The sequence below is a fragment of the Pholcus phalangioides genome, unplaced genomic scaffold (assembly GCF_987345545.1).
Source record: "Pholcus phalangioides strain wild (caught in Gottingen) unplaced genomic scaffold, Ppha-v1.0 ptg000017l_1, whole genome shotgun sequence".
NCBI lineage: Eukaryota > Metazoa > Arthropoda > Arachnida > Araneae > Pholcidae > Pholcus > Pholcus phalangioides.
The window spans coordinates 36,075,842-36,204,979 of NW_028301610.1; the positions used below are offsets into that span (position 1 = coordinate 36,075,842).

Sequence of the window (129,138 nt, forward strand, 5' to 3'; positions counted from 1 at the left end):
GGGAGTACTGGACATCGCTGGTGGCTTGCTGGACGTCGCTGGTGCCGTAGCTGGTGTTGGTAGATCGCTACTGATCTCTGTCGGAGTTGTCTGTTCTTCTGGAGCAATCTGTACTTCGGAGTCAGCAGCGACAGGAGTTGATGAAAGTTTGCCTGGAACTCTGGGTATCACCAAGGTTGGCTGAACTTGATTGCCAGCTGCTCTCATCTGGTCGATGTGACGTCGGAAGAGAGTTCCATTTACATCTACAGTGTAGTGTAGAACTCCGTCTTTGTTGAGAACAGTTCCGAACTTCCACTTGTTATTGGCGGATCTGTAATCTCGCACAGCCACACGATCTCCTGGCTCGAAAGTTCGGTCATAGAAGTCTGTGACCTCATTTCTGATTCTTTCTTGAACCCTGTTCTTGATATTTGGCAAGACTAGGTCTATCCTAGTTCGGATTTCTCTTTTTAGGAATAACATTCCTGGGCTTTGCATGGTAGTCGCATTTGGCGCTTTTCTGTAATTCAACAGAAACGTGCTCACTTTTTGGTAGATGTTTCCGGGAAATCTTTGCATCGCCCGAAGGGATTGTTTTAAGGTGTGAACGTATCTCTCTGCCTGCCCGTTGCTTGATGGTTTGAAGGGAGCACACGTTTTGTGCTTTATTCCATTATTCCTCATGAATATTTCAAACTCGTGTGATGTGAACTGAGGACCATTGTCCCTCACTAACACTAAAGGCAGTCCAAATCGAGAGAAACAGTCCCGTAGGCATTCAACTGTCTTGAACGTGTTTGTTGATTTCATCGGGTATACTTCCATCCATTTAGAATGAGCATCGACTACGATCAAAAACATATGCTCGAATATGGGAACTGCGAAATCTACGTGAATTCTCTCCCACGGAGCACTCGGGTATTCCCAATGGTGTACCCTTGCTTTCACCGGATCGGACTTGAATCTGGAGCAATCTGGACAGTTTTTAGCAGCTTTTTCTATGTCGCTATCAATGTCCCTCCAGTAGACGTAGGATCGGGCAATTGCTTTCATTTTAACAATGCCCAGATGGCCTTGATGGAGTTCATCAAGAATTTGATTTCTAAATTTCTTCGGAATAAAAACTCTTTGGCCATGCATTATACATCCGTCCTGCAAGGTGTACTCGGCTTCCTTCCCTCCTAAAGGTTCACCGAATTTCAATTTCCTCAGCAATGGACCAAACTCTTCATCATTTTGTGTCTCTTTTGCTAAATGTTGAGCTTTCACTGGTAGTGTTTCGATTTGATTCAACTGGAAGAGTTCTATGTCATCCTTGACAACTAAGTCTTCCGACCTTAAAGGTAATCGGGAAAGACAATCTGCATTACCATGGTTCTGTGTGTTACGATAGATGATATCGAACTGATATGCTTGTAAGATCAAGGCATAATGCAGAAGTCGAGTAGCCGTCAACACTGGTAGACCTTTCTTCGAGCTGAAAATCGCTACCAAGGGCTTGTGATCCGTTATGAGAGTAAATCTTCGGCCTTTCAAGTAAAGCATAAATTTCTTTACTGCCCAGATAATTGCCAAAGCTTCTTTGTCAATCTGGTTCCGTTTTACGGAACAGAGATACTCCCAATAAATCCAAACGATGGATAGATACAAGCTCAACATACGTCGGTGGGAATCTATTGCCCTAATAATAATTCATGTATACAAGCTTTAGTTCATGATTACTCCTCCGTTTTTACTGCAGAGTGTCTTGCTATTGCATATGCAGCTACCAAGCTCATCTGTGAGAGACGTAATTACGTTATTTTTACCGATAGCAAAGCATCACTTTTTGCTTTGAAAAATGTAAATCCCCGTTCCCATTCTGTAACATTATTGACACATTCCTGTCTTGCACATGCAAAAAACATTGCAAATTCAATCACTTTGGTGTGGACTCCTGGCCATAAGAATATTTAATAATAAGAATATTTTATATAACGAGATTGCCGATAAAGTAGCACGACTTGCGACAAGAAAGAATAACTTAAACTTTCCTTCTTTCACTTTTATGGAAGATATTCTTAATCGTATTGAAAATTGTTTTAAAAACAACGTTGATGAGCATTTTACTTGTTAAAACGAATATATCTATGAAATTGACTTTTTCAACTGTGTTAAATTATACTCACGATTTTTTCACAGTCGAAAATATGAAACACTTTTTTATCGTTTACTTACAAAAACAGAGCACCCACCAAAGATTATTTACATAGAATAAATCAGATTTCATCTCCGATCTGTGATCATTGTTCAGATCCTGAGACTTCACTGCATCTCATGTTCATTTGTAAACATTGGATTGAACAACGCCGTCAATTTGCTATTAACCTCTCGATTCCCAACATTTGTCTTGGATGAATTTATTAAAGGCGAATGCTGAACAATTTGTTCATAGTTTTGAAAAATATCTTTATGCATGTAACAGATTTTAATTTGCGTTGAATTTTGATTTTTTTCTGTTTCTGTATTCACATCAGATGTGAAATGAGATATTTCCTATGTTATGTATACCGCAGTTATTTATTTTTTAGAATGTGAGAAGCATTTGAATGGAAAAGAAAATTCGTAATTCTTGTTCGTGTGTGGGTTGTTTTTTTTTTTTTTTTTACTTATTATTATTATTATTATCTCTCTGAAATTTTATATTTTGCTTTCTCTATGTGTATTTTTTGGTTAGAATTTCCAAGTGTGATTTTCCCCCATCCCTATCATGTAAGATTTGTGCAAATTCTACCATCTTTAATGTAAATTTTGCATTCATGTATTCACATTACGTATATGTGCTCACATATTTACATGTATATTACATAGTGTAAATTTTTGTTTTAAAGCGGTCCTAAAGCCCTTGTAGGTATAAAGGACGTAAAATAAAGTGTCATGTCATGTCAACGATCGCAATTATTTTTATAAAGATGTCCGCTATAAATTTCGTGCGTCTAGGAGTATCTCTGTGCTGTCTCTGAACGATTCACCAATAACTGAAGACCTCGATAAGGCTAATATCTTTATTGACATCTTTTCTCGCTCCTACAGTCCTGTTGGACAGGGCTATGACCATTCCACCAGTGACCTTGCGGGAGACCATCCGATTTTTAATGACGTGTTCAATATCCAGACAATGCAGTCCATTATTTCCTCTCTTTCCACCTTAGAGGAGAGGAGAATAGAGGAGAGAAAAAAAATTTATTTCACCTCGATGCTTTCCACCAGTGCATCCCCGGGTCTGATGGAATTTCAGGCATTTACTTCAAACTACTTCCGACGTTATATCTCCGCTGCTGTTTTTTATTTTCTTACTTTTAAATCCACGAGATTATCCCTCATTCCTGGCACTCCGCAATTATCATTCCGGTCTACAGAAAAAAGGGTTCTGCGTCAAATTCATGAAATTATCACCCGATTTCCTTGACTGACATCACCTGCAAAATTTTCGGAAGATGTATTGCCAATTGCCTCCTTCCATATGCAATTGAGAGATGGGTCTTATACCTTCTACCCAATATGGTTTCATACCGGGCCGCTCGTTACCTGTTCAGCAACTAGTCGCCCACGGCAGTTGGTCTAGATCAGTGATTCCCAACGTGGGCGTTAACTCCCCCGGGGGGCGATGGAATGTTCCAGGGGGCGGTAGAAGCAACGGGTTTAACATAGGATCCTATGGGTTAGATTGCGATGGGGGGGACAAAAAAGATTGGGAAACTATGGTCTAGATCTATCGACGAAGGTCACAGTGTTGATGTCATCTATGTGGATTTTAATAAGGCCTTCGATAAAGTCGACAGATCAATTCTCTTAAGAAAGCTAACGGATATCGGCGTTCCTGGCAAAATAGTCAGGACGATTCATGTCCTACTGTCAGACAGAGTCCAACGTGTTCGAGTTCCTGGGGCTGTGTCAGCGAGTCACCCCATCTACCGGCGATTTGTGGTTCTGTCGTAAACGTTTCGCCTGTGAGCTACGTCGAGTCCGAAACGAGAATGATAACAATATCCGTCGTTTGGTTCCGATGCGAAGTTTTGATGCGGCTGTTGAGATGTATTGTAGCCTCTACAGAAAATGAACGCCAGTCGCGAGAGGTCGATCGTGAGCGTCGAAATTTTAGCTGATTAACCTGCTCTGCCAATTTGGAAATCTGTTTTCGCAAGTCCGTTATGAGAGCCGAGATCGCGGCAACAGCATTTGAGGCCTCCCTATCCAGGAGTGAGACTTTTTCTATTTAATGAACTGAATTTAATTGAAGGTGAATTGTGTGCGATATAAATAAAAATTTTATAAAAGATTGATCTCCGGACCAGTCCTGGGCTGAGCTAGATTTCTATGAGCTACCTTCTAATTGTAAAGGTTCTATGCAGGGCAGGGGCGTCGGAAGTGTTTCGAACCTGTGGGTGCCCGTCTTGAGATTCATGTAGGAAATTTCGATTTTTTAATCAATTCTGTGGGTGCTCGAATCCGTTCTACAAACTTCCGTGGGTGCTCGAGCACCCACAGCACCCCCGTCTCCGACGCCACTGATGCAGGGCAGTTTCAACATCATGGGGGTCCTCGGGTAAAGGGATGTTTGCGGATGTATACTTAGCTGGAAGTAAGAGCTTACACATTTTACATACTTAACTTCCTTGCAAAGATCAAAGTACCAGATCTCAACATGTAGGCTTTCTATGGGCGTGAGCCCACAGAGTTGTGTCCAGATGGACGTGGCCTCTTTCTTGAGAGGGTACAGGTTCTATGGGTAGCTCTGCTGGATTCTGAAGTAGGCACACCTTTTTCCCACCATATTTCATTTACTTCTTAGGTTTTTTTTTTTCTTTCTTACAACTCTCTGTGGCTCCCTTAGACACCTGTCTGGGCTCCCCTTTCACTTGATTTTCGGCTGCGGCCCCCTTCTAGAATATCCCAGGACCACAAGGGGGCTATATGGCCCCAGGTTGAGAACCACCGATTTAGATGAATGTATGCATGCTTCTTGAAAAAATTCTAAATGAATAAAATAGCTTGAATTTATAAAGTCTTAGTTCATTAATTTTTCAGGTGAAGCATATTGTATGTACTGGTTTTAATTGGCAACCCTGTTAAAATGCATCATCCTGTAGGCAACTTATACTCACTCAGGCAACATCTCACAAGTATGGATGGGGGATTATAAATATTCTTTAACTTTGCTGACATATCTAACCATAAGTTAAAATCCCCATAACATTTAATAATACAAAAAATGTATATATAATTTCAATTTAATATACATGATTGACATTTTCATGAAAATAACCGCAGCAGTATTCAACTCTGCCTCTTTTTAATAATTAGAATTTTCTATAAGACAAACGATCAAGAATTAGGTATTCAATGAAGATAAAAGTGGGCACTCTACATATTTTTTATGCAAGAATTTTCAATTGAAAAATGAGGTGAGAATAAAAATTTAAGATAATTTGAAAAACACAAATATTTATTAATTCTATTTTCATATCATTAAAACACAAGAGTTTTCATTTCATATACATCAATACATCATACATTGATATACATCAATATGTAATCTTCATCTTGTAATTTAAGACAGTTTTAAATTTTTAATAAAGTTAACAATGATAATTTTTTTTAATAAATTGCACATGACTTTAATCACAGTAAAGAAAAATACACATATTGAGTAAAATTTTACAGTGACATTGAATATTCTAAAAACATTCATAAAATTTCATAAGCATTCCATCAATATATTCAGGAAAAAACACATTTTCCATTTACAAAACTTCTATTTTAAGCATAGTAAATTTATAAAATAGTGAAATTATAAAAGTTTGACACACACTTATCACAATGCTGAATCACTGATTTCAAATGAAACTAGCAACAAACATGAATAAAATTTCATGTTAGCAAAATAGAAGAGTTTAAAATGTTCTTATAGATTGAAATCTGTATGACAACCTATAAAAATTCCCAAAACTTCAAATGAAATACTAAATGCAATAAATTTAAAAATTTTATATTCCTTAATAAAAATTAAAGGTTTCTTCAACATGCATCGGGGCTTGATAAGAGCCAGATCACCATGGCAACTAAAAAATTAGTATTGGCACATTAAGTTATCAATTTCTGATTATTAAATAAAAATCTGAGGACAAAACAAATTTCATACCAGCATGTCTACCAACATGAAAGCAGTTCACAATTCCTAGAAAAGTGTTCTAAAAAAAATTATTTTGGACCATTTCTTTAAAAAAATATGTATGTTGTTCTCCTAAGAAATACAGCTGGTGCCAATTTTTTTTTTTTTTTTTTTTTGTTAAGCCCTTTGGGGTCATTCAAGTATTACGTCAGCATCGATGGGGGGGGGGGGGGTGTTCCCGATTTGTTGACTTTTGATGACGGGGGAGGGGGTTTGGATGATGCTTACGTCATCAATAAGCCTTTATGAAAATATGAAATATTCTTCATGGCATCTTACTCGGTGCGCCAAATACGAGAAAAATATTTTGCTAGTTTGTGGGCACCTGAACTAACATTCTCTCTAATGATAAATGCCTTACAGAGCCACTTCAGTGATCTCTAAATGTTTAACGGATCCTTCAAGTGCTCTGGAAATGTTTCCGGGAAGCTTAAGTACTCTGGAACTGTGCAACGCATCACTCAAGTGATCCGTAATTATGCCAGAATCACTTAAGTAGTAATCTGGGATGTTCCGCGGGTAACTTTAGTGATATAGAACTGCACTGGAGGCTGCTTAAGTGCTCTAAAATTGTGCCACATGTCACTCAAGGGATCTCTAAATGTGTCATGGATTGTTTGTGTTCTGGAACTGTGTCGCAGGTTACTTAAGCGATCTTTGAATGTGCCACGGGCCTACTTCAGTGGTCTGAAAATGTGCCACAGGCCTACTTCAGTGATCTGAAAATGTGCCATGGGCCACTTAAATGCTCTGGAATTGTGCCACGGGTCATTTAAGCGCTTTGTAAATGTGCCGCTTAGTTCATTTTTACAAAATTTGGGTTTGAGGGGCAAGCCACATCACAACCTTCAGGGCCACATTCGGTCCGCAAGTCAAGGGTTTACCATATACGGCTTAAAGGGTGGGGTCACAATGAATTTCTTAAAGAGAAATTTTGAGTTCTTACTGTTCAAATAGCATTGAAATTAACATAAATCGATTATAATAACATACAAAGGTATTTTCTTTCGAAATTTTTTTTTTTAAATTTTTACATTAAAAAATTTTTTTTTTTCGTCTGGGGGGGGGGGGAGCGCACAAGCCCCTATGCCCCCTTCTCCCACATACGTTTCTGATCCCACCAATACGTGTGACGAGGTAGGGGACAGTGCTGAAAAAATTTTGCTGACAAGGGGGGGGGGTCAAAAATGGCTAAAAATTTGCTTATGTAATACTTGAACAGCCCCTTTCATACACATTTCAAAAGTTTTTTATATGAGATAACTGGATCAAATCTTGATAGCGCATTTCAAAAAAAAAAATTAATAGGTTTAAATTCCATTAACATCAACAGCTATGTCAAAAAAAAAACTCAGTACATTCATGCTTCACAAATATATATATATAGTATTTTATACACTGTGATAAATTTTTATCTACAAATCAAGCATAGATATATTCGCAGCTATGCTCACAAAGATAGATTCACATCTACAGACATGTGTTGTAACTGACATGAATAGACACAGGGCTCCCACTCAAAAAATTTGGAAAAGTAAGAAAACGCAGAGGGTAACCCCCTTAGACAACATAATCATAGCATTAAAAAAAATTCCAAAAACAAATTAAATTTTTTTTTCAGCACTATTTCAGTGTCCTATAAGATTGACTCAAGTCAAAGCAAAATGACCAATGACTTCATTACAAAACCAATTTTTGGCGAAAACAGTGTACTAGCAACCACAGATAATTCTTTTCTGTCTCTCCTCATATATATTACAATCTTTTTTTAGAGTCTTCCAAAGTGCAGAGTTTGTCAACTCTCTGACAATGCACTGCAAATTTTGAAGACGTACATTTGGGAAGAATGACGCTCCTTCGAGACCACTTTCAAAAGCACAGTGCAAAATGTGTAAATTACAAGATCTGATGTAAATAAGGCAAGGTGAACCAGATAGTTTTACTGTGTTGTCCATCCTTTTTTAAAGGGATTTGTTTATATTTTACTGTTCAATGCCAGTGTAATTGTTTAAGACAAATGAAGCACTTCCATTTCTAGCTTTTTGGTGAGCATTGTAAATATTGTTTATGCCTTTTTACATGGCTTAAAAATACAAAAGACAACTGAATGCTATTGGGTAGCATCAGAATCACCAAACTTAGAATAGGCGTATGGATCTAACTGCTTTGTAATGCAAACTGTTGTTTCACCTATTTACACCATAATTTTGAATGATGAATGTTAGTTACTGTCCAAAACCCCACATGAGGTAATAAATACAAAATAATTTTTTCCATCCAGACAGAAGTTTTTAATGACTACTACACTTGTTGAACCCTCAAACTAAGCAAATGAAAAATTAATAAACCCAATGGTCCACATACACTCCCAAATAACCTTAAAAACGATACATTTTCTGATTTGGCAGAATCATTAATTGCAATCCCCAACATTTGTAATATTTGGCAATGTATCAATGATTCACTGCTCAATTAAAATCAATTACACAAATTTTGTTGATAGGATTTGTAAAAAAAATAAGATAAAAACTAGAAAGTAGGACAAAACCGAGAAAGTAGGACATTTTACCAAAAAGTAGGACAAGTGGAAGCCCTGATAGACATGGTGTATTCATAGCTACAGACACTCTTTATAGCAGACAAGAGCACGTGTTGAGTGATGACAACTGGGCAGTCACAAACTTTGGAAAGCCCCCATACTTTTTGAATGCTTTTCATCATTATTCATATAAGGTACACTAAGGTAAGTAGAAATTCAGGGTAAGTGGAACCCAATGTGATTTGTGAAACTCCCTTAGTTTCTGGAAATGGTCCCTGGCAGAATTTTTCTTTCATACTTACTTTTTTTAAAAGTAAAAAGTTTTTACTAAGCTACTTACTCTATTTTTCAGTAAAAATATGCTAGCTGCTTATAGAAGGTTACTAAAAGACTTCATTTGGGGAAGTTAGGTTTTTGATCACGATACTATTGTTGTGTTCTTTCCATTTCCCCTACCGCAAACTAGGGTAACTTTACGACAAGTATCACACAATTTTGAATATGGTATCTGTATTGAAATTGTTAACATGAATTCTGGGGAAATAACCTAAGCTTTTCTACCATGCCAGACTATTTAATATTATTTATAAAATGAATAGGGAGAGGTACACATAATTCTTTTGTACTAAAGTTACCTCCCATTATAGGGTAACTTTAGTACACACCTTTTTTGCTACTCTAAAAGCCATATTAGCACTCTTGTCTGATTGTTACCCCAATACTAGCCTGTAGAAATTATACAGGAAGAGGCTTACAATGGAAAAATTATCTTTTTTTTTTCAGTTTGTTTCTTAAAGGTAATTTTCTTTTTTTTAGTTTTCTCCCAGTAAAGTTCTTTTTGTTATTTCAAAGTTTAAGAACTAGAAATTTTATTTTCACAGCTTCCAACAATTATGTGAAAAGTATAAAATGAACTTGAAATAAAAAATAATAACAACAAAAGTCTAGTGTGTAAAAGTCTAGTTGTAAAAGATTGAAAATTCTTCACTTATTCACATAGTTTTATTGAAACACAGAAATAGGTGAAAATTGTACAAATATTAATTAATTAAGATAAATTAAACCTATTTCTTCATGTTGACAAGAACTTTTAATTTTTTTGTGTATAGGAATTTTTTTAGTAAATTTGTAGCAGGGTACCATAGTTTGTCCACTTCATTTGGCCACTTCCAACATTTTTCTGCCTTCTGCATACAATAAACTTGGGATTCAAAGGTCAGAACAAACGAAAAGAAATTGTTCTAAAATCAAAAAAATTTGGACAGTTATGTCCCAAGGTTACCCTGTCAAATGTAATGTGTTCACATTTTATTAGGTAAAAAATTAGCTAATTAACATGCAGAAATAATTCAAACAGTAAATTAATTATTGTAAAATAATGAATTGAATAATTACTTACTTTTTTGTTTTCACTCAACATGCAATTTTGGCTGATTAAAGTTTTAAGAGGTTTCACAAAGTCATGATAATCACTAAATAGAAGGAACAAGGTGCCAACAATCAGAATATATCTAAGCACCTCAGTGCATTCTACTAATTTCTGTGAACAATTATAGATCAAGAATGTGACGATAGCATAAAAACTCAGCCCGTCAAATAATTTTAAATATGAAAATAATGCTTATACTAAAGTTACCCCAGTTTACAGTATTTCTGAGTGTGAATCACAGCCTAATATTGATTTTTAGCTGGCACAAGTCCATTCCTTCTTGTTCTTTAATGTGTCAATAACTTTAGTTAGGATATTTCTTAAGGGAAAGTAAAATATATATTAAGAGGGTTTCCACTTTCCCTGCATTTTTCTTGTACTGGGGCAAGTGAAATCCAGTGAATTTACACTGACTCCACACCTACTGACATTGGATTTATTAACTGTGGACAAACTGAAGAAAAGAATGAAGCTCCTATGTCAGCACAAGCTTCTTCTATAGACCTAAAAGATGAGTGTTGAGAAATAGAGAAAAAACAAAACTTCATAGACATAAATTAATTGCATTTTTAATTGCATTGTTAATTGCATTGTTAATTGCATTTTTAATTGCATTGTTAATTGCATTTTTAATTGGGTTGCTGGTTTTTTTTTTAAATATATGACATCCATATTTTTATGGGCATCTTTTTATCAGCCACCTCGTTGGGCATTTTGCCTGTTGTGGCGTTGTATTTGTATTTCCTCAACAACCATTTCAAAAGCAGGGGTTAGTGACTGGGATTTTGTAAAAAAACTCATGAATAAAAAGTCAATAAAGATGTTTGTTGGGCAAGTACCAGAAGTGAAGACTTATATGGATGCAAAATTTGAAAGAAGAATTGCTACTACATCTACCTTTCAAAGGCTCAACATTGGACAAGAATACCAGTATGAATGATGAAGTTCTGATATTTTTATCACTTTCCAAATTTGACAATCTGGAGGACAAATTCACATTTTCCTTATTACATATTCACCTCATATAATATCTGCCATATAGTATCGGAGAGTTTTCTGTACACTAAAGTTGTTAATTAGCTACGTATTTCAAGAATAATAAAAGGTTTGGGTTTTTCATAAATAATTAACAGGAAACATATAATAACAATTTGGTTTGATACCTCCACTTTCTGGTTATCACTGTATTTTCTATCATTCAAATTATAAAAAAATTTATAATCCTGAATTCAATAAATTTTCATTATCTATAGTTCATTTGCAATGAATTTGTAGTGTGTATGAAAGCAAAAGGGGATGATGCATCAGCCTCTGATGCCAACAAAACATGCATAGACTTGCTCCAGTGCAAATAAAATATTCTCTCCTCAAATGTCATTCAGGAGCTCTACATATCTGCCAGTTGCTGTGTGGTCACATTACAATGCATTTGTATACATTCATTGATTATCTATCAAAGAATATTTCTTAGGTCAGATATGCATGTCTGAAATAGTGAGTGCCTGAAGATGTGAATTCACCTTTTTAAAAGGTACTAAAAAGATTACATGATTTTATGGTAAAAACACCAATGTATATAAACACACACACACATATATGTACAGAGGCACCAACACACAGAAAACATTAGGGGCTGAAAGTTGTCCTGTATATACGGGACTCAAGTCCTTATGCAGGAGAGGGAGCGGTGCATCACATTGTATATTCATTAACTATTTGGGAGAGGGCTCAAACAACCTCCCCCCCCCCCAGGTTTCTGCACCTATGCAAATATACAAACATCAATATACATGTTAATGCCAATACTCAAAGTCTCCACTTTGCCAAGTGGCCAACCAGTCCAGGCATTGGCATATGCAAAAGGGGCGGTTCTAACCTCCCCCCTTGAGAAAATCCTGCATATGCCTATTAATCCAGGCCACCTCACAAGTCAGCCAATTTTTGAAGTTTGCCAATATGCGAAGTGACTGGGCTCCAGCTGTAATATATACGGTCAAACTTCTATAAATAAAAAATTTCATATATTGAAGCAATTTTAATGTATCCGATATATTTTCTATAAATCAAATTATCAATAATCCCAAAGTTATTTTAATCTCATGTACATTTTCCATAAATTAAATTAATCAAGATTTCTAAAAGTACTTTCAGATGACAAAGTTTGACTACTATAATTTCTGGAAGATAAGCTGCAGCTTTAATCTGGGCTTGAAAAATTCCCCTGCCCGACAGCAAAGACAACTAATAAATTGGTATTGGAGCCTAAAAGTTCTATAAAATTTTCTGTGAGTGTTTATTAAATCAGAGCCTGTGGGCAAAAGACAACACAAAATTTCTGTAATTTATGTCAGTGAGTCTATAGGTTTGGCAAACTCAGAAATGAGTTTTCTCTCTTTTGAATTCTGAGAAAAATGCAGGTCCGATTCTTTCAACCATCCCTTTATATCACTTCAGAAACATGGAATTTTGAGTTAAACTCTGTGCTTTTATGAAAAACTCGTTGGATTTTGTTTTTTGAAAAAATTCAGAGAAAAACAAGTTAATAAAATAGAGATTGAATGGACTGGTTGTGTGTGTGAAAAAAGTTTTGTACATTGAAGCGAATATTAGTGCAAGGGCATACTGTTCATGACTACAGGACTTGATGATAAAAATATTTTAGTTCACGTGTGAACTAAAGCTTCATAAAATCATGCAGTGACTGCATTTTGGATAGTTTTTCTTCAAAATAGAATTGCAAAACTCCTAAAAAATAAAAGTCTTGCTTAATTATTTTATCGATTTTTGTTAAGCCCCCTGGCTTATATGATTTTTAGAGGTGTTTAGTACCAGTAGCTTATACAAATGTGACTCATCATTTAGTAAGGGACAATTCTAGGTTGTGGTGTAGTAGGAAATTTTTCTCTAATAGGGATGTTAATAAATGAAATAGCTTACTTCCAGGGGTTGGGAATTTTAACGATATGTTTAAAAAGTCGTATGATATACACAGTGGAATAAATCGAGAAGCTCTTCATATATATATACTTAGATAAGACAAATATAATATATATTTTTTTTAATAACATGATCCTCATGTATTCCCAAGAGATCTGTATGATCCATCCAGGGAATTTGTTAGTGTTAGTAGACATCCATCCCTGAGCCACGAGGGTTTTATGGGCAGTGTATTCTATATTATTTAATTTTTGGTTACATATGCTTTTATATTGGGTATTTTGGTTATATTTGACATCCATATTTTTTATGGGCATAATTTTTTCAACCACCTTGTCGGGCAATTTGCCTGTTGCAGCCTTTGTATTCGTACCTGCAGAAAACTTTCTCTCTCTCCTTGGGCTATTTTTCTGGATATGTGGCTTATTTTATATTTCATTTTTAAATAAAATAATAGTTTTGAAGAAATAATAATTTAAAATATACCAAACACAGCTTGGTGTGTTTAGTCATGATAGTTACATTATCAAATTGAACTTTATGAAATGAACCTAATGGTAGAGACATAATCAAGGCAAGGATATTTCTAAAAAAACTTCCTTTGTACAAGTAGTGTCAAAATAATAAATTCTTAATTCTAAAATATTAACCCTTTGCAGTCAATGCCGCCACAGTGGCAGCATTCACAAGTCATCTTAGAAGTCGGTGCTGCCAGCCTGATGGCATGATGTCATTAATGATCCCCTGGCAAGTGGCACCACAAACAAGGCTAGCAGTGATTGTAACTTGTGGGAAAAATTGGCCAAAATTTATCTACACCATCTACAGCGCAACCTTCAACATCATTCGTAGACACACACATTCAATTAAATAATAAGCTTCATATAATTCGTTCAGGAACCAAGAAAGACTGTGCAGTATGTTCGACAAGAAAAGTTCCTGATCACAAAGGGTTAAAGAGATTGGTTTCACAAAAAACTTCATTAAATGAGTATTTTCGCCAAAATGAGACGGTAGAATAATATGAAAAAAATAAATATCTTATATATAAAATGATACCAGCCAGGTATCATGTCTCCCTGTTATTGTCAACATAGCAGCGTCATTGTCAAATAGCAGCAGACAGCAACTGCTTTGCTGGTATTACAATGTTCATCTTGATAAAAGTTGTTCTTTTCCACACATTGATGCTGTTGAAGTGCAGAAATGATGTGGTTGCACAAAATAGATTATACTGCTGGCCAAGTACATCATCATCTACTTGCACATTTTGCACTACTTGCACTTTTTTTTCTTTTGCCAAAGAAATTTCCATTGCTTCAAGAGTATCCATGCAAATTTTCAAGTCATTCTGACTAGTACTTATTGTATAGTTTTGGAATTAAAACTTTAATTATAATCGATATATAGCTAATTATTTTTCATAAATCTGTTACTACTATACAGTGAACCTTGATTAAATGGGCTTAACCATGAAAGTATAAAAAAAATACTGAATATTAAGACTGGGGGATATACAGTGTGAGATGTGCTACTTCTTATGGGAAAGAAAATGAAAATATCTGTGAGGTAATGTAACTACTAGTGTGTACACTGGTCTTTGTCCTTTAGGGACAGCTGGTGTCTTTATTGGATTATAAGACCATCTGTGTGTGTGCCCTTAGCATGATGGTATCACTACTGTTGCTGCTTCTTTGTGAAGGAAAAAAACAAAGCAAAAAGAAATCCTGTGAGATAATACACCACTACATTTAGATGTGTGATGTAATCCTTATTAATGAATTTGCTAAAGATAAAGCACCAGCATTTAACCAAAGGTTAGAAAATGTGGTAAGAATGAGACACATGATTTTGACTTCTGTATATAACTTTAAATAACTAAGACACTTCATTTGAAAAATATATATATATTTAGGACATTTTTATGAGACTTTTTGGGAAAAAACCACTTATATCATCTAAAGATATACCATTTGAATGTACCCCAAGAATATAAAATGTGGTAAGAATGAAAAATTTTGGCTAGCAATGAACCAATATGATATTTTTCAAGGAAAAAAATTATATTTAGGCCACTTTTATTTGATTTTAAAAAAAAAACCACTTGGTTAAAACCCAGATTTAAACCAAACAACCCTGATCCTGACATTACCTCTTTCAAAGAAAGGTATATACACCTCACAATAAAATATAAAATAGTCTCATTAATCAGAGGTAAATAGGACAGAGACTACCTCAGATTACCGAAAACTAAGATTATCCGAAAAACAATAGAAAATTCATTTTTGGGGGAACCTCCCTATATCTATTTAATGATAAATGTACTGAAAATAATGTGGAGTAAAAGATTAAGAAAATGCAAGATCTGTCCATGGGCAACTTGTTCAGCCTCCAGTGGGAAATGTCTTTTAGTTACATAGAAACATGGACATTAAAGTTAACACTGAAAATAGAATTCTCATTTGAAGAAATAATTGTTCTAACTTGTCTTGGGAACTACACATTCGCACTTACTCTTTAATGTCTTTATCAGGGAGACTGACAGAAGTGCTAGTCCTTGGGGGACCCAATATTAAAAATTCTGGCCTGGGGATCCACTGAAGCCTCCAGCCTAGGTATCAAGACCCTTCAGTAGCTTGCAAGTCCACTTCAAACTAAAATTACTCACATTTGTAGGGACTGTGGTGCTGCTTATTTATGATGAACTGATATCATATTTTTACAGAAGTTTACTTTTGGTAGCAACAGTATTATTTTCAATTTGTATAAATACTCACACAGTGATCTCATGATTGCTTTTTTTGTCCCACCTGCAATATCTAATCTAGTCAGTCATGTTGCTGGTAGCGCTATACCACGACAGCTATGTTAATTTTTTGTTTTTAATTGAATACTTCATTATATGATTTTAACCAAATAATAAATATTAAGTTTGGATGGATTTTGAACAGATTTTAAATTTTTTAAGCAGTCCAGTTCATATTTTATCAAGCCCAGTCTAAGTTCTCGTTATGCAAAAATAAAAAATAACTTCCGATTTAAAAAAATATTTTGGAATAATATACCAGTTGGAGTCTCCCAAAGGATAATGAAACAAAATTGGTTCTTGGCGAAAACAGTAAGATTGAGGATTTAGAGAATTAACTCCAGCAAATTGGATTATCCGAAACCTCAAACTTTCGAGATTCGAATTACCAAGACTAATATAATCTGTAAATTTTTAATTTGTGGAAAAAATTCTAATTAGTATAATTTTTTAAAATTAGTTTGATGTACATTAATGTACATTATCTGTAATGTACATTATTTGATGTACATTATCTTAGAAGACAAGATATATTCGGCCAATACGTAACTATTTATTTGGCCAAACCAAATATTTGTCAAAAGGGCCAAATACCAAATGGCAGCTGAATATTCATCCCATCTCTATTATTAATTGTATCTTCTCGCGTCCAAGTTCACAGAGAGAGACCTTGTTGAAATCTTTGGACAAATCTAAAGACTCCCCCAGGATGTCTATGAGCCCCTGGTTAAGAACCCTTGCTCTAGACATAATTAAATTACAGTCCAGTCAATTAAAAGAAAAGTGCTTGAATAATATATAAGGTCACAATGGGAGAAGCAAGTCTGGTGCTCCAGGTACTGAATTCCCTTTTTGTTAATTCATAATTACAGAGAGGGTGTGCTAAAATGAAAGCTTGCCCCAGGTGTCAGAATACATTGTCGTTTCTAGTTACTGCCCTGATAAAATATAAATTAAAATTTGTTACTTTCGAAAATATATATATATAAATTTCATTCTAAATCACCTAAAAAATTTATCAAATAAAATATTTTTAAAATATCAAATCTTTTGTAAATAAAGATTTCTCCAAATTACAATGCAATAATTTTATCACACAAGATATCACTTGCAGAATGACAGAGACATCACAATCCACTTGAAATATAAAAAAATAATCTCAGTTTTTGGGAATGACATTTACCATAAATTCATAGTCCATGTAGCCTATATGTTATGGTCGGTCTGGCCACTCTGCACATCGGCCATAACACACGCACATTCGTTTGGGTACATGAAGTATAACTCATTTATTTCAATAATAAAAAATAATCAAAATTATAGATAAAATAACATTTTTTACAGAACAATTATAGATAAAATTTCTCACATACTGAATCTAGTCCACCAAAGATACAGACAACTTCAAAATATTAGCAGAATCAGGCAAGCTGAACATCATGGTCTCCAGATTAGTTAACATTATCTTAGAAGACAATAACACAGTGAACAAAAATGTAACATTGAATAACATGAGTAATATTCCATAAATATTTACAGTACAGGATGATTATAATTATATATAAACTTACCCTACTCAAACCTAAGTAGAGCCCACATAGCTGTAATGTGAACTTCGAACATGTGATTGATGCAAATGGAATGCACATTCCACATGCAAATGCTGTGATTAAATAAAGTTTTAAGCATCATAGACATTTTAAATCTTCATGCATTTTAAATTGAAGAAATTGATTAACAAAATTTTAAAATATTTATGTTTTATTACGCTGGGTAACGGGCCATTATGTCCCCCTGCCACTGTTGAACATAAATAAGAATGTAGAGAAGGTCATCAGTCATATATCATGCTTTTTCGTTCCGTTATTACACTGGGTAACAGGCCCTTACGTCTCTCCTGCCACTGTTAAAGAACATAAATAAGAATGTAAAGAAGGTCATCAGTCATATACATGCTTTTCCTCTGTCTCCCAACAGAAACAATATAAGGAGGGATTACTGTATTGAATTACAATCATTTTCTTGACTATTGAATACATTCCGTTCAGTTGTTTATTCATACATGAAAATATGCAGTTAGGTGTAGTCAAATCTGCCATGGCCGGAAACGTAATCCTTTGGCCCCAAAGCAGAATATAGCCTACCGTAAACTGTGAAGATGCAGTAACATGGTTAGGCTTCTGTCCAATCTGTTTTTTGATCAAACATTCAGGCAAAATTTTAAATTAACGCCAGGCCTAATTACTTTTTATGTGATATGATAATTCAAACACAATCACAAAAGTCACTTTAATCCATATGTACCCAAATCAGAGTTGGATTTTTGATGTATCAAGAACAGGTTTACATCATCAAAAACTGTCAAAACCATCAAAAAAACTATAATCAATGTATTAAAATACTTTTTTTTCGTCAAGTAGATATGTTGAACAACCATAAACATTTGTTATGCAGACAGTTTATACAGTTTGAAATATTAATTTATTATATAATTATTAAATATAAAATATTAATTTTTGTATAAAAAGTTTTTGGTCAGCACAAAATTGTATTCCATATTAAAATTAAATTACTGCTTAACATCCCATAAGAGCAATACATAAGTAATTTTACTCATTTATTCACAGTTGCAATATATCTTAGTACAAATCCAAAGTTAGAAAGTACTCTCTTGATTGGAGATGAGATGGCAAGACTTGCTAGCTAAAGTATTGTTTTGCAAGTTGAGATACAGCATTAAGTGCAAAAACTATTGCATTTAGGAATTCCCATTTACTAAATCATAGCATTAGAAATTGTTCACTAAAAATAAGAAATTAAGGGGCAAAGTAGTTTCATCAGCTTTCATAACCAATCAGCACTGATGATGAGCATTTGCTAATTTTGTTATGCTGCCCAATTCCGAGTCATATCGTTTTGAATGTTACTGAGGCCTTTAATTTATATTTGGTTGCAATGTTATTTTAAGTAAGAACAATGTTTTAAGTACCTGAAATTTTCAACATGTAGTGGAACTTCGGTTAACGAGCTTAATTTGTTCCACCAACGTGCTTGTTATACGAATAGCTTGTTATTCAAATCAAACTTCCTCAATAGGAAATAATGGAAACTTGGATAATTCATTCTACAATTATTCATTCACATGAAAATGACTAATAAAACCGTCATTCATTCAATAATGCAATACAATAACAATATAACAAATAATACAATAAAATATTTTAAAAAAAATAATACCATAAATAAACATACAATATGACAGTGTTCACAAATTAACTTACTCTAAATGACCAGAGAGAGGAAGACTATGATTTAGAATGACTTACGCACTGCACTCACCATCGGCAAACTTATTCTTTTTGCATGACTTTAAAATGGAACCCTATCTATGACACTTGTTTTTGCCTATTTTTCTTTTATCTTTCTTTGGTTTTTTCAGAAATAGGGAAATCGCACTATCGTTGGACATTTATAGCTCACAATGCTATAGTTTTATTTGGGTGGTTCACTTCTAGAGTTTTGCAAAGATTTCCACATTCTCTCACTCTCATTTGAAATAAGAGACTCCTCATTTCTCTCTTCATCTTCCTTAGATGAGATCCCATACATAAGCTCTTGCACGCAATGGAGATCCATCAGTTCGTCTGTGGATATGACCATGTTCCCCCTCTACTAGTTCTTGAATGTCGGGCTCATGCACCTCCAGTCCCATGATCTTCCCCAAGGACACAATCTCTTCAGAAATGGTGGCCCTTGTTTATGAGCTAGCCCCTCAAAGTCACATTTAATAATGCAATCAGTCCATAGTTTTCTCCAAAAAGAATTTTAAAAAACTTCAAGTGCATTACAATGCTACATCTAGTTTCTTAGTGTAAACAGTCGCGTTCGTACGGGTGTTCATTTTTTTGGGTTAGGCACGCTGACTGAAGACTGTAAGGGAGAATATTACCCACAATTTCACAGAACGTGTGCAGACGAAAGCAAAAACCATTGGCTCAGTTGTGATAGCATGAAAATAAATAAAGCACAGAAGTTTTGCTCTTAATGCGAATCATCGCTCGTTAATCAAATCAAAATTTGTTCAAAATTTTTGCTCATTATTCGAATTGCTCATTAAACAAACCACTCGTTAACCGAAGTTGCACTGTAATTTAATAATAACAAATATCAACATTGTTATATAAAAGATGTATTGTAATTAAATAAAAGAGCATTCTAGACACACATATTTGTTTGAAAAATACAGCTGTACATTATAATGACAATCAGTACCGTAGAAAGAAATTTCATTCGGAGGGGGACCAAAGTGATATAATAGATTTGGCCATCTATCTTTTTCCCTTTTTTCGGTTATTTTCTCACATTTTGGAGAGGGAACCAAACCCCGCCACTACAGCCTTGATGACAATAATATTGCATAAAATTATTCTGAAGAGACTAGAAAATTATTTAAAAATAATAGTAAGTATTTATTACTGGTATAATATTGCAATTTTAAACATTACATGCAATCAGTGTATTTATTTTCAATAGGAATTTATATAATGAAATTCACTATTTCAGGTTTTTGATGGTGGGTTTTTGACATGACAGTTTAAACCATCAGAAACCTGCCAACCCTAACCCAAATCCTCTGATTGTTCATACTTGTATTAGCCATAACTTTAGAGGGTGATAGAAATTGGATGGTCATAAATCTTTCAATGCCCACATTATAATTTTGTTCTTGAACGATGATAAAACAGGATAACATTTTTTTGACAATATTTAAAACTTTAGACATAGGAAATTAAATCACAGATTTTGTAGTCACAGTTTGTAACTGCCAAGTTTTTGATTAAATTATAGTTACACCTTTTTTAGAAAATTTCATTCCTTACATTCCATACAAGGGTTTAGGTGGCGTGTTACTAACACCAGCAGATGTGACTAAATGTTTCTTCCCAAATTTCACAAAATTAACTTTATAGCATTGTGTTGGAATGGTTACCAGGAAACTTGGATCTGATTTTTCATCAACTGACTTAGGTGCTACAAATGACCTTGATCTCATATTAGATAATCGTGCTTGCAAGTATGGCTCTGGTTTAATGAATTTTGACTCCATTGGAAAAAAAGAATCATCTGCGATACATTTTTCCAAGTTCCAAAATCGTATGTGACTGTCATTCCCACCAGAAGCCAACATTGATGCATTGCTGTTGAAACACAAGCAATAAGTTTCTGGTCCTTTCAAATCGCACAATAATGCTTGTTCTGCTATATCCCAAATTTTAATTGTCTTATCTCTGCCTGCTGATGCCAGATATTTTCCATCATGGGAAAATGCTAATGTTATAATTTCTGACTTGTGACCATAAAAGCTTCTAACATGGCCAGCCTCATGAGAGTCCCACAGTGTTATAGTCTTATCTGCAGAGCCAGTGGCTAAATATTTCCCATTTGGATGAAATTTTACACATTCTACACTGTCATTATGTCTTACTAATGTTGATAAAGGAAATGTTCTTTCAAGATCCCACAGCTTACATGTTCTGTCCATAGACACAGAGGCAAAATGATATGCAAATGGATCAAAATCAACACCAAATACTGGTAAGTTATGCCCTTTATAAATTATTGTATTTTGAAAGGTATCCATATCCCACGCTCTAATTGTAGTGTCTGCAGAGCATGATAACAAAAGAGTATTATGACAATGAAATGCCAAACCATAAACTGGCCTGGAATGTCCACGTAATAAATGTACATGCTTAGTGTAACAAGTAGTTGGAGGTTCTTCAACATGATGAAGGGTTACATTAGATATACTTGGCCCATCATTTATAACGTGTAATGGTTTAGGGTTGAGGTTCCATAGCTCAACGGAGCAATCGTCAAACGAACAAGCCATCAGTTCATCATTACAAGAGATCTTCACATCACTCAAGCTACGATGATTATCACCCACATAAACATCATAACTACGTACAGGTGGTATACATGGATCTCTCAGTGAAACCCTTCTTATAGCATTTTGTAATCTAGTCAATCGTTTCAATTTTACTTTATACATCTTGTCTTGCTCATCTTCATATTCTGATTTTATACGCCTATAGACATTAAAACTTGGATCGTCTTCATCTTCATCATCATCATCTTCTTCTTCTTCTTTAATCTGTGACGTTGACAATAAATTAAACACATTCGCATTTTCTTTTATGCGAAATTTGTTTTTCAAGTGCCGTGGTTTAGGCTTGGTACAAAAACTAGGCACATAAGGATAAGTTCCTGAAAAACAAGGTGGAAAATCTTCTATTTCTTGTTTAACTGCATTGAAACAACTTTCATTATCTTGTGGTTCATCTTTTATTTTCATGAATGGATAGCCTATAAAATATTTCTCTAATGGTTCTTCTTTAACTGACTTTTGAATTTCGGTTTTAGGTTTTATATCAAAATATCCATGAAAGTCTACCTTTTCCTTTTTAATAACTGGTTTGCTTTCTTGGTATTTGACCCAATATGCTAAAGCTTCATCATCATCTTCTTGGGTAATTTCAATGTTGAAATGCATGCTGATTAAACTAATCAATATACTTGTGCTCTCCTCTTTGAGAAAATTCATAAAATAATTTGAACATTCTTCTGTCATTTCAACCTTGAATTTCTCTTCAAGGAAATTTTTGAAGTAGGGATGATAAATAATATCTTCTACACAGTCAATGTCTCTTAAGTCTTCCATAGCACTCAAGTAGCTATCATCTTCGCAAAATAACTCGACAAACTCGTTATAAAAATCGTCACCATCATAATCACCATTAAGGAGAAATTCAAAATAAGTATATACATACACAGGAAATATAAAATGATTCAACTGATATTTATAATCATCAGGAGAATTCAACACAAGATTTAGTAAATCTCTATACATTTTCGAAGCTGATTCTATTTCTATTTTTATAGCACTACTCAATGACGTGTTCTGCATACTTATTGCTGATTCTATTTCCATTTGCGAAGCTGTGGATTTCTGTAGAAAGTGGTGCATAAGTACAGATTTTATTTGGCACTACCTCTATTCAATTAGTGGAGATCTTTGCCTATTTGATAGGTAGAGATTTTTTTGTTGATGTAATGCGTATTTGATACGTAGAGTTTTTTTGTTGATGTAATGCGTATTTGATAGGTAGAGATTTTTTTGTTGATGTAATGCGTATTTGATAGGTAGAGATCTTTTTTGATATAATGTCTATTTGATATACATAGAGAACTTATTTGATAATATCTCTATTCGATAAGTAGAGATTCTTTTCTTAATCAAGAAAAGAATAAACAACTATTCATCAAGTCTTCAACAGTTCAAATCGTAATTCTAAAACCACTTGTGTGATTTTTCAGTCAAGACCTCGTCCATTGAATGAGGAAACCCTCAATCAAACACAAACAGTAGCTTCAGGTGTTTACAGACAATCTCTTTGATGATCCAATAAAAAAAGCCGGTACCATATGTATTTGAAAAGACTTGTGAAACAAGACTATTTCACAATAGATAATATCGCATAGAACAGCCACTAACTCGGGCAAATCCAGGTAAGTAGGAAACAATTGTAAGAAAAGGGGTTATTTTTTCTTTTTACGATTACGATTACGATTGAATTAAGCAAGGATATCGGCTGCTATGACCCATGGGTAGGGTGACCATACGTCCCGTATTTCCCGGGACAGTCCCGGTATTTTCTGTTTTTTTGGCTGTCCCGACTTTTTAGCAAAAGTGTCCCGGTTTTTCCCGTATTTTGCATGAAGCCTACTTGAATTTTTATTCTTTATTGAAGTCAAAGATTGAAATTATTTTCAACTTATAAATTATATTATGATAACTACAACTATAAATGAGTATATGAATCTCCCATATTTGTCTTAGTGAAAATTTTTTTTCGGGGAATTCATCCACTGCAATTAGCAGTAATGCTGCATTTCCCGCCATTGTGATTTCTCCGTTATTTTAACAATATTTGGCAACTTTGTTTGGTTTTGGCGTCGTTTTTGGCGATAATTGGCGGTGTCCCGTATTTCCCCGTATTTGGAATCCCAATGTCCCGTACTTCTGTCGAGGAAATATGGTCAGCCTATCTAGAAGGTGTTGGCTGAGAACAGTGTTCCCCCAACGCTAATTTCGCAAATGCACCGCTATTCCGCGATTTCAGCCAATCATGTCTGTTCTTGGTTTACGATAATTCCCACTACCTTAATATCGTACGATCTGTTGTGCTTTCGGTCTCAAGGCGACTTAGTTATGGACTGACCATATTTCTTCGAGAGAAATACAGGACATTGCCAATAATCGCCAAAAACGACGCCAAAACCAAACAAAGTTGCCAAATATTGTTGAGATTACGGAAAATCACAAAGGCGGGAAATGATGCATTACTGCAAATTGCAGTGGATTAAAATGCATTCCACGAAAAAAAAAAAGTTTACAAGGCAAATGTGGGAGATTAATATCCCATATATAGTTGTAATTATCATAAAATAATTTATGAGTTGAAAAATAATTTCAATCTTTGACTTCAATAAAGAATAAAAATTCAAGTAGCCTTCGTGTGAAATACGGGAAAAACAGGGACACTTTTGCCAAAAAGTCGGGACGGCCAAAAAAAACAGAAAATACCGGGACTGTCCCGGGAAATACGGGACGTATGGTCACCCTACTTAGTTATGTAATTAATGAAATGTATTCTGAAAGATTAACACTGTATGCCAAACAAAATTGTTCATTTTAATTCGCGTAAGGGAAGGATTAAAATTCCGTGCTTAATGTTAGCGAATGATGAAGGTGGTAATAAATTTCGAAAAAAAAATTTTTTACTAAAAGTATATGCTTTTGGTAATAAACAGTTTTAAGACCGCTTCCGTCTGCCGAATTAATGTAGGTTAGAGTGTATCGGCGCAGGGCCGGTCTAAGACCTAGTGGCGCCCGGTGCAAAAACAGTAGTCAGCGCCCTGCCCCCCCAGGCTCAGATTCAGAGTGATGTGTCAGAGGAGGCAATTTTTGCTAGTCATTACTGTCCCGTAATTCATCCTATGCAGACTCTAGGCGGGGTGATCGTCCCCATCGCCCTCCCCCCCCCCTCTTGGTTGGATATTAAGGGACGAAGAAGTTTGAAAAGCTTTCTTCCTAAACAAGCATAAAACCCCAACCTGTTTGATTTAAAACATTAAAAAAGTAAAACATCACACATTTATGCAGGATACTCATCACAAAGGATCTATCTTCATCATACTTATTTTAGATGAAATTCATGGTAAAATTCATGTAGTGCACGCATCACGTACGGGCAAAGCTGATAATAAAAGTGGTTAAATTAAAGTGAAATTACGTATGATTTCTTTCATATTTATAAGACTCATGAACTTCATTTGAAATTATCCCTTTCAGACCCAGTACTAAGAAACAGAAGGGGCAGGCAAACACCTGCTAAAGCACCGGCTCTGCAACTTGGGCAGGCCCGTAACTATACTGAGGCAATTTGGGCGGTGCCCCTAGCCGAATGGGAGGGGGCTGCTTGTAACTCTTTTTTCTGAGCATAACAATTTCAAAGAGACTCCAAGAAAAGACTGCTTTCGAGAAAGCACGCTACGGCCTTAGGAAGGGGCAGGGCCGTCTTAAGAGCGTCATGGGCTTCCCCCCCCCCCCCGGGCCAAGTGGTTTTTCTGTGAGGCCCTACCTAATAAATTCTAGAAAATTTTAACTAGATCTCATTTTCGTGAGGCCCATCTACACTTGAGGCTTCCGGGCCCCTCCCGGGTGGGCCCATGCATTAAGACGGCATTGGGAAGGGGTTGTTTTTTTTTCTCTGTGTAGATTTTTTTAACCTCAGATACTTCAGCTTTAATTTCAACGATAACGCATAGTTCTTGAAGTTTGTACTGAACATCCCTGATGTTAAAAAAAGAATATCTCTAAAGTGAAAAGAAGCATTCCGCACGCGCGTTTGTGCATCCAAAGTCTAAAAGGATTATGCATAATCACCGGTAAAAGTGATAAATGTTGCGAAATTTATCAAACTTACCGAGACGATTCATGTTTGTGAGACTTGTACAGAGCGAACTGTTATGAAAAAGGAGTTCGATCTATGGTTCTATTATTTTGAATTTGCTCAGCTAATCGTAACTTCCAACTGTTCTTCCTACATCTTTTAATAGCAACAAAAGGCTACTCAATCTGCTCCTGGAAAACCTCGCATTTCTCTCTTTCAGGTGTTATCTTTATATTTCCTAAGAACTTTTAGTTCCAGAACTCAGGACTTCTTTTTTTCTTGTTTCGCGGCGCCATTCCAAATGGTTTCCAATATGTTTTGTATCCAATATGCTTCCCAAATGTTTTCCACTGTGCCTCAAATCGTAATTAATATTTAAGCTTACTTTACAGTTACAGACATCTAGATTAAGTTCACACTATGATTCGTATTCCCAAATAATTTATAACATACTGGAAAAATTGCATGTTTTAATCAACTGGCACACTATTTAATTAATAGATCTAGGTGCAAAACAATGCTGTGAAGCATATCTTAGGTACAACGATACCAATGGAATAAAGCAATACATATTTTGCACCTCAATCTTTTTCTTAGTTTCAAAAACAGAATTGGTGGGGGGGGGGGGGGTTATGATTGTGGAATATAGTTTGAAAAGCTGTTTAAAAAAATCAAATTGAATTTCCAACATACGCTCCTCATTAGTTTCTTGAAAGGGAAAGATGTCTTTCTAGAGTCCCGTTGTGGCCACACCTTACCAAGAGATACTGTCTAGGAGCCTTATAGGAGGCTTTACTATTACTCACCGGGTACCTGGGACAAGATCCATGAAACTCCGAATAGATGTTCAGTTGTGTATGTACGGTTTCTTACAATTTTCGACACACTCACACACGTTGCACTCGGGGCGGGTCGAGACAAAATCTCCACCCGAGCGGGACCTATTTTTGGTCCCCCCTGACCTCCCCAATTAGAAAAAAAAAATTTGTTTCAATCGCTTCGTTTTGATGCGTGCATAGGAACAGCGATATTTTGTGTCATAACACATCATGTCGAATGTTTCCCCCCCCCCTTTTACCTTAACGCTCCTTCTAGAGCGGGCAGAAATCATTTTCCAATTTTTTTCGCCCTTTTACTTCGGACTTAACGCCCCTCCTAGAGAGGGCACAAATAAGTTTCCCTAATTATTATTTTGCGTTTCCACTTTGGATGTGACGCCCCTCCTAAAGCGAACAGGAATCATTTTCTGTAATTTCTTTCACTCTTTTGCTCCAGATTTGGTGCTCTTACTAGAGGGGGCAGAAATCATTTCTTCTAACTTTTTTCGCCCTGTCTACCTCAGACCTGGTGCCCCTCATACAGCGGGCACAAATAAGTTTTCCTCATTTTTTTTGCCCTTTCACTTCGGATTAGACGCCCTTCTAGAGCACACCGAATTGTAATACTCCTCACAACACAGGAAAACACTTTGGCTCTCGTTAGTAGAAAAATTGGGTGACCACACAAGAGGGTGATTCCTCTATTATTTCTATTTTTTACTGCGCAATAAAAGAGGAAACAAATTGCGTTTCCCCCAAAATCTCCTGCAGGGGTAAACGAAAAGAGCTCTAGAGAGAGAGAGAGCGTGTATTTATATCTGACCAAAATCGCTATGTACTGTACATATATAAGTACACTGCCAATCGATTCTTTTCTTTTCGAAAAATAACCGTAATATTATATACACACAAACCTCCAATTTTTTTCTCATCTGGGTCATTTTGCATGTATATGTTATTGTTATTTTTTTTAAATAAGTACCTTAAAGATATTTTTCTTGTAATGTATATTTAACGCGTTTCGGCGACCCTTCTCATTTCGCGCCCGGTGCAACTGCACCGGTCGCACTGCCCTAAGACCGTCCCTGTGTATCAGACTGCGACTGAAGACCGATGTTCGAATTCAGCTCGCGAAAGTTCTCTCTTTTTTTTTTTTAACTCCTCGTCAGAAAATCATTTAAACATTTTAATTCTTTTTGCTGTTGCAATGCATTTTACAATATATTTTGCGGACTCTTAAAATACAAGTACTGTAAATCAGTTAAATATTATAACACAAAAGCATGCAAAAGAAATTAAGACCAATAATGTTATAAAAAACGTAGTTGTCTTTTCTTCTCCTAAGTTCTGATTTTTAAATATTTTATAGCTTTTTACGCCTAATTAACGTGTATAATATATATATTTTTTTATACAACAATTTTTCTGAGTAGTATAGGCCCCACTATAGAACCGGAAGTGACGTCACACTTCCGGTGTTGAGATATAGTACGAGGTGTCTTATCTCTTTTCCGGTGTTAAGTGGCAGCTGTTGTTAATTAAATGACTTCCGGTGTTGAGATATAGTACGAGGTATCTACTATAGTACGAGATGTATAATTACAAAATATCTCTTTTCCGGTCATTAAGTGACATCTGCTGTTAATTAAGCGACTTCCGGTGTTTATCAAGTGACTTCTGTTGTCTATTAGGTGACCTACGCTGTTTATCTCTACAGAATGCCGACATCCGGTGTTTATTAAGTGACATCTGCTGTTAATTAAGCGACTTCCGGTGTTAATTAAGCGACTTCCGGTGTTTATCAAGTGACTTCTGTTGTCTATTAGGTGACCTACGCTGTTTATCTCTACAGAATGCCGACATCCGGTGTTTATTAAGTGACATCTGCTGTTAATTAAGCGACATCCGGTGTTTATTAAGTGACATCTGCTGTTAATTAAGCGACTTGCGGTGTTAATTAAGCGACTTCCGGTGTTTATCAAGTGACTTCTGTTGTCTATTAGGTGACCTACGCTGTTTATCTCTACAGAATGCCGACATCCGGTGTTTATTAAGTGACATCTGCTGTTAATTAAGCGACATCCGGTGTTTATTAAGTGACATCTGTTGCGCATTAAGCGACTTCCTGTGTTTATTAAGTGACATCTGTTGCTCATTAAGCGACTTCCGGTGTTTATTAAGTGACATCTGTTGCTCATTAAGCGACTTCCGGTGTTTATTAAGTGACATCTGTTGCTCATTAAGCGACTTCCGGTGTCTTATCTCAATTCCGGTGTTTATTAAGTGACATCTGTTGTTCATTAAATGACTTCCGGTGTTTATTAAGTGACATCTGTTGTTCATTAAATGACTTCCGGTGTCTTATCGCTATTCCGGTGTTTATTAAGAGACTTCCGGCGTTTATTAAGTGACATCTGTTGTTCATTAAACGAATTCCGGTGTCTTATCTCTACTGTTTTCTATTAAGAGACTTCCTGTGTCTTATCGCCATTATTTTTGACTTCTGTGTTGACTTATTTCTATTGGTAATTAGTAGGCTGACCATATTTCTTCGAGAGAAATACGGGACATCGGGATTCCAAATACGGGAAAATACGGGACATTGCCAATAATCGCCAAAAACGACGCCAAAACCAAACAAAGTTGCCAAATATTGTTGAGATTACGGAAAATCACAATGGCGGGAAATGATGCATTACCACAAGTAGCAGTGGATTAAAATGTATTCCACGAAAAAAAAAACGTTCACCATGGCAAATGTGGGAGATTAATATTCTCATATATAGTAGTAATTATCATAAAATAATTTCTGAGTTGAAAAATAATGTCAATCTTTGACTTCAATAGAGAATAAAAATTCAAGTAGGCTTCATGTAAAATACGGGAAAAACCGGGACACTTTTGCCAAAAAGTCGGGACGGCCAAAAAAACAGAAAATACCGGGACTGTCCCGGGAAATACGGGACGTATGGTCACCCTAGTAATTAGGGACTACGGATCATTGAGGACTACGGACGCTGTAAATATTTTTGACAAGCTTCTAGACTCATCGAGTATCGAGTGACTATATTTTGAAAAAACGGGACATTTCACTCCAGAGCGTTTCCACCATCTAAGAGGGGGCTTTTGTCCTAATTTCCGGTTTTTGCCAGAATTCTCACCTTGTCTCGGCACTTCCCGTCTCTTTCCTTCCCCCAATGATATGTGTTTTGACGACGTTATGTTACGACTTTAAAGCATGTCTTTACGCCCCTGTTATCACTGTTATTCGCTGATGTATTTATGTTCTCTTACTTATCCCTCTAGCTGACAGTGTTCAACCACATAGAAGGCATCCGTGCAAAGAAAGGATCCGAAAATTTTAGCAGTTCCTTTTATTCCAAATTGATTGTATTATGATTTCAAACGTATCCTAAAACAATGTATTTAGAAAAAAGAAAAATATCTAGTTAAGAATCTCAAATTTATTTAAAAATCAAACTTCTATTTATCTCAGACTTGTCTCAGTAAATAGTTTGCATTATGTTGTTCGTCAGTCGTTATAACTATTTTTTCCAACTTGCTTCTCACCATGCAATTTTTTTTCTAATTCGCTGTCGATCTACTGTATTGCCGTTAACGCTGAATCGTTTTAAAATAAGAAACATTGCAGAAAAATTGAGAATTAAAAGCGATTTAAAACAAATTTTATAAAAGTAAAATAAAAATGACGTTTTATATAAAAAAATTAATCGAAATAAGTCTTCAAAACAATAAAAATAAGATATAATTACAGAAATAAATAATTTTGAACGACTAAAAATAATAATCTAATATAAATAAAATAACAAAAGTAATGAAAAAATGAAACATGAAATAGTAACGATGAAAAAAAAATAAAGGAGTGAAGAAACTAACAATGAAAATAAAATGATTACACAAAGATAATAAAAATCAAATAGATAAAATAATTACGATGAGTAAATTAAATAAAGAATTAAAAAATAACAAAAGAACGAATAAAACTAATGTTAAAATTTGAATAATTAAAAAATTAAATGAAATAAAATAAAATGATAATACAAATAAAATAACAAAGACAAAAATCCAATAGATAAGATAAAGACATGAAAAAAAAAATTGAATAAATAAATGCAAAAACTATCAATAAAATTAACATAGCGGTAGTAAGAATAACAATGAAATTAAAATATTAAATGATTAATAAAATGAAGCAAAAACAAATGAAAATAAAAAATAATAATACTATGAAATAAATAAAATACTAACATAAATAGCTGTATTAACAACTGAAAAAATAAAACAGATCAAAATAATTAACTATGAGATGGTTGTTTGAATATATATTCTTACTAAATTTAAATGTATTCGAATGTGTTTCTCACCAAGCACCCTCGCTGCGTACAACGATTTCAATATAACATTACTGAATTCTTCAGCGGAAACTTCATAGAGATTTTCATCACCACACTATAAACATTCAATTTTTCCTGATTTGAAGAAAGATTTTGCTGATTATATTCAAATACAAATACAACGCCACTACAGGCAAAATGCCCAAAGAGGTGGCTGAGAAAAAGATGCCCATAAAAATATTCTTGCAGCATTTAAAACCAATTAAAACAGAAAACCTTGATCGTTTTGAGTTACTAAAATACGGATTCGATTATTTTACTCTTTGTAGGCCTATACAAACTCAAACTTATCCTTGGATCTCATCATTCGCTATGCTTCAAAGAATTATTTTTAGATAAAACTTGCATTTTCGATAAAAATAAATTTGCGTCGAGGTTTCCTTCTGCAATTTCTCTAATGTTTATTATCTCTGTATGGTTTTTTATTGTAAGCAAACAAATACACACACATACACATTACGCAAATACGGGCCAATAACACACGAAAAGGAATACAGAAGAAAAAGAAAAAAAGACATACACATATAACGAATATTCTGTCCCTTGAGGCCACATGGTGTATATTCGTTATATGTGTATGTCTTTTTTTCTTTTTCTTCTGTATTCCTTTTCGTGTGTTATTGGCCCGTATTTGCGTAATGTGTATGTGTGTGTATTTGTTTGCTTACAATAAAAAACCATACAGAGATAATAAACATTAGAGAAATTGCAGAAGGAAACCTCGACGCAAATTTATTTTTATCGAAAATGCAAGTTTTATCTAAAAATAATTCTTTGAAGCATAGCGAATGATGAGATCCAAGGATAAGTTTGAGTTTGTATAGGCCTACAAAGAGTAAAATAATCGAATCCGTATTTTAGTAACTCAAAACGATCAAGGTTTTCTGTTTTAATTGGTTTTAAATGCTGCAAGAATATTTTTATGGGCATCTTTTTCTCAGCCACCTCTTTGGGCATTTTGCCTGTAGTGGCGTTGTATTTGTATTTGAATATAATCAGCAAAATCTTTCTTCAAATCAGGAAAAATTGAATGTTTATAGTGTGGTGATGAAAATCTCTATGAAGTTTCCGCTGAAGAATTCAGTAATGTTATATTGAAATCGTTGTACGCAGCGAGGGTGCTTGGTGAGAAACACATTCGAATACATTTAAATTTAGTAAGAATATATATTCAAACAACCATCTCATAGTTAATTATTTTGATCTGTTTTATTTTTTCAGTTGTTAATACAGCTATTTATGTTAGTATTTTATTTATTTCATAGTATTATTATTTTTTATTTTCATTTGTTTTTGCTTCATTTTATTAATCATTTAATATTTTAATTTCATTGTTATTCTTACTACCGCTATGTTAATTTTATTGATAGTTTTTGCATTTATTTATTCAATTTTTTTTTTCATGTCTTTATCTTATCTATTGGATTTTTGTCTTTGTTATTTTATTTGTATTATCATTTTATTTTATTTCATTTAATTTTTTAATTATTCAAATTTTAACATTAGTTTTATTCGTTCTTTTGTTATTTTTTAATTCTTTATTTAATTTACTCATCGTAATTATTTTATCTATTTGATTTTTATTATCTTTGTGTAATCATTTTATTTTCATTGTTAGTTTCTTCACTCCTTTATTTTTTTTTCATCGTTACTATTTCATGTTTCATTTTTTCATTACTTTTGTTATTTTATTTATATTAGATTATTATTTTTAGTCGTTCAAAATTATTTATTTCTGTAATTATATCTTATTTTTATTGTTTTGAAGACTTATTTCGATTAATTTTTTTATATAAAACGTCATTTTTATTTTACTTTTATAAAATTTGTTTTAAATCGCTTTTAATTCTCAATTTTTCTGCAATGTTTCTTATTTTAAAACGATTCAGCGTTAACGGCAATACAGTAGATCGACAGCGAATTAGAAAAAAAATTGCATGGTGAGAAGCAAGTTGGAAAAAATAGTTATAACGACTGACGAACAACATAATGCAAACTATTTACTGAGACAAGTCTGAGATAAATAGAAGTTTGATTTTTAAATAAATTTGAGATTCTTAACTAGATATTTTTCTTTTTTCTAAATACATTGTTTTAGGATACGTTTGAAATCATAATACAATCAATTTGGAATAAAAGGAACTGCTAAAATTTTCGGATCCTTTCTTTGCACGGATGCCTTCTATGTGGTTGAACACTGTCAGCTAGAGGGATAAGTAAGAGAACATAAATACATCAGCGAATAACAGTGATAACAGGGGCGTAAAGACATGCTTTAAAGTCGTAACATAACGTCGTCAAAACACATATCATTGGGGGAAGGAAAGAGACGGGAAGTGCCGAGACAAGGTGAGAATTCTGGCAAAAACCGGAAATTAGGACAAAAGCCCCCTCTTAGATGGTGGAAACGCTCTGGAGTGAAATGTCCCGTTTTTTCAAAATATAGTCACTCGATACTCGATGAGTCTAGAAGCTTGTCAAAAATATTTACAGCGTCCGTAGTCCTCAATGATCCGTAGTCCCTAATTACTAGGGTGACCATACGTCCCGTATTTCCCGGGACAGTCCCGGTATTTTCTGTTTTTTTGGCCGTCCCGACTTTTTGGCAAAAGTGTCCCGGTTTTTCCCGTATTTTACATGAAGCCTACTTGAATTTTTATTCTCTATTGAAGTCAAAGATTGACATTATTTTTCAACTCAGAAATTATTTTATGATAATTACTACTATATATGAGAATATTAATCTCCCACATTTGCCATGGTGAACGTTTTTTTTTTCGTGGAATACATTTTAATCCACTGCTACTTGTGGTAATGCATCATTTCCCGCCATTGTGATTTTCCGTAATCTCAACAATATTTGGCAACTTTGTTTGGTTTTGGCGTCGTTTTTGGCGATTATTGGCAATGTCCCGTATTTTCCCGTATTTGGAATCCCGATGTCCCGTATTTCTCTCGAAGAAATATGGTCAGCCTACTAATTACCAATAGAAATAAGTCAACACAGAAGTCAAAAATAATGGCGATAAGACACAGGAAGTCTCTTAATAGAAAACAGTAGAGATAAGACACCGGAATTCGTTTAATGAACAACAGATGTCACTTAATAAACGCCGGAAGTCTCTTAATAAACACCGGAATAGCGATAAGACACCGGAAGTCTCTTAATAAACACCGGAATAGCGATAAGACACCGGAAGTCATTTAATGAACAACAGATGTCACTTAATAAACACCGGAATTGAGATAAGACACCGGAAGTCGCTTAATGAGCAACAGATGTCACTTAATAAACACCGGAAGTCGCTTAATGAGCAACAGATGTCACTTAATAAACACCGGAAGTCGCTTAATGAGCAACAGATGTCACTTAATAAACACAGTAAGTCGCTTAATGCGCAACAGATGTCACTTAATAAACACCGGATGTCGCTTAATTAACAGCAGATGTCACTTAATAAACACCGGATGTCGGCATTCTGTAGAGATAAACAGCGTAGGTCACCTAATAGACAACAGAAGTCACTTGATAAACACCGGAAGTCGGTTAATTAACACCGGAAGTCGCTTAATTAACAGCAGATGTCACTTAATAAACACCGGATGTCGGCATTCTGTAGAGATAAACAGCGTAGGTCACCTAATAGACAACAGAAGTCACTTGATAAACACCGGAAGTCGCTTAATTAACAGCAGATGTCACTTAATGACCGGAAAAGAGATAATTTGTAATTATACATCTCGTACTATAGTAGATACCTCGTACTATATCTCAACACCGGAAGTCATTTAATTAACAACAGCTGCCACTTAACACCGGAAAAGAGATAAGACACCTCGTACTATATCTCAACACCGGAAGTGTGACGTCACTTCCGGTTCTATAGTGGGGCCTATACTACTTTTCTGTTTATTTTTAGTCGATTTGCTATCGAAAAATGCATTGATAAATTGGAGAAATATTTTACTAAAATTTGAAAAGATTTTCGTGATCCGCCTCTTTATATTTTGCCGAATCTTAAAACTTTGATATATATAATGAATCAATTAAATATTATAACAAAAAATATGTAGAATAAATTATCAAGACCAATAATAATGCTGTAAAAAATGTAATTCCTTTTAGCATATCTTTACTCTTCTGAAGTTCTGATATTTAAATCGATGTTTAAATATTTCATAGTTGTTTGCGATTATTAACATGCACAATATATTTTTTCATACTATAATTTATCGGTTTATTTTTAGTCGATTCACTATCAAAAAATGCATTGATAAATTGGAGAAATTTTTTACTAAAATTTACAAGGATTTTTATATCACATTTTCAGAAATTTGAAGTCGTTATCCTCCTTTAACTGTTTGAATATTTAAGTTCGCTTTCAATGCATAAATTTGCTGGTTTAAAAAATGAAATCGTTTTTATAACATTGAAAATAGTGCGATTGCACATTTGAAATGCCTCGCGGAACATCAGTGGAAATGTCTACCTTGTTTGCACCACTGTTCCGCGATACGAAAATGAAGATATCGTAGAGTTACGCAAATTATCGTAGAGGCTGAAGCAACGTGATTGGCCTTGTGGAAAAAATTACGAAAAAGTCGTGTAATCGCGGAATAGCGGTGCATTTGCGAAATATGTTGCCGGGAATGGTTTGTAAATATTAGTCCGTAATAAAATAGTTAAAGGCACGTATACACTAGCGCGCGGATCATGCAATGAAAGCATTCGGAATTGGTTGTTCAGTAATTTGTACGGTGTTGTGAACGATTCTTGAGCTGTTTTCACTGGACCCAGGGCACGACCTCCTATATAACCTAGGTGGCCGTGCCCAGGGACGCAACTAGGGGGGGGGTGCAGGTGGGTCTGGTGCCCCAGGCGCTGTACTAGAGGGGGGGGCACAAATTTAACTTTTTAATCTCTCCTTCAACATTATGAGAGGGCGCCAAAATGCATGCTTGCCGAAGTTTGTTTACCCACGAGCGGATTAGAACCGCTGCAGGGCAAGGGCGTGCGTTGCAAGATCGGCGCGCTAGTATATACGCGCCTTTAGAGTTATCGTTCAGCTCATGATTCACTACAGAAACGGCTCATAAAATTCTTCACAAATTCGGGGGTTTTTTTTTTCAGACTTGACGCATTTTTTCCATAATCGATTATTCAACATAACTCGAAAACGGTTTTTAATAGGACAGGGTTGGTAGGGTGTTTCATGTTTCACTTGGGTTCGTGTATCATCCCTTTTCATTTGGCAGAACATGTCACGTTCACCCTGTATACATGTATTTTCTCTGAATATTACACGTATTGACACCACTTGAGTTGTCAAAAGAGAGTTGAAGGATTTTGAAATATTTACTGAGGCCAATGGCGTACGCAAAAGGGAGGAGGGGTTGGGGTTATAACCCCCCTCCTGAGCTGAGATTATTGTGTTATTTTGTAGGAAAAAACGTAAAAATCCCCTTTTCAGAAGAAAATCAAATTGAACCGCTCCCCCTGGAGAAAATCTTGCATACGTTTAGGAGTTAAGAAATATACATATATATATATATGTGTATATATATTTCTCAACATACAAAACTATACAGAGTAGGATGTTTATTAGTTTGTTTTTTTTTTTGGCAGAAGCCCGCTGCTTTTCACATTTGACAGGCAAATGTGAAAATTATCTATCTTTATGTGTGTGAATTATCTATCTTTATGTGTGTGAATAATCTATCTTTACGTGTGTGAATAATCTATCTTTACGTGTGTGAATTATCTATCTTTATGTTTGTGAATAATCTATTTCTATGTGTGTGAATTATCTATCTTTATGTGTGTGAATTATCTATCTTTATGTGTGTGAATTATCTATCTTTATGTGTGTATTATTATCTAATTTATGTGTGTGAATTATCTATCTTTATGTGTGTATTATTATCTAATTTATGTGCGTGAATTATCTGTGAACAAGATTATTCATTTGATAGATTTTTTATTCAACATCTTATGTGTGAAGCGAAACATTGATTTTTTTTAAAATAAAACGTGGACATAGCCTGTGAATTTCACCGAAAATCCTTTTTTATTGTTACATATTTTGCAGGGTAAACACATTCAGAGTGCAAAGTATAACTGTAAACAAACATGCGAAAATGTTTTCCATTGGTGGCCATTCGTTTTCCCTTAACTTGAGGGAAAAGAATTGGATGGGGGATAGAAAAATTAAAAAATAAATTTGAATAATTATAATGAAAAATAAAATATACGGAATTCTCGAATCTCCACAAAAAAATGAATTCATTCTGAAAACTTTTTCAAAATTGGAGATTGAAAACAGCTATTTGTGATATTTTAGAAAATTTTGGTTATGGGCAATTTGTGCAATTCGTATGTGACTTGAGTCACTCTTAGTGTGATAATTCGTGAGTCCATCGTGATCGTTAGCACCCAGGTTCAGGTAGGGCTAAAAGGAAAGCTGCAACAAAGAAATATTAAGGGACTCAAAATCAATGAATGGCCGAAAGACAAGCAGATTAGATTTTTAAAAAAATTTGAATGTTTAATTCATTATAACCACTTAAGTTGCTGTTGACAAGTCAGAGGACATTTTTAACAATTAGAATTAGATAGTCTGTCATTCACATATCAAAATATAAACATGAAACATTAGGTGCACCTTTAGATAATTTTTAGAATGTATGATCATTTAAAATTTTACATTTATTTTTTTTTTTATACTGTTGGGGACCCCAACCAAAAAAAACCAATCAAAGGTTTTGAACTTATCTAGCTGCCGCTGAATTCATGAAGCTGGCGTTGACTCCGAAGTGGCCTAGGTGTTCATACTCGCCATGAGTAAAAGCTTCTTGCCACGGCTGACGAAGTAGGTCTATCTAGTTGCGGCCTTGATTGACTGTCAATGCATCGTGGACTTCCTGTATTGACGGTCAACGCTTCGCTTACAACCTGTAGCGAAGGTCAATTTTGAATCCACTGCCACCCCCACCATAACATCCTAAATACATTGTTTTTATAATTTGTATATCATAAAAAAATTGAAGCAATATATTACGATTTTTTACAGCAAGCGTGAGTCGTTCATGGAATGATAGTAAATAGAAATGATCCCACGGACCCCTTACGACAAAGGTCTTAAACCTTTTCTAGTCGTGAGCACTGCCTGTACCCATCATCAAATAGATTCCTGCCTTACAAAGTACTCATGAACCCTCCCTAAGATCCGCGGACCACAGGTTGAAAAACACTAGTTTAGACAAGACTGCTGGAGCTAGCGGTTCGGAGCCGCTTACAAAAAAAGAACCGTACTACCATCACTGCTAACAAAAACTGAAGAAATTTTTTTCGCTTCTGTGAATCAAATTGATATTATCTGACTAACCAACATTTATATTATAGTAAATTTTCACAAAAAATCAAATATTTATGTGTAAATACTCTATGTGTAATTTAAATTATTATTTGGTGACAGGTGCATAATAAGGGAGATAGGACCATTGCAGTTGAGAGCACCTATTGGTAGAATTCGCAGAGCCATAAGATCCGGAAAATCTACTGCACCTGGTCCTGATCACATTCCTCTTCACGCTTTTAAATATCTCCCTGCTAAAGGCTTGGAATTTTTGCCCGCCTTCAATAGGATTTGGGCTTCTGCCATAATTCCATACTCTTTCAAAGAGGGTAAAATTATTTTTATTCAAAAACCTGGCAAATCCCCATCGCATCCGAGTTCTTTTCGCCCTATCACATTGATCAATTCCATAAACAAAATTTTCGAACGCATTATTCTGTTTCGTCTTAATTGGATTTGCCTACGGTTCAAAATTTTTCCGCACTGTTTCTACGGCTTCCGTCCAAAAACCTCTGCCGAGGCCTGTCTCAGAGATATTGTTTCTTATACCTCAGATGCCTTCCGCCAATCTAAGACCTGTTATCTTCTTGCTTTTGATATCAATAAAGCATATGATTCAACCCAACACTCTTTTTTGTTACATAAACTGGCGAGAATGGGTTTGAATGGTCGCTTTTTACTTTGGTTATCTAATTATTTGAGTGGACGGGATCATTTCATTCACTGGCGTGGTTGCCCATCCAATAAGTTTTCACCTTGTTCAGGATTATTACAGGGCTCAACATTGTCTCCTATCTTATTTTCTCTCTTCACTCTTGATATTGTCACCTACTTACCGCCCGACATTAAACTTTTTGTGTATGCAGATGATATTTTCATCATGTATAAATCTAACTGTGAAGCCTATATGGAAGCTCGTATGATGTCTGCAATTAATTGTATCCTAAGGTGGGCGGAGGACAGTGGTCTGTCCATCTCGCTTTCGAAATCTCGTTTTACGATTTTATCTCGGAATCCCACTTCATATGTTCCGAATTTCCAAATCAATGGAAATAGTATCCCGTTTGATCCCTACCTTAAAGTCCTAGGTATTTATTTAGACCGTTCTTTAATCTGGAAAAAACAAATTAATCATCTCAGATCTCGTTGCACTTTCACTCTCAATATTTGTCGTTCTCTTCATCATTTTTCCAGAAATATTCCTTGTTCTATTGTGAAACCTATTTTCATTAACATCATTTCAGCTCTTTTAGGATATGGTTCCATAGTATGGTTAAATGCAGCTAAAACTAACCGTTCGAAATTGGATACTATGTATCATTCTGCAATGAGAGCTACCTTGGGCCTACCACTTTCTACTAGAATACTCAAGATGCGTACCATTTTAGCACTCCCCACTCTGGAGGAAATTCTTCTTCTTAGAAATGGTATTGCATGTATTCAGGCTGCTGCTTCTCCTACTCAAGGCTGTGCTGATAACTTCAATTCAATTTTTTCACATATTGCTCCCAAACTGAAAATCAGACTTTCCCAATTTTTCAGTTTCCTTAATTTCTCGTTCTCCCAAACTCTCAGACCAATCTACTCTTTCTATCCTTGGATTTCGAACAAAATTTCGGTTGTCACTGATGACCTGGATTTTCAACAACATAGACATAAGAATATAATCAACATCCTCTTTCAAAATTTCTTGAAATCTTTAGACCGTTCAACGATCATCATCGCTACTGATGCGTCTAAAAATTCTAATGTTGTCTGCGGTGCTTTTTGTCCCTCTACGAATAGTATGAGAGCATGGTGGATTCACTCTCACTCCTCTATATTTACAGGAGAAGCTCTAGCTATCACTATGGGCTTGAGATCATTTATCCCCACCAGGGGCCAACCCGTGGTCCTTTTTTCGGATGCTAAATCAGTTCTTCATGCGATTAATGAATTCTCCAGTCACTCTCCCACAGTCATCCACCTCCTTTATTCCCAACTTCTAATGGTTTGTTCTTATACCTGCCATATCTCTTTAATTTGGGTCCCTGCACATTCTGGGATACATTTGAACGAGTCTATTGACAGTTATGTTCGTTCGCTTTCCTCCTCTCCCAGTCCTTACGTCACGCCGGCTCTTTATCCAGAGGACCTACGATCTATGTTACGACTCTCATTTCGTCAATATACATCTGATTCGCTTAATTCCACTATTCCTGATTTTCAAATTTTCTTCAACTGTTGTAATCAGATTTCTCATCTCTTCTCTAATTCAAAATTTGAACGCCTCTTTTACAAGTTAATCTGTGATAGAGCGCCTCTTAATGCTTACTTGTTTTTCATCAAAAAAGTTAACAGCCCTCTCTGTTCACACTGCCAACTTCCGGAAACTGCGACCCATTTTCTTTTCAACTGCTCCCGCTTCATGCGTCATCGCATTCCATCCTTTTTTGCGTCCTCTCCTCCCATTAAATCTTGGCCTACCTTCATGGCGTCCAACCTCCGTATATCGATTGGTCATTTCGAAAAATTCATTTCGTTAAGTAAAAGATTTATTTAACATTTCTTTCTGGTTTTGAGGTCCTTTCCAACCTAAACACACACTCATCCTGGGACTACATCTCATAACTCACAAAAGTGATCTAGCATCGTCCCCTAGATCTGAAGATTTTCTTTTTCATATCATCCCATTTCCATTCTTTTTGTTTTTGTAGTAATCTACTACTGTTGTTGTTTTGAATTTTCAATTTTCTTTATTTTATTACCTACCTCACATTTCTCTCTCCCAGCCAGGGAATGGTCTCTGCAGCCGATAGCCCTGCTTAATTCAACTGTAACTGTAACTGTAACCTATTGGTAGAAACATACATTGACAAGAGAACTTCATTGGAATATGAATGAAAGGGGGGTGTGTGTGTGTGTGGACGGGTATTGTGTGGAGCGGGGAGTGTGTTTTAAAGAGCCACTAATTTACGTTTGAAGTTCAACTGTGACCTAAGTATTGGTATTTGACATTTCGCCGAATCAAAATTTATCTGTTGGCTCTCTTTTTTTTTTTAATGTAAAATATTTTAATTTGTAAATTTAAATGGTATTTGAAATTATTTGTTGTCCAGCTGAGTTAAAAACGTGGAAATATACCGTGACAGGAACATACTGTTTTTTGCTGTAAGGTAGAAGTTCATGGTGGTATGTTAGATAATTTTTAGGTTGAGATATATAGATGTCAATATATAATTTATTATTTCTTACTTTTTGATATCTCACTTTTTTGATATGTTTTGAGTGATTCTATCAGTTTTGAAGTTAGTTTTTACTTGTATTATCAATTATCGTACGAAATTTTGTGTCGATTGTAATGATATCTCGATTTCAAGACCATTGAAAAGAAAGTTTTTTTTTTAGATTAATCGTTTATAATTCACCATTGTAAAATTATTAAGAACTTTTTTTTCATTGGAATATGCTTTATTCATTTTTATCATTAAAAAAGTGCATATCGAATAGACATGTAAAAATTAACAATTTTCTTTGCATATCACATTACTATAGTGCAACCCCAGATGACTCAACTACCCGGTAACTGGATATTTATTACTCCCATGGTTGGCACAGTACTAAATTCAATGGGGTAAAAACCTCTCTAATTCGACATGTGATGACCACATATGTATAAGTCAACTACAATTTATACTGCATTATCACAACTCAATTTCAGATATTGCCTATGTGTTGATCAGTTTGAAAAATTTTAAGATACGGTAGAATTCTGTTATAACGACAGCTCACAATCTCGTAAAAAATTGTCATTATAACAGACTTCTCGTTAAAGTGAATATTCTTTTTCGTAACATTAGCTCTTTAACAATCGCCTGCAAATCGCTCATATCGGTCATACAGGTTATAAGAGACTTACTGTATTACTCTTGTGGTTAAAAAAAAATTTTTTTCATTGTTTCTGCCATTTGTTACTTGGTTGATATGTGTTTTGAAGATTCTCCCCCACACCTTCAGGTCAGGTTACTTCCAGTTGTTCTTCTATCTGGAACCTGAAAAGTCTGCCTGTGGACTACGAAACGCCACAGATGGATATGAATGATTTCTGAAACGTTTTTGCAAGAGATGGTCAAGAAAGCTATATTGAAATGTTATAAGTGAAAGGAGGAAAGTTATTTTGGACAACTGCACTCCTTCCGGCAATCAAAATATGTTTTTCCATTTAATTCAGGATTATTCCCGATACAAACACTTTTCATAGAAAATTTCATATCAAATTTCACTTTATGAATTAATTTGTTATGAAATTGATCAACTAACATTTATTGACAAAGCATCTAAGCACTATTTCTAGCTTTGATAACAATTGATTCTGAAATATAACATGATTGGTGAGCATCATACCTCCCCATCGTCTGGGCAAAGCAGTTAACTGGGTGGGCTTTTTACAAATTGATGTTCATTTTTATGCAAGCTCATCAAAGGTCATGTCTGGGTAGGAGAAGATAGATCAAAATGGAGAAAATCATATGAAAAATGTTAAGTAGTGTGTGAGTGAACAAATTTTTTATTCCTGCGAGCTTGTTGTCGGAATAAAAAAAAATTAATTGTTCAAAAAAATGTACCATGAAAGTTCTCAGTTCTCTCTGACAAACATTTTCAAGGATTGTGAAGGTGTTGAGTTTCACTTTCCAAATACCCAAGACCGAGTCAGTTTATCAGTGCAGCTATAATTTGTAGATTCTTTAAAAAAAAACCCCATTCAGTGTGCAAAGACTTATAGAAAATCTGATTTTGTCCCTGGAATTGTTGGTTATAATAAATATCAGATACAGTGGAATTTTGGTTTATAAATGATCCATCATAACAGTAAAATGTTCTAACAAATTTTTAGCCAACTGATCTAATGTAGGCCTATGTGCATATAAGTATATTTGAATTGACATCCTCATCTTTCCCTTTTCAGTCTTTGCATCATCACCATTCCCCCAGCCATTCAGGTCTATCTCCTCCTATCAGGGGCGGCTCTAGCTCACCTGCAGCCTGGGTGCAAAATCTCATGTGCCGCCCCTAAAGACATCCGTGGTGGGAGGCTAAAAGGACTTTAGCCAAAGGGACTCTGGGATAAACTTGATTTTTTACCCATTCGGAGCCACACACCAATGTTTAACCAAAAGTATGCTTGACCATACATCCTGCTTTTAAAGGAGCTGTCCTGTTTTTTTTCTTCTAGAATTATTTTATTATTCTTAATTATGCCACATAATTTTTTTTACATTCAGCTCTCGATGATGAACCTCATATTTTCCTTCCTTTTAAGATTGAATTTTAAAAATGCAGTTGAACCTTTTTAACATCAAAATCATGTTACTCCAAGCTTTTCCCAAGGCAGAAATTAAAGTTTAGGTGTTTCTGGTGCTTCAGATTCTGGACAAGAGTGAGAACCTAAATTTTTTCTTTAATTTTGTTTAACTGCTCCTGAAAAATTGTTGGGTGGGGCTGACGGGGCTCTAGCCCTGGATGATTCTCATCGTCGTCATCTATTTTTTCATACTATAAATTTACCATAAAGAACCCTGTGAAAAACCTGACCTTGGGGGCCCACCAAAAATCCCAGCCCTAAGAGGGCTCTGGTGCAGGATGTGGGGACCATGGCTGAACCAAATGCAGACTATCCCACACCATGTCTGAGTCCATTCTTGTTTCACAGCCCTGTCTGTTCTCCCAGTTTTTCTCAACATTTCCGTTATCAAGGCATGGCTCAAAAGATTGATAGCGTTTTGTCTTTTAATTTTCATTCAAGTTTTTGAAAATTTGTGTATCTAAATAAAAGCTTGGGCTGCCATCCCTTACAACCTGCCGCCCTGGTGTACCACACCCCTTGCACCCTCGCTTAAGCTGCCCCTGTTGTCTATGCATTCTAGCAATGTCTCGCAAGATGAGCTTTTTTTTACATATTTCGACTTGATAAACAAGATATTTCTGAAAACGAGCAGTATGTATATCAAAGACTCCTATATGAGCACTAGTCTATATGAGGCATATTCACCTTTTCGGTCAAGTAATACATGATCAGAATTAAAAAGGTTTTTTTAAATTTCACTATGTGGTCAAGGCTGCTGAATGAGTTGGGGGAAAGTTCAGATATTTGTGGGGGCTGTTTTTTTATTTTAATGAAAGAAAAGCAAATTGAAAATTATGTTGTATCCATTATGTGTATTAATGAAACCCTTTAATATATATAGTTTGAAGGCCCTTGTTTTATTCGGACCCATTCATTAAGACTTCACTAATTACAGGAATGTCATTCAAAGCAAAAGCCTATGTAAGACTGGCTAACCTAGGGATTCTCTGATTTTTTTCCCGGCCGTGGTGCCCCTTTCCTTAATCAACACTTATCCACTGTTCTCCAGAGCTGTTTGGCAAGGAATCTCTTCAAAAAAATCTTAGTCTGGGCTACTGCTCCATGGCGCCCCGACAGGTTGGAGGCATACAGTTTGAGAACCCCTAGTCTAACCTTTTTTTGGGTGTTAATGGAAGCAGGGATTCTAGAGTGAAGCCCATGCTCTTCCGTATCATTGCGTATCCACTGCAAGCCTAAACCATTGTGGGTCTCTCTCTCTCTTGCTTATTTATGTTTATCTGGAGAGATACGGAAGGGGCATCTGGAGGAACAGCCTCTGCTGTGGGGGAGAAGATGGCGTGTTGGTGTGGATGCGAAAGAGACATTACTTATGTCAACACCCTCCACTATCGGCTATTGGAATTCAGAAACCACCCCTATCCTACGAACACGGCAAGATATAGATAATTTAAAAAAAAGGGGGGACGCCTGGAACCGTAACCTACACCCATAAAGAGAGCCTCTCACAACGGTATCGCCGCTGTCGTGAAAGAGGGACACTTTCTCTAATCTATGAGTGAATATCTGAATTCGTTGGAGGCTATTTTTGGGAGAAAAAAAAAACTGATTGAATATTCGTCTGGGTGTGTAGGCCTATAACTACATGCAAAACTGAATGAAAAATTGTATCTATTGGAAAATTCAACAAAATGACGATATATATATATATATAATTGTGCAACCAAAAAAAAAGCACGACAGTGATATTGGCGGGGAAAAGTTCTTGGAAATCGCGTCAAAGTGTTCTTGAGCTCGCCATGGATTTTTGATAATGGTAACCAATATTTTTTATAATTTAAAAATTTTAAACGAATATACATTGGTTCAAAATGGTATTTTTTCAGTATCTTTTTCGAAATCACAAAAAAAATTAAAATATTTTATATAAATGATCATCAGAAACCTCCAATGTATGGGATCTATATTTTGCGGCGAAGGAATACACTCTCTTTCTCTTCACTGCAAAGTTAACCTGAAACAAACTATCACTCGCAAAATAAATCAACCTGCAATTTTCATTTGAAAGGGGCTGGTATGAGGGAGATGGTTGTGGAACAAATTATTTGAATCGTCATTATTTCATATGGGGAAATTCGATTCGATATATGAGTGTTTCGGATTACAAGCATGTTCATGGAATGAATTATGCTCGTAAACCAAAGTTTCACTTTACTGTGAATATTTTTAATGGTCTCATCACTTCATTGTATCTGGGTATCTATTGTAATTTTTCAGTAATATTCATGCAATATTTTTTTAGGTTCTTTCATCAAGATAATAAAAGGAGTTCCACAGAAAAAAGTTTAGAACATATTAAGACGGCCTTGCCCACAGTGAGAGAGAGAACAGGCAGCTTTTTTTTTAGTTATCACATGGCACTCGACAGACCTGAAACTCGAAGCCAGACTAGTCCTCATCTAGGAGGCTTTGGCATATATACTGAAATGTATACTGAAGTAGTGCATGAAGCATAGCTAGTCTAGCCCACAACCTATGGTCACAGCCTTCAACCATTCTCCACTACACAGATGTGGAAACATTGGAGATCTGTCCAGTTCTGCAAAACCAAAAATTTAAATGCCTGGCTTAAAACACATCTGACTTAAAATAATACATGCCCAAATCAATATTTTACATGCCCGAAAAATATTACTAAATATTATTATTAAATTCACTTATTTCTTTGTAAAAATCATTTCTCATTGTTAAAAAGAGCTTACAAAATATTTTAAGGTAATAGTTGTTCACATAGTCCTCTTCAAAAAAAATTGTAATGAAGGTGCCGTTCAAGTGTGTATTACGTAAGCAAATTTTTAGCCCCTTCTCTCCCCCCTTGTCAGCAAAATTTCGTCATCAGCTCTGCCCCTCTGAATCCTAACGCATATTGGTGAGATCAGAGACGAACACGGGGGGGGGGGCATAGGGGGAAGAGCCCCCCCCACGATCAAATTTTTTTTTAATGCAAAAAAACTTTGGAAGAGAGTAAATACCTTTTATATGTTATTATAATTGATTTCTGTTAATTTCAATGCTATTTGAAGGCTACGAACTCAGAATTTATCTTTAATAAATTCATTTCGACCCACCCTCTAAGCCATATAATGATAAATCACATAAAGGCTCTTGGCCCGTGGACCAAATATGGCCCTGGGGGTTATTTGTAGAGCATTTAAGCGGCCCGTGGCATATTTTCAGATCACGTAAATGACCTGGGACACAGTTCCAGAATACTTAAGCGATCTGTGACACATTTAGAGATCTCTTGAGTGACATGTGACATAGTTTTAGAGCACTTAAGTGGCCCTCAGTGTGGTTCTACATCACTCAAGTTACCTGCGGCACATTCTCAGATTATTTAAGTGATGCGTGGCACAGTTCCAGAGCACTTAAGCGGCCCGGACACATTTCCAGATCGCTTGGATCTGCGAAACATTTAGAGATCACTGAAGTGGCTCCGTGGGGCACTTATGAATAGGGGGGAATGTTACTTCAAGTGCCCACAAACTATCGAAAGTTTTTCTCGTTTTTGGTTCACCGAGTAAGATACCATTAAAAAAAATATTTCATATTTTCATAAAGGTTGGTTGATGACGTAAGCATTATCCAAACTCCCCCTTGTCATCAAAAGTCAGCAAATCGGAAACCCCCTCCATCGATGATGACGTAATACTTAAACGGCCGCAAATACACAATTTTTTAATATAAATCTCATCTGAATCTGCAGGCCCATAGCTAGAAATTTTGTTCAGGGGGGGGGGGAACGGAAGTGATGGAACAATAGATTTGTCTATATTTTTCCCGGTCATTTTCTCACATTTCTGGGGGGGATCAGACCCCCAAGCCCTCCCCCTTGCTACAGCCTTGTGAATCTGCCTTATCACTACTGACTGGGAAACTGCTGTTTTTCATCTTGTCAACAGTCTTATTTGTCTTGCTGTCCCAGTCAGAAATTGTTTTTCTTATCCTCCCCACTCCTTAAGATATCCCATTACGTTCAGGGCCAAATTAATAAATTTTTGGACTACTGATGCTGTTTAATGTGGTAACTGTTAATGCACCGATAAGTTTAAAGTGGTCACTAATTGAAAATCTGAAATCTGTCAATTACAACTTTCTATGCTGTTGGTGTCCGAAAAGAAGTAAGTTTCTGTTCACTTTGCTCATGATAAATCATAGCCCGTTTACTTCTCGGCACTGAACTTCGGTGTGAAGGAAGCAGCAGCAGCATTAGGCCGCAAAATAATAAGGGTCATAAAAATAAAATAAATTAAAATGCATTGACTACATAATCCATCGCAATTCTCTAACAAAGTCCTAGCTGGAAATTAAATAATAAGCACTACAGTGGAACCTCCCATAACGGACACTTTTCTGATCCCTAGTCCTATGGAATAGAGCTTTAATGTATTTCCCTCCCCGTTAGCAGACACTCTCAGTAGTGGACAGTAAAATCAGGCAAACCTCTATTTGTTTTCCAAACTCTAATTAATGAATTTTTGTTCATAAATCAAGGATTTGTCATATTCCCTGGTGATTACGTATAATCTTGAGCTCTCGCATTGGTAAATATGATATTCTGTCAATTAATTACTCGATCAATTGAACATAACTATGGTCTAGGATGCTGATTCCGAATGGTAATGTTGGTTTTGTTTGCGCATGTTGATACGTGTGAAGAAAGCCAACATAACTGATAATGTTGTTAAGAACATTTATTTCTCTCTTCTTCGCACTTATTTTAATTTTTATTTCAAAGTATGTGTAATGCACGTATCATGTATGGGTAAAAGTAATTATTTTAAAGAAGAAAGGTTATAAATTTTTTTTTCTATATTTATTAGGCTTTCCAACTTTATTTCGGAATTATGTATAATTACTGGTAAAAGTGATAAATGTAGCGAAATTTAATCAATTTCTTCATTGAGACGATTGATGATTATGCATAACCAGTAGTGAATCACTTTTACGCACAGTAACATAATTATAGGTACCAATTGTGACTCAGTCAAACATCGTATAAATTTGATAGTCGTATAAACAAGGTTCTACTGCATATGGTACCTTGCAAGGTTTTCATTGCATTAAGGGTTTTTGTATGCATCGCTTCAAGTGACCAGGCAAAGACACACTGACAATGAACAAATAATTTATTAGGTTTTCTAACAAATAATTCTGAACTGAAAAATTAATCATTTTTTTCATGAGTCTGGGAATTTGAAGGGGTTGAGGTAAGTCCACAAACAATCAGTCCTCTTGACAAGTAACGAGTCTGTAAGGGTCCGGTCAATAATGATGAAACCATAGAATCCGATTAGCAGCGACGAGCAGTCAACGGTGATGAGTGATCGGCGGCAGCGACGAGGTCGTAGGGTCCGATAGGCGGCAATGAACGATCGGCACCAAGATTGTAGAATCCTGTTGGCAGAGAAGAATGATCGGCGACTAGTCCGTAGAATCCCGGTCAACGAAGGTGAGCGATCGGCGACAAGTCCATAGGTTCCAGTTGGTGGCGATGGATGCATAGGCTCCCGATATTGGATTTTGTCCATCTAATGATGACGAAGCAACAGCGTTCAAGAATGGTAGGTTAGTTCAGCATAGCAGATCGAGAAGAGTATCTGACAACTCGGCATAGCCAACTTCTGGTAGAGGTGATCCTCAGTGAAGGGCGAAGTTCAATCCATTATTTTTCAGAGACCTCAGCAAAAACTTGGCAGATCGCTTCCAAAGATGGAGAACTCTTAGCACATCAGCTGTGCTCACGTGCTAACGAATCACAAAAGCAGCCAAATAAGAAGGAACTATGCCTTCTTATACCAGTTAAAGTGCTCCAAGTGCCATCTAGGCTTATTTGCATACTAAGAAGAAATTCTCTCCGCACTAGTGCAGTGACATAGCCGATAAACGTACGTCTACGTGAGGAAGATGACGTCGCTCTGTAACATTAGGCCCCGCGGAAATCGTCCTTATTCTAGTCATTTTAATAGATTTTCGTTTGTTTTACCTTTTTGTCTCCGGAATCGATCGTATGTCTGCCGATCGGCCGCTGTTATGTTTGGTTGCCAGATTCAATATCATAATTTTTACAATATTTCCTTTTCTCTCATGAAATTATGTAAATTAGATGCAAGCTCGATACCGCACCTTCGATCTTGTGATTGGTTCTATCGTAAAGCACTATGGGAATGCTGCTATATAAAAACCAGCGAGAGATGTGCTTCATTACGACTTACATTCCTTTTCTACCTTCCTCCGACTAACGTCTTGTCTTAATCACTAAGGCGTCACACCCTGTTGAGGTGTAAGCTAGATCATCTCTCTGAAATAATGTGTTGAAACTGTAGAGGTGTGCCCTTGGCACCTCACCTGTCTCATCGCTGGTCTTCATGCGAAAACCCAATGTCGTCGTGATCCCGTTGCCTGTGGATTGGTTAGTGGCCAGACTGGCTACCCGTGGACGTTCGCCTCCAGTTCCCTACATAGTGGCTGAGCTGTGATCTCAACGTGTTTGGAGACACCAAACCCCTCTGATGCTGGTGTGGGGAATCTTCTGCTGTGAGGTAGACACCTGGGAGTGTCTATCGGACGATGTGAACTAATACATGAAAACTTGGACATGGCGGTGAGACCATTCTGTTTTATTGTTCTGTTATAATATTGAGAGAAAGGTTTAATTGTGATAATTGTTGATAAAGCGTTATATTAATAGTTAACATATAATTGAATAAATGCTCATAGTTTAATCAAAATCTTGTTTCTTTCATTGTTGTCATCCATTCAATGGCTACTAGAATAAAATGTTAAAGAACCGGGAAATGCAAGCTAATCGTTGCAGCTCCTCGGGAGACGTACAATCTAGGATTGTTGTGCGATCTCGGATCGGAGATCGTCACAACCTCCCCAATAGCAGGCAAAATATTTGGTCCCATGGGTGTCCGTTATTAAGAGGTTACTGTAGTAGCTCCTAAATAATGATTATTTATAAGCTACCATCAACAAACCTCATTATACTGTGTGTCGAGGAAGTCCTTAACAAAGGATTTTTCTTTTAAACCCTTAACGGCAACATAACTCCTATTTCAATTAGAATAAGTATCAAAATAGTTTGCCCATTTTACATATGAACACCTCCATCCCCAAGCAAGATTTCTGGACACTGTATTATAATGCCGTGAATACCTATATTTGCATTATTACAGGCTCATAGAGTTATTGTGATGAGTCACAAAATAACTGAGCCCTGCCTTGTGGTAATTTCAGTAACATAAAAATTAGTTTTTAAGACCTTTTTTTTCATTTCAAATGTTACAAAAAAAGAGATTCTGGAGAAATATTTGCATTGCTGCCAAGAATTAAAATACAAAAGTGTTTTCTTGTATGCTATTTTATATGCCCCCATTGGGCATGTGGTTGAAAAAAATACATGCCTGGATAGAATTTTTGCAGGTCGGGCAATAGATTTGTCCAGCCCTGGAGTTTTGGCTTGCCATGACTGCACTCTCCCAAGGGTTTACCTTGCTTTGTTTACCAGCTCTTAGATCAACTGAACGGATTCCCATGGGCAGAGATGGGGGGAAGGGCATGGAGAGTGATGCAATGATGGAGTCCCCAGCTGCAATGATGGAGCCGACTGATCTAATGTATATGCATACATATGAATTGACATCATCATACCCCCAGCTTTCATTATCGTGCTCCCCCAGTATTGTCTTAACGCATGGGCCTCACAAAAATGAGGTAAGATTGAAATTGTTAGTAGTAACTTTATAGGCAAGCATTTTTAGCCAGGTAAAGTCTCGGAAAACTCAGTTCGCCCGGGTCCCATAATACTCTTAAGATGCCCCCCTCCCTGAGCCTTTCATATCTATTTCTGCCTATGATGGATTTCTAAGAAGTTCAAAGTTCACTATGACAAAAGATTTTTTATGATGATGATGAAGTAATGCAAAAAAACTTTTTCTTGGCTCGAATTACATGGTGATTGTACTGAAAAATAGTTTTTGTTTTGCATAATTTTTTTCAGATGAAGTGAGCATTGCATGGTCCATATACAGACTACCCACTCCACTATATTCCTTATTCAGCTGGGTGGTAATCTGATTTGACTATCTGATCTTGATAACATACGATCCAGCTGAGCAGTCTGCGGTAGCAATCACCCAAGACTAATTGTGCTGTTCTGTGGTTTTCACTTGTTTCATCTACTCTCACCATACACTTTGCACTGTTGTATGCGAAAAACCCTGTTTCGTGCTGAAATCTAATCATGAGGATTGAGGTTCGAATCACGTTTGCGACACAATGGTAGTCAGCTGCAGTTGGTTTTCTGTAGTTCTCCAACTTTGAGGTGTGAATAAATATGAAAAGGCAAAGCGCTGTACCATGGACTGTGCGAAATAAATGCATGGAGCCACAGAAAATCAAATATCAAAACACTAGGGCCAAGCAATATTAAAAAATTTTACATCATGGTACATCATCAACATTACGATATAATGATATATCAATACGCAGGGCTTCCACTCAAAAAATTTGAAAGAGTAGGAGGGGGTATCCCCCACCAAGACAACATAATTGTAGCCGTATGGGGGGGGGGGAATTAAATTTTTTATTTTTAAAAACATTTTCAATTACATTTTTTTTTCATAGCACAATTTCAGTATCCTGGCTCTAGCCAAAGCACAGTAACAGAAATGACTTGGCAACACAAAACAGTTTATGGCCAAAACAGTGTCCTAGCAACCACAGATAATTATTTTGTTTTTCCTCATGATATTATTCTCTTTTTAAGTCTTCCACAGTCCAATCTGTCAACTCTCATCGACAATGCGCATTAAATTATGAAGACAACTTTTTAAGAATTGCATTGACACAAAATGAGTTTTTGAACCCTCAAACTCAGGAAAAGAAAAATTAATAAACCACATGGCCCACACACAGCCCTACCCCCCAAAACAACATGAAAAAATGATACAACCTGTCAAGGAAACAGTCATTTTCCGGATATTATGCTGAGGTGAACTCGGAAAGAAAAGTCATCATGTCTCCGACGGGACTCGAACCCAGGCCCTCTTGCTACCATCTATGCCACTGGAGACATGGCCTTGCCTTCCTTATTTCACGCACTGTGGCGTGAGGCACTGAAGTAGAGGCATTAGTAGCCTCTCTTAACTTCAGGAAATGGCCCCCGGGTGGGACGGTTTAGGGAGATAGATGGCTTTTTCTCAGCCCAAGATATCAAGGAAACAGTTATTTTCCGGATATTATGCTGAGGTGAACTTGGAAAGAAAGATGATGAAAAAAGGCGGAGACGTGATGACTTTTCTTTCCGAGTTCACCTCAGCATAATATCCAGAAAATAACTGTTTCCTTGATATCTCGGGCTGAGAAAAAGCCCTCTATCTCTCGATACAACCTTTGCTTTGGCAAAATCATTAATTGCAATCCATTGCATTTATATTATTTGGCAATATTTTGATGTGTGATTCCCTTTTTCATTTAAAAAAAGTTACAAAAATTTTGTTGTCAAGATTTGATGAAAAAAAATGGGAAAAGTAAGATAGAACCTAGAAAGTAGGATATTTTACAAAAAAATTAATCAAAGTAAGAGCCCTGCGATATGCCATCCTGACCATAAGCAGATGAAAGCTCCTTGTAGGGAAGGTGCTTTTTAATGAATGGGGGAAAGCAATGGGGGCGGTCGCCCCCTCTATATCTGCCTATGGTTGGGGACAACTTTGGCATGGGAGGAGTTGCGAAACTAAGATCAGTCAGTGAATATATGTTTAAATATTGGGGCCCTGTGGACAAGCACGGCAGTTACCATAATGTTTTTCCATGCTATAAATTTACTATAGAAGGGCCCATGTAAAGTTTGGCTTTGGGGGCCCACCTACGGTACCGTCTTAATGCATGGGCCTACCCTGCACATCAAGAGAAGAGGGGCCTCCGAAAAATGAGGAGTAGTTGAATTTTTCGAGAATTGGCCAGGTAGGGCCTCAGAAAAATAACTTGGCTTGAGACCCATGATGCTCTTGTGGTAGCTATGCAACAAGTAATGCGGGGCTGAGTTATGAAGAAAATGATTAAATCATAACTTTTTAAAATTAATTCATACCTGATTAATATGAAAAATCAAAAGGTTTATTCTCTAATTCTCCCCCATAACGAAAAATTTCTAATAATTGTTTTTATAGATTTTCTGAGCGTAACTCATTGATTTAGCATTGCATGTATGAGTTATGGAAAAAATTCATCAAAAATCAAATTTCAGAAAAATTATAAATATCTTGATAGTAAGTGATATATGTGGCATCTGTTCAAAAATAAGAGGAAGTTGTGTGGATTAAGACAGTGCAAAAAAATTTATCAAACAACAGCGGTTTCACATATTCGAGATGGTCACATGAAGAATCAAATGACGTCACTTTGTTTTTCGATAGAGTACTGGAAAATCTGTCGTCCGGCTTCACTGATAATGAAGCTATATATGAATATAGATCCTTCTTCCCTCCTTGTTCGCTGACAGAAAGCAAAGTCAGCATTCACACATATGTACTCGCTCCCAAAATCAGTTCCACCATGCCTGCTGATGTCTATATCAGATAATAAAAATCATTCACACACGTTAGTTAAATCAGATTTCAACTCAATGTAGGGATATCGGTTCTACCTCGTATATCACGCATGCGCATTAGCTAAGTTGGATTTCAACTCGTTGTAAGGGTATCGGTTTTCTTTGACATATTGCTCACATGTGTAAGCTAAATCGGCATCGCAATGCTTGATATCAGAATTGATATATCGGTGTGATGAAAATCATTAAATCGGGATATCGATGTGGGACCTTACATTGGTGGTTTATTATAAATCCATACATCGCCCAGTCTTACAAAACAGTGCAGAGTCCCAAGATGCTCATTTTTTGCTATGAAGGTTACTGTCAAAGTCCATGGGTTTGAATCTGGGCATAGAATGTCAGAAAAAAGTTCTTTACCTACCGAGCCTGGGGCGACCATCGATAGATGGTGACTTCATTTCCCACCCAGCTCCACTGGTTGGAAATTGCTGTATGGCAATATATGACTGGAGTTTGTGTGTGGCAAAATAGTCCTACAGAACACAGGGCAGACACATGGAAAAACAAAGTAGTACAGGGGACAGTGTATACCAAAGGCATCGGGCCACAGAAAAATATGACTGAAGAGGCTATGGAAGTTTAAAAATGCCCCCTTAGGTTCAAGAACATGTATGTTAAATAACTCAGTCACTCTGGCAGTGTACTTATATATGTACAGTACATTTTGGTCAGATATAAATACACGCTCTCTCGAGCTCTTTTCGTTTACCCCTGCAGGAGATTTTGGGGGAGACGCAATTTGTTTCCTCTTTTGTTGTGCAGTAAAAAATAGAAATTATAGAGGAATCACCCTCTTGTGTGGTCACCCAATTTTTCTACTAACGAGAGCCAAAGTGTTTTCCTGTGTTGTGAGGAGTATTAAAATTCGGTGTGTAGAAGGGCGTCTAATCCGAAGTGAAAGGGCAAAAAAAATTAGGAAAACTTATTTGTGCCCTTCTCTAGGAGGGGCGTTAAGTCCGAAGTAAAAGGGCGAAAAAATTGGAAAATGATTTCTGCCCGCTCTAGAAGGAGCGTCAAGGTAAAAGGGGGAAAAAACATTCGACATGATATGTTATGACACAAAATATTGCTGTTCCTTTGCACGCATCAAAACGAAGCGATTGAAAGAAAATATTTTTTTTCTAATTGGGGAGGTCAGAGGGGATCCAAAAATAGGTCCCGCTCGGATGGAGATTTTGTCTCGACCCGCCCCTGGGTGCAACGTGTGTGTGTGTGTCGAAAATTGTAAGAAACCGTACATACACAACTGAACATCTATTCAGAGTTTCATGGATCTTGTCCCACGTACCCGGTGAGTAATAGTAAAGACTCCTAGACAGTATCTCTGTCTAGGAGGCCTTGGTAAGGTGTGGCCACAACGGGACTCTAAAAAGACCCTTTCAAGAAACTAATGAGGAACGTATGTTGGAAATTCAATTTGATTTTTTTAAACAGCTTTTCAAACTATATTCCACAATCATAACCCCCCCCCCCCACCAATTCTGTTTTTGAAACTAAGAAAAAGATTGAGGTGCAAAATATGTATTGCTTTATTCCATTGGTATCGTTGTAACTAAGATATGCTTCACAACATTGTTTTGCACCTAGATCTATTAATTAAATAGTGTGCCAGTTGATTAAAACATGTAATTTTTCCAGTATGTTATACATTATTTGGGAATACGAATCATAGTGTGAACTTAATCTAGATGCCTGTAACTGTAAGGTAAGCTTAAATATTAATTACGATTTGAGGCACAGTGGAAAACATTTGGGAAGCATATTAGATACAAAACATATTGGAAACCATTTGGATTGGCGCCGCGAAACAAGAAAAAAAGAAGTCCTGAGTTCTGGAACTAAAAGTTCTTAGGAAATGGAAAGATAACATCTGAAAGAGAGAAATGCGAGGTTTTTCAGGAGCAAATTGAGTGGTGTTTTGTTGCCATTAAAAGATGTAGGAAGAACAGTTGGAAGTTACGATTAGCTGAGCAAATTCAAAATAATAGAACCATAGATCGAACTCCTTTTTCATAACAGTTCGCTCTGTACAAGTCTCACAAACATGAATCGTCTCGGTAAGTTTGATAAATTTTGCAACATTTATCCTTTTACCGGTGATTATGCATAATCCTTTTAGATTCTGTATGCACAAACGCGCGTGCGAAATGCTTCTTTTCACTTTAGAGATATTCTTTTTTTAACATCAGGGATGTTCAGTACAAACTTCAAGAACTATGCGTTATCGTTGAAATTAAAGCTGAAGTATCTGAGGTTAAAAAAATCTACACAGAGAAAAAAAAACAACCCCTTCCCAATGCCGTCTTAATGCATGGGCCCACCCGGGAGGGGCCCGGAAGCCTCAAGTGTAGATGGGCCTCACGAAAATGAGATCTAGTTAAAATTTTCTAGAATTTATTAGGTAGGGCCTCACAGAAAAACCACTTGGCCCGGGGGGGGGGGAAGCCCATGACGCTCTTAAGACGGCCCCGCCCCTTCCTAAGGCCGTAGCGTGCTTTCTCGAAAGCAGTCTTTTCTTGGAGTCTCTTTTGAAATTGTTATGCTCAGAAAAAAGAGTTACAAGCAGCCCCCTCCCATTCGGCTAGGGGCACCGCCCAAATTGCCTCAGTATAGTTACGGGCCTGCCCAAGTTGCAGAGCCGGTGCTTTAGCAGGTGTTTGCCTGCCCCTTCTGTTTCTTAGTACTGGGTCTGAAAGGGATAATTTCAAATGAAGTTCATGAGTCTTATAAATATGAAAGAAATCATACGTAATTTCACTTTAATTTAACCACTTTTATTATCAGCTTTGCCCGTACGTGATGCGTGCACTACTTGAAGTTTATCATGAAATTCAGCTAAAATAAGTATGATGAAGATAGATCCTTTGTGATGAGTATCCTGCATAAATGTGTGATGTTTTTCTTTTTTAATGTTTTAAATCAAACAGGTTGGGGTTTTATGCTTGTTTAGGAAGAAAGCTTTTCAAACTTCTTCGTCCCTTAATATCCAACCGAGAGGGGGAGGGCGATGGGGACGATCACCCCCGCCTAGAGTCTGCTAATATCGTAGGATGAATTACGGGACAGTAATGACTAGCAAAAATTGCCTCCTCTGACACATCACTCTGAATCTGAGCCTGGGGAGGGGGGGGCGCTGACTACTTTTTTTGCACCGGGCGCCACTAGGTCTAAGACCGGCCCTGTCTCCATGCTCTGGCAACATTTCTTGGGAGGAGTTACCGGTTACTGCCTTATTTAATCTGATGGGGGGATGATCTGTCGTCCTGGCAACTGGAGGTCGTTTATTATGAACTTATTCCAGGTTGTCCTCAAGAAATCCAGGGCCGGATCTTTTTCCAGGACCAAAAATTTTTAATTTTTTGTCGAATGTGCAAGACTTTCACAATAATTATAGTAGTAATAATTCTTCAGAGGAGGACAGTGATGATGATGATGACGCGAACTCTTCCTTATCAGGAAGATCGCAGGCTTCAGTTCATGGAAAGAAAAAAGAACACCCACTACTCACCGACGCGACACCACCACATATCTACCCTCACACTAAGCAGAACAGTGACTCGTTCACCCCACGGGATCCTCTGCATGTAAACAAAAATGTTGCAGTGACGACGATTCCGAACCCTCCCTTATAAAACCATCATAGCTGTCAAGACAGATGTTATTGGCTGGTTTTGAACGACTTGAAAGAGACGATGAGGTCTTTCTCGGGGAAAGACACATATGGTGTGAATGCTTTCATTGGGGACGTGGAGGAGAATTTTTCCCTTTTTCCCTCCCTAACTGAAAAAAAAAAAATCATACTGGTAAAACGAAACCTTGTAGGCCCAGTGAAAATGTTCGTGCAATCCCAAAGAGGGCTAACCACTTGGAAAGCATTAAAGGGAGCACTACTTGAGGAATTTAGCATGAAGATAAGCAGTGCCAAATTGCATAGACGACTTCAACAACGGAAAATGCGTCCGTCAGAAACCCTTTCCGAATATTTATAGCTTCTGCTATTATCTCTAAAATATTTCTCATATATAAGTGTTGCAGCATACCTCTTCGTTGCAGTTTTGGCCGTCACCATGTCTTTTCGGACATCCAACAAAGTTCTTAAAGCTGTTCCGAAACCTAATAGAAAGAATGCCAAACAGAGTTGTTTGCATTCCCTTCAGAAAGACGATACCCCTTTGAACACCTACAATATAAATCACCTTGGACATCTGCCGACGTCCAACAAAAACTTCAAACATATGTCAAAGGTTAGAAAGACGTATAACTATCATAGAAGACCTCCACTCAAAAACTGAACGACGTTGTCACAATAATATGAATATTTGAATTGATTCATTTTATTTTATGTGTATACTTTTTTTTCTACTTTCTTTTTCATTTTAATGCAATTGATTTTTTTGTTCATGATCCTATTGATTTCGTATTTCCATGAATGATAGATGATTATTATGATTATGAGCGTATTATTTCACGATTAAGCGTGTTATCATTTTTCTCTAGACGTGCTATTTCGAAACTTACGTAATATTTTTTTTGTGTGTTTATGTATATATATTTTCTTTCTTTTAGTGTGTCTTCTAATTTTCGATAATTTTTCTCATGATGTGTTTTTTCTCGCTGATTTTATTTTTACATGTTTTAATTTTTAGTTATGAGTCAGTATTTTTTAAATCTTTTTTTTTGTTTGCGGATGTGCTTAGTGATTATTATTTCTAAGATGCCTTTTATTATAATTATTATTGCCGTTTAACCATATTACGCCAAATTTTTTTTTTAATTTTTCGATGTCCATTTTTTTTCCTGGCAAGTTTTTGTCTATTTGCTTATTTGTATGTACATATTACATGTACGCGTATTCCACATGCGAGGGCGCATGCTACAGATCAGAATGGCCGATGTAGGAAGGAAGACGTCCTATCTTTCACGGTAATATACGAGCGCCCTCTAACGATGTATATGGAGCTCAGGCAGACGTCGACGTGTACGTGGGTGAGACCAGACGTGGCCTCCCACACTGACGCTTTTGTGTTGTATTATTTTGTTTCTTAGTTTAATCCGTTGATCTTCATTAAATATCTTAGTATCCCTTTTAATTGTATTAATGCATTCCCCACATTACTGTAAAAATTATTTTACTCCTTTTTTTTTTCCCTAGAGTTATTCTGCACCAAAACTTATCTAATAATGCAGAAATATAATTAAAAAGTTACTGGTAAATTAATTCAGGATATAAAAGGTCAACTTTCTTGGAGTCAGGAATATGGTCCTCTTTCCCACTATAGGTGGAGATAGACTTTGAAAGACTGGGGGGACATGATGATGTCAATTAATTTTTATGCAGTTACGTTAGATCAGTCTGCTCTGTGATTGATGCTGGGTGGGGGGGGGGGGGTGGCATGCCTTCCCCCGTATCTCCACCCATTCTTCCTGCATCCTCAGATGTGCTATGTTTCTAAATCAAGGAGTCCGCATTTATTGTGCTACCTTTCTGCATTAACACACAGATGACAGATTGAAAGAATCTGGGCGTCTGTAAAAATGTACCTCTGTTTTGTGTCGAATTACATGCACAACACATAGAAGGAATAAGAAAGTCCATACAGTTTACACCTCTTTCTCGTATCTGAGGGCACGCAAGCAATGTAAATGGCTATCATGTAGGGCACATTCATTCTAGCAATGATCATTTCATCGAGCCAGCAGCCATCTCTTTCTGGACCAGTCGCCGATCAATCTGACTATTGAGCCATTCGAAATCAGGATGAAGATAACCAGCATCTCACACCTTAGGATACATCATTGGTCTGCTTCCTACTGGAAACAGGTGTCCTAGGGCACTTAGGTTACTTCCTTATGAAATGAGAGCGAGAAAACAAGGGATCACTTACAGCATACAAGCGATATATAAAGTCAAAGTTCCACCCCAGTAAGATTGCAGAACCAATCATCACAGAGCAAGAAAATTTACATATTCATTTGTTACACGATTAAAAAAATATCGTAATATAAATTTCCATAAACATTCAATCAAAAGCAGAATTCTCAATAGGACTTCGGCGATAGTGAATCCCAAACAACATCGACAACCTAGACTGTCATATATATAGCTTGGCCTATGAAATTATAGATTATTGCTCCAATGGAGTTGGCTGCCAACCACCGGTATAAGAGGTAAACAACTTCATATTAATTGTATTTCTCAGAATATTTTAACACAACATTAAAATACAATTCTCACAATGTATAAACATGATCCCCCCCCCCCCCCACAAATATTTGTAGATGACGACATGGGATTTCATGAGGTTACATGTTGTCATGTCAGATGAGGAATAATTGAAATTGTGTTTGCCTCTCCCTTGACTTTGATTACTATTTATAAATAATTTTTGCAGTGGTCAGTTTAAATTATTTGGTTTTCAGGGAAGTGGTTTTCTTATTCAATCACCAATTGTGATTGATCAAGGCTAGCAGTTTCGAGAATTCAAAAAATCAGTCTTGTGTCATTCATATTTTTTTGTTCTGAAATTACATGTAATTGATAACCTATATAACTATACGACCATCTGCAGCGGTTTTACAAGTTTATATGCGAACACTTTTTGATATATAAATTTCAAATTGAGTTTGATCACTTGTAAAATGCTGATTCCTTATTTGACAAAAGAAAATGCATCACTCGCCCGTTTCTTTCGCAAGAAAAACTACTGTTTGTGTAATAAAATCAAACTATTTTATGTTTTATTAATGATTATTTTGAAAAAAAATTATTTTTTTCACAAACGCAATGCTATAGCGAGTGTAAAATATCATAATCAAAATCTCATTGAGTGGTTCACTCCACTCCTTCTCCATACACATGCAGCAAAAACAATGCTTGTTCACAGAGCTGGTACCAAAATTTCCCTTTTCCCCTTGTAAATCACAGATTATCCTTGTTTCTCAGATTGTTCTTTTTAAGCATTAGAAGATGGTATGCCTCCAGGTTGCTTTCTGTAGCTATAGCCTTTGAGCGAATTTAAGCAAACACTTGCATTGATAAAGATATTGCAAATCACTCTTATTTATATCATTGTATTTGAATTAAGATTTTTTTTTTCCTTCTAGTTATGAAAAGAAATAGCAACCATGAGTGCTGTAATGAGTAGCACGACAATGAGTAGCTTGAATTCTAGTTCTTTAACTCCTCAACCCCCAGCAAATATTGTTAAAGAAGGTTGGCTGTTGAAAAGAGGTTAGTAACTTTTAAATTCATGTTATTGAAAAAAAATTTCTTTACCTCAGAATATGTATAGATTACAATACATAATTTCAGAATTTGTCTTTGCTAGGATTAAAATTCTCGTGAATAATCTTTAGGAGAATATTCTTTGGAAAAACTACTATTATATAAATAACTTGAGAATATTCTCCAGTTATTTATAATAGTCCTTCTAAAGAAGATCCTTAAGAATATTTATCAGAGGTGCCGCTGACATGCTATAGCATGTCAAATACCCAGAATCTTGAAAAGGAACGCATAAAAATTTGGTTCACGCGTCCCACCTGGTGCGTTCTTTTCCAGTTCTAAGAAGAAGAAAAAAGTACTAAGAAAAACCCCTTCACACTTCCCCTCTTTCTACCATCTATCATGATCATGTGACCTTCAAAAGTAGTTTTACCACTTTGAAGTTTTTTACTGTACTTTATTGTATTGATATAACCCAGGGTTGTTAAAGAATTAGATGAGATATCTAGAGTTGTCTCCCTGAATGAAGAGCTGTATACCGACTTTTCTAATTTTGGAAAGTTTTTCCTCTCTGCATATTGCATACCAGAAATTGCAGATCACATACCAGAAATTACAGTACTTCTATGGCTAACTACCAACATTCAAAGACAGCATCTTTTTGGAGTAAATTCGCTTGGTTCCTACAAGACTGAAAATGTAATTTTTTTTTTAAAAATCATGGATGCCCGTTCAAATTGTAAAATATTTTCCGGGATTGTTGGGGAGGGGACTGATTCCGTAAAAACTCAACCTTGAATATTCACAGTTTTGTCATCTATCTGCTATGCAGTCATCGCCATTTCGCACCGTGAAAATCAGGGGTGTGTTTGCAGAATCAGCCTTTGAAGGGGCACAAGGATTTCTTCCACAGAAAATTTTGGGTCACTAACACTGGGTCACACCATTTATTAAAAACATTTTTAAATTAACATAGTTTAAGAATGTGTTTTTTTCCAATATCTTAATTTTCTACCAAAATATTTTAAAATACTCTTAATTTTTGATCTTCTTGGGTGGGGGGGGGCACAGCCTTCTATTCCCTCCTCGGATTTTTCCTTTGGCAAAAGTCCAGGTTCGAAACCCACTATTGCACAGTGGTAATTGGCTAAATATGATTTTCTAAGGTTCTCCAACTTTGAGAAAACGCTGTGTTGCCACAACCATCACACAGACCTACAACACAAATATGTATATATGTATACATTAAGTTTCAAAATTTAGCAATTTGGAGGGTAGATGGCACCACCTACTGAACACGAATCGCGTCAAATGCTGGACGAACACACAAGCACACTGCTAAGTTTCACTAACACAAATCTGACATAGCTCCCATATTCAGGTGTGAAAATATGTGGCAGTTAAAGGGTGGTAGATCAGAGATGCAGGAGTAGAACATCTGCTACAGCAGCTACAAGCTGTTACAATTTCCAACATCTGCTACATTTTGTTACAATTTCTGGCCGTTTGTTACATTTTGTTACAAAAACGCTGAAACTCTTCAATTCTGCACCATCTTGCGTCAAAAACAAAATTTTCCCTTAAGAAACTTTGAAGTTGCATCACAATAGAAGTGGACTTTTCGATAACATCATTTGTCCTTCATGAAATTTTATTTCTTAGGGCCAAAACAAATGGAATTAACTTGAGGCCTCCTTCCCATTAGGAGGCTTCTGACAAGGTATAAAATGGGGGGTCAAACTATGCGCATTGTTGCTCATCTGCAGAACAACGGAGAAAAACCTTCAATCACTGTTTCCAGCTATATTTTTACAGAAAAAAGTTGACTCCTTTGATTTATGCGTTCTTTATGTTAATTATTTTTTAAATCACATCAATTTTCCCTGACTGGCTGTACTTGACGAAACATTTGTATATCGTGTAACAAAATGGAAAAGTTCATGAAAGAACATATTATTGCACTGAAAAAACAGCAGTGACGAATCTGTCTTCACCATCAGGAGTTGCGGCGCAAAAGAGCCGTCGGTATATTCAGGGTGTCGACGATCATGGTAAAGTGACAAAATCCTGGAAAAGTAATGAAATGAGAAAAAGGTCACAAAATATCTGAAACTAGATGTACTCTGATTTATATTTTTGTGAAAATAGAATCATTCTATTAAATTTATAATAGTTTAATCAGTATTCTATAGATTTTATTTCTACAGTTCAAGTTAAAAATAATTTATTTTTCTACAGTTTAAATTATTATAATTTAAGTTAATAATGAATTAAGTTTTTAATCGCTATTAAATTTCTTAGAATTTCAAATAAATATTCTAAGAATGACCAAGCAAAAGAAGTCATCTCAAAGTATGTTGAATCAAACTGAGGTAACGATCAAGAGCGAACTCAAAAAGAAACACATCATTTTAAATATGAAATGGGTAAATTCTAGTAAAAGAAGCATGATCAAATGATCAAAAATTCTTGAAACTGAAGAGAACAAAAACACAACTTAGACTTACATCAGTGGCAAAAACAAAAAAAAAAATTATCTTTCTAATCAGTGTTTCAAGTCTCTCCTGTAGTGATTTTTTTAAAATTAGTTATTACCAACCTAAATTTAAAAATACTCATTTTAAAATTGTTTTTGAAATCTGAAGTACCATGTGTTAAAATGTCTCTATGTTAAAAGCCTCTCATTTGTTGATATTTTGTAGAGAATTTATAAATAACAAGAAGTCTGTCAAAAAATTTTTGATTTAAAATTTTTTTTTAAAAATTATTTCTTCTGGAGGAAATCTCTGTATTTTTGTGCCTTGGGGAGCACCCCCTTTTTTCTGAGCTGAAATAACACTATTTTTTAAAGTAAAAAGTAATCCTGTGTACGCTACTGCATATATACAAATACAACGCCACAACAGGCAAAATGCCCAATGAGGTGGCATGTATATAAAACGAGATGTGGACCATCAGTGAAGGAAAAGAAAATCATTCCCTCGGGAAATCCCTTCACAAGTATGAATAAGCATCAGCTTCATTTGCTTTAAATTTAATCAGAAAATATTAAAAGAGCTGAGGTTTTCTGAAATATAAAATCGGTTGGAAGAGAATTTATAGATTGATTTATTAGTAAATATATATAAATGTGCCTTACTATATTCGTTTATTATATCTTAATTGTATTTGTTTTAGATTTATTTCATGTGTTAAATTCCCAGGGTTAATGGGGTTTTTTGCAAGCTTTCTCTACTAGAGTAGACAATGAAAGTAAAAGAACCTAGTTATAAGCTGGTATATTAACCTTTTTTTCAATGAATCTTTGGATTGAAAATTTTTTAAGAAATGAATTATTCATTTGATTCACATGGATACACCAGTGAATGATCGGTGGGGGGGAGCAAGACCATACTCTAATTGTTTTCTAGAGGAACGTACTTTCACTCAAAAATGATCCACATTCTACCAATGGACTCAGGTAAATTAGAGCACAGTGGCACCTCTGATAATAATGTATATTATAATTCATATTTTTTATAAATTTGGTGAATATTCTCAGGAGGTTGACTATTATTTAAATAACTTGAGAATATTATCTAGTTATTTTTATAGATGTAAAATTCTCTGTAATAATCTTTTAAAAGATTCTTGAAGTTATGATAAATAACTTGACCTTATTTTTACTTGATAATGCGGGTTTCCAAAATTAAAAATAATACACTGAAGAGCCAAAAAAACTGGTACACCTGCCTAATATCATGTAGGGCCCCGCGAGACGCAGAAGTGCCGCAACACGACGTGGCATGGACTCGACTAATGTCTGAAGTAGTGCTGGAGGTAATTGACACCATGAATCCTGCAGGGCTGTCCATAAATCCGTAGGAGTAAGAGGGGGTGGAGATCTCTTCTGAACAGCACGTTGCAAGGCATCCCAGATATGTTCAATAATGTTCATGTCTGGGGATTTATGTGGCCAGCGGAAGTGTCTAAAGTCAGAAGAGTGTTCGTGGAGGCACTTTGTAGCAATTCTGGACGTGTGGGGTGTCGCATTGTCCTGCTGAAATTGTCCAAGTCCGTCGGAATGCACAATGGACATGAATGGGTGCAGGTGATCAGACAGGATGCTTACATACCTGTCACCTGTCAGAGTCGTATCTAGACGTATCAGGGGTCCCATTTCACGCCAACTGCACACGCCCCTATACCATCACAGAGCCTCCACCAGCTTGAACAGTCCCCTGTTGACACGTAGGGTCCATGGATTCATGAGGTTGTCTCCATACCCGTACACGTCCATCAGCTCAAAGCAATTGGAACCGAGACTCATCAGACCAGGCAACGTGTTTCCAGTCCTCAACAGTCCAATGTCGGTGTTGTCGGGGCGAGGCGTAAAGCTTTGTGTCGTGCAGTCATCAAGGGTACACAAGTGGGCATTCCGCTCCAAAAGCCCATATCAATGATGTTTCGTTGAATGGTTCGCACGCTGACACTTGTTGATGCATTGAAATCTGCAGCAATTTGTGGAAGGGTTGCACGTCTGTCACGTTTAATGATTTTCGTCAGTCGTCGTTGGTCCCGTTCTTGCATGATCTTTTTCCGGCCGCAGCAATGTCGTAGATTTAATTTTTTACTGGATTCCCGATATTCACGGTACACTCGTGAAATGGTCGTACGTGAAAATCCAAATTTCATTGCTACCTCGGAGATGCTATGTCCCATCTCTCGTGCGCCAACTATAACACCACGTTCAAACTCACTTAAATCTCGATAACCTGCCATTGTAGCAGCAGTAACTGATCTAACAACTATGCCAGACACTTGTTGTGTTATATAGGCGTTACTGACCGCAACGCCGTACTCTGATTGGTTCCATATCTCTTTATTTGCATACTCATGCCTGTACCAGTTTTTTTGGCTATTCAGTTTATATATAATATGTGTGCGCTACATGTTCATGAATAATTAAAACATACATATAGTAGCAAGAAAGGGCAAATTGATTATATTTATATTTGTGAAAAAGGGAAGTTTTATTTTGTTATTTTCCTGCAAAAAGTAACTAAAGTAAATACAAAAAATATCCCCATTCTCAGATACAGAGCTGTTCAAAATGGGTATTCAAACTAATTATTCACAATAGCTTGAAATTGAATATAGTAAAGAGAAAGTAATGTAAAATTCAAATGATGAGAAAAACCTTGGATCCTTGGCATGTTTGTACATGACAAATTAGCTAACCTGGTACTTTTTACAGTACCATCAGTAGATAATGGGTTAAGCAAAGATGAACTTGAATCAGGATTTATTCACTATTTTGCAACTGCAGAAAGTATGCCATGAGAGGTAATTCTTTTAAAACTACCCAAATACACCCAGAAAAATAGGACTTTCTGGAAAGACGAATGTTATAGTAACTCTGCAGAAAACATTGGTGCTGTTATGTGGTGAAAGGAATGTGCATTGGAATGAGTTTGACAGAAGCTGCATTTTGAAATTGCTGCAAGAGCTTTCAAAACCTAATACATACAGCATAAAGGAATTGTCAATAAAAAGAAAGTAAAAATAGAAGTTATAGGAGCCCACATTACTAAACTTTTAAAGTAAGAAAATTAAAACATTTATGAATTGAATAACTTGCAAAAGAAATATGAGTGATAAAAAAATTTTGAGTGTATGTTCATTGAGAGTCTATTGAAGAAAATGACACACACACAGTTCTCTACCTTCTTTAGAATGAAAGTTATCATAAGACAGCTCTTTGTCTATCAACTTTGGTTTTATTTTTTGCTTTGAACTTATTTCTGAAAATTTATTTAATTTTAAAAGAAATTTTTTAATCTTTAAAGGTTTCTAAAATCTTTATAACAAAAACCTTTTTTTTAAAACCTCTCACCACCTGACAGAGGATATTCTCAAACTAAAACTTGTCATTATGAGGTGATTATGCCAAAAAAAATTTTTCTAAATGTTTCAGGTTAAATGTTTCATAATATAAATAAGCAAATTTTTTCATTATTTGTAAGAAAAAAAATAACTCTCTTGATTATATATTCTCCAATTTTTACACCCATTAGAATAATCTCTGAATATTCTCATTCTCCGAGAATATTCTCACGTCACATCTCTAGTCTTTTCTCTAGCAGAATTTTAAAAATGATATTTTGATGTACTTATTTTTTCAAGGTGAGCACATCAAAAATTGGAGACCTCGATATTTTTTCTTATTAGACAATGGAGCTCTCATTGGATTCAAAAGCAAGCCAGAACATAGCTTTGATGATCCATTGAACAATTTCACTGTGAAAGGTAATTTTCATTAATTTTAGTCAATAAAAATAAAATCTGAATGATTTTTATATTAATATATTTCCAAAAGATAAAACGTATTGAGGATAAAATAGTTATATATATATATATATATATATATATAGAGAGAGAGAGAGAGAGAGCAACACTCTGATTCGTAATTATTTTTTGTAATTTATTGCTGAAAAAAGCAATGCTCAGTTTTTTATGTAACTTTTAGAGCTTCCGCACACGAAGCAATTATTCGGCGAGCGAGTCAAGAGTGATCATGGAAAATTTCCAACAATATGGGCGATTACACGATTCATATGATTGGCATCTGCCAATGGGCCGATTTTTTTTTTTGCAAAAGCAAATTCTCTAATTTTTCGCCTTTGTACCCGTGCTCTTCCTACTATCCCACCACTTCTTCCATCCATTCCCTGCCTTGCGATATTGTTCTTCGTTATTCTGTGCACTACATAAAAGTATTAATTTTTTCACATATTCTATTTAGCATTAAAATATGGAAAGTTCCAGTGACGAGGAGGCTATCGTCATGTTTTATTTCTACAAAAAAAAGGAAAAAAAAAAGGAGAAAGCATTGGTTTCATCCCTACATTGAAAGGAACCTGTATATAGCAGGCTGTTTGTGGTGGCGAGAGAGTTGCAAAGAAGTAATACAAAATTTATGGCATTTTTATAGAATGTCCAAAGAGACATACAATGAGCTGGTAGCAATTATTTCACCAGCTATAAGAAAACAAAATACTAACATGCGAGAATGTGTTAGTCCAGAAGAAAGACTTCTAATCACATTGAGGTAAGTTTTTTTTTTCCTCATATTACTTCATGTATCAAAATTTGAACAATGAAAAAAAATGACAATTTATTTAAACATGAATTTATTTATTTAAAAAATGATATAAAAAAACCTAGACATATAAAAAGTCAATACAATATTTCGCCAAGGGGCATATTTATTTATACGATGGGGATAAATTAAAAGGCTGGTGGTGGGAAATTAAAATAAATCATATATTACACAAGTGGGGAAAAAATAGATACATGATAAGTCAATAAAATTCTCAAATCCATATAAAATTTCTCCAAGGAGCAGCTAGATGCCCGCATTGGGATATTGTGAAAAAAAAATTCACAATCTAATATTACAAAATGCAAAACATGTATGGGTGAGTAGCCTAAAATTAGACAAAAACTTATCGAATGAATGACATATAAAGGGCTAAACATGCCTGAAATGCATTGTTTTGTAACCAAAGTAAACATTCCAAAAGCAGTTGTTGAGGTCCACGAACCACATTGTACCCAACCGCTCCAACATTTCTTTTGCTCAGCATCGCCAAACTTTTTACAGTAGCCTATCATTCAAGTCTGGCCCTGTTTGGTGGCGATTGGTGTAAAATTGTAGATTTGTTTAGAAAACGTACACACACACACAGCAGATAGAAAAACCAATAATATACAGATCATACTAATTTCTAGCAGGGTAAGCCAATTTAAATTAGCTTCATTTTAATCGTGGATAAAATAACAATAGTGAATTCATATTACCTATTGATTTTCATTTAAACATTGCATTTAAATCGCAACATTCAAATACCAATAACCTAGTAATGTGGTTGTCATATAAGAAAAATTTCTTGATAAAAGAAATTTAGAAGAATTGGTAAATATCATACTGGAACCTTATCCCTAGATACAGTGCAGAAGTTATACAATTATATTAAGTGGTATATAGCATCCACACCACTTCTGGCTCCAATGCTAATATGTGTAAAAACAATGGAACCAAGAAATGTTGAAATATGCCTGAGCAATGTTTTGAAACTTCATGGACATGGCCAATGCACAGGTAATTTTGAAAATTAATGGTGATAATGCTGTACAAACTTTAGTTGACTGAAACAGGGTTTAGAGGTTTCTCCCCATTGAATTTAGTATATGCAAAACTTGAGAATAATAAAACGTCAAGTTATCAGGGTAGTCACTTATCAAGGTCTTACTGTATTTATTTTTAAATGTATTAATATAATAAAAGGGCTAGAATTTCTAAAAATATTTCGGGAAAATGTAACAAGGAAATTGTTAGGTATTTTGTTCACAGTGCTTAGATTTTTTTAGGGTATAAATGAATTTTTTTTCAGAAATATTCTCGGGTCATAAAAACCCTATTATAATGACCATAATACAACAAATGTAATAATTATAATCACATGAAGCTTATTTTTTTTATATAAGCAGAACCTAATTAATTTATTAAATCATTAAAAAATTAAATCACATTTTTAAATTTTTAGCAAAAATTTTGCATACCTGCCCCCCCCCCCTTGGAATTTTTCACGAACCCCCATCAAAAGCAAAGTCTACTGTATTATGCCAAGAAATTAATAAAAATTCATCCCGTGCTGGCTGAATGTCGTGAAATGTCCAGTTTTCGTTATGTTCATATATGTAAAAAATCAGAAAAGAGCTACACTGGGATGAATCACGTATTGTTTATTGTATGAAAAATTTCTACATATCTAATAAATTTATTTCCTTGCCTATTTCACTGCAGGTTTTTTCAATGGCATCTTTCCTGGAGTAACTAGGCATTGTATAGTTATAAAGCTCCAGATGTTTTTTGACCAAACGAACAAATTTCAAGTTGAATGCTTCTATTTCCTTCTGCCGATTCGAGTGATTTGATTATGATCACACTTCTTTTCACGTCACTTGAAACACCAATCACTCACTTGGTAATCGTGATGTGTAAAAATCGCCAAGCAATCTCACCATTGGTCACCTCCAAATCATTTAGTTGGGAAGTGAGGGAGAGGGAAAGAAGAATTGTGTGTGTGTAGCTCGCTCGCCCAAGAAATTGCGCCGTGTGCGGAGGCTCTTAGTAATTTAATAGTCCTTTACACCATAAAAATAATTTTCAGGCTGCCAGCTTATGAAAACAGACAGACCTAAACCATATACATTCATCATTCGGGGATTGCAATGGACAACTGTGATAGAAAGAACATTTCATGTTGAAACTGAAAAAGAAAGGTAATTTGTATTTTCTTCCCTTTAATTTTTTAAATTATTTTTGTTGATTCTGTAATTGGTATTGATATGTTGTATAGTTACTAAAGAAGTTGTTTATTTTTTTGTAATATGTGCATTTCCAAAATTTAAAGGATTAATCAAAGTTGTGTGTACCAGTTATAGCTAGCCAGGAAATTACACTTAGCATGCTGGTAACAATTTTCATTCATCACGAAGAAATAAATCAATGATAGGCCTTGCAAATTTCTTCTGGTAGTGTGCAGGGTTGCATAATAGTCATGAAGTATGCAGGGCAGATGAGCGCAGTAGATGCATGAAGTATAAATTTTGAATAGATGGAAATTAGGGAAATAGATGGAGATTTGGGAATACATGGGATAGCAGCAGGAATTCGATTTTTAGATTTTTATATAGTGTCCCCATGATATCATATTGATGGTTTTGCGTGTTGAACTATTGGAAAGTTGGAAGAAGTCATCAGAAGAATCAATGTTGTGATGAAATTTGGAACTGTGTATAACTCCTGACTTTGGGCAGCATTTCAAAAAAGGAATCTGAAGTTATTCCCAAAACACAGTGAGAGGTCCCCCTACATTTTATGACTACTCTGGATGACTGATATTTAGCATTAAGTACAGAATGCAAGCAACATCAAGTGGCTGATCACCAGCTGGCAAGTTACTCCAATCCAGTACGGAAATGAGAATATCTTGTCAGTCTGTGCCTTTACATTTGCAACACTTAAATTTTGCAATTAGTTTTGTCAAATTCATTGAAGTTAAAGTAAGAATAAATGTGTGTGTGAGCTTATGTAATATTCTCCAATGAAAGTCTGTTCAATTGGCAACCTTATCCTGATTATAGACATCATAGATGTGAGCATAGCATATCTACAAGAATGCTCTGGAAAGGAATCAATATTATGCTTCTGGGATGATGGTCTTGGGCGATGTCACAATTAATAGTCTCACAGAGCTACAGCCTACAGGTGTTCTAAACTGAAACTGGTAGAAAACTGGTATTGTACAGAAGGCATTGAAGTTCAAGTTCATTTATTCTATGCTGCTGTTGACAATTTTCCACCTAAGATTTAAAATTTTATATATATGTACGGGGTGATTATAAAAAAAAACTATCCCGACATATGGGGCCCCTAACTATCATACCATTCACAGAAACTGAATGAAATTTTGGCATAAGGTATTTTGAGGTATGCGCTCAAGAATGATATGGAAAACAACAGTGTCACTCTAACAGTTACGGTTACAGTGAGAAAATTTCGAAAATATCAAATGGCAACACCAAGTTTTTTGTATTGGAATGCGATCTCCATACTCAAAAACACTAAATAGCATTGGAATGGCACCTGTAGCACGAAAATCCCCGGAGCTAGGCAAGGAAAAAGTAAAAAGGACTTTGCCGTGCACCAGAGCATTAATGTTCGTTTCATTCGTTATACCTTTTCTTCAGCTGAGATCCCAGCCTGATTAGTCCTCCACAAGGTGATGTGGAAAATTTGTGAAACACAATAAAATGCTTTATTTTATGCTGCTTCTCTGTCCTTATTGGTTGTCCTCACTTTTAGCCTATCTACCCCCGGTGATTTTCATGCTACAGTTGCCGTTCGAACGCTATTTAGTGTTTTTCAGTATGGAGATCACATTCCAATACAAAAAACTTGGTGTTGCCATTTGATATTTTCGAAATTTTCTCACTGTAACCGTAACTGTTAGAGTGACACTGTTGTTTTCCATATCATTCTTGAGCGCATACATCAAAATACCTTATGCCAAAATTTCATTCAGTTTCTGTGAATGGTATGATAGTTAGGGGCCCCATATGTCGGGATAGTTTTTTTTATAATCACCCCGTACATACTTAACCATCCGATATGATTCGAATCAAGGACTCGTCCCACGTTAGTCACCTAGAGGGCGTTGAACTTTGTTCTCCTTGGAGTATAAAACAGGTAAGCAGAGCTTGCTGGAGTGTATTTAATCGTTTGCAAAGGAAATGCTGAGGTAGACATGCCGTTACGCCGCCGTCAAAGACCATATGAGCAGTTGTCAAAATTCGATAGGGGAAGAATCATCGGGATGATGGAAGCTGGGTGGTCAGCTCGGCAAGTAGCTCGTCAACTAGGCCGTTCTGATTTTACTGTGAGGAGGTGTTGGGACCAGTGGACAGAAGAGACGTCATTTACACGGCAACCAGGTTCAGGACGCCCTCGACAGACCAGTCGTCGAGAAGACCGTCACATCATCCGAAACGCACGCGTAGAGCCAACTGCCTCATTGGCCGCTATCCAGACACAGGCAGCAGCTTCACTACAGGTCCCTGTGTCTTCCCGAACCATCGCAAGGTGCCTGGCTGAAGGACATCTGGTATCGCGGCGCCCATTACGTGTGCTGCCAATGACACCCACCCACCAACGCCTCTGTTTGGAGTGGTGTCGAGCACGACGGGATTGGACTGCAACGGAATGGAACCAGGTCGTCTTCAGCGACGAATCGAGATTTAACTTGAGCAGTGATGACAATCGTGTTCATGTGTGGAGACCCTGTGGTGAACGCTTCAATCCTGCGTTCGCTTTACAGCGACACACCGCTCCCACAGCTGGTGTCATGGTATGGGGTGCCATTGCTTACGATACACGGTCACCCCTAATATTGATCCATGGCACAATGACAGCCCAGCAGTACGTCCATAACATCCTTCATCCACATGTGTTGCCACTCATGGCAGGGCTCCCAGGAGCCATTTTTCAACAGGACAATGCTAGGCCACACACAGCAAGGATGTCACAAGACTGCCTCCGCCACATTACCACCCTTCCTTCGCCTGCTCTATCCCCAGATTTGTCATCAATCGAGCATATCTGGGATCATTTGGGACGGCAAGTTGGACACCCTACGAGGTTGGTCGAACTAGAGGCGCATTTCAGCAACTGTGGAACGAGATGTCTCAGGACATCATACGAAACTTGTATGCCTCAATGCCCGCTCGTATCGCATCGTGCATTCCCGCTAGAGGGGGTCCAACAGAGTACTAAAACTTCTGTTCATCTGTACTTTTTTCTGCAATAAATTATCCTTTTTCTTGGATTTTCTAATCACTTACTTATATCAACGTAGTACTTACATGTGTAAAATTTCATTTCATTTTGATGACTTCTTCTAGGTGCGCAAATTTTTATGGCAATGAGTGTGTGTGTATATATATATAAAATTTTATTTTTTTATTTTTTTTTATTTTTACCAAAAAATAAAAATATGAAGTTGAGGTGACTTTGCAATATTTTCAAAAGAGCATAGTGTGCTACATGCATGTTTGACCAAAGTAAATCACTGTAGGGAACAGGTGCAGATCCAGAGAAGGGTGATTGCCCCACCCAAGAGCAGAATAATATATGGAAAAATTGGTATCTCCTGTAAAATATGGTAGGATCCAATGAACCTACACAATAAATTTCCCCTGCCGACACAATACCTTGGATGCACACCTGGTAAAGAAAGTTAATGCCAGAACTGCTTTCTATTTGAAAATGAGAAGTTTTCATTTTGAACAATGAAAATTTCTTTTTGCAACTTTCTTCATCTTGTTCAAGTGTATAACAGAAACCCATTCTGATTTTTTTTTATTGTAAGCACCTAATACAAATAAATTTTATAAAATACTGATAAAACTTTTATAACTTGGTATATAAACTAAAATATACATAATTTATTTTCGAAGAGCTGAATGGATGGAAGCAATTCAGTTGGTTGCAGATAAGTTGCAAGAAGATGAGCAAGACCAAGATGTAGAGATGACTGAAGAGGATGATTGGAAATTCAAGTTTACTACTAAGTTGTCATCCTCCAAAGGAAAAAGAATCGTATGTCATTTTACATTTTTCCTGAACTCTGTTATTTTTTATGAAATTTCTTTTGTAAATCAAATCAATGTTCATGTGTAAAAAAAAAATAGTGCAGGGCTAATATTTATCAACTTCAAGAGGTATACTAACACTTCTGTGCCCAAAGACGCTCCTATGTACAAGATGACATTGTTCATATGGTTTCTTACTTGCTGATATAATTTTGATATATCTTCTCCAAAAATCGCTGCCAACATCATCCCATGTCTCCTTTATGATTGTATGGAAGTCCAATGTCTCAAAACTTTTGAAATTGTTTTCAAGTTTCTGATTTTGTGACAATTTTGTGTATCCATCAATTTAAGCTGAGTCAAAACTGGCTATTAAAAAAAAAATTTTTTTGATTGATTTGTGTTTATTGTGTGTGAAAATACCCATTTAAAAAGAATTTTTTTTTAATTGATTGATTAACCCTCAACGTGCTCCCATTATCCAAGGATGATGAGCGTATTTGTTCTCCATCATCTGAGATGATCCAAATTTTTTTTCAAAGAAATTTTTTAATATGAAGTTCTTAAAGTGACTTATAGATGGCATACACAAAAATATTGTTTCTTTTTTATTACTTCTCTTTAACAAGTTTGCTTGTACTATATGGGATGATTGTACATTATTTGAGTAGTGGTAGAGTGCTTGCACCCAATCACTATTTTGTTGGTGATTGTGGGTTCAAACCCAGATTCTCTGCATCACACCTTTTTTTTTTCAATTATATTATGCCAGCAGTTCTCAACTGGTGCTCTGTAGAGCCCTTGGGTGCTCTCCATGTGCACTTCCCAAGGGTTCTGCAGCCACTTGAAGAAAATAAAATAAATCAGTAAATTTGATAGAGAGGAGCCTATGATGGCTTTGCCATCAAAATTAATAATAATAACGACTCTGGGAGTCGATAAAAGTTGAGAACTGCTGTATTATATAATGAAACCTGTACAAAATGAAATGTCAAACGACTTAAATAATATTCCATTTTAGGCAGGTTTCCATTTTATAAAGGTGCACATACATACAAATACAAGCAAATACAATACATAAAAGTATTAATCACAATGAAGGAACTATTTTTGATTCCAACGAAGACTGGTTTCTGTCTCGTACAGTGTCCATCTCCTAGATAGATATCACTGTGCAGAGATACCTCTGCTAACAAAGTTTTTGGCTAACGAAGGTGATTCCAGAACAAATGATCTTTGTTATCGGAGGTATCACTGTATTTGCAACATATGAGTTTGAGTGACATCTTTCACAAAAGACAACCGAGAAAAATAAAAAATAAATTACGCAGCCATTTTGAGAGCAGCTTCAGCTTTTCTCTGACTATTCTTGTATCCTAGGGGTAAATTAATTAATTGGGGTCAGAAACAATCAGACCCGCTTATAAGGAACTCTGAAAATATACAGCTAAAATATTCATTATATGTGAACTTTGTTATATCCGTACTGGTTTGATAAGCAATATAAAAGTCATAGGAAATGAAAGAAATTAGTTATATGTGAAAATTCATAATATCCGTGTTATAAGCGAGTCCGACTATACATACAGTGATACCTCAGTTTTCATCGATAATCCATTAAAAAACAATTGCTGAGATAGTTATAAACACGCAAACCGAGATAGTTATTTCCATATGAATCAATGTAAATCCAATTAATTTGTTCTAGACATTCCAAAAACACATTTTATAGAGAATAAATATAGTGTTTAATATTAAAAAATCAATAAGAAATTAATATAAAATGAATATAAAAGACACGTGTATAGAATATATAAATGAACATTTAGCTCTGCATTTACATTCTTATACCTTTCTGAAGACTTCTTGGCTTATAGAAGACAGGGAGAAGGGGTGCAGATATTGTTTGGAAGGGAAATTCCCCTCCCATAAGGACCTAAGGTATCACAGCCCTATCTGGGATCACTTTCCTTCTCGGTCTTTTGGCACTAGGACCAGCTTCAGAGTCAGTGGACCCATGACACACGAGGTCTGTCTGTTTCTGCCGCCTATTTCAGATTTGTCTAAAATGGGGCAAAACATTGTCATTAAACAAGTTGCAGCCTGCTTCTTTGAAGGGCTGCTGGAAACTTTCTTAGTCCCATGGCATTGTTTCGCTAGATGCGCAGGGTGATGTTCAGACAACGAGAAACAATGGCACACTGAACAGGAAAATGAAAATTAGCAACAAAGTCACGCGAGCATGCCGACAAAATCTGAGGCAACTGGCGAAAACCAAGACACATTTTTTATGAAAAAAATCAACTGATGTCGACGAAAACTGAGGAATAACTGTATTTTTATATACATTTTGGTTTATTATTGTTTTTAAAAGTTCAGTTAATGCGAAATAGTTTATTTTGTTCCTTTTGGTTTCCCATTAATGAAGTTTGACTGTGGTACAGGAACAAAGACACCATTGAGAATAATAAAATTTGATGAGCTTTTGCATGTTAGTGAAATATGTTATGAATCTTCTATATTAAAATTGCATTAATTTTTGCTGGGTTTTTTTTTCAGACTTTAGACAATTTTGAGTTTTTGAAAGTTTTGGGAAAAGGCACATTTGGAAAGGTGATTTTATGCAGGGAAAAAGGAACAGGACAATTGTATGCTATCAAAGTGCTGAAAAAAGAAGTTATTATAGCAAAGGTAGAAAAATAAGATTTTTTTGTTAAAATTCATTATTATATTCCCTCAGTCACATATTATACGTTGAACAAACATCAGTATTTTTTAGTGCGGACTGTATACTGCTGTGCATTATCTGCAGTTTTTTTTTCTCTTGTTAAAAGTTTGAGTAAAAATAAATATTAAAAAAAAATTCATTGCAAATTTTCAACATTTTACAGATGCAGATAGAAAAGCATTTTTCTTAAAAAAACTATGATCAACTATTACTTACTATTATGTTATTGGCAAATGAAATTATAAATTAAGATCTGTGGGTTATACACTAAAAAATTGTGGTACATTGTTTTTTTTTTCAAATTTAGAGCACAATCTCTCAACCAGTTTAGCTTACTTGGTTTATTGGTTTAGTTTCAAACTATGAACTTTATTCGTGTCTGTCCCTGTGGTCTTTATTTCAAATCCACCTCTGCGGAGTTATTTTTTTCATCTCCCAACTCCACACTTAGATTTAAGTTTTCCTTGTGGACTTTTTAAGGTGTTACACAGGTTAAGTATTTTAATCTATCTATATATTGTCACATCAAGGACATTCAGGAAAGGTTCAGTGGAATTGTTTGGATACATTTTTTAAAACATTATCTTAATCCTCTCACCACCTTAAAAGTCTTTTTGTTTTAACAATTACAAGCCCAGATATTTTCTGTGCTGAGATGGCAAAATGTTCTGTCACTTTTTAAAATTTCATGATAGAAAATTTGTGAACAATATTTTGCCAAAATGTGATAACTGTGGCTTTTTGACTCATTTGCTTCCATTGTTTCCTCATGAACTGAGAGAGTAAGATGAAATTTTCCCACCTTCCAAAATTTTGACGAACGAGAATGTGAACAACCCAAATTTTTTAGAAAAGTGACTTTTGACATTTTGCCATCTGAGCACAGTTTTGTGAGGCTGATTCCTCAATGGAACACTTTTTGCTATGCTCTTTAATTTGCACCTGCTGAAAATCAGAAGAAAGCCTATGTCATAAAAAAGGTAACATTATTTTTATTTTTTTAAGGGGGGGGGGGAGTTTAGTGATTTCTGCTATGCAGTTTAATAGGTTAATTTTTTCACATTTTTATAGCATTCAATTTTTAATAGATTTATTATTTAATTATATTTTATGAATCAGCAAAGAGTATTGTAAGATCCTTTACTTATATATATATATTATCATGCTTATATATACAGGGTGTTTCAAAAAGAATTATCCGATTTAAAAAAATTATAACTATTCAGCTTTTAATTTGTTTTGATTGAATAATGTACAGGTAGAAAGAGGGAAATCTTGAGTTTCACGTAGTTGCTGACAGGTAGTGCTAATACTCTTCCTTCGGCTGCCACTTCAGTGTTTGTCAAGATGATGACTGCACAACAGAAATTGTTTTGTGTTCTAAGCTTCGCAAAGTGTGATGCCGTAACAATTATTCATCATGCTTTTCGTTGACAATACCCTGGTGTTGAACTTCCTACTGCTCAAGAGCATTAGGCGATGGTATAAACAATTCCAAGACACAGGTTGTCTGTCTAAAGGAAAGTCTCCTGGCCGCCCCCACATGTCAGATGAAAATGTGGAGTGCATCCGACAGTTTCACATGTAGTCTTCAGAAATCCACTCGCAGTGGATGCAAAAACGCTCACAAAAGTTAAGGACGAATTTGACTACCGTATAGACATATGCCATGCATCCCAAGGTGGAGATATTGAGCACCTTTAATTTGGTTTGTGAAAAAACTTCATGATTAGCCATGTAATACAGGGTGGACAAAAAGTCTGCAGAAACTTTAAAAATGAATAAAAACCGGGAAAATAACTGAAATAAAAAATGGTTTGCAGGGTTAGCATTGCTAGGTCACAGGAATTTTTTTAAGACAGGAAAAAAAATAACTCGAAACAGCTGATAGGTGACACTGGTATGAGAGACTTCAGTGGAAATATGCTAATGAGATGGTTATAAGAACTTGCTCTCCTAATCCACAATCAGTTCACCGTTGTAAGCCATGTATGTGGACCTGCTGCACGCTGCCATTGCTGGATTTGTGACTCTCCTGCAATGTGTTATCCCCTGTGGTGGTGGTCATGTGGAACACATACTGCTGTAGTAACCAATTTGGAGGCATTCTGTTCATTATTTGCATATCTTTTCTTTGACATGTGTACATCAGTGCCACCTATCGTCTGGTTTTTCTCATCTTAAAAAATTCCAGTGATCTAGCGATGCTAACCCTGTAAACCATTTTTTATTTTGGTTATTTTTCTGGTTTTTATGAATTTTTAGTTTCTACAGACTTTTTGCCCACCCTGTATAAAATTAATCTTAAGTTCAATATTTTTCGTAATATATGCATTTCAAATAGGGTGATTTTTTTTTTAACACCCTGTATGTTATTGATTTTGTTTTGCGCTGAGCTATATACGTTTCAAAAAATCATCTTCATCATGTATATATACACAGGGTGTCCTGTAAGTGCTAGCACAGCTTTTATCTCATCAACCATCTGTTGTAGAGGTATGATTCTAGTTTAAGAAATGCTCAATAGGTGTTCAAAAATTACCCTCTACCAGTTGTGAGAGTGAAAATACAGTGTGTAACAAAATAAAAATTAAAAATTTATACGGTCTGCCGTGCTCTAAATTCCAATTAGAAAGTTGTTGCCCTGTTTCTCTTGATGCCAACAAAAAAGAATTCCATGTTTCTAAGTGCAATATTCACAGAAATATTTGAATTCAAAAAACAGACACGAAATTCATGAAAGAACAGCGTTAAATGCGGAAAACCATTTTCTTGCATTTAACGCTGTTCTTACATGTGCAATATTGTGGCTTGAATGGAGGTGGTTTGATGAATATTAAACCTGCTCTGTATTTTTTGTCCATTGTAGCTCTATTTAGAAATGAATGAAATGAAAAATAAATTGAATTTTAAAGGAATTGTGCCAGATTGCAGAAATGTGCAGGCAGAAATTTTGAGTGTTTTGACACTGACATTGTAGCGATTCATTAAAGAAAACAAAAATAACGTGGCCTTTGTTCTGATATGGCATATGAGCCCGTTATCTTGTAAAGTTGAGATTACTTCTAGTGAAAAGCATTTGCAGTATTAGTGTAATGATTTCAATCGGTTTTGCATTACACACTTGATCATAAAGCACAGCTGTTAAAGTTCACAATAAAAATATTCTTAGTTCTTGGAACGAATTAATCAATTTTACATTCTATGAGGAAATAAACTATTTTTGTTTCTAAATAATTTTGTTTACGAACGGACATCCGGAACAAATTAGTAAGTTCATAAACTGAGGATCGACTGTACATAGAAGCATAAACATTACGCCTTCAATCACGTATATACGAAATGGGACGTCTGACAAACGTGGCTCCTATATCCTGATGTTTTACTTGTTTTTGCATCTGTGTGTAGAAGTATTGTGATAATATTTTTGTAATACATTGTTAGTTTGCAATTTTACTCTGTAATGACCACACCTAATGAGAGTTTTGAAAATGTCCTGGTTTTTGACAATGATTTCTGGGATTTGTCCCGGTTTTGCAAGCACCTCATCTGGTCACCCTTTGTATATGTATATACACAAAAAATAATTTTTAAAGAAAAAAAAAACACAAGTTGGAATTTATGTAAGAGTGAAATAGAACCTATGCAGTGGGTCATCATCAGAGGGAACTCCATGCATGGTTCAAAAAAGTAGGCGTTTATGATGGGTGGCTATGTCTGATTTCACTAAAAACACTAACCCATGTTCTCCTATGCCTGCCTTCTCAAAAACATGTTGGAGGAAAGAATAAAGTGGAATGAAAAATGAGGAAAAAATATTTTGAAGAAATACAATATTTGAAAATATACAAAACTTCAGGTTATAAGTAAAATGTAGCATGAGAAAAAATATTAAAAAATCAAAAATCTATGAAAAATATATACAAAATTACAGACCAAAAAGTAGTAAACAAATTCACCGAACATACCTTAAGAGAGATACAGTTGTGGTGTTTTAAATGTAGTGGAGATGTGTGCCATTGAAGAAGGCGGTGTGTGTGCTGTTGCCAGATGTAGCTTTGGAAAGGTTGAGAAGTGCTGTAGTGAATTCATGCTTATTATTACATATGAGCGGAATCTACATATTTGTGAAGTGAGTGTTTCCTGAATATTTTAATGTTTATTTGAGTAACAGTGGCTTATACAGTTAAATAAAAAGTTGAAGTCTCTTCTTTTGTCGTATATGCCTGTTTCCTATTTATTGTTATTTATATATTTGAACACTTTTAAAGATCAGCAAAAAAAATTTAAAAGAGTTAATGATGGAGGAGATAACTCTCCCCCCCCCCCCCCACAGAGGTAGATCCGAACCAGAGTCCCCTTATAGTCAAAGTCTGACAGTTAACCAACTATCCTAAATGAGTTTATCAGCAAAGCTGTATGACAATATAATTTTAACAAAGAGCTTTATAGAGCCACCGTGTTATGATATATTACTATCTTTGTCACTCATAGCGGCCAATCACGCCATACCTATTTCTCCCATGCTCAAATCTGTTCCTTATTGAGCAAAGCAGATAATAAATCCATCTAGAGCAGGCATCTTCAACCCATTGCTCGTGAGCACCATGGTGCTCAATGCTCATGTCCGATTTGGTGCTTGCGAACACTTGATCAATGTTCCAATTAAACAATTTGTACAAATTGCAGTTGAGGATTGAAATCATCCTGATTTCATGCATTGGTATGTCAAATTTTCCGTAAGGGTGTTCTTTTTGTGATGGGTAAAGGCAGTGCTCGTGACTAGAAAAAGGTTGAAGACACTGCAACATTACCTTGGGCCCCCCCCCCCCTGTGGAATAGTCCTAGATCTAGTCATTTTGAAATCTTTACTTTTAATTCACCTCCGAGAACTGGTCCGCTGTAGATTTTCGTCGAAAAGCTGCCATTGTTTACATATCTGTATTGCCAGATTTAATGTCATAATTGTATTTTTATTCTGAATAGTTATGTAAATAGCACTTGCCTTTCTACAGCAGAAGATCGCGCATCCTGATTCGATGGTGAAGCAGGGGATGATGGGAATGGCCCTTTAAATAGCGGCAGTATGTTGGAAACGATGCAAATGCATCTAGTCACAAATGCGCTGAACTGCTCTAACTAAGGCGTTTCGCCCAGTCAGGTGCACGCCGAACATGCTCTCTTGCATCATCATGAACCATTGATTGAGTAGCGGACTTAGGCACGGCTCCGCCTGGTTGCCGATCGCCTCTACCAACATCATGTGCTAATGGTGGTCATCAGATTTCTTCATATGGCTGCTACATTACTGATCGAATTGGAACACATCGATTCTACTGGTACAGAAGTTCCTTGGAGATGCCATTGGCCGCCCGTTTCCTGATGCCGCGGTGACATCATCGAGTGATGGTTGGGACGTACCTCTTAATTGAATCATATGACTCTTGTGATGGTGGTCCGATGCAATGTAATTGGTGAGACCGAAACTTTTTCTAAAAACTGTTGCTAAAAGAACTTTAACAAAAAATCTAATATTTATAACCAAGTTTGAATGAAATATTATTTGTGAGCGATCTGATCTCGGAATGTTAAAATAAATGTTTTAAAACAAAAAATGCGTTAATTCATTCTTGTCATCTGTGGTGCAATATTGCAATACATAAAATAATTAATTGAACCGGGAATGCAACCTTCTTGCGTTGCAACACCTGATTTAGAGTGTGTGTGGGAAGATTTCAGTAGCCAATTGGTGTACACCAGTGTTTCCCAAAATGGGCAATATCGTCCCGGTTGGTGATGGAATGGTCCAGTGGGGGCAATAAAACCTGGTTTAACATAGGATTCTATAGGTTTTGCTTATGTGGGGGGGGGGGGGATGAGAGAAAAACAATTTCTGAAGGGGCCAATGGAACAAAAAGTTTCAGAAACTAGTGTACACCAATGCTATAAAACATTGCGTTATCCGCATGTTTCAATTTTGATAAAAAAAATTACTTAAAGTTACTTCAAGTTCGGGCTCTGTCTTGACAAGCAAAGAATGGTGGGTCAGTTCAAGAGAAAGTGTTTTTTGGTTAGCGAAAAAATTAAAATTTTGACAGAATTTGATAAAAATGTTAGACATACCTAACAAACTTCTATAAAGCAATTTTTTCATGGCTCGTGACTATTCAGAAGTAAGTAACAGCAACCCACAAGAAAGCAGCTTTTAAAATTTTTTTTGAGTGTATTTATGCTCCTGATCAGTTTGACACAGATTTAACTATTTCCTCAATGGACAACAAATAAAATTGTCAGTTTTTTCAAATTCATTAACTCTCTTACAGCCGGTTTTTTCCCCTCAAAATAGACTCGTCCAAGTTTTGACTAATCTTTTTTATTTTTACCTTTTTTCTCTTCACTTTTCTATGAGACAAACTTGTTTCAGGTCTTCGCCTCTAATGTGATCTTTCATTTTCTTCTTCATCTTTCACAAATCAGAAACATACCCATGCTCCCTATCTAGGTCATCTTCAGCCATTTTGGACTTTATAGAGTTAAATCAGTGTTCGACTGTAATATGGTGAAGTACAGGCAATTCAGTAAAATTTTTACCCTGGATCACTTCTTTTTATACAAATACAAAGCCACAACAGGCAAAATGTCCAACAAGGTGGCTGACTGGCTTTTTAAAAAGACACATATTTAATGTTTATCTGCATGCTCTTTTCTAACTAGATTTAATTCACATAAAAATTAGTTTCTTCTGAAAATTATTCTATCCAATGCATTCATAGTTTGAATTTTACAGACAAAACTTTTTTGTGTTTTTCGAAATTCTTACCCTTGATTTGGCACCCTTCCTATAGTGACAGCTGCACGAGTTATTACGAGGAATTGATTAACACACTGGTAGACTTTGAGAGGAATTTTATTATCAAGATAATAAGTGTGCCAAAGCCAGTCGGGTGGATCATATTGACCATTCGCTTCAAGGGTTTCTGGAATGGGTAAAAACATGATGGTATCAACATGAGATGTATCACTTTCTAATGGACCAAGCAGACTACCTGTATATGTGAAATGGCCAAAAAAAGGAATCGCTCAACTGTAGGATTTTGGTTAGCTCTCGCACACCTCCTCAACCAACATTATCTTTTGCATAAGCAGTACTTAGTGCTGTATCGTCTTAATTTCAGCAGTTTATTGCGATGGTACTATTTGTCTAGTTACAGTATACTTGAAACGTGAATGATACCAGCATGTGTAAATATTTCATAATCTGCCAGTATCAGATACACTGTGATACTTAGCTGGGAAATTGACTATTGGTATTTTTTTTTTAATCTAAGAAATAACTTGTTCAACCTGTGACAGTAATGACTAATACATTTTTAGAATGCTCACTTCCTATCTTAAATTTGTACCAAACCAGTTTATGACTCTTGCCTTATTTCATTGGCTACACACATTCTAAAAATAAGAGGCGGTTATCATGATGTGACTAACGGTCGTATTCACAGATAGAGTTTAACTGCAATCGCAGGTTAAAGAGTTAGCTATCAGCACGGATTGGTTAAAATCCCAAATTTTACCAATCCCTTTTGATTTCTAATCCTTTAACCTGTGATTGCAGTTAAACCATGTCTATAAATACAGCCGTTAATTTGTAATTTTAGTAAATGACTTGAATTTTTAATATATTTTGTGTTTGATGTTTAAAATACTCAACATGAGTGTATACTGTTATTTAGGATGAAGTTGCACATACGTTAACAGAGAATAGAGTGCTTAGAAATACGAAACATCCTTTTCTAATAGTAAGTGATATGAAGGGCATATAAATGAAGTTTTCTGCTATTGCACTTTTTTTATTCATGTGTCTAATTTTGTCTGTCTTTTTTTTCTGCTTTGGAACATATAGTATTTTACTTCATTCAGTTGCTGTAGTTTGTCAGTGGTACATGTTTATGGACACAGAGGTACAACAGAAACTGTGCTGGGATTACTTCATAAATCATTGCTACTACAGGAGGTCCCCTCACCAAGCGGTTAGTACACCAACCTCTTGGTGAAAGATATGAAAAGAATGAGTCATTTAGAATCAGCTATAAACAAGGATCTGGTCTAATTACCTTCCTTATATAGAAAATGACTGATAAAACTTTATGGTTCAAGTTATTTTTATCAGTGGCAGTTGTGGTTAAAAAAATTGCTTAATTTTAGATTGTTTTGCCATTTCATACATAACTGAATTCAATAAATGACAGGAACTAGGGCTAATGAAACTTATGAAGGTGCTCATTCGTGAGTGGAAACCATATATGCTTCTTCATTATCATTAACTTGATACCATAGATTCATGGTTTTGTCACATGTTGGCTGTAAAAAAAATTTGTTAGCCTTCTTCCATTCAAGTCTTATTTTCTTAAATGCCTATTCCCAAAATTTGCTGCCTATTTGAACTTGCTACTATAAGCTACGCTTCTCTTAATCTTCCCCCTGTAAATACTCCTCTGCCTGGTGTCATTGGGCAGATTTATGGTTTTTCCACTTATGGGGTATACAACTTTTTCTGCCGCCCTCCAGTTTTAGTCAGATTTTGATAACTACCAATTGTCCAAATCTGAACTTGCCACTGTGGGCTATATTCCACTTAGCCCTTTCCCCTGTAAGTGCACCTCTGCTAAACACTGAATATGTGGATCTAATTTTACAAGTTAATCGAAAATACAGCCCCTGTTGAATCTTGGACAGGCATAAAATGAATGGGATGTTTAATGAACAAATTCTCATTCTTTAGAGTTATGATTTAAATATAATGAGTGAAATTAATCAAATTTTGCCAATGTGCGGAGTGGAATCCAATTATGTACCACAGTAGAACCTTGTATATCCAAACATCAATTTTTCCAAACAACTTGGTCAACCGAACACCTTTACAACCAAACTCATTTTCAGTTTCTGTATGGTCAATGATGCTCAACAATTAGTATTTTCTTGGAACTTGAGAATCATCTTATCTCCCAACTCGATAGTTTCCTTCTATTGTACAATAATCCACTTCCAAGCAATTGTACATGTTGTACCTGTGAGCTATAGATATAAGAATGGGTGAATCTGGTTGCAGTTTATGTAGTTATAAACAATTGGCAAGCAAACAAACGCGTGAATGGGAGCAGATTTAGCTGCCATCTTTTTTTCTTTTATCTGACGAATTAATCTTAATTCTATGAGTGCTCCTTAATGAGCGGGAGGAGTGCACCTTCTTGACAACAAAACAGTTCTTATCACTGTTTTGCTGGGGGAGGGCGTTATCATTTGTTGCTGGATTTCAATTTTTTTCCCCTTGCGTTATCGAATTAGTTTCAAAATTGATTTTCCAAACTTTTCTCTTTTTTGAACACTTTTCAGTCCCAATGTGTTTGGATAATCAAGGTTCTACTGTTTTTTAAATATTTTGTTTATTTAACCGCTTCGCTCACAAGCAATTGGCAAGAAATTTGGATGATCTCTGTTTGACAAATCAGCAATAAATATGATAAAAGGTTTGATAACCTTGCTGTAACATAATGACATGTTAGAAAAAGGAAAGGGAAAAAAAGTAGAAAAGTAAGAAAAAAAACAAAGGAAAATGGTATTACTATACTCTCTCTTATCTGTAATATGTACAGATAACAGATATGAAGTACATTTCTCTTTCACCCTCACCTACCTGTTTTCTTTCCCCTGTTATGTACATGTATATAGTACAACCTATTTAACCTTAGAATAGTTTTCCTCCTCATCATGGAGATGAAAAGAACTACTTTTTTTTTTGTAGGGTTGCAACAAAGTTTTGTGGAGGTGAGGAGATAAGAAAGAAAACAGATAGACTTCTATGAGTTTATTCCATTGGTGTTTGGACACAATATTACGTCCTTGATCGTGAAGTGGTTAATTTTTGAAAATCAAAAGTGTCCTGAATTTTCCAGCCCATTTAATTAATTGAAAAAGTCAAATTTCAAATTGTTTCAACAAGGATAGACTACTATTCTTGTTGAAACAATTTGGAATTTTTTGTAGTTTTTATAGTTTGTTATGTAAATTCTTCAATGTGAATCTTTTCATTTAGACTTTTAATGCCATAAAAACCTGTAAGGTCAAGCTGCATTAAACAAGTTATCAAATTTTTTCATTTACATTGCAAATCAATGTTAATTGCTATAATTGATTTATTAGATAATTTCATACGTATTTAATTAAAAAAAAAACATTCACCCTCTTTTTCTCAAACTTCAACCATGAAAGAACTGCATTTCTATATGAGAAAAATGACTGGGCAAATGATTAAAACAAATAGGAACAAAATACATATTTATGAACTTGCTCATCTTTACATACCGAACAGAAGTGGGTTCAAGTTAAAAAGGAAAATGTAACCATTACATTCAACCGAAGGATTATCCGTCACGTCGGTGCATCATTTTGTGTCTTTCTTTGTGTGTTTTTCTTCGTTCTCATGTGTTTTACTTAGATTTTTTTTTATTTTTGGGTCATATATTCTGTGGTGTTTTCTTTTTTTTCTAGCTCATCTTTGGATTTGCGAGATAAGTGGTTTTTTTTTTTTTTTGCTCTGAATTTTTTAAATTTTCGGTCAATTTAAATTTTTTCTGTCATTCATTTTCAGTGTACTTTCGCCAGGATTGTGACCTTTTCTTTTTGTCGATAATCAATTTTTTGTGCCATTTTTGTGTTCTTTCCTCGTTTTTTGATATATTTTCGTGAGTTTTTGGGCATTAGTGATTTTGGGCATTTGGGATTAGCGAACGTTTTCCCGGGTATTCCCCGTAATTTTCTGTTTTTTTTCATTTTAGGTCCTATTGTTTTAGGTTAGTGAACAGATATAGTTAGCTAGTTTTAATAAGTATAAATTGTACTTTGTAGCTCAGTACTTTTTTTAGAGTGTGTAGTATTCTTTTATTATATATTTTCTTCGTGATTTAATGCATTCTATTTTACTTAATTTTTTTATACAATCTCCTACGTATGTTTGGCATTGTAATGTATTTTACGTTTCTTTTTTTATTTCTTGTTAACGTTTCTCATTTTCCTATTTTTAACTATTATTATCTAGTTTAGCAATAGTGTTAGTATACCTCGACTAGTGTTGTGTAGAGCTTGCGACGGGAGATTTCCCTTGTCTAAGGGTATAGGAGCTGATAGTTTCAATTGTAAAGGGTGCTTGGATAGGGCAAGGTTGGAACTCGAGGTCGAAGTCTTATGGGAAAAAGTTAGGGTTTTAGAGGGCCTGGTTATAACGGAGCCTCTTGTCGTCGAGCCATCTATTGATGAAAAAGCAATCTCCACAAACAACGACAGTTTAGAAATGTGAATGGGTGGTCGAGGTAGAAGTGATAGGTAGTGATAAGGGTTTAATCATCTGTGATTCTATGGTTAGAGAACTTGGGAACAGAGTGTGTAGGGATTTTCTGGGTTTCAAGCGCTGTTGTCTTCCTGGGGGGAAGATTGGCAGTGTTCGAGACGTTTTTCTTCGCTGAAAGTTGCCCATGTGGGTGATTCTGTGGGTGGGAACGAACAAATCAGGTAGGAGCGAATATTAGTGAGTCTCTGTCAGAGTACCGGGATTTACTATTATCCGCAAGGAAGGGGGTTCAGATGTGGCAGTGATTCCAGTGCTGCCAAGGGGTAGTAAGGGGGTATAGGAGTAGGATCCACCAATTCAATATAGGCCTGAAGGACATTTGCTCCTCACTTGGGGTCACGTTCTTGGAGCTTCCCACATTTACCGATAGGTGGCTTCATTCGTATGAGATCCATCTAAATAACAGGGTGGTCTGGGAGGTTTACGATAGTCTTAGGTTAGGTTTTTTACTCCCAGACCACGTAGTCTGGAACGTGGGTTAGTTAGTGATAATCATAACAGTACTGACGGGGAATTACCCACCTCTGACTTGGATGGCTTCTCGATTGACACTAAATCACTGGGCAAATTAAAATGTGTGCTAATTAATGCCAGGAGCTTTGGTAATAAAGATTTTTTAGAAACTATGATGGTTGTGTAGGGCCTGGATCTTATAGCCATTACTAAACCTTGGGCAAACAATGGGGATGAATCTTTCTTACACATCTTAGCATATGATACTTTTTTGAGAAATAGATCTGATAGGAAAGGGCATGGAGTGTTGATGTACGTGAAATCATGTTTGAAGGCTAGAGAGTGTAATGTGCAGAGAAGTGATATTGAAACTATATGGGTTGAGCTTGAGAACAAAAGATGTCATAAACTTATTGTTGGGGCTTGTTACAATCCACCAAATAGGGATCCAAATTACATCGCCAAATTTCATGATGAAATTTCCTACATGTGTAAGCGTTAGAGGGTTATCATACTTGGGGATTTCAATTACCCAGGTATTGATTGGGAGAACTTCTCATCTGGAGATCAGTATGAAAGAGACTTTCTTAAGTTGGTGCTCGAAAATTTTTTTTATCAGCATGTGTCAGAAGCCACTAGGGGCACTGCTATTTTGGATTTATTTCTTACTAGTTCTGAGGATTTTGTGGAACATGTTTCGGTGGGGGAAAAGTTTTCTTAAAGTGATCGTGTTGTCAGATTTCACTAACTTTTCCTTGGGTAAGGTTGATTACAAAAGACTGGTTCCTTGTTTTTGGAGAACTAACTTTGATGTTTTGAGAGGAAGGTTAGTGGAAGTTTTCAAAGACCGGTTGGAATCAGTAGAGGGGTGATAAGTCAATGGGAAGAATTTAGTACGAAGCTATCTTCTGTTTTGCACGAAGTTATTCCCTTTGTTCAAAAAAAGCGTGTTTGTACATCGCACTCCCTATGGTTCACTGATAGTGTGCGTAACCTTTATCTTAAAAAAAAGAGCATTCAGAGTATAAAAGTGGACGAGGTGACCTATCATTGTTTACTGATAAAAGAAGAGTGTTGAAGAAAGCGATAAGGGATAGTAAAAAAAGTTGAATCTGGGTTGGCAGGACCCAAAATCATTTTTTCGATACGTCAATAATGGATGTAAGGGTACAGTTGGCCCCCTCTCGATAGAAGGGTCTAGGTTAGAGCAATGTGGACATGTGTAGTGCTTTCAATGACTTTTTCTCGTCAGATTTTAATGGAGATAATGATATTAAACATATGGTTGTCAATGGGGTAATAAAATCCTCAACGATATTCAAGTGGAAGACATGGAGGTCCTGAACCTTCTAAAAAATTTATGTGCAAGTAAGGCACCAGGACCAGATGATATCTATCCCAGGGTCCTCAGGGAATGTGCTAATGAATTGTTGGGGCCACAGTCGCACAGATATATAGGAGCAGTGTTGCTGAGGGTATCGTCCCAAGGGATTGGAAACTTGCTAATGTTGTTCCAATATTTAAGAAGGGTAGTAGAGAAGCTGTGTCCAATTATTGTCCAGTGTGTTTGACGAGCTCCCTCTCAAAAATTTTGGAAATTATCATCGAAAGGCAGTTTGTGAAGTGGATAGACGAGAATAATGTATTGTCTGAAAATCAGCATGGGTTCAGGAAGGGGAAGTCATGTGTAACCAACCTCCTTTGCTTCTATGATCACGTGACTAAGGCTTTGGGTAAGAGCAAAAATGTGGATGATGTTTACCTTGATTTCCAGAAGGCATTCTATCGGGTCCAACATGTTAAACTCTTGAAGCGTTTACATGAGATTGGGGCAATTTGCTGAATTTAATAGAATCGTGGTTAAGAGATCATTCTCAATGAGTTATGGTGAATGGGGAATTCTCTGGTTGGACAGGCGTCACAAGTGGAGTTCCTCAAGGAAGTGTCCTTGGCCCCATACTTTTTCACTTTTTATCGATAAACTCAATCAGGGTCTCGATGGGATTACTAGCAAATTCGCAGATGATGTGAAGTTAATGAGGGTAATCGGGAATCAAAGCGATAGGGAGTCGCTCCAGATTGCAGCATGGGCAAATGAATGGAGCATGGCGTTTAGCGTTGATAAGTGCATGGTCACTCATTTTGGTTCGAACAACCCACGGTTCTCTTACGAGTTGAATGGTGTCACTATACCAGATGCAACTAGGGTCACCGATTTGGGAATTCTCCTTGACGAGCGGCTTAGGTTTTCTGAACATTGTTCATCGGTAGTCAAAAAAGCAAATAGAATGCTTGTGGTCTCGTTTTCAAAAATGTCTCTTCGATTTCTTCTAGAGTAATTCTTCCCCTTTTTCTAGGCTTAGTTCGTACGGGACTGGAGTAGGCAGTAAGGTTTTGGAGACCATACCTACAGAGGGACATAGACTTGGTTGAAGGGGTGCTGAGAAGAGCTGCGCGTGTCTTTATTGGAACGAGGTTATGGTGTCGCAGGGAATTTTTCTCTAATAGGGTTGTTAATAAATGGAATAGCTTACCCCCGGAGGTAGTTAATTGTAACATAATTGACACGTTTAAAAAGAAATACGATAAATATGTTGAGGTAAATATAAGTTATAATGTATTTATAGTTATCTTATTCTGAGCATTGTATAGTATTTTATCATGTGTATATATTGTTTATAATTTTAGTTTTTAATTGGGGTTATGTATTTTTGAAATATATGACATCCATATTTGTTGTGGGCATCTTTTGCTCATCCACCTCGTTGGGCATTTTGCTTGTTGTGGCGTTGTATTTGTATAACTGAAAAATGGCTTTTCTATGGGGTATTGTCTTACACTTGCCTTTCAATATATAGAAAATGAAATGCACAAAAAATTACAAATAACACTACAGTATACTGTAAGTTAAAATAAGGAAAAATGTACTTGGAAAAATATGTAACATGAAAATGTTTTGATATATGCAAGTACTGAAGTAAAATAAAACTAAAATACTGGTTCCACTCTTAAAATGTAGGAAAATAATATTTGTTCATCGTAATCTATATGCCCTGATTACAGTATTACCTTATTAAATTTGGGATTTTTTCAAACTAAAAATCAGACTATTTTTGTTGTCTATCACGGAAAAACACTTGTATGATTGAAAGTTGCATTTGTTTTTGAAGTTGTATGTGATTACAAAAAGGTTCTAGCAAATTGAAAGCTTTTGCAAATGTGGTGGGAATTTTTTTAAATTATATCAACCACATCTCTATCTCCTCATACATTTCCTTTGCGATGTTTCTGAAATTATCGTGTGTTACTACTCAGATCATGAAACTTCCATTCATTCATTTTAAATTAAACTAATAACTGCTTCCTGTTTTACACTCTTCTGAAATGTAGTGAAGCCAACCATGCAGTCTCTAGCAAGAACGAAAATGTACCACCTTTAAAATACTTGCTATTGTAGCACAAAGATAACAAATATAGCTAACCATGATATCTTTTTCACAGAAAATCTTTTTAGACGCTGTAAAAGCCTTTTTAGGGAAAAAAAGTGAAATCAAAACTTTCTGCGATTCGTATCTCATTCAATTGAGGTCTGATACAAAATGAGTTTCATAAATGAAAAAGTCATGTAAATGAATAAGAAATATTATTCTCCTGTATGTCTTTGGCTGGGAGTGGAGAAAATCATCTTATCACTGAGAGAAATGTATAAATGAGGGGGGCCATTACTGTATGCAAAGACCGTGTCTACTTAATTATGAAATAATATTACCACTACAAACTTCATAATATAGAAAAATTAAACCTTATTATAATTGATTGAAAAGCTCTGCAAGAAATGATGTTTACTCCAAGTCTGAAATGTTTGGAGACTCCACCAATATTAAAGAAGATTAGGATATTATCAGTTTTTATAGTTTCATTAAAGTAAGTTTGTCTTTTTAAAAACAACTTCGAATTAACAGGGTTTGCTTGAAAGATTTACAAAAACTTTGTTTTCAACAAAAAAAAAATATCTGTGTTACTAGTGGCTACTCTGATTATATATTCATTCTCGTCTTGGTCGCAGAAGTGATTAGACATGCATTTATCACGCTCTGATTGCGATGCAATAGCTGTAGTCGTAGTCTGCCTTCGTAGCTGGGATCATTACCAAAGGTGATATTGTCTGTGCCATCTTGTGCCATTTTGTGATTTTCTGTGTTCTCATGAGATTTCTTTATCATGTTTATTTTTTAATTTTTTTGGACAAACTCTTCTGTGTTTTCTTTATTTTTCTAAATTTTCTGTTTATTACACTCATGTCCATAAATTGAGGATAATGCCAGCTCTGGCAAATAAAGGTTCAGAAACAAAACAAACGTTACTTATTCATAAAGCCCATTTATTAAACAAAAGATAAAGAACAAAAACGATGATGTATGTATGATACCATTCATAAAAACTACGATTTTTGCTCTCTGGAGCAATTGTAAAAAATATCTCCTTTACAAAAACTTACTATTACATGGTTGGTATGATGGTTAATACATTGTATGTCTCACATGTGATGAAATACAGTCCGTACAACGCCTAAGCATGATGAGTATCAAATTATCGATCTGATCTTGGGGAAGATCACTCCACTCAGCAAGCAATGCTCTCCGAAGTTCCGGTACACATGTAGGAGGTGGTTGACGGGCTGCAACTCGTCGGCCAAGCATGTCCCACACATGCTTTATCGGATTCAAGTCAGGTGAGAATGCTGGCCATTCCATATGGGTTATATCCTCAGATTCAAGGCATTCGTTTACGATGTTTGCTCGGTGAGGACGGGCGTTGTCATCCATAAACACAAATTCTGCGCCTATGGCACCCCTAAACAAATGTACATGTTGTTCCAGAACGATGTCCCAATAAATTTGGGCTTTCACAATTTGGTTCCGGTTTGAACATGCAGATCTGTTCTGGAACCCAGTATAATTCCACCCCAAACGAGCAATGCTGCACCACCGTAACGGTGTCGTTCAATGATGTTGTCTTGGTGGTAACGGGTACCTGGCATTCTCCATACGAAAGTCCAACGTGAATCAGACTGCAAGCTAAACCTGGACTCGTCGGAAAACATCACACAAGCCCACTGTGACGATGTCCACATTGCATGTTCTCTACTCCAGGCTAATCGCTGCCGACAGTGAGTTGCCGTGAGCGGAACACATCTGACAGGCCTGCGAGCATATAGACCAATATCTCCCAAATGTCTGTACACGGTTTGCCTTGAAACTGTGGTACCCGTGGCTGCAGTTAGCTGACGAGACAGGTTGGATGCTGTGCTCCGTCTGCTTCTTTTGGCAGTTACTGCCAAATACCGGTCTTCATTCGGCGTTGTAACTCAGGGGCGACCTGTATTGTAACATGTACTGACATTTCCGTTATCTTGGAATCATTGCCAAAGCCTAGAGATGACACTTTGGGCAATTCCAAGTTCCTCGGATACTTCCATCTGAGTACGCCCACATTCCAGGCGGCCGATAATTCTACCACATAAAAAATCATCCACATGCGTCCTCTGTGTCATAACTATTCGCTTATGGCACTGAGTGCCTTACAAAACTCTTGTGAACAATTTTACTTCTTTGCCACCATTTTTTATATAACCCCCTCTTACTCTCGTCATTGTGACGTACTATCGGCATCATCTGGTGGCTTCCTGAAATTTGCATATCATTCTTGCAGATGTGTGTGATAATTCTACAGGTGAAATTTTTACTTTAGATTTCGATTTCCGTGTGATTTTGAATTATCCTTAATTTATGGACAGGAGTGTATTTTTTTTAAGTTTGATTTCGCCACCAGAATTTTAGGGCAGCCATCTTTGGATTTGCCAGATGTGTGTTTTTATTACTCTCTACTTTTTTAGTTTCCATTGTGTATTTTCTCTCTCAATCGATTTTAATTTTTTTTCTCTCGCTTTCATTACATTTTCATTGTACTTTCGACAGGTGTTTTCCATTGTTTCTTTATTGAGAATCAATTTTTTCGTCCACGTGTTCATATAGGAGGGAATATCTGGTTCTTTGTTGCATTTTGGTGTTTTTCTCACTTTTTAATATACGTTTCAGGTTTTTTTTGGTTTTTAGTATTAGCAAACAGTGTAGACTTTTTTCTTGGGTATTCTCAGTAATTTTTGTTATTTTGATTTGGTCCTAATTGTTTTAGTTTTAATAAATAAGATAGTTTGCTAATACTAATAAGTATAAGTTGTATTTTAATATTTTTAAGGGGTGTTTTGTATTCTTTATATATATATATATATATTTCTTCATGATTAAGGGTTGAGCATTGTTTTACTTTATTTTTCATATAATCTCTTATGTATATTTTGCATCGTAATGTCTTTTAGGTAATTTTAATTTCCTTTAACATTTCTCACTCTTCTATTTTTAAGTATGAGTTATATTGGTTCTTATCTAAATTTAGTATTAGTATGCCTTAACCTCGATTAATGTTGTGTAGGGAAGGTTTCTCTGGTCTAAAGGGATAGTAGCTGATAATTTCAAGCATAAGGGTTGTTTGGAGAAAGAAAGGTTGGAGATCGAGGTCGGAGCATTACAAGAGTGTGTCAGGATGTTGGAGGGCTCAGATATAAGAAGCTACCTGTTGTCAACGATGAAGCAATCTTCACAAACAACAACAGTTTAGGGGAGAATGGGTGGATGAGGTAAATGAAGGTAGTGAGAGTAGTGTAATTATTGGGGATTCTATATGGTTAAGGGAACTGGGAAACAGTGTGTGTGGACTTTAAGGGTTTCGAGCACTGCTATCTTCCGGGGGGGGGGGAAATAAATGATATTAGAAATGTTTTTAATAGGTGAAAAGTCCTTGGGCAGATAATCATATGGGTGGGAACAAATCAGGTAGAAGCGAATATTAGTGAGTCTGTTAGCGTACCAAGACTTGGTATCAGATGTAGTAGTGATTCCTCTACTGTCAAGGAGTAGTAGGGAATATATGAGTAGGATCCAGCATTTAAACTCGGCCTGAAAGACATTTGCTCCTCACTTGGGGTCAGAGTTTGTGTTTGGTGAAATAATATTATTATAATTTAGTAAGAGACAATTCCAGGTTGTGGTGTCATAGGGAGTTTTTCACTAATAGGGTTGTTAATAAATGAAATAGCTTACCTCCGGGGATTGCAAATTTTAACACAATTTATACGTTTAAAAAGAAGTACAATAGACATACTGCAAATCGAGAAGCTATCCATACTTAGATAAGATAACCATATTTTTATGAGCAGTGTATTATATATTATTAATTTTTTTTTTTTGTGTGCTTTTATATTGGGTTGCTGTATTTTGCTTATTTGACATCCATATTTTTTATGGACATGATTTTTTCAGCCACCTGAATGGGCAATTTTGCCTGTTGTGGCATTTGTATTTATATCATGGAACTGGGTTAATTTGAATTTTTGGATTATTGATGTGACTTCTGTTGTTCAGCTAATGAATCAAGATATACCGTCAAATCCTGTTTTAACAAATATTGTTATAGCGAAAATCTCGTTTTAACAAACACTTTTCTAATTCCCCAGATAAGTTCACATAGGAGCAATGCAAAAACCTGGAATTGCTTTATAACGAAATTTCGCTATAACAAAGCGATTTCTCCCATCTCTTAGAGTTCTTTATAACAGGATTCGACTGTATCATACAAAATTTGAAACATTTTTATTGTCATTAAGAGCATGTAAAATATCTGGAAGTACTAATTGTAATATATTAATGAGAGTAGATTTCATTGGCAGCATGAGAATGATTTCCAACATCTTGGAAAAAATTTCATAATTGATCATGAACTGTTTCTGTAAATCAGACTTAAATGGCTAAGAAATTCTACAGTGATGCTGATTCTAAAGCAAAGGAATAATGTAACAGATATGATCAAATATTAATCCTATGTGAATACTGATTATTAAGTTTCAAAGTCATTTTACGGATCTGGTATATTTGATTAATCAAAAAGAATCACTTTGCCGGAAACTATAGAAAATATTCACAACAAGATGAGGACAAATAACAATTTATAATACACCTACATATGTTTCAGCACTCATGTTCGGCACTCGATGCCGTTATCAATGTGAAAAACACATCCCAATGAAAAACGTAGTCAGAATGAAAGAGCATATGGGGTGGTGAGAGTTGTTTCCTTCACTTCAGTATTTTTCTTACCAGTTTTGACATCATAGCTGTTGCCTTTTGTTGATAGTGACGCCAAAAGTCCAGCTTGGCCCCTTCGAATATTCTTCAAATGTTTTTTCAAAATGAAAATGCGGTAGGGCAATGGAATGGAGGGTGTTGATTTTGTGTCATTTACTAATTGTTCTTGAAAAGCCTTTATGTAGGCACCCTCAAAGAAGTCTAAAAGAAATGGTGATCAAACTTTTTGGATCACCTTAGCCTCTGCAAAATTGAATTTGTGGTTTTCACTCCAGCAGTGTAAAGTTATTGTGGATTTATGGACCTCTTGATTTTTAACATACCTCTTATGTTCACTTAATCTAAATTTCAGAGAACGTTTGGCTTGATGTAGCCTTGGAGACAATCTGTGAACAGAATATAATAAGTGTCCCATTGTTTGTTGGTGAGATGGAATCTTTTGTGGGGCTAAGGCGAAAATTCTTGAGTGGCAATATCGCAGAGCAAAACGTCTGTATTGTTATTGAGAGTTGACTCTCAATTTGTTTCATTGTTTTTCCGTGTTAAAACTCCCATCTATGGCAATAGCAAGAATGAGTCTGAGTTGCTGATCTAATGAGACATGGTTGGAGTCTTTCAAAAGCTCTATGTACCTATGATCGAAAAGCTGAAATTTTTTGTTTGGGTAACAGGATCTTTGATGTGGAGGCAATGAAACGAAAAATGGTTTTCTGTACAGGAACTTCTTGTTGCAGCTTATGAATGAAATAGATCACTACATACAATTCACAGCAGAATTTGAAAGCAACAAAACTCTACCATTTCTAGATGTCTTGATGACCAAAAATGAAGAAAACTTTCAAACGTCGGTGTACAGAAAACCATTTTCCGTTTCATTGCCTACACATCAAAGATCCTTTCACCCATACAAACAAAAAATTTCAGCTTTTCGATCTCATTAGAACAGCAACTCGGATTCATTCTTGCTATTGCCATAGATATGAACACGGAAATGGTTAAGAAACCTAAAACCAAGTCAACTCTCAATAACAATACAGACTTTTTGGGCTAAGATATTGCTGTCATACCTTTCAATCCATTTCTCTCTGCTAAACTCGAGCAGACTTTCAGTCGTTTTCAAATACAGGTCATCAACTAGCCACCCAAGAAGATTCCATCTCACCAACTAAACAATAGGGCACTTATTATATTCTGTTCACAGATTGTCTCCAAGGCTACATCAAGCCAAACGTTCTCTGAAATTTAGATTAAGTGAACATAAGAGGTATGTTAAAAATCAAGAGGTCCATAAATCCACAATAACTTTACACTGCTGGAGTGAAGACCACAAATTCAATTTTGCAGAGGCTAAGGTGATCCAAAAAGTTTGATCACCATTTCTTTTAGACTTCTTTGAGGGTACTTACATAAAGGCTTTTCAAGAACAATTAGTAAATGACACAAAATCAACACCCTCCATTCCATTGCCCTACCGCATTTTCATTTTGAAAAAACATTTGAAGAATATTCGAAGGGGCCAAGCTGGACTTTTGGCGTCACTATCAACAAAAGGCAACAGCTATGATGTCAAAACTGGTGATAAAAATACTGAAGTGAAGGAAACAACTCTCACCACCCCAAATGCTCTTTCATTTTGACTACGTTTTTTGTTGGGATAATGTGTTTTCCACATTGATAACGGCATCGAGTGCCGAACATGAGTGCTAAAACATATGTAGGTGTATTATAAATTGTTATTTGTCCTCATCTCGTTGTGAATATTTTCTATGGTATATTTGAATTTGATACCCAAAAAATATGTCGACAAATAGGCAAATATACAGAAAATATGAAACTCCTTAGAAAGAACTTGTATTTTGAGTTTTGTATTTTCTTATATATTTGTGTCATTCATTGGTGATTTCTGAGTATTATTTGGCAAAGTTTATCTACTCTTCCATGAATTGAATAATTCAAACTTATTTGCAGTGACTTTGAATTAACCAAGTTAGAGTGTATTTCATATATACATTATATCCTATCTTTGTTGTATTTTTCAGTCTCTGAAGTACTCATTCCAAACTGCTGACAGGTTGTGTTTTGTTATGGAATATGTAAATGGAGGTGAACTATTTTTTCACCTATCGCGTGAAAGAATATTTTCTGAAGAAAGAACAAAATTCTATGGGAGTGAAATTCTTCTTGCTCTGGATTATCTCCATAACCAGGGTATTATTTACAGAGATTTGAAAGTGAGTATTAACAGTTTTATGAATATTAAAAACAAGACACGAACACCTAGACTTCCCAAGTTGTTTGGCGAAAGTTTGTTTTCTTCATTTTTGTCCATTGCTTTACCTGTTAACAAAAGTGGAGATGGACTTGAAGTTCTGGGGGATAGGGGGGGGGGCTGAGTGATGATATCAATATGTATATACACATATGTAATTAGGTTAACCTCATGCACTTTCAATGTTAGGGATGGTTCATCCTCATGCATGATCCCCTGTATCCCATGGTTGTTCAGCTATATATTCTCTGAAGTGACATGACCGCATGTCTTGTCCCAAGAAGTCTTTTGAAATAAGCACAACAGACAAAAAAAAACATGGAATCCTGCCTTCATTGGTTAATATAGGGTTACATCACCATAAGCTCTAATCATAATCTTGATTTTTTTTTTTTTTTTTTTTTGGCATGCCATCAATATGGGGCATGATGACATCCATATCCAGTTTTGCCCAATCTGTAAACAACTGTTTCCACTGAGCAGTCAAATTTGGAGGATTTTGTCTCTTCATAACAGCCTGTTCTGACATATCCCATATTCAGTGTTACTTTCTCAATAACACTGAAACAAGGTGAGTTAATAGGCGAGGTAAGATGTGAGATATATACCTTATGTTCTGCAAACCAATCCTTCAGTTTTAGTGGACAATGGGTTGTCTTATTGGGTTTAGTCATTCCAGTGGAGTTGTCTTGATATTGTGGATCCGGAATGCTCTTGTTCACAATTGTCTCAACAGTATCTTGGGTCCTTGAAAAGTGATATTTTGCAGCCCCTTTATCTTTCTGCTGTGGTCATAGTGACTGACCCACATTGTGAGGACCCAGGTTTGAAGCCCACCATCGCCACAGTGGTTTCTGTGGTTCCAAACTTGAGGCACAAATGCAGACCTATTAAAAGTCCTGTTAAAAAGTCTCACCATAGAGAGCAGCAGGCCTACAATGATACAATTATTCAACCATTACACTTCATAGTTATAAAAACTGATGACAGATGGCAACACTACATATAATAAGCTTCACGTCAAGTTCACAACATTCACACACACATTCCAACATGTACCAATTTGTTAGAGGTTCCACAGAGGAATGTGGATGAGGTGCATGTGTGGTTTAGTAGTCCCTTTACTTGCTGCTGTGGAGGTTGAGTGGTCATAGTAATGAACTAGCATCGCATGAGGACCTGGGTTTGAACCCCACCAGCACCATAGTGGTGGTCGGCTGAAGTTGGTTTTCTGTGGTTCCCAACTTTGAAGAGTGAATGCAAGCCAGTCTCCCCATTAAAGTCTTTCCCCAGAGAGCAACAGCCCCACATTGGTATAAATATTCAATCATCACACTTCATTCACAATTTGAAATATAGGTGGCAGCACTAAAACTTCACACACAGAACTATATGCACTCAGACTCATAGATACTCACACTTATGACTCAATCCGTAGTAAATTGTCAATTTTGATAAGACCAGAGTTGTGCTTGGTTTGAAAGGAAGCCCTTTCACCTGGCTGAAAAGTAATAGCCCGCCAATATAAATAAAACATTTTTGTAAAATTGTAGTTATCAGGGACCCCTCTCCTAGGCTAAGGTAAGTCTATGCATTAAGATGACCCTGGATTCAGGCAGAACTAGATATATGGCAACATTTCATTATCAAAAAGTTAAACGCAGCCCAACTGCTTTCATACAATTAGATACTTTAAATAAGGGACTTGTCTTAGCACTTGGAATACAGGCCCACAACATCATATTTCCCATCATCTTTCTACACAGCCTTTTGCACACATGCTCAGTTGGAGAAGACTCCATCCTTCTGCAGGACCCTGGAGTGACCATTATGGGAATCCAGGCAGAACTTGGATTGTCCGACTATATGATGTATCGTCACTCTTAAGTGGTCCAGTATTGTTGAGAAATTTTATAATACTTTGTACAAACACGAAGAAAGGGATTGGAACAGAGGAAAGGGAACAAGAAGAGAAAAGAAAATAGAGCAGGACGAAAAGAAAATCGAACAGAATTTGTACAAGTAGCACCTGTGTTAAAAGAAGTAGTCTACAAGGCTATAAGATTATGAAAAAATGGAAATGCCCAAGCGGAAGATGGGATTTCAATAGACATTGTTGAAGGAGCAGGAGAAGAATTTTCCAGTATGCTAGCTACTTTTTTCACAAATTGACTCACAAAATCGGATGTGCCAGAAGATTAAAATAATCCAATGATGGTTCTTTGCAAAAAGGGCAGAAAAGAGGATATCAAGAATTATCTACCAATCAGTAATTTATAAAATCTTCACCAAAGTGCTGACATATAGGCTTGAATCCACATTGAACGCAGCCCAACCAAAACAACAGGCAGGTTTTCGAAGTGGATTTAGTACAATGGATTGCATCCAAACAATAAGGAAACTCATGAGACACAAAGAATAAAAATTACCATTGTGTATGGCCTTCATTGAGTTTGAGGAAGCGTTTGACTGTCTTCACATCTGCTGTTGTTAATGCTCTAGATGTAATTGGGTAGAGAAGACTTATATCATTAAGAAAATATATGACAAAGCAACTGCAACCAATCGTTTGGATGAAGGGAAGCAAAGATTAAACTTGAAAAAGGAGTCTGAAAGGATGATACTATCTCACCAAAGCTATTTACCGCTGCTTTAGAAGAAGTATTCAGAAAACTGGATTGGGATGAAAAAGGAATTAAGATAAATAAAGAATTTCCTCAACCATTTGCGTTTTGCCGATGACATCATTATTATCAGCAGTAATCGAGACGAACTAGAAGAAATGATACAAGAACTGGTGTGAAGGCAAGTATTTAGGTGGGTTTGAAAATAAATCTGCAAAAGACTGAAGTTATGTTCAACTCCTTTACCTTGAAGAAGATCCTGCTTAACAACACAGAGATAGATGAAGTAGAAAGCTATGCCATAGGTGCCAATGCTTCTGATTTACCCGGAAGCTTTTCGATTTTTCAGCCTTATTAAAATCTTCCGGTTGGAAATCTAATTCTTCCGATTTTTCGTATCTTCATGGAAAAATCCCTAAAAGTCCTCAAATTGAGCTCTGTTTTAATGGAAAATACTATTCCAGTCCTTGCGATTTCAGGCTGACCCCTGTTTTCTCAGGAAAAATATGGGGAATCAGGATTTCAAGTAAGAAATCGGTAATTGCCACCAATTACGATGAGTAAAGCAAGCAAAGATGTGTCCCGGAAAAACAGGATTTATATATATGGTCACGCTTTGCAATTTTAAAAAGTCCCCTGTTTTTCCCTTTTATTTGTTTGACGTGTTTTCTTTTTTTGATGCGGAATGTGTCATCACGGGATAAACTACTTATTTTTCAAGTCTGTGAATTGGCACCTATGCTATGTATACCTGGGACAAGAAGTTACCATGGACAACAGAATCATTAATGAACTAAACAGAAGAATCAGGATCGGATGGAATGCTTTTGGCAAAAACTGGAATTCTGAAGAGCCACATGTCATTATACCTGAAAAGAAAAGTGTTAAACCAATGTGTGCTACCATCAACCATCACTGACTTACAGAGCTGAAACAAGGACACTCACAAGCAACACAATACAAAGGCCTAAGAACACAAAGGAGCATGGAAAGATGCATGTTAAGCATCGCAAGGAGAGACCAAAAACAAATCACTTGGATAAGAAGCCACTCAAAGTTATATCATGGAAAGAGTTAAACATTTAAAATATGGGAATGGGCTGGTTGAATAAAATGGAAAAATTTAGGAGACCTTCATCCAGCAGTGGATTGGAAATGGTTGATGATGAAGTGGTCCAGCGTGTCTGTGTTGTCTAACTCATTTCAGCTGCTTTTTCTTTTTTTATAACAAAGTCTGATCCAGGCTTCAGCCGACACAATCACACAGAGGCAATAGAACTTGATTTTAATACAGGGCCACTTAAGAGCATCATGGTCCCCCCTGCCCAATTAATTTTTCTAGGGCCCTATCTCGCAAATTCTCGAAAAATCCAACTACTCATTTATCTGAGGCCCCCTCTTCTCCTGAGTCCCCTGGGTCGTGCCCGTGTGAACCCATGCGTTAAGACAGCACTGCTTTAATGCATTGATTAGATATTGTATTTTAACATCAACTGCTTAATAGAGCAATGACTTAAAATTCCATGAAGTTTGTGCAATGCGACGGATAGGAAACATTGAACATTGAAGTCTAATGACAATTTTAATTCTTCAAATGGATGGATGGTTGAAAAGTTTTTTGATGGGTGAAAAAATATCACATAAATTGAATTAAGTGTAAACAAAAAATATTAAAAAATTGCAATGGAAAATTGACACTTTATGAAAATTATTTTAAGAAATGGAAACAAAATACAGGTTAATAATATTGAAAGTTGAATAATATCAAAACTCATTGATAATGTCAAAAGTTTTTTATATCAAAACCTTGTGTCATCCAAGCATGCCCGAAATCACCAACTGTTCCAAATTTAAAAACACTGTCCTCAATTTTTGATTTACTTATTATACATGCACTTAGTTCAGAAATTTCCCTTCAGATACACATTAATTTATTTTTGTAGCTAGAAAACTTATTGCTGGATAAAGATGGACATATTAAAATCGCTGATTTTGGACTATGTAAAGAAGATATTAGTTATGGTTCAACAACTAAGACATTTTGTGGTACGCCAGAGTACTTAGCCCCAGAGGTATTGTATTGCTGCTGTTTTTTCCCCCTAAAGTTATGAAATGATTGTATTCAGAGTCAAACGTCTTACATAGTTGAAGTTTCATTATCTAAATCTTCTAAATTATTTAAATTTCTAAAAGAGTGGAATACTTACTTTAAAGTGAGTTTTTTGTAGTTATTGTCCATCGCGCTACTCGTAAAAAAGGGTAATAATTTTGCTCTAGTTTTAGAAATGCTGCAAGCAAATCGGAATTTTCTGATAGTGTTATATTTCTTCCAGATAGAGCTATTTTGCTTTAGCTGTGAAGCATAGTAACTCATGTTACATTAGAAGACTTTTTTTTTTACAAAAGCCATTTTTTTCTTCAGCTCAGTTTGCTTTTAGGGTAGGTTTTAGAATGGAGGTCAGCCAAACTACAGTCAACACTCGTTTAGACAAACTTGTACAGACTTGAACAATTAGTTCTTAAATGGGAAACATGGTTTGTAAATCAGAGGTTCACAAAATCAAGCATAGACAACATATTGTTTTGAAAAACATAGCAGTTTATATGTTGTGTCTTGAAGGTTCTTCCATGCTAAACTGTTATTTCAACTGAAGTATTGTCTGAGGCTTTCATGGCCAGCATTCAATGACTTGCAAGTGGTTTCTGGGCTATTAGGCTATGGTCTAGGAAATTTTCTTCCTAATGTTTCTCCCACATCTGTGGCAGCATCTTCTGAGGTTAACCGGACGTAGGTCTCTGCGACAAGTGAGAAACGCTTCGTACATCAATTGTCATCGATGTGTTCTCTATATGCAATTCTGAGGCTTGATCAGCAGTAGAATAACTGCATTGGCTGTCACCAATTGAACTGATTGACCTTCCGTATGTATGGTAAATAGCCTTTGGCTCAGAGTTTCTGATCCTCTTCGTTTATATTGTTTTTCATGCGAGTTTGTATGGCTTTCTGAATCTCTTTTATCGTATAACCGTTATCTTTGAAGACCTTCTGTAGATGGTTCAGTTCTGTGTCTAGATGTCGCAGCTCACAGTTGCAGTTAGCATGATTCACCAGTGTCTTTAGCACATGTCACTTCTGTCTCGGATGATGATTGGAGTTTTTGTGGAGGTACTCAGGAGGCCTTCAAAGCTAATGGTTATATGATGAAGATTCAAAGAGCCATAAGACCCTGCATGAAAAACAACATCAATGAAGAGAATCAGGAACCCCGAGCCAAAGCCTATTTACCATACATACGAAAGGTCATCAATTGAATCAGGAGAGTTTTGGAAAAGTTCAATATCAAGCCCATTTTCAAACCCACCAGAAACTTAGCACAATCGCTATGCTCTGCAAAAGATCTGAGAGACCCGCTTTGCATGGCAGGTGTTTACCTGGTTCTATGCTCGTGTGAAAAAGTATGCATAGGAACAACAAAAAGAAGTACTGCTACAAGAATAAAGGAACACCAGAGAAGCTGCCACCTAGGAAAAAGGGGAAGTTCAGCCATTGCAAAACATGTGGGAAACTAGTCATAAAATTAAATTTGAAAACACAGAGGTAACATCGTCCGAGGTGCACTACCATGCTCGTCTTCATAGAGAAACCATTAAAATATTCGAGCAACATAACATAAATCAAAAGGAGCAAGACAATGAAGGTGTATTCTACTTGGATCCTGGTACTTGATTTCCATACAAAGAGTGAAAGACTGGATACCAAGTAGAGATGGAGATCTTTCATCCTTTGTATTGCCTCCTCTTTTTCCTTATCTACATTCTAACTGTAGTCAGCCAAGTACGAGATGTGAATTGGCTACATCATGTCAGACGATTATTTTCTTTTAGGTAAAGGAACTGCATCAAGAATCGGGCATTAGCAGCTGTGTTTTCTTGGCTGGCATCTTTAGTGCTATTCAGGCCTCGTAAAAATTTCATTAAAAGTGCCATGGCAGCACACTCAACAGCTTCATCATTGCAGTGTTTTTATTACATAACCATTGTGTGCTTGATCTCTCACAGTCAGCCCCATCGTTGATTCTGGGGAGGGTCAAAAATACTTCAGTTTACTAGTTTTTTATTTAGCTCATCTAATCTATGAGTATGAATATGCCTAGTATCTGATATTTGCAATAAACCAGGATTTATATCGACAAAAGTGAATGTGAAATTCAAACCATCTTTAATGTAGTTTGTAAAACAAAGAATCCTAAAATGCAGAGAATAGACAAGGTTTAAATTTGCCAATTCAATCAATTCTCTGAGTCTGGATATCAGAGAATTTTCTGGAACTTGTGACTCAAATTTCCCAGCATATCAGAAAGTATGGGTATTCCTGGCATGTGCCGACTAATGCAGGGAATACATTAAATTGTTTATTCATGCAAGTATGTACCAAGTTTCACACATAATTTTTAACTCATCTTATTTTATCGAAATTGTGCTTATTTATTTCAAAATGATCTATTTTAGGGCTTCAATGGTAACCTCATTATTTATGGACAAATTCTCTTGTTCCACAAGTGTCTGCAAAAAATGAGTTTACCAACGTATTCCATCAGTTTAATGTTTATTCATTCTTTAGCATTTTCTTCACTAATTTTAATTATAATATCACTAACAAAATTTTATTCTGCAGGTTTTAGAAGATACACATTACGGTAGAGCTGTCGATTGGTGGGGGCTTGGTGTTGTTATGTATGAAATGATGTGTGGTCGTTTACCATTTTATAGCAGAGATCATGACATTTTATTTGAACTGATATTAATTGAAGAAGTGAAATTTCCAAAAATATTGTCACCAGAAGCAAAGTCTCTGCTCAGTGGACTTTTGATCAAAGACCCAAAACAAAGGTATGACATTTCCAATAAGTATAAAATGTTAAAATCAGTTCACCCAGGATAAATAATTGGATAGTGATAAAACATTTGAAGCCTTAAGATTTAATATGTACATAATTCAAATCCACACACACACATCTAACGAAATGGACTGCCAGAGTCAGAGATGCTGCTGATGCGCTATAGTGCATCAAATATACAGAATTTTGGGAAAGGACGCATAAAAATTTTGTAAACACGTCCCATGGGGGTACATTTTTCCAAGTTGTGAGAAAAAAACTCTTTTCAACTTTTTTCTTCTCACTATCTGTCATGCAGTGTCGTCTCAATGTATGGGCTTGCCCAATACATTTTTGGGCCTCACGAGAAGAAGGGGTCCTAAAAAATGAGATTTGGTTGAAATTTTTGAGAGTCTGTCAGATAGAGCCTCGGATAAATCACTTGGCCTGGGGGTCCATGATACTTTTGGGACGTCTATGCTATCATGATTATGCTATGTTGTGACCTAGAACTTTTAAGCAAATGAAGAGGAAGTACTGTGCTGCATATTGGTATAAAATATACAAACCCTCGGGGGAGGAGATGAAAGCTGCTACTAAGAGGCTGACGAAATATCTAGTGTTCCTAAATGAGGGGCTATAATACCAAATTTTCCAATATCTGAGGTTTTTTCTTCTGCATGTTATGTATCGGAAATTACGGTACTTTTTGCTACTAATCCACATTCAGAGCCAGCACATTTACTGTGTAAATTTGCTTTATTAGGTGAACATATGACTTTATTAAAAATCATATAATATGAGATTACCCGTTCATATTGTAAAAATTTTTCCATGATTGTTGGAGAAAAAAAACAATCTAAAAATTCTTATCATAAATATCCTTAATTTTGTCATCTAGCCGTTAGGCAGTCATGAGTTTCACATCGCGCAAATCTGGGTTTGGGATCCACTAATGCACTGTGGTGGTTAGCTAAATACAATTTTCTAAGGTTTTACAACTTTGAAAGGGCTATTCCTTTGAAAAAAGCTCTGTTGTCGTGATGCAGAGGTGGCTCTTGGGCCATACAGGGCGCCGCTCCAGGAAGGGTGCCAAATTTGAGATAAAAAGGTGAAAAGAAATTTTTAATTATAAAAAATAAGTGAAAAGTATTTTATTCCTCTAGGAGGGGTGCCAAACCCGCGATGGAAGGGCAAAAAAATAATTTTAGGAATTGCTGTGTGTGGAATGGGGGAAAAATTTGGATGGGCATGAATGAATGAATGAACGCCAGGGTCTCTGCCACCGGACTTATCCCATTGCCGAGATCTCTTCATGGCAGAGTCTGGAACAAAGTGAGTGTGTACACCTAACAGTCTGAGTGTGTAGCTAGTGTTGTGTATGATATTCAGTACTGCCATCTATACTTCAAATTGTGAGTGAAGTGTAATGATTGAATATTTGTAACGTTGTAGGCCTGTTGCTCTCTGTGGCAAGACTTTTTAACGGGGAGATCGGCTCGCATTCGCGCCTTGAAGTTGGGAACCACAGAAAACCAACTTCAGTCGAACACGACTGTGGGGTTAGAACCCGGATCCTCGCATCGCGAGTCCGTCACTATAACCACTCGACCTACGCAGTGGCAAAGGATGGGATGGGCAGGAGGGGCACCAAAAACAGGTCCTGTACAGGTAAAGATTTGTCTTGACCGCCACCTGCTATACCTCAGCAAATGTATGACACATTAAATTTCAAATCCACACATTTTCAATTTGAAAGCAAGATAGATAGCACCACCTACTGAACACAAGACACACTCACTGTTAGGTTTCACCAATATGAATCTGACATAGTTTCCACATTCATGTGTGAAATATGTGGCAGTTAAATGTTGGTAGACCACAGCTGCACCATCAGAGAGAGAAGGGAAAATCATTGCAGGTGGAAATTGTTCAGCAAGGATTTCTATTAATCAGGAGATCATTCAAATCATTTTCTTTGAATTTAATCAGAAAATATTATTGTGAAAGAGCTGAGATTTTTTCTGAAATGAAAAATCAATCTGAAAAGAATTTATAGATTGATATATTTTAGTAAATATATAATGTGCCTAACTTTATATTTAAGTATGTTACCCACATGTTATAATTTCTCAGTGTTGATGGGTTTTTTTGCAACTTTTTCTCTACCAGTAGAATAGTTGACAGCGAATGTAACTAAACCTAGTCATACTAGTACATTAAACTTTTTTTGTTAGTGAATTCTCTGGAGACAGAACATGGGGGTATACCATCTTCTGATTTTTAATAACCAATCATCCATATGCAAGAATCGGTTCATAAGAATCGAGCTCTGCATGCAACCACGGTGTGATTGTTAGGTTATTTTTAAGGTCACGTAACGATTGACAGGCCAAAAAATTTCTTTTTTTTGGGAATTTCGCCATTGACCAATCATGGGCGGAGATACGGGGGGGCGTGGGGGATCATTGCCCCCCAGCATCAAATGTAGAGTCGACTGATTTATATGAATTGACATCATCATTGTGCCCCCCAGACTTCCCAGTCTATCTCCACCTATGTAACCAATCAGCACCCAGCCAAAATTAATGGTTGTTGACAAGATGGAGGAGAGGAAAAGGAATTTTTTAGAGCGATTGTAGCCTGAAAAAATGGCAGATTATTTAAGCAAATGTTAATATGGTTGAGGAGAAATGATAAATATATATACATAATATTTTTTTAATATGTTGCAGTAAAAAACAAACATATACAGGGTGATTATAAAAAAAACTGTCCCGACATATGGGCCCCTAACTATCATACCATTCACAGAAACTGAATGAAGTTTTGGCATAAGGTATTTTGATGTATGCGCTCAAGAATGATATGGAAAACAACAGTGTCACTCTAACAGTTACGGTTACAGTGAGAAAATTTCGAAAACATCAAATGGCAACACCAAGTTTTTTGTATTGGAATGTGATCTCCATTGTGAAAAACCCTAAATAGCATTCGAACGGCAACTGTAGCATGAAAATCACCGGCGGTAGATAGGCTAAAAGTGAGGACAACCAATAAGGACAGAGAAGCAGCATAAAATAAAGCATTTTATTGTGTTTCACAAATTTTCCACATGACCTTGTGGAGGACTAATCGGGCTGGGATCTCAGCCGAAGAAACGGTGTGACGAATGAAACGAACATTAATGCTCTGGTGCACGGCAAAGTCCTTTTTACTTTTTCCTTGCCTAGCTCCGGAGATTTTCGTGCTACAGGTGCCATTCCAACGCTATTTAGTGTTTTTTAGTATGGAGATCGCATTCCAATACAAAAAACTTGGTGTTGCCATTTGATATTTTCGAAATTTTCTCACTGTAACCGTAACTGTTAGTGACACTGTTGTTTTCCATATCATTCTTGACGCATACCTCAAAATACCTTATGCCAAAATTTCATTCAGTTTCTGTGAATGGTATGATAGTTAGGGGCCCCATATGTCGGGATAGTTTTTTTATAATCACCCCGTGCATACTTAACCATCCGATATGATTCGAATCAAGGACTCGTCCCACGTTCACTGGGATGGATCCCTGCCACCCTCCGTAAAGAGGGTCTATGCTATATATGTTACGGTTAAAGTGATAAAGAGCTGTTGTTATACGAATAATCATCTGCCTGTTCAGTAAGTTTGATAAATTTTGCTCATACACCATGAATCTATCACATTTGTAGGTCATTATGCATAATCGTCAAACCATGGTTAATGCGATAAATGAGTCATCGTTGTGTTTATATTATGTATTAAATGAAGCTAACATTACAAGAATAATAATTTATTTAATATGCTTTGTTTCTTTAAATTAATTTTCATAGCGAAATGAACATGGTACTGTGCATGTATTGCATAGCCGTTTCATGGTCGAATAAAAATAATAGTAATCAGATAATACATTAATATTAAAAATGTACTTCGCTTCTGTAATGTTGGCTTTTTTACATACACCAAGGTGTGTGAAAAAAACAAACGCAGGAGCACGTTAATAATGATTTTTAATTTATGTACAATTATATTTTGGCCGATTTTTAAATTAGTTTTAAACTAATAAATTTCAAACCTACAAGTTCCCATAATATGAAAATGTTGTATTTCGAACCGATCAATTATGATATTTATGGATTGAAAATTTGAGAATTATGCATAATCATTGGTAAATGTGATGAAAATGTAGCAAAATTTATCAAACTTTATCGAAATGATCCGATATTTTATCACTATTATCAACATATATGTGCTGTATATAGACTCCAACACTGTTTTTAACTCTCCCACACACAACCTTCAGATAACTTTTTGATAACTTAAAAAGTCTGACGAATTCCTTATTTGGAAATGAAAATGTTAAATGTTTGTTTTTTTCACTTTTTAAAATATGAATCATGAAGAAACTTCTATTAAAAAAAGAATTCACGTTATCTCGCATGGAAAAAATTGTTTACTAAGAATCGAGCTAAGAAGTGGGTAGCGTCGGTTCTTAACTTATTCTTATCTACGGAAGAAAAACGATTCTTAGTTAAGAATGTGGTAGCAAAATTCCCTCACGATTCTTAACTACAGATCAAATCCATTGTTAAGAAGCTGATTCTTATTAAGAATCGGAAGGTAGTATATTCCATGGTTTTTTAGAAACCAATTATTTGTTTCATTCACAGGGGTACTGGTAAATAATGGGGGGAGGATTATTCAACTTACTTTTTTCTGAAAGGGGGCCCCACATTTTGCCTATAACTTGGAGCGGCATCTCTAGAGAGTTAAAATGAAATAAGGGAAAAGAGTGATTTTTTTTTTTCTCTTGAATGTCGTCTTAGCAAATTTCTGCTTGGTTAGTCTTAATGTTTGTTTGAAATCTATACAGGATGTCCTGTAAGTGCTTATGTGGCCTTTATCAACCATCCATCATAGAGGTGTAGTTCCAATTTAAAAAAATGCCCAAAAGGCATTCAAAAATTACCCTGTACCAGTTTTGAGAACGAAGATAGTGTCAAAATATAAAAAAATTTAAACCTTTATATAGTCCCCTTGTCCTTTAACTTCCAACATTCATTAAGATATTTATATTAAAAAACAAAGAAAAGTTATGAAAGAAAAACCAATGGATAAAAACCAGCAAAAACCAATGGATAACACTTTTTCCCTCATTTATGCTGTCCTTTTCCCAACTTTTCTCCAATTTTTGAATTTGAATATATCTGCAAACATTGCACATATAAAAATATACCATATAACGGGGGACCATGTAAAAATATACTTACCGTATATACTTGCGTATAAGCTGAGCCCCCCCCCCCCACTTCATGACCACAAAAACCGCAATAAATTGAAAACCTGTGTATAAGCCGACCCCAAAAAATCCATGCATTTTGGAGAAAACAAATTCTAACATTTTCATGCAAAATGAATAGCTTGCGGAAATTTACAATAGAAAACGATTCAAACTTTGTAATCCGTTTCTTCTGAGTCCGCAAGCTTATCGTAATCCATCATCATGGGGGTGCGGCATCTTCGTTTTTATCTTCATCTGGGCTGTCATCGCTATTGTCACTTTCAAAGAGGATATCTTTAGTTCCGTCCATCGCATTCCTGATGCAACACTTTTTGAAGGATCGAATGATAATTTTGATGGAAACGGAATTCCACGCCTCATGTACCCATTGGCACACTAGGCCAATGTCAGGTTTCTTCAAGGCACCACTTTTTGTAGTTTCTTAAACTTCGGGACTCATCCATTCGATCCACAAATTCCTCAGTCTTTGAAAGGATTGTTGATGCTGACATCTAAAGGCTGTACAATCACGTTAGCCCACCTGGTATCAAAGTCAATGATGTTTTAGATTTTCTTTGCCTCGGCTTTCACATTATTGGTTTTGTGGGGTTTGAACATATCCCATACCAATAATGCCGGTTTCTCAAACACTGCTACAAAAATGACTACTGATTGTGGGGGGTCAATATTTCCTCATCAAAAACTGACCCGGGTATAAGCCGACCCCCACACTTGAGGAACAAATTTTTCCCAAAAAAACTTGGCTTATACACGAGTATATACGGTATTTTGCTAGACACTGTAGTTTAACTATCGAAACTGGTACAGGGTAATTTTTAATGCCTTATGGGCATTTTTGAAATTGGAACTATACCTCTATGATGGATGGTTGATGAGATAAAGGCTGCAGTAGCACTTACAGGATATCCTGTATATATAAAATAACATGTTCTGGTTGACTGATTCGTCATCACAGAGCTGAAGCTATAAATATGACATTTGATCAGTAGTTTCATTTTATGATGTAAGGATTCACTAAGAAGGGGTTTTTCAAAATTTGGCCCCCAAGGAGGTCCAAAGGTTATATAGAGAAATCATGTCGAGCCAAAACTGCTGAAGCTGTAAATATTAAATTCATAGTGAGTATTTTTATTTTATAATGTAGACACTTACTACAGAAGGATTTTTCAAAAAATCATTGCCAAGCAGTTTTCAGATTACCAAATCCATGCGAGCTAAGCTAGTGTTTTCAAACTTATAAAAAATTTATAGGCCCCTCTTACCAATGTAAATACTAATTTACATAAGTAGATCACATAAAGCATAATGCTTTCAAAATACAAGAGGTGGTCGGTTTTTTAATAAATTATCTTATTTTAAAATGGAAAAGGGCTTAATAATTAGGCCTATGTGTTTGTGTCATTACCAAAAATCTTTCGATCATATGCAGTTTAATGTTTAATTTATTCAATGCAGTATGTACATGGTAACTTTACATTAATGCATAAAACTTTAACAGGCTAGGTGGTGGTCCAGATGATGCTAAAGAAGTGATGAATGATCCTTTTTTTCGATCTGTACCCTGGCAAGATCTTTTGGAAAAAAAGGTATGAAAATTTTCTTAATCCACACTCACTTCATGGCTCTAAATAAGGTAACTTCATAAATTAGGCAAGCTTGTATAGGTAGTCTAGTTGCATCACTGATGAGGAGGATGATATATGATAAAATATGATGTTGTGTAATTTCAAAATTTTAATTAACATTATAGGGGATAATTGGGTTAAATGTAAACACGAGTAATTCTAAATGCACATGACAGACCAAAAATGCATTCAATATTTTTATATGGGTTGAATCGGGTGACAAGAGTTGTTCCGAAGTTGAATGCCACTAAAGCTTCATCACATGTTTACATGTTTTGTTTGTGAAGCAGAGTTTCAAGTCACTTATTGAATTTGTGTCACCCTACAAAACTTTGTTTTAAGCACTTTTTTTGAGGTATGGAATTTTAAGGTTTATTTGCTGTTATATTTTAACAAGAATTATACACACAAAAATTTATAAATGAAAAATTTTAGGTAAAAGTTTACATTTACCCCATATATTTTCTCATATTGGTAAATGTGAACTAGTTATTGGGGTGAATGTAAACATCAAGTTAATGTAAGCATAACAACTTGAAAGTTTTTCCTCAAATGCTTATTTTTAACATATATTTTTGTTACCATATTTACCATGCCCCAAAATTGTGTTTGAAAGAAGGCAGTGCTGACCTACGTGATCGAGAATATCACAAATGCTGTTGCAGGTATGAACAGAAATAAAAGCTGTCCTCAAGCAGAAGAACATTTTGTGGTCTGGTGGTCATAGTGACAGACTCGCATTGTGAGGGCCTGGATTTGAACCCCACTGTTGCCACAGTGGTGGTCGGTTGAATTTGGTTTTCGGTGGTTCTCAACTTGGAGGTGCGAATGTGAGTGAATCTCCCCATTAAAATGTCTCTCCACAGATAGAAACAGGCCTACAATGGTACAAATACTCAATAATTTCACTTTACTTCTAAAATATAGATGGCAGCACTGAAAATCAGACACTTTATGCACACTCAGACTGTTAGATACTCTCACACTTCCGACACAATATACTCAGTAGTAAATGGCACATGGCAATAGACTGGAGTTGGGCTCAGTTCGAAAGAAAGGTCAGTTTCAAATGCTGTAATTCATAATAGAATCGGCATAAAAAAAAATACCTTACTATATCTTCCCTCGGGTTTGAACCTGGGTTCGCGATATCAACATTTTTTCACGATGGTAGACCACGCCACTCGGGTGCAGTAATTGACAGGTCAGGGGTAAAAATTTAAACACAACATAGAAAAAGATTTTTTTCTTAAAATCAGTTATTGTTTTATTTAAAATCGCAGGGCAATCTCAGAGGGAGGTATGATTTATATGTATATAAATTTGATTATTTAAAAGAAAAATGTTTAGGACTAAAGCATTATTCAGATTTCCAGATGTGAAAAAACAGTTTCCGATTAATCCCAAGCAACCCTACATGGTAACTGATCAGAATGATGTGAACCAAAAATTGAAGAGGTTAAACTTGTTAATGCACTATAACCTTAAAAATGACCTTTTTGTTGTTCACCTATAATGCAAATTATTATGCCATCTGGCAAAAGTGGTCATTGTTACAAGCATATTATTCCATATGTTGATGATAGTAAATATAGTAATTTCCAGATTATTCCCATGCTTCAATGTAAGTTGCAGCCATCGTGTGCAAATTATTATGTAAATAAGTTAAATGTTCATTTTTCATAACCATTAATTTTATTCATTTACTTTCCAGGTTACTCCACCATTCAAACCTCAAGTCACATCAGACACAGACACGAGATATTTTGATCAGGAATTTACTGGAGAATCAGTAGAGCTCACACCACCCGATCATCAAGGACCTTTGAACTCTATAACTGAAGAAATGGAACAACCTTATTTCCAACAATTTTCTTTCCATGGCAGTACAGGAACTCTTGGAAAGAGCATTGATCAATGATTCCTATTTTCTATAAAAGTGTATAAATAATTTTGGTCCTTTGCTTTGAATTAAGTTTCTAAAGTGCCATAGGACCACTTAATGTGTAAATTATAAGTTATCTGTACATACATACATATTGTTTTCATTATTGCTTGTGATACTTTGTTGTAGAAACATTCAAGGAAAAACACTTCTTATCAACATGTTTTTTTCCCTTTCAGAAAACCTTTAAATTATTTAGTCTGTTGATAAGAATATATATTGTAAGTATAATGTTTTTGTGCAAAATTTATATTTTTGAAAAATTCTTTTCTGAAAGGAAAACTAAAATATGCTACTGTGTGGCTTGTGTTAAAACTTGCACAAGAAAGATCAGGAAAAACATTTTTTGTGTGTGTTAACTCTATTTTTGTGAAATTCACAGAATAATGAAACTATTAAAATTTTTCTGTACAGTGTATTATGAAACTTTATATTCTTGCTCTCATTTCTTCCCCCACCCCAAACAGTCAAATCTAGTTAGGTATTGGAGCTTTCACACTTTTAGCCTTATTTACATATACAGTCGGACCCCAATGTAATGAATTCTGATTTGAGGAATTCCTTAATTCAACTAATTTTTTAGAAGTTTCTGTTCCAAAATACAGTCGAATCCCATTTTAACGCATACCATTGTAGCGAAAATCTCGACCCAGATAAGTTCACATAAGAACAATGTAATAACGAAGTGATTTCTCTGGTCTCTTGGAGTTCATTATAATGGGATTCGGCTGTATATGTACATTAATCTCAATCGTGATGTAATTATTTTACTCTATTTAACCCTTAAAGCGGTAGTCCCAAGATATTGGATTGGCCTCAGCCAAAAAATAGTGAATAAAACTGGGGGGATTGATGTCTTTGGCATCCACCCCCCCCCCAGCAATGCATATAGTAATTCACTATTTAAAGTGCGCCACAATAAACAATGCACCACTATATGCAGTGTACAACAATACAGCACAATAAGTAATGAATCTCAATATATAGTGCACCACAATACTCACTGCATTACAATAATGAATACAGCCTGCGATGCACTACTATTTGCAGTGCACCACAATGAGCATTACAGCACAATACATGGTATGCACTGTATTATAATAAGCAGTACAGAGTGAGCAATGTACTACAATATGTAATGTGTAACAAAAAATGCAATGCACCACAACAGGGGTCAGCACGGATCATGGCCTCAAAACCAGTGAAAATAGTGACCAAAATATTTTTAGAAAGAGACCAAATTGAAATTTAATTTAGTTTTAACTTTGCGTTTCAATAGAACTCATTGAAATTGCTTTTTTTTACATAATAGTGTGAAATAATTAAATCAAACGCATTCTGCTAACCAGAAAAGTTTTGAATAATTTATCAACAACTATGTGTGAGAGAATAACTACATTACATCCTTTCTGAGTAACAGTAGCAATGCCTTCCTCCATGTTACTTTCCACAACCCACCTTAAAATCAATTTAAGCAGGAAAAATTTCAAAATGGGAAAAAGTTTTCACATTCAAAGAAGGAAAAAAAATGAAATAAAATTTGATGAGAGAATTTGTCCCATCTACATTCCAGTGGATTTTCCATTCATGTTATACTATGAATGACAGTATACAAAATGTACTCAAACTTTTTTTAACTAGTACAAATTTGATTTACATACCTAGGTTTGTATAATACGTTCCAACAAATTTTAAGAAATTTACTATGATTAAAAACTATTTTTAACAATATTATTTTAAATTATTAAATTAAAAAATTACTTAAATTACTGAATTATGAATAAAGTATTTAAATTATTAAATTGAATAAAGTATTTAAATTATTAAATTGAATAAAGTATTTAAATTATTAAATTGAATAAAGTATTTAAATTATTAAATTGAATAAAGTATTTAAATTATTAAATTGAATAAAGTATTTAAATTATTAAATTGAATAAAGTATTTAAATTATTAAATTGAATAAAGTATTTAAATTATTAAATTGAATAAAGTATTTAAATTATTAAATTGAATAAAGTATTTAAATTATTAAATTGAATAAAGTATTTAAATTATTAAATTGAATAAAGTATTTAAATTATTAAATTGAATAAAGTATTTAAATTATTAAATTGAATAAAGTATTTAAATTATTAAATTGAATAAAGTATTTAAATTATTAAATTGAATAAAGTATTTAAATTATTAAATTGAATAAAGTATTTAAATTATTAAATTGAATAAAGTATTTAAATTATTAAATTGAATAAAGTATTTAAATTATATGTTGAGGGAGGGGGCAATCCACCCTCCCCCCAGCATCAATCAGGCAGAGCCTACTGATGTGTACATATATATGATGTATATCAATTGATATCATGCCACACCCCTAAGACCTTCAAGTCTATCTCCACCTATGGCTGGACTGGGAAAAGTGGGCGAGTCTACTATTTTACGGGGGGGGGGGGCACCAAAATAATACTGCCCTTGGGTGAGGGAGAAAATAAACCAGTTTTGAAATTGTTTGGTTTTTAAGAGAAAAATTTGTAAAAATATATATATTTCTTTTTTTACACACAACATACACCCCTGCAAAAAAACATGCATTTATTCCTTTACCCAGAAACACAGGTGGGAAGTGACAAAGTTCATTTCGGAGCAGCTTTGAAGCAGCAAAATTCAGGATTTGGAGCAGCGAAATATAGGATTCAGAGCAGATATTTATAAATTGGAGCAGGGAAATTAACAAGAATATTTTTGTTAACCCTCACCCCTTTTCAAAATAAAACAACTGCACTGTCTTTTATTATTAAACATCTTTTCATCAGCTTGTTTTCAGGCTTTTGACACCTTGTTTGAAAGAGAGGCTGTCATAAAATTTTTCACACCAGTCTATTTAAGATGATTTTTGTTTACTGAGGGCACTATTGGCTGTCTGGAACCGCAGCACTTCAAATGGGCTAAAACTTTTCTATAAGTTTTTAATTTTTTCATACTTGGAAAGAAATTGTTGCAAAATGGGAGAGAATTTCGGAAGAATCAACACGACGTTTGGCGACATTGGCGATCTGACACCCGTTATCAGGAAAGTTTCTAAATTAGCATTCGTAATTCGGCAGAAACACACTTTTTACTCCCGGAATGAAAATTTTTTCACGACATATTGGGATTTGACGCAATGACTACAGTAATTTCTGCTGCTTCCACGGCAACTGTATGTGACTCGCATTTGCACTTTAAAGCTGAAAGACCATTGCAAACCATCTTCAGTTGCACGATCACGGATATTATCAGGGTTTCGCGATGGAAAGGCTGATATACATAGTTTAAATAAGGCGTACAGTGGAATAAAACATGCTCTTAGAAAGAACCGTTTCGCTGTAAGCAGGAACAGCAAATTTTTGGTGTCCTTTCTGAAATTCCGGGCATACTGAAGCAAAATTAGCTATTTGGCGCAGAAAAATACGAAAATACACTATTGGAGCAGGATGGCGCAAGATGTTAATTGTGGCACAGTGTTCCCACCCCTGGAAAAAGTTAATTTTGGCCCCTCCCCCCTTACGTAATTTTTAACAGAAAATGAGACTCCGCGGCCTTCCCCTGTAAATTTCCCATGAACCTTGTAAGCACCAACCATGGCCCCCACATGTTAGTGCTGGGCCGGCCAGGATTTTTCGCGGGCCCCCTACCCCCCCCAAAAAGTTTGTGCACCTCCCTTGAGAAAAGATTGATGTATTTTTTCAGTAAAAAAAAAAAAAACCCTTTCGGGAAGAAAAAAATGTTGAATGCCCCCTCCCATGAGAAAATCCTGCATACGATACGGCATTTGTACATGCAGCAAAACATCGCTACAACGATAATCGATAATAAATACATCTACAATGATATTTTTTTCAAATCTTGTTTGGAATTGCCTGGCTTAATGTTAAACTCTCGGGACAACGACATCATCTACTATGATAAACGCCTCTATAACCCGATATTTTTAGGAGAATTTTGAAATCGCTACAACAATGTTTTTTATATTTTGTTCAAAATCGTTTTGAATTTAATTTTAACTTCGCCACTTGTTCTCGTTCTTTTGAAGACTTCTGATGACATCAATATTTTGCACTAAATGATCACCGAAAGCTAACGTTATTTGTATTGCTGCACTATGTGTACGACACACAAAAGCACTATGCGGTAAGCTTCTGTACAGGGACAATACACATCTAAGTGAATTTTATAAATAAACTAATCAATTACAATTTTTTGTAACGAATAAATACATAAAAGCATATTTTCCGATAATATTAACAATGACGATATAGAAAAAATGACAATAGGATAAATTTGACCACACGTGAGGATAATGTTACCTCTTTAATCCCTCTACCACAATATTTTTTTTTTTGGTCTGTAGAATATTGTTATATCAAGGTTTCACTGTACATTTAAACTAAATAAAATATAATTGTGTGTGTGAGATAAATATTATCACATTTCGAGATATGATTATGTGATTTGTATATAATTTTACGCAATACAATAGAGCTCCCCCTATGGGCCAGTTAAAAGAACGAATTGGTTAGGCGATATGGTTTTCCTATAGAAACTTGTGATTGCCATTTTCATAATTTTTATTTATTTTTCCTGCTTTATATATTTTCCATTTTTGTTATTTTTTCCTGCAATAATTTTCCCTATAATCTCGGCTCTGGGGGGGGGTTCGAACCCTAAACCCCCTTTACATACACCAATGGTGATCGTGATCCATGGTTGGCAGGGCCGCAACTGGGGGGGGGGGGAGACAAGCAGGTATCTTGCCCAGGACCAGAAGAGTGCGCAAAATTCACCTTTTATAGCCTCTTCTCCAAAATTACAGGGGGGGGGGAAATGTCAAAATATTTGCTTACCTCAGCTGATCAAGCATTTAGTTGCGGCCCTGATGGCTAGAGTTCAATGTCAAAGTCTCTCGATTAACAATAATACCTCTATTATGGTATTTTTCTTCGTCCGCAGAATATCGTTATATCGAGATTTCACTGCAGTTTTATCATGCATAATACTAGCTACAATACCCGGCGCTGCCCATGTTTTCTTCATTTATTGGGAGGATTGGAAAAGTGACAAACCATTGCAAAGGAATAAATACTGGCATACAAAAATACTGGCAGGATTAAAGAAGTGACAAGCCATTGTAAAGGCACGTGTAAAACGCATTACTAGGAAACCACAGTAATCTAAGTAAACATTCCGAAAGTGATTGTTGAGCCCCAGAAACCATTGTTGCCCGACGATTTTTCGTCTATTTCGGGTATCTGCCCTTCTCTGACAAACTTTTAAAGTAGCCTATCTTTCAATCTGGGCCCTGTTTCGTATATATCCAAATTTTGGCGACGATCGATCTAAAATTGTGGATTTGTATACAGAACATACACACAGACAGAAAATCAATTATATATAGATATATATGCACAGTATCAAATTTATCCTTAGTTTCTCTCAGATAAGATATCCACCACATCTCTATAGTTTCGTTGTTCACCAAGCAAGCAAGTATACTACACCAAATGAAACTACTGTACAATCTCTACACATGACGAACCAGTTTGAAACGTGTTTTACACAAAACAAAATTTCTATCCAAATGTTTAACTTCAATTTAGAACATCAAAGATTATTCCTATAACGCACGGTTTCTCAAACTGTGCGCCTCCAACCTTTGTCATGGTGTGAGGTTTTCGAAAATATTGTTTGTTAAACAGCTCTGGAGAGCCGGTGGAGCTCGCGGATAAGCATTGAATAGGGGGAAGGGCGCCTCAGGTGGAAAAAGTTTGAGACGCCCTGCTCTAACGTGAAGTTATTCTATGCAATGATTTTTTTGATAAAACGAAGCGATTCCGTTATGCCAGGCGATTCACTATAGGCGTGCAAAAAGAATAAATAAATTTAGTGAATTAAAGAGTTAAAGTAATAATACTGAAAACTATTTTCATTGGCCTTGGTTGAAGCACCGGCCTGAAAAATTGAACTGAAATAATTCGAATATTTATGTTCACTTCATCTATTCAACTGAGCAACTTTACAATTCTGTTACAGTCGTTTATACGACGTTCAAGAGGCCAAGTCAAAACGTTTTATGTATAAGTCGAAGTGAGTAATTTATATCGAATTTAATAATTTATTATGTGTAATAAATATTTTGGAATAATTTATTAGTGAATTTTAGAAAAATTTTAGCCTTTTTAAAAAATTATCCCCCCCCCCACCATACATATAAAATGTTATAAAATTTTATGTGTTTAATTGCATTCCAATTCTGTTCTTAAAAAATATCGTTTCATACTTGAGAGGAAATTAAATCACATTTCAAATCATTTAAAGAAATAAAATTTGGCACAACATTACCTTTGGGACACGACATTGAGTATAAAATTGCAACAAAATCTTCTCGACTTGAGAAAATTTCCCCATCTTGGACTTTTTTTTTTGGCAGTAGATGATTTTCAATCAGGAGCTTGCTCTTTGGTTGTTTCTCTACTTTATAATCGTTTCAAAAAGTTGAAACGAACATAGTCAACTGGTTTGCAAGCAGGGCCGTTATTTCAACTTTTTCCAGGGGGGGGGGAAAACACATGTACTCAATGTATGTATATATATATTTGTATATATATATATATATACCATTTTTAGTGTATTTTCAAAAGCCGGGGGGGGGGGACCGTTGCCCCCCCCTAAATGACGAGCCTGTTTGCAAGGTGAACTTTCGTTATCAATTTAAAATTCTTGTTGAATTCTTCCAAAATTTCCAGTTTTTTTAGAGAGAGCGGTTTTTTGTTTTTCCGACATTACGAACGACGAATTTGACACAGTCAGCAAGCAGTGCCGTCTGAACGCATGGACCCACCCGAGCACTGCCCGGGAGCCTCACAAAAATGGGAAGTAATTGAAATTTTTGAGAATTCTCTAGGTTGGGCCTCAGAAAAATCAATTGGCCCGGAGGCCCATGATGCTATTAAGATGGCCCTGTCAGCAAGCAAAGCACCACATTGAAAGAAAGTTCTACAGAAAATGATCGGAAGAACTTGCTGTGCATGTGTACCTATTTTCAGCAGACCTGTACACCCCAAATGCTTACAGTAGACTTTCTCACCCTCTCGGGATAACGTTGAAAACATAGGGAGAGAAAAAATTCTGAAAGGTCATATGGCCGTCAAAACAATTGAAACCCATTTCTTCGGGACTCTCCACATCTGCGTGTTCGCAGAAAGAGGCAATAAACAAATCACCTAAGTGTCCACTCTAAATGGTCATCAGCCATCTCACTGGCAATTTTCGTATACGTCGGCAATCACCCTAAAATTTATGTCTTTTGTGGTGGCAATATGCTAGAACTGTTGCAGCAATGCTTTTTCACTGCATACAAAAATTTTGTGAGCATTTGATGGATATAAATTACGCTTTTCTTTTTTTCAAAAGTTTCCGAGTTTTAGTCAAAGTGAAAACGTCGAATAATTGAGGTTTTACGTTAAATAAATGAATGAAATATTTTAACATTAAAATGTATTTGTTGTATTGTTGTTTAAAATGTATTGTTACCAATTGCTACCCAAGTTAAACGTCGTATAAACATGAAAGTTGTATAACTGAGTGACGTATGAACGAGGTTACTCTGTAATTTGTAGATATACCCTATTAAAAATAATCGTTTTTAAACTTTATGAAACACAATTCAACAAACATCGCAACTGGCCTCGATGCAGGGCCAAACTCTTCTGACATAGATTTATTATAGTTAACTCTTAATGCTCAAATTAAAAATTTAACAAAAATTCAAATTTTTAGCTTTGCTTACCGTTCTTTTGGGCTAGAACCGTAGGATTCATTCACGTGGGGAAAAAAATTAATCCTTTATGTATGCAAACTCGTTCAACTATTTTACTAAAAGATTTCGAACAACTGTATTTTTGCAGACGCGAACCGTAAATATTTTTCTGTGTCACAATATGTCTGTGAATAGAAAATTCTCAAAACAGTACAACGAATAAAAAAGGCCGATGCGGAATGTAGCCTTTTTTCAGAAGCAAGGAAAAAACCCCTTGATTTGTTCGGAGGGGGTTACTAGAGGGGCCGTGAGCGATATCACGTGATTCAGTACACACGTCATTACAGCCATTTCGTACAATACTTTTTGCAGGAAAACGCTTTAAACGAGAAATCTCGATGAGTATCAGTAATAAGAGTTGGCACCAGAGAGTCGCAGGACCCAAGGAGGAAAAAGTAATGAGGGATCCACTGTATACAAAAGCTTGCAGCAAAGCTGTCTCAGTATCGTAACCCGCCCACAAGAGAGGGGCTGGCGGAGCTTCAGGCCTGGGGTCTGGACCATTCTTGTGATTTTTTGTCTTTTTTCCGCACTATTAGTTCACTATAGAGGGGGGTCCGCTGAAGAGCGCAGCCTACGGGCCCCTGTTCCAGGATGTTGGGGGGGGGTTCATGTGCTTTATCGGCACTCAGAGGCAATTTCACTGTGGAATACGACGTCTGTTTACTCCAATTTTTATTCTATCGAGACATTATGGCCTTCTACAAACTGAAACAGCAGGGGTCGCGCGGTAGCCCTGTAGGTCCCTACACACGCTCGACGACTAGATAAGGATTATTCTAGTGGCTATAGCCCTGAGGACACACAAAATGCTGGTGTCCTTGACGTCTCAGTAGCCATGACCATCACAATGTCTTTTCTTCCTTACTAGGAGAACGACTGCCATGAGAGCCGGGGGGGGGGGGCCCTTGTACAATGTTCTTTTCTTCGTTTCCGTGTTTTTTTTTTCGTTTTCTTGTACATGTGTATAGTTAAAAAAGAATTCAATGAGATCTAAGGTACGTAGTTCAAGATATCCGTCCATACGAGTACAAATTGATATGATTGATGTTAAAGAGTCCTGTCTATTTTCCTATGGGACATATCTGAAAGAAAAAAAATCAAAAAGATCTTTCCACGAGCCTCCCGGGCCTCAGGACTGGATCCCTGTCAGCCCCCCCCCCCCACATGGGGGCCATGGCACCAACGTTATGACTTTTTTTCGCGCCAAGGAATCACCGTTTTGCGGCGATTCAAGATGGCTGACAAAGAGTACATAAAAATATATAATTTATAATATGAATCAACCTAATATGTGCGAACATCGATAGAAATATATCGGAAAATTAGGATAAAATTAACACAAAAATCGAATCAACGACATACGGGGTTTATGGATGCTGCTGTCAGGGCTACCTATTTTAGCACAAAAAAAAGCCACGTTAGCGCTGACTTCTCCCGTAATTTTCAACGAACAAAAACAGTGAATTCGCCCCCACCCGATTTACCATGGCTGTAATACAATTGTTTTTTCTGGAGGGGAAACTTAATTTTACTGCTCCTTGACTGTGAAATTCGATAATTTTGCAAAGGAATTTTTATTGCCTTTTCTTAAATATACCATTCCATCAAAAACGCCGTCCGAGGCATTGCCCCCCCCCCCACTCCCAGTTTTGGATTTGATCATGGTATGTAGCAACCCGGGTCGCAAGTACGAACGAAAATTTACTATCGCCCGGGGCCAGTATAGACTCTTTTTAACAGAAAAAGAGTAAACTGTGCACCTTTCCTCGTTCAACACCTGTGGAACCAGTTCCCCCGCCCTCTCCTATTGCGGTCATAACAGCGACTCGAGACAAAAACGTTTTAATAACTTCCGAGGTCTAAAAATTGGGTTTTTTTACACACCACCAAGAATGGAGCTCAAGATGTCGATATTAAGTCAACAATCAGTATCGTGAAGATGCTCTAAATTAAGTTACGACCAGAAGCGGATGAAGGTCAGTTGACGGCCTGGGCATAAAAAAAATTAATATTAGGCCCTTTAAATTAGGAAAAAAGTGTAAAGTAAGGGCCAAAGGCGTGCTCGGTGTGCCCACCATTAAATCTGCCTCTATTTACGGCTCGCATGCACGTTAACTGAGTTTTTATCAGCCTGATGACCAATTTTCATCTGATTTGGAAACCCTTGTGTTAAACTAAATGTTGAATTGAAGGATTCTGATCTTTTCATAAATAGTAGTTCTCCTTTCGATCAAATTTGGGGCTACGGTTTCTTGCTGAGACTTAAATCCAGTTAGAAAAATAATACAAATTTTATTTGTAGATAGATCGCGATTTTCAATCGGTTGATTTTTTTTATTGTAACTTAATTCAAAATATCTGCGAGCTTCTTTAACCTCGGCCAGCTACAAGAGTATTCTCCAAAGCGTATTAATAATGCACGTCTATAATATGCGCTTTGGTATTCTTCCGCTGCGCGTAAGCACGGGCTCTCTCTTAAATCGTCATTTCAAATAACATTAACAAAAGTAACGATAGAACAAACAACAAATGTAACTTGCTTGATGCTCCAAGAAAAGAATGCAGCCCTTAGGACTAAAACTTTTCAAAACAAATAAAATAAAGGATAAGTTTTAAAATAAGGTGAAAAATGAAAGAACGAGTGAGCACGTGGGGAAATAAATTCTTTGGTGTAAGTATACGCTTTTTATGCTAGTTTTTTTTTCCGACCGGCTTTTCCATAAAATGACGATTCTTTAACCAAGGAGCCAAGGGCGTAGCGAGGGGGGGGGGACTTGGGGGTCTGAAACCCCCCCGAAATGTGAGAAAATGACCGAAAAAAGGGAAAAAGATGGCCAAATCCATTGTTCTGTCACTTTGATTCCCCCCCCCCAAACGAAATTTCTGGCTACGCCCCTGCAAGGAGCTTTCTTTCCAAGCGCCTTGAAATCAAGTTATGCTGACGTCACACAGTATGCTCCCGGGAAGATAAGACTCCTTTGATCGTAGTTCAATGAAGGGAGGGAGAAAATTAGCGATATTGAACCGTTCAAGTTCTACCTTGAAGAAAAGAATGACAGCAGAAAATCATGCGAGACCAGTGCTGTCTTAACGCGTGGGGCACCTCAAGAGAAGAGGGGCCTCACAAAAATGAGATCCGGTTGAAATTTTCTAGGATTTACCAGGTAGCGCCTCCGAAAAACTACTTGGCCCGGGGGCCAAGTAGTATCGGCAATACAGCACAATGAAAACTGCACCGCCACCATAGGCAGTGCACCACAATATGCCATAAGCACTACATTAGTATAAGCAATGTAGCATGTGATGCACTAAAATATGTAATGCATAACAAAAAAAAATAAATACACATTGCCCGATGCATCGCAATAAGCAAAGCACCACAAAATACGTTATAATCACTGCATTACAAGCAATACAGCACTATTTCCAGTGCACCACAATAAGTAATACAGCACAAAAAATACACAATGAAATTCATCAACACGAATTCCAAAATCAACGCTATTGATTTCTCCATGAAGGCATTTGTCTAATGCCCAGCCCTGGGTACCTGGACCCTGTGTATTGGGAGTACTGGTGATATATACATACCTCCCAGTACATAAAACTTTGTCCTGATGGGTCAAACAGTTCCTGATATGTTCAGGAGTTAAACGAAAACTTGACCCAAAAATTTAACAGACTTCCTTAACATAAAATCATCACTAATTTCCGTTGCATAGAAACAGGCCCTTTTTGAGTTTGTGATTTTATATTATAGAGTAGATAAATAAATAATAAAATATCTTGTCTCTAACTGGATCTGCTTTATTTTGGCATTTATCAGCTCAGCAATCAAAAAAAAAATTCTTGAAAATGGGTGACAATTTCTAGAAGGATTAGTGATTTTCCACTGTGGCAGTTTTGGAAAATTTTAAGAACTGCCTAAATAGTTAACAAATGAAAATTTTGGTTTTAGCTTATTCGTTAAATCAGGGGGTTCGACTTGTAATAGCTTATCAGAGACCCAAGACATTTCTCAACACAGGAAAGATGAAAATTGTTTTTAGTAGGTGAATTAAAAGTTAAATTAGCCAAAAAGTAGTGTGTCCATTTTTCAATGTTGCTGAACAGTGCATTGATTTGGCCTATTTTTCTCCCATTCAGCTGAAATATATTTTTTACCTGATCAGCCATATTGCTATGAATAGCAAAAACGCCAGCAGGAATCCTCAATCTGGTGTAATATAAATAAAGATTAATTAAAAGAACTGTCTAGAAAATATTTTATAAGAATGGTAGTTTGGAAATATGATCTCTATGAACGAAGATAATTCGTTCTGGATTCATGTTTATCAGCCGAAATGCAATTATGCACAGGTTTCTAAGGGAAATTGTTTAATTTGTTCCAAGTACTCCAAAAACTAAAATTTTATTTTTTAAACACTAATAAATGCTATAAAAGAGGCAAAAACTGATCCAAAGCAAAAATGAACAGCTTCAAAATTGGATAAATTAGAATTTGCAGAAAGATGAGATGAAGATCTATATTTTACACTATGTACACAATTCAATCGGGTTCGTAAGTGTCCCCCATACATTTGATTTGATCAGTTCGTTTCTGTGTCTTGTACATGCAAATAGACAGGATAAGGTCTTAGAAAGTCTTGGCCTCATTCAGTTTGATGCTAAAAGTATTGCACTGGAAAAATTTAAGTGTAGGCTCCTTTTATATAAAAATTTCTCAGCTTAATTTTTTTTACGTGAAATTATTCAAATATTTTCTGAAAGAGAAGTAGAGGTAAATCTAGAAAAAGATTCCAAGGTGAACATGAATTAATCAGGCTTGTATTCTGGTGATGATTGACAAAAATTCAGCTCACTATATGGCAGTGTCATGCAT

At 35.9% G+C, this 129,138-nt stretch overlaps 2 protein-coding genes across 7 annotated transcripts; one reads left to right on the forward strand and one right to left on the reverse strand.

The window, feature by feature from the left end:
• Positions 1 to 18,444: 18,444 nt before the first annotated feature.
• Positions 18,445 to 23,471, reverse strand: LOC149072964 (transcription initiation factor TFIID subunit 5-like). The gene has a single exon (XM_089246592.1). It carries the CDS (start codon positions 22,932 to 22,934, stop codon positions 20,781 to 20,783), a length of 2,154 nt encoding a protein of 717 aa, XP_089102718.1. The 5' UTR covers positions 22,935 to 23,471; the 3' UTR covers positions 18,445 to 20,780.
• Positions 23,472 to 41,361: 17,890 nt separating this feature from the next.
• On the forward strand, positions 41,362 to 116,817 carry LOC149072965 (RAC serine/threonine-protein kinase-like). Of its 6 annotated transcripts, XR_016194492.1 has the most exons (13): positions 41,406 to 41,682; positions 61,638 to 61,764; positions 67,924 to 68,046; positions 70,974 to 71,085; positions 74,821 to 74,962; positions 77,515 to 77,646; positions 85,414 to 85,479; positions 99,778 to 99,969; positions 104,575 to 104,703; positions 107,307 to 107,521; positions 114,330 to 114,417; positions 115,122 to 115,286; positions 116,171 to 116,817. XR_016194492.1 is itself a non-coding variant. In XM_089247049.1 (12 exons), exons 2-12 carry the CDS (start codon positions 61,659 to 61,661, stop codon positions 116,375 to 116,377), a joined length of 1,512 nt encoding a protein of 503 aa, XP_089103175.1. In that variant the 5' UTR covers positions 41,372 to 41,497; positions 61,638 to 61,658; the 3' UTR covers positions 116,378 to 116,817. The 6 variants fall into 6 exon arrangements, 5 of the variants coding, with proteins under 5 accessions (XP_089103177.1, XP_089103175.1, XP_089103178.1 ...); XM_089247049.1 differs by lacking the exon at positions 115,122 to 115,286 and having other exon boundaries at positions 41,372 to 41,497; XM_089247047.1 differs by lacking the exon at positions 115,122 to 115,286 and having other exon boundaries at positions 41,414 to 41,682.
• Positions 116,818 to 129,138: the final 12,321 nt, after the last annotated feature.

Coding starts and splice junctions, on each gene's coding strand:
- LOC149072965 (XM_089247049.1), top strand. CDS start 61,659: ATGAGTGCTGTAATGAGTAGCACGACAATGAGTAGCTTGAATTCTAGT. Junction 71,086..74,820: donor GTTGAAACTGAAAAAGAAAG/GTAATTTGTATT, acceptor TTATTTTCGAAG/AGCTGAATGGATGGAAGCAA. Junction 107,522..114,329: donor ATCAAAGACCCAAAACAAAG/GTATGACATTTC, acceptor AAACTTTAACAG/GCTAGGTGGTGGTCCAGATG.
- LOC149072964 (XM_089246592.1), bottom strand. CDS start 22,934: ATGCACCACTTTCTACAGAAATCCACAGCTTCGCAAATGGAAATAGAA.